Raw genomic sequence first — 125,993 nt, 5'->3', positions numbered from 1 at the left:
CATGAATATTATACGCAGATAATTCCTGCTGATTTCGTTGAAAATACAATACGTTTACCATCTATTAGCAAGTTAACATTCAAGGTCCATGTTAATTTGTGGGACAGTTTTGATGTGATGATTCAGAAAGACCGTAATCTTAAGGTGTATCTTATGTACGATTCATGGGACAATGTTGTGAATTACGTACCTATATACCCGGATTATTACGTTGTGATGAGGTACATTTTTAAACAAAATTTCCAGCTCATTGTTTATGACTTGAACGGTTGTGAGATTCTTGTGCCGAAGCGTCTATACACGCTTGCTGCTGGAAACATACCTAAACCAGGTCCTTCAAATATTGAAAGACAAGACACCGATGATAAAACCGATCATGAAAACGATGAGGAAGAATCTGATCCAGATTATAATGAATCAATGAATGATGATTCTGTTGATGTTTCTTCTATCTTAACTAACTCTGATATCGATGGAATGAATGATGAGGAAGACGTTGAAGTTTCAGATTGTGAAGAAGATAAAAAGGGTGATCCGGACTACAATCCTATTGAGTTTGAATGGAAGTACGACAGGCGTTTTGTAAGATCAGTTGTTATTCATATTTTACATATATTGACATAATAGAAAATCCAAAAATTATTTTTAGTATTTAATTTTGCAGTGTTATACCACTCATAATCTAATATTTTGTTATAATTATTTATTGTAGCGTCTTAATGTAAATGTTGCTGAAGCATCCAGAATTGATATGACTATGGAGAGGTACGTCCAGAATTTGGCTGGAGTGGACACGTTAATTTCTTTTCGTGCTGATAAACACGGTGGTGGTTTTCGCTATGAGGCTTTGGAATGGCGTAAGAAATTTACAAAACCAAATGGTATCAATCTTCCAGCTAAGTGCACGTTTGTTTACTGCCCAGTTGAAAACAAACTGATTCTGAAGAAGGTTGTCAAGTAGTTCCTTTCAAACTTTTTAAACAATATAACTAAAATTTGGGTTTCTTCTAGTTTTGTTGGTTGGCTGGTCTCTAAATTTCATTTTGCATCTTCATCCTATAAGGTGTTTTGAATGTATTAACATATCTTGATGTAGACCTTTCTATACTTCTAAATGGGATCAAACTTACTTTATAATGAATGCGTTATATATTTAATGTTTAATTTATAATATTTATATCTTGCCAATGGAAATATGATTTACAATATATTTACCAACGTGTGATTTTAAGATTGTTACATCAACAAACACATTAATTTAACAAGTTAAAATATTTCTAACAATTTACACATGAGTTACAACAATAATGTTATATTCTGCAATGAAAGACAAATTAAACGTATCATTTGTCCAACATAAAATGAAAATACTTTAAAAACAGTACAAATTGATGGATAGGTTTATACCTTTCGGGTTTCAATGAAGTATTTAAAAAATAAGTAAATCTATACGATAATTATATACATATAGATAAGAAACATATGATTAATAATTACTATGAGTAAATTAAAAAATGAAAAATTAATAAACAAATTTAAAAATTATAAAATACTACAACTAATAGCTAAAAATCTCGTACAATAGATAAAGTTTTATTAAAGTCATTAAAATACAAATTTACATGAAATACATTTCAAAGGTGAGTGAACACTTCTTTATAAACAACATTGGTTGTTGTATTAGTAGGTTTCCCATCCTTATCAATAATTAATATCTTCACCCCTTGTCTTGATTTAACTCTAGATAATGCCACATATAACTGGCCATGTGTGAAAACTGGTTCTTTTAAATAAAGACCAACCTTAGACAAAGACTGGCCTTGACTCTTGTTGATTGTTATCGCAAAACACACAGCAACAGGAAATTGTCGTCTTTGAAAAGCAAAAGGTATTTTTTTGTCGGATGGAATCATGCTAATTCTTGGAATGAACGTTCTAGTTCCAACATTAGCACCTGATATAATTTCACCTTCCATAACCCTCTTTCCAAGATATGTAACTTTTAACCTTGTACCATTACATAATCCATTCTGTTGGTCAATGTTCCTAAGAAGCATAATAGGAACACCAACTTTTAGAACCAGACGATGATTTGGTAAACCAGATATCTTTAAACCATTCAAAACATCAGGTGAATACAACTCTTGTTGGAAGGAATCAATACCTTTTTCAGTTTCACATATAGTATCAGAACTTAGGTACTCTACTGGTTCACCAGGAAACAACTCTAACAATCGATCATTTATTTCATGAACGACCTCATTTTTCGGAGTCAGAATGGCTCTTTCAGAAAAATAATCTAGATCCATATATCTTTCTAAAACCGACGGATACACAAATCGAATTAAACTTTCAATGGGATCGGAAGAATCTGTAATTAGTATATCAGAAGGTATTTCTACAATTGCAACGCCATCGTTGTCACCTCCAACTTTACCTTCCCCAATATCAAGAAGCCATTTGGCAAATTTCTCAGTCTCCACCATTGTGGATTGTGAAGCACCGATAGTCAACCTCATGTTTTTTGTTAAGGTGAGTAATTTACAGTGTGACCATATGTAAGATGAACTCAAGGAAGCATTAACAATTTCTTGCCTACTTCCGTTTGGAATAACAGGAAGAATTTGCCTAAAATCACCACCAAACACAATTACTTTACCTCCAAATAAAACATCCGACTGAGAATTGCTTTTGTCAACCAAAACATCTTTAAAGGTTCGGTCTAAAGCTTCGAACGCATGCCTATGTACCATGGGTGCTTCATCCCATATAATTAGCCTAGTATGCTTAAGCAAGTAGGCTACATCACCATCAGCCCTTATGTGACACATCGAACTCTCGTCTAAATTTATGGGAATGTGAAATCTAGAATGTGCCGTTCTACCTCTTGACATTAGCAAAGAAGCAATACCACTCGAAGCAACATTTAGAACGATCTGTTCTCTAGACCTAACGGATAAAGCTAAAGTCTTCCAGAGAAATGTCTTACCTGTTCCACCATATCCATATACAAAAAATACACCTCCTTTTCCATCTTCAACTGCTTTCATAATTTGAGTATAAATGGACATTTGTTCGTCAGTCAATGAAGATATAAGAGTATGTAGCTCACTCTGAAGCTGCGGAATATCAAAAGATAATTCTTCGTCAACCAAACGATTGTTTCCAACAGCAAAGGAATCGTAATCAGGATAAGGAATTGTCGGCCATCGTGTCAAAGAGGAACCATTTCGAATCAGGTACTTTTCAATTTCAACCAATGTCTGATTCTTCAACCTCTCATCTGACATTACAAGTTCTGTAAAGATAAAAAAATAAAATAAGGATTAAGATTGTCAATAAAATTTATCTGAATAATGTTATGGGTAATATATTGAAAAGAAACCTTTGTTTTTTGTTGATCTTCTTCTATTGTATAATATGTCATCGCCCAATAATTTCCATGTTTGTTCAAATACATATTCAGGTCTTGACAATGTGTTTGACAACAACAAAGTAACAAAAAGTGCACGAGTATAACGACCATCACCCGCAAAATTTGCTTCCTTAATTGCTTCAATGTACTCCATGTCATCATCTAACAAACCCATAGCATAACACGCGTCCCTGAAAGTTGGAAACACCTGACCATCAACAGTTCTAATATCTTCAAACGATTTGGGTCCTTTGACTTTGTTTAGGAGAATTCTAAGAAAATACGGTTCACCCACAGCAGGGGAAACAGAATGAATCCGTCCGATCTGTAACAGCTTTCTTTTACGTGGTTTCCATACTCTATCTGTTAACTTCCAACAGAATTTAGTAGGAAACTCAACATAGGTAAGTTTCCATGCATTTTCATCGTTTCTGTTCATCTCAACCCACTTTAGAAAAATCGAAGAAGAAACTGATGGCTTATCCAAAACTTCTTGTATATCGTCCTCGGCACCAAATACAACATTTTGTTGACCTTCAAGATGAAAAGGAAGTCTCATAACTGGAGGAAACCTAAAGTGAACCTCATTTGCAAATATCCTCCAAGAAGCTTCACAGGCTGAAACGTACCTACAATCATAATACGCTTTGATCTCATCCTTTGTTGTTTGTTCATTTTCTGTACCGTCTCGGTTTGACACTACAAGGGAAGCTCTATCTGCGCCTTTATTAATGTACTTGAACAAATATTTAATAGAACCAGCTTGATTGCACCATTCAACATTAATGTGAGCTTGGTATCTTTTCAAAAGAACCGGACTATAAGGAACAACACTTCTGTTGTCTAATTGAACGTTGGACTTTATAACAGTGTTTCCATTGTCTCTTCTTCTATATACAGGGAAACCGTCAGCATCAGTGGTGGTCTCAGGGTTGAATTTTTTGGGATAGTTTTTTGAACATCTACTATCAACCATACAAGGACAACTCGGATTTGCATTTCCACATGGACCATGAATCATGAAATCAGTCACAAGTGCATATAGGCTTGGATCTTCTCTCTTATCAGGTATCTCAGCAGAAATGAACTTGTCAAGATGATCAACGGACAAAATTTTGGATTCCGGTTTCAAAAAAATGCAAATGTGAGCATGAGGCAATCCACGTTTTTGAAACTCCACAGTATAAACGGCTACATTAAAAAATGATATTTAGTAAATGGTGAAAAATAAATTATAAATATTTATGGTATTATAAAAATATATAAAAAGTATAATTATACCTGCACTTAATTCTCCAAATACTTTTTTGTCCTTTAGATCCTTTGTAAGTGAATCGAGCTTTATTTTAAACAATCTACACAAAATGTCTGGCCTGTCTTCAGGCTTAATTGAAGTATTTCTCAAGTATCGTTTAATCTCTGGCCACTTCGGATTACATGTAACGGTAATAAAAAAATCGGGATATCCAAACCATTTACATATAGCCATAGCATCTAAATAGTTTTGTTGCATGTAGCGTGATCCGCCGGTAAAAGAAGATGGTAATAAAACACGTATACCAGTATTTGATAGATCATCTTTTCCTTCGTTTTTCAAGTTTTGAAGATTTGAATATGTTTCAGACCTAAGATGTTTCTGTTGAAAACGAATATAATTAAGCCTTTCACTCTCAATCATGGTATATGCATCTACCAAAAATTGTTGAAACAATCTCCGAGCTTTTAAAATTATAGAAAAGGCAGATGATCGATCTTGAATTCTATAAGCAAAGAATTCTCTCATTGTACACTTGGGTCGAATTTTCTTTAACGTACGTATACCATCCCTATGAGGAATGTCTATTCTATATCCATCATCACCATTAGGAAAAAGGATTGGATACTGAAGTGCTAGATATGATGGATGAAGTTCACTGATTCGTTGAAGACCTTCAGTATGAGACTCAACAACAATATCACGATGATCAATTATTTTATGTAGATCACCAACTATCAATGCAGCAACTTCTGAAGTTGAGGGCAAGTTGTAAGTACGACCGTCAAGATCTCTTTTGTAAATGAGACGAAGCTTGAAATTTTCATTAGGATTCTCATTGAAGTGGTTTCTTGCAATTCTATAACTTTTAACCAACTCATTATTATGATCCAGGAAGTCTTTTATAAACTTTATGAGCTGAATATCTAATTGCTTTAAATGAGAATCCGACTTATTTGTAGATTCACTGAAAAAATAGAAACGCATAAGGTAAATATGTGATAGTATGTAACATCAAAATATTGGTACATTGAAAATACTAAAATACTATAAACTATGGTGTAATATTACCTGAATAACCTTTTCCGATTTGAAACTTCATTATCAGTATCGTAAATATAAAGCTGGGAGAACTTTGGATCTTTACCAGGTGCAGGTACCAAACCACCTAATGTGTGGAAATTCTGTCCACTAATACGAAATACATATGGTGCCTTACCACTGTTGATACTCGAATCTACCTTTCCACCCATTGATGTGAAGGAGAACATAGAATTGTATCGTCGGATATTCTTTAAAAAGTACTTACTTTTTTCATTAGAATTTCCAAATAGATCCTTGTATACTGAAGTAGGTTCTTTCAAATCTGGAAGCTCCACTTTGCCATAACCACAACATAAACTATAAGTTAACTTACCCAATGTAATTCGACCTTTACCACCTTCGTCAGACCATAATAATGAATGACACATCTCGCATCTAAGGATTTGATTACCGTGATCCAAATAATCTGTAAACATAACATTCATTTTCAATTATGATTTTCATAAATTATTAAAAAAATATTATTTAACTTAAATCAAAGTAACATTGTTATTACCTGTGGATACACCTTTATAAGGGTCTTCAATGGAATGTAAATTTTCATTGTCGTCATCAGAAGTAAGATCTACCATTGGAATAGGTTCGATAATACGTTTCTTAGGTAAAACCTTTTGTTTACCAGATTTAAGCTTAGTCAACGTAGAAGAAGATCGAAGAATGTTGTTACTGTTTTGTGTAACAATGTTTGAAACAATAGAAAACTGAGAACTGCTAGGCGTATGGGTTGATTGGTTATTAAAAGTAATAGCACCTGTGAATGTCATAATTAAATGTTAGTATGTCAAAATTTTGATTGTAATGCAAATCTACTTCATACATATATATATAAATAATTGAGATGATATATTCTTTTAAAATATTATCAGATTACTTACCAGTTGTTATGCCACTTAAGGGTGTTGTCGTTGTTAAAGATGTAAAGTTACGCACTGTCTGAAAAGTATTAGATGACGAAGGAAGATTAGGATTATAATTTTCTTCGTCGGTTAACAGAGATTTGTTAACAATTTTAGAGGATCCTCTACCACTTGGTGCACTTCTTCTTTTATTTGACTTTGTTCGCCTATTATCAAGATAAATCTTCCGCATTTTTCTTCTATGAGCAGCAAGTAATGCTGAAATGTTCATTTTATTAATTTTTTAGGTTGAAACAAACAGTTTATATATAAAATAAAAAAAATCTATATTATAAACAAATTTCAATAAAAAAACGTTACATTAAAATATGACATACCATTTGAATTACAATATAAAGGGACTGAATCATCTGTAACTAAATAAATTAAAAAAATAGAATTTATCAGTATAATACAAAAAATATTAAAGCAAAAAAGCTATTTGAAGAATTCTACAATGTAAAATTTTACCATTAGTAATGTTCGACAATGGTGTCCTTCCAAGTGTACCTAAATAATTATAAAATAATAAAAGGGAATAAAAAAATATAATAAAAGAAACAAATTAATTTAACCGTTAACGTAAAAAATAATTGTAAGAACAAAACTTACTGTTAATTGATTGCGGAACTAATGTGATATCACTCAAAGGGGTATTTTCTAATCTTCTCTTATTTAACATCTCCTAAATTATATAATTGAAAAACATACAAATTATATAAATGAAAAATATACAATTTATATAATTGAAAAACATACATAAGAAATAATAAAAAAAAGTAATCATCAAATAGCCGTTTATTTACTAACCCATCAATCAATAACTACTCCCCATAAAAAATTTCATCATTACAATATACACATCATTTCTCTTACACAACTAAAACACAAACAACCATCTTCTTCATCATCTAGGGCTTACAAAAATCAGAATTTCTAAATTGGAAGATAATCAAAGGGATTGCACCATACCTTCTCGGACGATTTTAAACAAAAAGGTATGATCCTTATCATCGATATACTACTCATTCACTACTATTTGAGTAATAATAATGTGTGAAATGTATAAGTAACTTTAATTCGAATGAAGTTAGAACAGAGTTACATTATGAAATCATATATCAGTAGTATTTAAAGATTGCATGTTTTGATTATCATTGATTTAGTGGGTTGCTATAAATTTTAAACTATCTGACTAAGAATAGGATTACTTACATGTTTAAATAACATTGACTCTGTAATAAGTTATTAATTTTGAAAAAAATTAGATAATTCCATATGAGATTAACACAAAAAATACAATTAGGGATCGGATAACTTAATAGGAATATAATTAGCTTTATAACTCAGTACTGTTTAATTATTAAATGTTCATAATATTGTCAAGAATGATTTTTAGTCAGAAAATGATACTTGTTTTGGAATATTTGTCTTTTATATGTTCTACCTGTTTTAAAATATATTTATAATTGAAAATCAAAACATCAAAATTAAGAAAAAATTAAAATATATGAGTACATTGCAGTTTAAAAGATGGTATCATCATTTGTTCAACTGATGGAAGAACCTAAAGATCTATCATTGGTATGTGTACTTTCATCTCTAAATTGATGGATCTAAACATCGTATGTAATATGTAATATTGACATAAGCCTATTTTTTATTGTTTCATGTAACTGTTAACCCAGCTGGTACCTGTTCAATTTGTGATCAAAAAATGGGGAAAAGATTGGCAACACATGAACATAGAGGTTCATCATCAAGACGGTAGACATTGGACTGTAAGACTTAGACACATGAATAATCTACCAGTGTTAACAGATGGTTGGAGGGCTGTTGTTAACAGTCTTAATTTGTTAAAAAACACTTGGCTGCTGTTTAGAAGCTTGGGGGATAAAGAGTTGGAGGTTTATCCTTTCGTAAAGAATGTGTGTGATGAATCATTCATAACAATGAACAACTTAGCAAAGTTGGGTCTTACGGTAAGCATACTATTTAATAATTAATAGTTATTCAAACTTTATAAGATAATTGAATTGAAATTTGATTGTTAATAGTAATACTTATATACTTACATTAATAACTTGCAGGTAATTCCAAGTGAGTTTGTTACCATGTTTTTCAAAAATCACGAGGTAAACGACATTTACCAAGTATATGCAGCTGGTAAGTACTGGGATGTGATGGCATCCAAGATTCATGTTACATATGCTTTTACGGACGGATGGCCGAAACTGTGTGAGAGGTTGGAAATTATGGAGGGTGACACAATGATCTTTGAGAAGATTGATAATTTTGTGTTTCAATTGAGGGTATTCAGGAAAGGAATTGAAGTTGAATTGGGGTTTCACGAAAAGTCCGAAGATACTGATTTTTGTGAAATCATATCTAAAAGAACATTCCAAGAAAGTGTTTGCTATGTAAGTATTTTTTTCTTACAAACAACATATATCACATAATTCAGGTTGGTTATATTTCTGCTTATTTTTTTCCAGCAGAAGTTTGGTGAATCTGAAAGTGAACGGGAGACAAGTGGAGATTTAGTGATGAATGAGGTACTGGATTATAATTTACTCAAAGTATATAATAAAATGTTGATTAATGAAATAATATACTACTGTTGCATTAGTTTCGAATAAAAATGAAATTGAACATTCATTAATTATGAAGATAACATCTTTGGAAATGAAAATTAACAGATTTTGAGTAGGAGACAAGGAATTCTAGATTGTGAGCAAGTTACATCACCTAAAAGTAATGATTCTAGCTTTGAGGTTAACGTCAAAGATGAGGTAATAAAGATTTGGTATACATAATCACAGCTTTTGCAAATGGTTAAAACCGTTAATTATTTATAATTTTGATCCCTACCATTGTATATTTAATAGATTTACGAAAAATACTATTGTTTTGTAAAGGTGATTGAATCAACATCAAAAAAAGGAAAGGAGGTTGACAAGACTCCGGAAGTGGTGACACCAAAAGTTGGAAACTATCGCCGATCATCTCACAAAGAGAGGTAAAGTTTATTTTAATCACATGTATTATAACACTTTTCATTTATTGTTGAATAACATCTTTCACAATAATAAAATGCATATCATTCATAAATATAATTATATTCACAGAGAGTAAACTACAAAGAGAAGGTATCAAAAATTGGAAAAGAAAAGAAAAGGAAGCTTGGTAGTGGAATTCAATCAAAGGCTGAAGTTGATACTGAAAATTATGAGTTTACTCGAAAAGGAGAAAACAGATTGGTATGGAAATTTGAAATATAATGTTTAAGATAATGTAAGTAGTTAATAAGGTAAGTTATAACAATAACATGTAACATATTTTTTGTAGCGTCTTCCTGTTGAGGTTGCAAGGAGATCTGGTCTTACAGAAGAACTTCATGCATTAAAGATTCAGACTTTGGATGGAAAAATCATGTGTAATGAAGTGGAAACAGAATCAAATGGTGGCAAACCGCGTTACAAAATGGTGAAGTGGGATAAATTTATGTGTGCAAACAGTTTGAAGAATGGTGACATGCTACACTTCAACTTTGTTACGTCTACACAGGTGCTCGAGTTAAAAAGTGTGGATCGAAAATAGAACAATATGTGAAAGGATGGTAGTAGTGTTATATTTTGTTGGCTTATGGATTGTGAATGATAAGGGTTTTGGGGGGGTAACCATATAATTGGTTATGAAGACAATGGTTTTAGTTTTTTGGCTACATGATTATGTAACATGTAGATGTAAATTGAAACTATTATCCGTTAGCTCTACTATATATAAGTATATAAATGAATGTTAATCATCTTGTTGACGTGTTGCATCAAACTAACAAAAACGTTGATTTTAGAAAAACAACATGTAATAAACAATTGTATATTCGTTTATCAAATAAGATAATAAGAGTGGTAAACATACCTGACGGATAATAATAAGCAGAAGGATTTAGTTTCAAAGTAAATTATTCCAGACAATGAAACGGTAAACGGATGCAAACTTACTTGTTGGAAAGAATGACAAGCAAAAAACACAGATCTAAAAATGAACTGGAAAATGCAACTAAAACATTGAATAAAGAAAATGATTGATGACAAAAAGTTATACACACTACTTCCTTCATTTATAGAAAGTCGATAGATAAATTAGGCAAATTGTTGCTAAATTCTAGCACAAAATATAAGTACATAATTAGTTGATACTAATTCTGATTGCGTAAGTTTGTAATGAAAGTTATTTGTGATCCCAAAAATTATTCAGATCTTATGATTATATAATAAATAATTATATTTGTTAAAATATTTTAATAAATATACATAACTCGAATAAACCCGAAATATATAATATTAAGAACCATAATAAGGTTTTCCATTAAACCATAAACATATTATTTTAACAATGGAAAATTGCTAATTGTCATTATGGTATACTTGATATATAGTACGTTCACCATTTTCAATAATCACCATCTCCTCTATAACGTTTACGTTCTCTTCACTTGCATGTTGATCATGAAGTCCATACAGTTCAATGAGTTTACGCGGCCACAACTCCATCAAAACAGACGAAGAAATGAACAAACCTTGGTCTTGGAGCATTTCCTAAAAACAAAAATAAGTCAAACATGTGAGTTTATTGAATAATGAACATTGGTAAAATAAGCCATAATTAGAGTTGTAAACACTAAAACTCAATAACCATCACAAGATAATCTTCAACATAGCAACCACGTTTAAAAGCAAATTCACGTGATGATAAACCATCAAGCTGTCACACCCCCAAAATCCACCCGCGGATTACACCCGCTTTGAGGGCGTGACTGACCAGGATCCAGCCACCAATTATACTAAGCATTGGTTAATATTAAAGTAATACTCACTAACCATGAGATTAGTAAATATCAAGTTCAGAGTTTAAAACTTAAATAGCGGAAGCAGAAGTAAAATAGTTTAACAAAGTTCATAGTTCATGATAATTAAGCCCAACACACGGGTTTTGACAAACACTACACATTCCCAAGCAGCCGCTCCTCAGTCACTGGTTACCTGCAAGGCATGCAGTAAGGGGTCAACAATAATGCTGAGTGAGTTCACTAGTTGTCCAGTTTTAATTACCAAAAACTTGTTTCACCAGTTAATTTATCCGTTTATACATGCCATGGGGAGCTACCCCAAAAGTTAGCGGCTAAACTGTTTTTCCAATACCGAACACTAGGTAACCGTTTGCGTTTCCGCAGGATGCCCCGATGTCAATGTTCTATCATCATTGACGGATGCCTGGGTACATTAGTTCACGACCGATCCCATACCATGGCACGGTGTGAGGCTGGTAAGACCTAAATAGCGCTATCAACTAATAACCCGTTCGCCTGGCCCCGGCGACTAATCGGTATTATGCAGTAGGGACTTGAGTGATAGAGTTGCGTTTAGTGTCGTTTGGTTGCATTCCGTATAAACAGTAATTAACTAAAAGGTTTCCCAATACAAGGGAAGGAAAAGTAAGTTTGTTCCCAGTAACTAGGGAAGGAATGTAAATGGTATCCCCTTTACAAGGGGATAGGGTTGTTTTAGTCTCGTGTCCCAAACCACCGGGACGCATGCTTTTAAGTTGTGAACTCACCTTGGGTTGCTCGGTAGATATTTTACCCGGTCAAGTATGTTGGTCACCACGTCCTAACATGGTTACCAAATATGGGTCAAGTCGGGTACAAGTAAACACATAGTGAACACGTATGGCAATACATATAGCAAACACGTATAACATGCGAGTACACAAACAGTTGGGTTATTGGGTCAGCCCTAACATATAATCAGCAGTGACAAACATGCAGCCCAGTCAACAGTAAGCCCAACAGTCAAAAGCCCAATAACAACAAAGTAGTCCAGTCGAGACAAGGGTGGTTGCGACTCGCAACCGAGGTTACGACTCGCAACTGAGGTCTCGGCTCATCACGTTTTGGTTACGACTCGCAACCAGAGGTTCCGACTCGCAACCGGCGGTTCCGACTTGACAGCAGTGATCACGACTCGCAACCGGATTCGACTCGTGCTGATTGCGACTCGCAACTGGGAGATCTCGACAAGACTTGATGTGGTCTCGAGTAGCAACCAAAGGTTGCGACTCGCAACCGTGATTACGTGCTCAGCAAACCTTCTAGAATCTGCAATGTACTGACCAATAGAATTGCATTTTTGTGTGAGTTTGTACTATCCAATAAGAATCCTTAAACATGTTTTCTTGTCTGTTTTGTGCACAATTTGGATCAAACTTAGCATATTCAAAATATTTCAAGGACATTCATACTTGTTCTTACCATATTCAAACACATTCAAGAAATTTCTTAAGAACAATCAATCCCCATTTATCAACAAGCCAACCCCGAGATCACCCTCCAACCTACTCGTAGCATCATCCGGTTAACCAAAACTATTCAACATGAACCCGCATCTACAACCATCATCATATATAACATGCAAACAATTCAATCCTAAAAGAATCATAAGTACCCATTTTATCTAGCATTCCGAAATAAAAGCATGTTAGCCGGTTATCCATTTCACACATTTTGATTCACACAAAACATGGCAAACAATCATCATCCATACACAAGAATCATAGTAACACATAATATATTCATCCTAGTGACATTATTAACACATGAACATCAAGAAGAGAGCTCAAACCACTAACCGGTTAACTCGAGGTGTAAGAAAGGGGGTGTTCGGGTGAAGATTGATCCGGCCGATCCTCCTTGTCGTTTGTCTACTTGATCCGAGAGAGGAAGAGGGAGAAGGAGGTGGTTTTGGTTGCTAGAGTTCTTGGGTCTTTAGGGTTTTAGTGAGGAAGAAGGAGTGAGTGAGAGAGAGAGTGTTGTAAAAATGGTTAAGGGAGGGGAGGGTTGGTTTATATAATGCCACGAGTGGGCTTAGGGGTTTCCGGGTTGGGTTTCTCGGTCACAAGGCCCAAACCGGCCTAACAGTTGCTGTTCACTCGACGGGTTTGGTTGTGGTTTCGGCTTACTAATATAACACACGCATATATATATCTATATACGCGTATACATACATACACATAACATGAACAACAATAGATCAAATTTTTCATTCAAAAACACATATACACGTAAGTTACATCAAAAGGTTTTCCGGGAAAATCCGAAGTGTCACATTATCCCCAAGTTTTAAGAACTTTCGTCCCGAAAGTTAAGGCAGCCACTGTCAAGCTAGCGTAAGTGAAAGCGTTTCAACGGGGTGTCACATCATCCCCCCGTTAGTTTGGAATTTCGTCCCGAAATTCGGCTGTAGCTTCAGTGCTGGGGTTTTCGTTTGGGAACAGCTGGGGATACTTGTGCTTCATCTGGTCTTCCCGCTCCCAGGTATACTCTGGGCCACGTCGCGAGTTCCAACGGACTCGTACAAGAGGTATCTGGCTACGTTTGAGGATTTTGATCTCTCGATCCGTGATCTCAATCGGTTCCTCAGTAAAGTGTAGCTGTTCATCAATAGTCAGTTCCTTGAAAGGAATTACGAGCGTTTCATCTGACAGACACTTCTTCAGATTGGATACGTGAAAAACGTTGTGTACCGCACTCAGTTCCTCAGGCAGGTTCAATCTATAAGCAACCTTACCGATCTTCTCGGTAATTTCGAATGGTCCGATATAACGCGGATTAAGCTTGCCCCGTTTACCAAAGCGAACCACACCCTTCCAGGGTGAGACTTTAAGTAGAACCCGGTCACCGACCTGGAATTCCAATGGCTTCCTACGCTTATCAGCGTAACTCTTCTGACGGTCACGAGTTGCCGCCATGCGTTGTCTGATCTGGGCAATCTTTTCCGTTGTATCTACCACCATCTCTGGGCCCGTGATTTGACTATCACCGATTTCCGCCCAGCAGAGAGGTGACCGGCATTTACGACCGTACAATGCCTCAAAAGGTGCTGCCTGAATACTAGTGTGGTAGCTGTTGTTGTAGGAGAACTCTACCAGCGGTAGATGCTTCTCCCAATTTTTGCCAAAATCGATCACACATGCTCTAAGCATGTCTTCTAGAGTCTGGATGGTGCGTTCGGACTGTCCATCCGTTTGCGGGTGATAAGCAGTGCTCATGTCCAAACGTGAGCCAAAGCATTTGTGCATAGCTTGCCACAATTCCGATGTAAAACGAGCGTCTCGGTCGGAAATAATTGAGGTTGGCACTCCGTGCCTCGAAACTACTTCCTTTAAGTAAATCTCCGCCAAGGTAGAAAACTTGTCTGTTTCCTTAATAGCCAGAAAGTGCGCGGACTTAGTCAATCGATCCACTATTACCCAAATAGTATCATTTCCGCGTTGAGACCTAGGTAGCCCTGTAACAAAATCCATGGAAATTTGCTCCCATTTCCATTTCGGGATTTCTGGTTGTTGGAGTAGACCTGCTGGCTTCTGGTATTCTGTCTTGACTCTTGCGCAAGTCAAACATTTGCTGACGTATGTTGCAATGTGGGCCTTCATACCAGGCCACCAGTATGTAGTCTTCAAGTCGTGATACATCTTATCCGAACCAGGATGTACTGAGTAGCGGGACTTGTGGGCTTCGTCCATCACGAGTTCACGTAAATCCCCATAGAGAGGGACCCAAATGCGCCCTGTTACATAGTAAGCGCCATCTTCCTTCTGTTCTAATTGCTGTCTCGATCCTCGCAGAGATTCAGCCCTGATGTTTTCCGGCTTCAATGCTTCGACTTGAGCATTTCGGATTTGGGTAGGGAGGTTAGACTGGATGGTAAGTTGCAATGCTCGCACGCGCTTTGGTATAGTGTCCTTTCGGCTGAGGGCGTCTGCCACGACATTGGCTTTGCCCGGATGATATGTCACACCCCGACCACGTAAAACAACAAATCGTGGCGGAAACGTCGGGGAGTGTTGTAACAGAATTATTGTTTCACAACCATGATAATTAAAAGTTATGTTTTATTCATCAAGCAAAGGTTACATAGTCTTAAATTAACTGAAACAAAGTGTTCATCACATAATTAAACTAGTTCCATCTTTATTTTAGTCTCTAAGGCATAGGTCCGCCCTAGTGTGTCACGAACATCCTAAGCAACAGCTCCTGAAAACACATGTGAAAATAGGTACGTCAGCATAAAAATGCCTGTGAGATACATAGGTTTTATGAAAATTGGATTCATGACTTAAGTTTTAAGAAAATGTTTAATAAAATTTTGTCATGAACCTTGTAAATTGTTTTGTTTCGTAAATTATTTGAAAAGCGATAAGATCAGAAGATGTGTATAAATGAAAGAATAATATATGGTTAAATGAATAACCAAGTAATATGAGTTTGTATAAAATAGACTATTTTGTAAACCAAAGTCTTGAAAAATATGTTGTTGTGTAAAATGTACAAGTCCAAAAGTAGTCAACAAATGTTATGTATGGTAAGCAAAGTGTCGTCACCTAAACCAAATGTAAAAATGTACAAAACAAAGTATTTTGAATATATCAAAAAGTTATGTTTTGCAAAGTAAATGCATGTTTAATTGATACTAACACTTATGTGGTAAGTTAAACGCATACATTCAAGCCTTGAGACAGACGGATAACCCTAAGTCAAGGTTATCAAAAGAAATGTTTTCGGATTCGGTCATTCCTTACACCCAAACAAACCTAGGATGTCAGGAACGGGATTTGTCAAGTCCTATGGTACCATTACTTACTACCGAGCGGCGTAGCTAATGTTAATGAACGTATATAAGTCCCGTTTGCACAAACCAAATGTTATACCAAATGTAAGCATGTTATATGAAAACAATGTACTAAGTATGCTAAGTAAACATACATAGCAAAACAATATAATGTAAATCATGTACTATAAGTGTTCTAATGAACATAGCAAGTATATGACATGAAAATAGGAAAGCATGAAAGTAACAAGTAGGCACATGTGTTTCACCCCAAACATTGGAAAACAGTAAGAGAGGGGTCTATGTACTCACAGTAGTGCGTCTTGAATCGAATCTCAAACCCTGTCCGCTACACGACAACCTACAACGTACTAATGTCTATTAGACGAGCGGGTCGTGCCTTGGCTTAGAGTTTAGTATTTTGGGTCACGTTTCTTATATTGTTCCGTGTGGTAATTATTTGTTAAAATAGTTAATGTTTTAACTTAATCATATGACATGTTGGGATATTTGTTCATTCAATGTTCTAGAAAACTTTTGTCTAGAATATATTTACTAAGTGTTGGATTTTCGGAAAATTTCGGCAGAGTATCCTCTGTAAATAGAGGTGTCCATGCTTTAATAGCATATCATTTTCTTTTATATAAAACCAATAGTTCATTTTCAATCACCAAACCGACATATCGACAAACAAAACGTTGTATACTTCATTTCAGCTTTATAACTCGAAACCGGACTGTTTTCGAGGATTTTTATAAAATAGTTAACCCTTTCTAAAAATCACCAAATTTTTACAGAATATGACATATGTTCCAAAATTTATTGTGTAAATATATCAAAGTCCAATTCGTTACCCATATTTTATAAAAAATCATTTTCTCGACTGCAATCAGATTTGCTACCTTCTGATCGCAGTTTACGGAAATATTCGCTAAAAATCAACCGTAAGTCCGTTTGACGAAATTCCAGTTGGAGGGTCGTCCTGACAACGGTGTCCATCTACTGTAAAAATTTCATGGGTTGATTTTATTCAGGTTTTAAGTTGTGACTCCGAAAATGTCATACTTTTTCTGCAATAAAAATGCAGCTTGAGCTGCTGTCCAAAAATAACCTTTTAAAAATAGTAAACGGTCTCGGAAAATTATGATTCCAGTGCCATTTGCTTAGTTATTCCAAAACACTCATTTTAGGCTTTAGAAATTCCGTTTTTCGACTTAAAATGACCCCGTTACAGCCTGTTGAAGTTGGCTGGAAATACAATTCAGCAAGCTGTTTACATGGTAGAAGTTACTAAAACGCATCAACGAAGACCCTAACCATGGTTTATTGATGATTTAATGTTCAAACCTCAATCATGCTTTAACCAACCCTAAACCAACCAGATTTCAACTTCTTACAAACTTTTTATATAGGGTTTTTATGCAGGATTTCATGTTCATCTTTTTAGTGTTCATTTTCTTGTGTTACTTGATTATCGTCATCATAACAAGGAACAAGATGAAACAATGGTGTGAAGGGACTTACTACTAGCACAAGGCTGGGGTAGAAATTCTAGTGTGAAGATGATGGGAAGCTTGAATCACTAGAGAACACCTTGAGATCACCCTTGAATCTTCACACCACTTGAAGGTTGCTAGAAATAGTGATGAACATGAAGAACAAGAGTTTGAAGGTTTGAAGATGGAGAGAGAGAGATGGGGGACGGTTGGGAGGGAGGAGAGAGAGAGGTGATTGTTGAGTGAAGTGTTGTGGGGAGTATGGTGGTATTTATAGGCAAAAAAGGAATCTAACAAGATCTTCCATGATTACAAAAATCTCAAGGAATCCAAGAAAGATCAAATGTAATCATTTCAACATCTATCAAGAAATTTGGTGGGTCCCTCTTGATATGGCCGAAATTTTGATGGGGGAGGGGGTCCATGTGTAAATTTTTATATAAATATGCCATATGTAGGCTAAAACGGGTGTTTAACTAGATACCGGGTATTTTATCTAGCGTTTAAATCCCGATTTATGGCGTTCTAAATTATTTTTATTACTCTACAAAAATAAACCTACCAAAATATTGTTGGAATAAAATTTCAGTTGCCAAGACTGGCTGCGTTGTCTGCGTTTTGCAGTAGAAGCACTGTGTCGCGCAGAAACACGCGGTACGCGCTTAAACTTGAAAAATTAGCGTTTTTAGGCGTTTTAATTCATTTTTCAACACGGACCTGATAAAAATAAAGTTTTTAATCATAACAGAATATTTTTGGGATTTATATATTATCCGGGCGGTCACCAGCGTTAGTTTCGCAGTTTTGTCGTAAATAGTCCTTTAGTTCAAATGAACATGTTTTTGCCATACAGAATCCTTTGGAACTTATTTCTAAGTTATGTATAGGATATTTAAGGTATGTTAAACTTACGTCATAGTTCCAGAGTGTACGTTGCGTTAAACTGATTGCGTTTATGCACCAGTTTTGCATATAACTCTCTAGAAAGCGATTTAAAGCTTGAAATCGGAGTCGAATCAAATTGTAAAATCATCAAACATAAATACACACATAATAACACCAAAGCACATTGTTTTATTGATAATTCACATTGTTTTACATTATACGACGCTTACAGAACACAGTTGTCACAGTCTCCCCTACTTTAGGAAATTTCGTCCCGAAATTTTATTTAGAGGAAACTTGTGAAAACAAATGCGGATATTTCGCCTTCATCTGGTCCTTACGTTCCCAAGTAAACTCAGGGCCACGTTTGGATTCCCAGCGAACCTTGACCAAATGAATCCGTTTGTCCTTCAACTGCCTGAATGTACGGTCCACTATCTCCACAGGTTTCTCGACAAAATGCAGTGTTTTATCAACACGTATTTCGTCAAGCGGTATGTGGAGGTTCTCGTCAGCTAAACACTTTTTGAGATTGGACACATGGAAGGTTGGGTGAACGTTTCCAAGTTCAGGAGGTAACTCAAGTCTGTAGGCTACCTTACCGATTCTTTCAACGATCTTGAATGGTCCAACATATCTAGGTGCAAGTTTTCCTTTCTTTCCAAATCTGATCACACCTTTCCAAGGTGAGACCTTAAGTAATACACGATCACCGACTTGAAATTCCAAGGGCTTGCGTCGTTGGTCCGCGTAACTCTTTTGACGGCTTCGAGCTGTCTGAAGGTTATCACGAACTTTCTTAACCTTATCAGTTGTCTCTAAAATGAGGTCAGGTCCAGTAAGTTGAGCTTCACCTATCTCATTCCAGCAGACTGGTGAACGACATTTTCGACCATAGAGAGCCTCGAAAGGAGCCATGTTGATGCTGGAGTGATAACTGTTGTTGTAGGAAAATTCAATCAATGGAAGATGTGAATCCCAACTACCACCAAAGTCGATCACACTAGCTCTAAGCATATCCTCCAAAGTTTGGATTGTTCTTTCAGTTTGGCCATCTGTTTGTGGATGATAGGCTGTGCTCAGATTGAGTTGGGTCCCCATGGCAGATTGCATGGTTCTCCAAAATCGAGAAGAGAAGCGAGCATCCCTATCAGAAATAATGTTCAAAGGAACACCATGTCGAGATACAATTTCATCCACTTAGATTTTAGCTAACTTTTCAGCAGAAAAATCCTCACGGATTGGCAAGAAATGCGCTGATTTAGTAAGACGATCCACAATTACCCAGATGGCATCATGACCTTTCTTAGTGCGCGGAAGTTTAGTAATGAGATCCATAGCGATGTTTTCCCATTTCCAAACTGGAATCTCTGGTTGCTCTAAAAGACCAGAAGGATGTTGGTGTTCAGCTTTGACCTTAAGACAAGTAAGGCATTTTGAAACATATAAGGCAATGTCTTTCTTCATACCGGGCCACCAATACCGAGTACGAAGATCCTTATACATCTTATCTGAGCCAGGATGAATAGAATAACGAGACTTATGAGCTTCATCCATGAGCAAAGTGCGAAGATCATCTAGGCTTGGGACCCACAAACGGTCCATGAAATAATACGATCCATCGTCCTTCAGTTCAAGATCAGGCTTAATGTGATAGGGTAACTCCTTACCCATCAAGTCTTGTGAAACACAAGCATGTTGAGCCTGAGAGATGCGGGCTTGAATATCGGGTCGAGCTTGAATATCAGATTGAACACGAACACAATGAAGCTTAACACGTTCTTTACGACTCAAAGCATCGGCTATGACATTCGCCTTACCAGGATGGTAGCGAATCTCGCAGTCATAGTCGTTTAGAAGCTCAACCCAACGTCGTTGCCTCATGTTGAGTTCTTTCTGATTGAAGATATGCTGAAGACTTTTGTGGTCAGTGAAAACCACACACTTTGTACCATACAAATAGTGTCTCCAGATCTTAAGAGCGAAGACAACTGCACCCAACTCTAGATCATGAGTGGTGTAGTTCTTCTCATGCACCTTCAATTGTCTTGATGCGTAGGCTATAACTTTGTTCCTTTGCATCAGAACACAGCCAAGACCCAATTTAGATGCATCGCAATAAACGACGAAATCATCATTGCCCTCAGGCAAAGTCAGAATAGGCGCGTCACAAAGCTTCTGCTTCAAGGTCTGAAACGCTTCTTCTTGTTTAGAACCCCATTCAAAGGGCTGATTCTTCTGAGTTAGAGCAGTTAAAGGGACTGCAATCTTTGAGAAATTCTCTATGAAGCGGCGGTAATAACCCGCGAGACCAAGAAAAGAACGAACCTCAGTAGGGGTAGTAGGTGTATCCCAATCCTTAATCGCACTGATCTTGGAGGGATCTACATGAATACCTTGTTCGTCGACAATATGCCCCAAAAATTGAACTTCCTTAAGCCAAAATTCGCACTTGGAGAATTTGGCAAAAAGTTGCTCTTTCTTTAGGAGTTCGAGAGTAAGACGAAGATGTTGCTCATGATCAGCTTGCGTCTTGGAGTATATCAAGATGTCATCAATAAAAACGATGATGAACTTATCCAAATAAGGCTTGCAAACCCTATTCATCAAGTCCATGAAAACAGCAGGAGCATTGGTCAAACCGAACGGCATTACTGTGAACTCATAATGCCCATAACGAGTGCGGAAAGCAGTCTTGGGAATATCCTCTTCATGCACACGAAGTTGATGATACCCAGAACGAAGATCGATCTTCGAAAAATAAGAAGCACCCTGTAACTGGTCAAAGAGATCATCAATGCGAGGTAGGGGATATCGATTCTTGATAGTAAGCTTATTCAGCTCACGATAATCGATACACATTCTGAAGGATCCATCCTTCTTCTTGACAAAAAGAACGGGAGCGCCCCAAGGTGAAAAGCTAGGACGGATGAAACCTTTGTCAGAAAGCTCCTGAAGCTGCTTAGATAGCTCTTGCATCTCAGACGGTGCAAGACTATATGGAGCTCTGGCAATAGGATTTGCACCAGGTACGAGATCGATACGGAACTCGACTTGGCGTGCTGGGGGTAGACCAGGCAATTCTTCAGGAAACAGCTCCTGATAATCCCGAACAACAGGGATATCTTGAATAGACTTACCTTTGCCTTTATCTGCTGTAACATGTGCCAAGAAGGCCACATAGTTCTTTCGCAGATACTTCCGAGCTTGAGTACAAGACATGAGTTTGAGACTACTAGCAGGTTTCTTACCACGAACCTGTAGGGTCTCGCCTGACGAAAGCGGCACCCGAACAATCTTCTCAAAACAAACTACCTCCGCGTGATGCTTGGCTAACCAATCCTTACCCACAATAATGTCGAAGCTTCCAAGTTGCATAGGTGTGAGGTCAATAGGAAAAAGATGGTCGTTAAGGTTCAATTGGCAATTGCGAAGAACAGAATCAAGAACAACAGGATTACCACTCGCAACTTCTACTGTCAAAGGCTTACCTAGTTTCGTTCTAGACACGCGAAGCAATGGCTCAAAAGATAACGACACAAAACTCTTATCGGCACCAGAATCAAAAAGAACAGATGCGGGTTGATTATTAACAAAGAACGTACCGTTAACCACTTCATTGTCCGCTTGCGCCTCTTGTGCATTCATGTTGAAGACTCGACCTCGAGCCTGAGCCTGAGCTGGATTCGCATTCACCAATCTTGGACATTGGTTACGGTAGTGTGTCAGATCCCCACAGTTATAACAAGAACCTGGTGGGTAGTGAGGTCGTGCAGCTTGACCTCGTTGTTGAGCAAGAGGTTGGGCAACTTGTTGAGCCGGGTTCTGAGCTGCCCGATTCTGATTAGCAGGAATGCGGCATGAAGCAGCAAGATGACCAGGTCTTCCACAGTTGGTACATTGACGACACTGGAGGTGTGGCTGATGATGACCGTTACACCTGTTGCACAAAGGTGCATTGCCTAGATAAGGCTTCTTGGCAAGTGGTTGCGCAGGCTGATTTGGTGCAGCTTGGGCCTGTGCGGTAACGGCGTAGTTTTGGGAAGCCTTTCGCTTCCTAGAACCCTTCGAGGAACCAGAATCCTTACCCTTCTTGTTTTTACCTTTCTTGCTATCCTCTATGTCAGACGCCTGCTTCTTACCTTTCTCCCCCTTCCTGTGCAACTTAGCCTTCCGAATCTGCGACTCAGTCAACGTCGCTGCTAACTCGATCGCCTGACGGACTGTGGTAGGGTTACTACCAGTAACGATGTCTTGCACTGAGTCAGGTAGACCATCGATGTACCTTTCGATAGCCTTATCGAGTGGGGTAACCATTGTTGGGCACAACAAACTCAGCTCCTCATACCTATCAGTATATGCCCGATGCTCGCCACTATCCTGTTTCAAGTCATCAAACTCCCTTTCCAAGGCTCGCAGTTCATGACGAGGACAAAATTCCCTCATCATAAGAGTCCTAAGTTCAGCCCATGTTTGTGCTAGAGCAACTTCTGCACCACGGTCTCTCATAACCCCGTTCCACCATGTAAGCGCCCTCTTCTGAAACACACTGGAAGCAAACTCGACTTTGCGATTATCAGGACACTGAACGTGACGAAAAGTATTCTCAATGCTCTCGAACCATTGAAGAAGCCCAGTTGCTCCCTCAGAACCACTAAACTTGAGCGGTTTAGCCGAGTTAAAACTCTTGAAATTGCATGGAGCGTTGTTGTTGTTAGCTTGGTTCAACTGAGCAATAAGATTTGGGAACGCAGCAGCCATCTGCTGCGCGATGATTTCCGCCAGTTCGGCATTTGGTAGCGGATTTTCGCGTCGAGGAGGCATTCTAAAAAGAGGAAACATGAGAGGAGACGGGTGAGAAGGTTTAGATGAAAAGAATGAGATGAAACAGAAATCAACAAAAGCAAAGATGGTGGTCATTCGTCCGTATCACAAAGCAGACAAACGACACACAGTGGCTAATCAAAGTAAATGGGTCAAAAAATAATGCTTCGCGAAGACATGCTCTCCTATAAGTGAACACTCACCCCAAGAGTTCCCAGGTAAGAGTGACTGGTCCGATTATGTGGATTTGTACGAACACTCTAGCCTTAGACAGAAAACTCAGGGTACAGGCATTCACTCTTCCAGTTTGCACGTGTTCACACTATTTAGAAACCAAAACTTTGACGAGATTTTGAAGACTTGGAAAGCACAAGGCCAAAATCAAACTGGAAGGGTTCAAAATTATATAATAAATCACTTGAAGAATAGAGGATTGTTTTTCAAAAATCGTTTTAGAAATCTGGGTTCTTGTTTTGATGATCACCTAAGGATAGGTGAAGTGCATGTTTTAAAATCTAAACACAAGACAACTTGTGTTGGGGTCCTAGAAAGGTTATAGTCTAGGTCAAAGCATTACTAATAACCTAATTCCCTATAACCATTGGCTCTGATACCAACTCTTCTGTCACACCCCGACCACGTAAAACAACAAATCGTGGCGGAAACGTCGGGGAGTGTTGTAACAGAATTATTGTTTCACAACCATGATAATTAAAAGTTATGTTTTATTCATCAAGCAAAGGTTACATAGTCTTAAATTAACTGAAACAAAGTGTTCATCACATAATTAAACTAGTTCCATCTTTATTTTAGTCTCTAAGGCATAGGTCCGCCCTAGTGTGTCACGAACATCCTAAGCAACAGCTCCTGAAAACACATGTGAAAATAGGTACGTCAGCATAAAAATGCCTGTGAGATACATAGGTTTTATGAAAATTGGATTCATGACTTAAGTTTTAAGAAAATGTTTAATAAAATTTTGTCATGAACCTTGTAAATTGTTTTGTTTCGTAAATTATTTGAAAAGCGATAAGATCAGAAGATGTGTATAAATGAAAGAATAATATATGGTTAAATGAATAACCAAGTAATATGAGTTTGTATAAAATAGACTATTTTGTAAACCAAAGTCTTGAAAAATATGTTGTTGTGTAAAATGTACAAGTCCAAAAGTAGTCAACAAATGTTATGTATGGTAAGCAAAGTGTCGTCACCTAAACCAAATGTAAAAATGTACAAAACAAAGTATTTTGAATATATCAAAAAGTTATGTTTTGCAAAGTAAATGCATGTTTAATTGATACTAACACTTATGTGGTAAGTTAAACGCATACATTCAAGCCTTGAGACAGACGGATAACCCTAAGTCAAGGTTATCAACAGAAATGTTTTCGGATTCGGTCATTCCTTACACCCAAACAAACCTAGGATGTCAGGAACGGGATTTGTCAAGTCCTATGGTACCATTACTTACTACCGAGCGGCGTAGCTAATGTTAATGAACGTATATAAGTCCCGTTTGCACAAACCAAATGTTATACCAAATGTAAGCATGTTATATGAAAACAATGTACTAAGTATGCTAAGTAAACATACATAGCAAAACAATATAATGTAAATCATGTACTATAAGTGTTCTAATGAACATAGCAAGTATATGACATGAAAATAGGAAAGCATGAAAGTAACAAGTAGGCACATGTGTTTCACCCCAAACATTGGAAAACAGTAAGAGAGGGGTCTATGTACTCACAGTAGTGCGTCTTGAATCGAATCTCAAACCCTGTCCGCTACACGACAACCTACAACGTACTAATGTCTATTAGACGAGCGGGTCGTGCCTTGGCTTAGAGTTTAGTATTTTGGGTCACGTTTCTTATATTGTTCCGTGTGGTAATTATTTGTTAAAATAGTTAATGTTTTAACTTAATCATATGACATGTTGGGATATTTGTTCATTCAATGTTCTAGAAAACTTTTGTCTAGAATATATTTACTAAGTGTTGGATTTTCGGAAAATTTCGGCAGAGTATCCTCTGTAAATAGAGGTGTCCATGCTTTAATAGCATATCATTTTCTTTTATATAAAACCAATAGTTCATTTTCAATCACCAAACCGACATATCGACAAACAAAACGTTGCATACTTCATTTCAGCTTTATAACTTGAAACCGGACTGTTTTCGAGGATTTTTATAAAATAGTTAACCCTTTCTAAAAATCACCAAATTTTTACAGAATATGACATATGTTCCAAAATTTATAGTGTAAATATATCAAAGTCCAATTCGTTACCCATATTTTATAAAAAATCATTTTCTCGACTGCAATCAGATTTGCTACCTTCTGATCGCAGTTTACGGAAATATTCGCTAAAAATCAACCGTAAGTCCGTTTGACGAAATTCCAGTTGGAGGGTCGTCCTGACAACGGTGTCCATCTACTGTAAAAATTTCATGGGTTGATTTTATTCAGGTTTTAAGTTGTGACTCCGAAAATGTCATACTTTTTCTGCAATAAAAATGCAGCTTGAGCCGCTGTCCAAAAATAACCTTTTAAAAATAGTAAACGGTCTCGGAAAATTATGATTCCAGTGCCATTTGCTTAGTTATTCCAAAACACTCATTTTAGGCTTTAGAAATTCCGTTTTTCGACTTAAAATGACCCTGTTACAGCCTGTTGAAGTTGGCTGGAAATACAATTCAGCAAGCTGTTTACATGGTAGAAGTTACTAAAACGCATCAACGAAGACCCTAACCATGGTTTATTGATGATTTAATGTTCAAACCTCAATCATGCTTTAACCAACCCTAAACCAACCAGATTTCAACTTCTTACAAACTTTTTATATAGGGTTTTTATGCAGGATTTCATGTTCATCTTTTTAGTGTTCATTTTCTTGTGTTACTTGATTATCGTCATCATAACAAGGAACAAGATGAAACAATGGTGTGAAGGGACTTACTACTAGCACAAGGCTGGGGTAGAAATTCTAGTGTGAAGATGATGGGAAGCTTGAATCACTAGAGAACACCTTGAGATCACCCTTGAATCTTCACACCACTTGAAGGTTGCTAGAAATAGTGATGAACATGAAGAACAAGAGTTTGAAGGTTTGAAGATGGAGAGAGAGAGATGGGGGACGGTTGGGAGGGAGGAGAGAGAGAGGTGATTGTTGAGTGAAGTGTTGTGGGGAGTATGGTGGTATTTATAGGCAAAAAAGGAATCTAACAAGATCTTCCATGATTACAAAAATCTCAAGGAATCCAAGAAAGATCAAATGTAATCATTTCAACATCTATCAAGAAATTTGGTGGGTCCCTCTTGATATGGCCGAAATTTTGATGGGGGAGGGGGTCCATGTGTAAATTTTTATATAAATATGCCATATGTAGGCTAAAACGGGTGTTTAACTAGATACCGGGTATTTTATCTAGCGTTTAAATCCCGATTTATGGCGTTCTAAATTATTTTTATTACTCTACAAAAATAAACCTACCAAAATATTGTTGGAATAAAATTTCAGTTGCCAAGACTGGCTGCGTTGTCTGCGTTTTGCAGTAGAAGCACTGTGTCGCGCAGAAACACGCGGTACGCGCTTAAACTTGAAAAATTAGCGTTTTTAGGCGTTTTAATTCATTTTTCAACACGGACCTGATAAAAATAAAGTTTTTAATCATAACAGAATATTTTTGGGATTTATATATTATCCGGGCGGTCACCAGCGTTAGTTTCGCAGTTTTGTCGTAAATAGTCCTTTAGTTCAAATGAACATGTTTTTGCCATACAGAATCCTTTGGAACTTATTTCTAAGTTATGTATAGGATATTTAAGGTATGTTAAACTTACGTCATAGTTCCAGAGTGTACGTTGCGTTAAACTGATTGCGTTTATGCACCAGTTTTGCATATAACTCTCTAGAAAGCGATTTAAAGCTTGAAATCGGAGTCGAATCAAATTGTAAAATCATCAAACATAAATACACACATAATAACACCAAAGCACATTGTTTTATTGATAATTCACATTGTTTTACATTATACGACGCTTACAGAACACAGTTGTCACATGATACTTGATGGCGCATTCGTAGTCATTCAAGAGTTCGACCCAACGGCGCTGTCGCATGTTCAATTCCTTTTGCCTAAAGATATGCTCGAGACTCCTGTGATCGGTGTAAATAGTGCACTTGGTACCGTACAGGTAATGTCTCCATATCTTAAGAGCAAAAACCACTGCTCCCAGTTCCAAGTCATGCGTTGTATAGTTCCTTTCATGTGTCTTAAGTTGGTGAGAGGCGTAGGCAATAACTTTCTCGCGTTGCATTAACACGCAACCGAGCCCATGGATAGACGCATCGCAGTAAACCACAAAGTCGTCAGTGCCTTCCGGCAACGAGAGAATAGGAGCGCTACAGAGATTATCCTTAAGCCTTTGAAAAGCAGATTCCTGTGCTTCATTCCACTTGTAGGCGATGCCTTTCTGAGTGAGTGTAGTGAGGGGTTGTGCAATCTTTGAGAATCCCTGAATGAATCTACGGTAGTAACCTGCCAATCCCAAGAATTGGCGAACTTCAGTGGGAGTCTTAGGTGTAGGCCAGTTCTTTATCGATTCGATCTTAACTGGGTCAACATGAATTCCATTCTTATTAACTACATGGCCGAGGAAATGGACCTCTCGAAGCCAAAAGTCACACTTCGAGAATTTGGCGTACAGCTGCTCGTTGCGAAGGAGTTCCAGAATAAGGCGTAGGTGTCGTTCATGCTCTTCTTGACTTTTCGAGTAGATCAGGATGTCGTCGATAAACACAATCACGAATTTGTCGAGGTAAGGCTTACATACGCGGTTCATAAGATCCATGAAAACCGCAGGTGCGTTAGTCATTCCAAAAGGCATAACGAGAAACTCGTAATGACCGTAACGAGTCCTGAACGCAGTCTTGGAGACATCTTCGTCACGTACTCTCAACTGATGATAACCTGACCGTAGGTCGATCTTAGAATAGTAGCTCGATCCTTGCAACTGATCGAATAGGTCGTCGATGCGCGGGAGGGGGTAACGATTCTTGATGGTGACCTTGTTCAACTCACGGTAGTCGATGCACATTCGGAATGTGCCATCTTTCTTCTTGACAAATAGTACTGGGGCTCCCCAGGGTGATGAACTAGGACGGATAAATCCTTTATCCAATAGTTCCTGTAGTTGCGTAGAGAGTTCCTTTAGTTCTGCAGGGGCTAGACGGTAAGGTGCACGAGCTATGGGTGCTGCTCCGGGAGCTAGCTCGATTTGAAATTCGACCTGACGGTGGGGAGGGAGTCCAGGTAGTTCCTTAGGAAATACCTCGGGGTAGTCACGTACTACAGGGAAATCTTCAATCCCCTTTTCCTTTTCGTGAGTATCGGTGACGAGTGCTAGGATAGCGGTGTGCCCTTTTTGTAAACACTTCTGGGCTTTCAGGAGCGAGATAATGCATGTGACTTCTCCACCTTTGTTGCCTTGGACGATGAGGGGTTGACCAGAACGACGAGGTATACGGACTGCTTTCTCTTGACAGAGGATCTCAGCGCGATGTTTGGATAACCAGTCCATACCAATGACGACGTCGAAGCTTCCAAGTTTGACAGGGAAAAGATCGATACTAAACGTGTGGCCAGACAATTCTAGTGTGCAGTCGTGGATCACGTGCGTGGCCTCGATGTTCTTACCATCAGCTATCTCGACGATGTGCTTAGAGCTTAATAATGCAGGCGAGTGCTTAAGTTTCTTACTAATGCGAAGGGATACATAACTGGCATCGGCACCAGAATCAAATAACACAGAAACATAACGATCATCAAGTAGGAACTTACCCGCCACGACGTTGGGATCGTTCCTTGCTTCTCCAGCTCCAATCACGAAAGCTCTTCCCCTTGCACCATTTCCAGCATTGTTGTTTTGCTCATTGTTCCCAGCTCCCTGATTGTTGTTGCGATTCTGATTCAGTTCAGGGCAATCCTTTCGCATGTGCCCTGTCGCCCCGCATTTAAAACATGCTCGATTGTTTCCCTGCTGCTGTTGCTGTTGGGGTTGTTGCTGATTCTGCCTTGCTGGGAACTGACTTCTACAATCCTTGGCTTCGTGCCCCATCTTGTGGCATCGCTGACACTGACCCTTGTTGCATGCCCCATTGTGGTGCCTGTTACACTTGTTGCACTTGGAGTAGCTTCCTCGGTAGCCACCCTGTTGCTGAGTGCCTTTGTTGTTGTCAGTTTTCCTTTGCTGGGATGGGGCTTGAGTAGGGTTGGCATCCTTGCCATGATTTCCATCCCACTTTCGTTTACCATCACTGGAAGTTCCTTCCGCAGCACTGATCCTTTTGGGCAACCTGCCCTCCTCCACAGCCTGGTTAGTGAGTTTGTGGGCAAGACGGACCACAGGCTGTATGGCAGTGAGGTTGGCCGAGGTTACGTGGCTCCTGATTTCCGGGACTAAACCCTTGATGTACAATTCGATCCTTCGGTACATAGGTCGGGACATGTTTGGACAAAGAGCAGCATAGTCGTTGGACAGCTTGGTGTAGGTCTCAATCTCTGACCCAACCATCTTGAGTTCATAGTACTCGTCCTCGAGTTTGTGGATGTCATCCCTGTGACAGTATTCTTCCTTGATCATATCCTTAAAATCTTCCCATGCAGTAGCGTTAGCAGTCTCCAAACCAAGCATTTGAATTTGCGCCTTCCACCACGAAAGTGCGCTTCCCTCAAGAGTACCAGTAGCAAACTTCACCCAATTAGCAGGGGGACACTCGCAGACAGCGAAGCCAGCTTCGACCTTCTCGATCCAGTGCAGAAGACCTATGGCACCCTCAGTGCCACTGAATGGAAGAGGCTTGCAATCCATGAAGGTCTTGAAGGTACAAACACGTGGTTGCACAGGCGCAGGCTGACCTGTTGTGAGGAGTGAAGCGAAATAGGTTTAGAGGCGAAAAGACGATGTGGCGGTAGGATCTAAACATCCTAAAACAACGAGCTTACCTATAGGGTGAGCTGCGAAAGCTGCAGCCACCGTCTTGAGCAGGTTAGTGAACTGAGCCTGAGTCATGTTGACGTTTCCTCGTCCGCGTCCACTCATTGTCTTCATAACCAGAAAACATAGTATGAGTGTGATGTCGTAACATAGCGAGAATGAGACAGAAGAGAGAAGGTGTATCTATCTAATCAGGCAAACTAGTACGTATAGTAAAGCAGAAGCATAAGACAAACAAGCAAGCAAATATGGGTCCGAGCTATGAGGTCAGATAAGTCGAGCCTTGCACTTGGAGTGTAGTGTCGTCACGAGTCACGGGTTATAGTCTGGTTTTTCTCAAAAAGATTTTCCCCTTTTTAAAACCAAGTTCTCTATAACCAATGGCTCTGATACCAATCTGTCACACCCCCAAAATCCACCCGCGGATTACACCCGCTTTGAGGGCGTGACTGACCAGGATCCAGCCACCAATTATACTAAGCATTGGTTAATATTAAAGTAATACTCACTAACCATGAGATTAGTAAATATCAAGTTCAGAGTTTAAAACTTAAATAGCGGAAGCAGAAGTAAAATAGTTTAACAAAGTTCATAGTTCATGATAATTAAGCCCAACACACGGGTTTTGACAAACACTACACATTCCCAAGCAGCCGCTCCTCAGTCACTGGTTACCTGCAAGGCATGCAGTAAGGGGTCAACAATAATGCTGAGTGAGTTCACTAGTTGTCCAGTTTTAATTACCAAAAACTTGTTTCACCAGTTAATTTATCCGTTTATACATGCCATGGGGAGCTACCCCAAAAGTTAGCGGCTAAACTGTTTTTCCAATACCGAACACTAGGTAACCGTTTGCGTTTCCGCAGGATGCCCCGATGTCAATGTTCTATCATCATTGACGGATGCCTGGGTACATTAGTTCACGACCGATCCCATACCATGGCACGGTGTGAGGCTGGTAAGACCTAAATAGCGCTATCAACTAATAACCCGTTCGCCTGGCCCCGGCGACTAATCGGTATTATGCAGTAGGGACTTGAGTGATAGAGTTGCGTTTAGTGCCGTTTGGTTGCATTCCGTATAAACAGTAATTAACTAAAAGGTTTCCCAATACAAGGGAAGGAAAAGTAAGTTTGTTCCCAGTAACTAGGGAAGGAATGTAAATGGTATCCCCTTTACAAGGGGATAGGGTTGTTTTAGTCTCGTGTCCCAAACCACCGGGACGCATGCTTTTAAGTTGTGAACTCACCTTGGGTTGCTCGGTAGATATTTTACCCGGTCAAGTATGTTGGTCACCACGTCCTAACATGGTTACCAAATATGGGTCAAGTCGGGTACAAGTAAACACATAGTGAACACGTATGGCAATACATATAGCAAACACGTATAACATGCGAGTACACAAACAGTTGGGTTATTGGGTCAGCCCTAACATATAATCAGCAGTGACAAACATGCAGCCCAGTCAACAGTAAGCCCAACAGTCAAAAGCCCAATAACAACAAAGTAGTCCAGTCGAGACAAGGGTGGTTGCGACTCGCAACCGAGGTTACGACTCGCAACTGAGGTCTCGGCTCATCACGTTTTGGTTACGACTCGCAACCAGAGGTTCCGACTCGCAACCGGCGGTTCCGACTTGACAGCAGTGATCACGACTCGCAACCGGATTCGACTCGTGCTGATTGCGACTCGCAACTGGGAGATCTCGACAAGACTTGATGTGGTCTCGAGTAGCAACCAAAGGTTGCGACTCGCAACCGTGATTACGTGCTCAGCAAACCTTCTAGAATCTGCAATGTACTGACCAATAGAATTGCATTTTTGTGTGAGTTTGTACTATCCAATAAGAATCCTTAAACATGTTTTCTTGTCTGTTTTGTGCACAATTTGGATCAAACTTAGCATATTCAAAATATTTCAAGGACATTCATACTTGTTCTTACCATATTCAAACACATTCAAGAAATTTCTTAAGAACAATCAATCCCCATTTATCAACAAGCCAACCCCGAGATCACCCTCCAACCTACTCGTAGCATCATCCGGTTAACCAAAACTATTCAACATGAACCCGCATCTACAACCATCATCATATATAACATGCAAACAATTCAATCCTAAAAGAATCATAAGTACCCATTTTATCTAGCATTCCGAAATAAAAGCATGTTAGCCGGTTATCCATTTCACACATTTTGATTCACACAAAACATGGCAAACAATCATCATCCATACACAAGAATCATAGTAACACATAATATATTCATCCTAGTGACATTATTAACACATGAACATCAAGAAGAGAGCTCAAACCACTAACCGGTTAACTCGAGGTGTAAGAAAGGGGGTGTTCGGGTGAAGATTGATCCGGCCGATCCTCCTTGTCGTTTGTCTACTTGATCCGAGAGAGGAAGAGGGAGAAGGAGGTGGTTTTGGTTGCTAGAGTTCTTGGGTCTTTAGGGTTTTAGTGAGGAAGAAGGAGTGAGTGAGAGAGAGAGTGTTGTAAAAATGGTTAAGGGAGGGGAGGGTTGGTTTATATAATGCCACGAGTGGGCTTAGGGGTTTCCGGGTTGGGTTTCTCGGTCACAAGGCCCAAACCGGCCTAACAGTTGCTGTTCACTCGACGGGTTTGGTTGTGGTTTCGGCTTACTAATATAACACACGCATATATATATATCTATATACGCGTATACATACATACACATAACATGAACAACAATAGATCAAATTTTTCATTCAAAAACACATATACACGTAAGTTACATCAAAAGGTTTTCCGGGAAAATCCGAAGTGTCACATATTATTTTAACAATGGAAAATTGCTAATTGTCATTATGGTATACTTGATATATAGTACGTTCACCATTTTCAATAATCACCATCTCCTCTATAACGTTTACGTTCTCTTCACTTGCATGTTGATCATGAAGTCCATACAGTTCAATGAGTTCACGCGGCCACAACTCCATCAAAACAGACGAAGAAATGAACAAACCTTGGTCTTGGAGCATTTCCTAAAAACAAAAATAAGTCAAACATGTGAGTTTATTGAATAATGAACATTGGTAAAATAAGCCATAATTAGAGTTGTAAACACTAAAACTCAATAACCATTACAAGATAATCTTCAACATAGCAACCACGTTTAAAAGCAAATTCACGTGATGATAAACCATCAAGCCATTGTTTAGAGACCAATTTGAATCGATGTATTGATTTCGTATCGATCCTTATTAATATCTGGAAAAGTATCAAATGAAAAGGAAGCTCAACCATTGTGTTTCTAAAACCAATTACAAAAACAGTGATTTCATTATGTTTATATATGAGTAAAGAATTTTAAAATAGGAATTGTTAATGTCAAAGTGGGAAATTTCCATACTTAAGATACCTTCTAAATATCAATTATGGAATTGATCACATGGATGTTTAATATAGAATTATATTTTGTTATTTTCATGGGAAATTTCATATTCATATTGTTCTAAATTTCAATGGGAAATTTTCCATACGTAAATGATACATATTCTTATAAGTTATAAATCATTTACAAATCTACGAAAGTAACAATAAGTATCTTGGGTTTAGATTTTAGGACTTAGATGAATAAAATAAATAAGAATAAAATCTTATCATTATTATATATTTAATTATTATAACCTAAACATTACCAACCATTATTTTGAATAATAAATGCTATATAACCGTGAAATACACAATAAACTTTTACAACTTTTGTCTGAAAAATTGTTCATAACATGGTATATAAATTATAGTATCGGTAAATTCACATTTTGCACCATGTTATAAACTTATATCAAAGATCTTTTAACCTCATTAAAATAAACACAAACTTTACCAAACGATATGAAAATGTAATAAACACTCACGTCAAATTAAAAATTATCAAATATGAAGCAATAATAACCGTCAAAGTAATAAAATTGTCTTCACAAAAAGCATAATTATAAAAATAGTAAAAACGTTCAATGATGCAACACCATTTGAAGACCATACTTCAAAATCCTTATTTCTCAATTTTTGGCGTGAGGAGATCCAAGCCGACAGCATCGTTTATTTCAACTTTCCCAGGACTGTTACGACGTTTAGTAGAAGAGCTATCAACAGCATCAACATCATAAACATATTCCAGGTTACGTTTAATGTTCTCGAACTTCGTCGCTTCTTGATCACTACCATCTATAGGATCTGGCGTAACGCTGTCACCCATCACAGATTGAGATTCCTGAAACTACATCATAGATAAAAACATCCATCAGTTTCATAAAAATGTAATCTATATACAGGAAAAAAAAGTGTAGAACAACACAAGTATAATACCTTCCCTAAACCTTTGACATTACCAACTGAATCGGACAAACTTTGAACATTTGACTCAGAAAAGTCAGACTACAAAAAATTAGAACTGTTTCAATTTATGAATAAAGACATATAGTTATCAATAACCGAAATATTATTATGCTTGGAAGAAAAGCGTAACCTCATTAACTTTCCATTTTTTCTCCAAAGCAGAAAGTAGATCCTCATCAGAAGATAACATTGAAATCCCATAGTTTTCAACCTGGTTGGTAATGTTAAAACTGGAAATTTTTATTTGGAATGCAAACTTCTTGTTCACCAACACATCAAACTCAGATGGAAGTGATTGAAACGATCCTTCGGTGAAAGTGTCAACCTGTATAATGAGAAAGATATATAACATATATATAAATTGTGTAATAAAACATGAAAAACCTTTATCAGAATGATAAATATTTGTACCTTCGAGTAGATATCTAGCAGTTCTTTCGAGGTTTTTTTCAAAAGCTTAATAGCTTCATAATCAAACAAAGTACAGGAAATGGTTCCAGTTGAATCCTGAACCCTTAGAGGTATCTTGTATCTATTATACGATAAAATGTTAACAATTGTATAAAATTACTTTTGAAATTAATTGTAATAATGTATAGATACCGATGAACAGGAACAATGTCAACAGCATCACAATCTGGGTTTATACACTCAAACGACTTGTCATCCAACACGTCAAAACTGCCATCATCTCTTTCAACCAACTCAGTTTTCTCTTCAATTTGCTTCTTACAAACATTGCATGATAAATAATACCACGGCTTATCATTTGAAATAGCTATAACAGTACCAACAATGATAACCTTTTTCTCCTATCAAGTATATAAACATTGTAGTAACAGATAAGTATGAAAAAATGACATATAAGATACGTTAAGCATATATATGTTTGATATACATACCACATCAATAGAAGCAATAAAACCGTTCATAACAAAATCTTCAGCATTTAGAAACTCATCTTCCGTATTCGAGATCACTTGTGAGCATGATTGCTTACTTGAAGATGATTTAGAAAACTCCTTCTCAAGATATCTATTAAAGTATAATATATTAATTAACATTTTAATCATTTTTTTAAAACGAATATTAAGTTATTAATGATATACCTGTCTTTGAATTCTTTGATCTCATGAATATCAGAATTTATGAAGACACGACTTGCTTCAAACATGTTAGTCAGTCCAACTTTACCTGATTGTAAAACACATTTAATTGCAATGACAGGTATAAAATAATCATTTGAGCATCGTAAAGACTAATATGCATAATTAAAATACATTTTTAGATTACCATATGGGAAAAAAAAGTGGGTTAATACCTTGATATATGTTAACTGTTCCAAAATGGACAAGTATAACCACATGAGCAGGTCGATTTTTGTCATTCATGTAGTTTGACAAAGTGATTGCATAATTTTCCCACAACGTTACACTAATCTTCTGATCTCTGTAAATATTAAAACTCACTGAATTATTTTATAGCATAATAATATATCAATACAGATAGTGACTTAAAAACATATATATTAAATTTTTGTTTATAACATTATTACTCGAGATCCTTCAAGGTAATGGTCATTCGTTTTGTTTTAGATCCATCCTTCCTATTTGCATCTTCAATAGGATATGAGACAACCAAATAACCGATGAAATCTGTATATTAAAATATAATGAAAAAATACATACAACTAATCATAATTAAAAGATTTAAAAAATAAAAAGTATACAGTAGTTACCTATTGGTGTATTCACTTCAATTTTTTACTCAACACAGATTTAAAATCAGTGAATTTAAATAAGTACCGAGGACCAGACCAGTTATCAGTTTTCAGAACAGACGTGAAAGCATAAAAAGATAGTTTCTGATCTTTTCCGGTAACCTTAATTTTGGTCGTATCTTTGGCTAGGGATGGTTTATGAATCAATAAACAGTCGTCAACTACCAAAAACTTAAGGAACCGTTTGAAAAGCTTATGTAAACAGCTACATTGAATGAAGGCACCCTGAAATTTAAATTATATATAACGAATCATACAAAATGAACACGTATATTTATTGATAAAAAAGGATATTAATAATTATATAAAAACTTTAAATATCTTACCTCTTCATCCATTAACAACATGTCAACACGATAGATCTGGTTATCATAACCATTCATTTTTTTATCCCACATAGATATGATCTTAGCTTTGATGGTATAATTGGTGGAATGAGCATTAAGTGACCTGAACATAGTAATATGATTGTTCTCCATTTCACTGGTAAAGAAAGATAATATTAGTAACTGATTCTAATTCTGATCTATATAAAAATGAATAAAACAATTAAAAATAGGGAAAATGGTTTAACCTCAGATTTCGAAAAAACACAGCACGAGAAAGAAAGACAATTCGAATGTCGAGTCAGAGTCTTTAACTTCTGGTCTTATTTATACAATAAAAGTTGAGTAAATTATGGCATAAATGGAAGATATTTTTGGAAGTTATAAATCATTTGCAAAAATAAAAATTTTTGGGAGACAAAGTAATTTGGGTAACGGTTTTAATTTCCTAATCTGTTACTATTGGTTTGCTATCAAAACTAATAAATAAAAAAAAATAAACATATTTACAGTTACCTAAATAATGATTTTTTATAAACAATGTATGCATTTTTTTTGGATGTTGCAAATAAAGAAATTTTAATAGTATAATTGTTCATACCATAGTTATAACAGAATTCTATCAAGAGAGAGTTTGAAAACCGTAACCTGTACACTTTGACATTTGACCATTTGAGCTAAAACCAGATAAGGATGAGGCAAAATCTGAGGAAGAAATGTAAAGACCTACAATGTTAGTAATCTAAGTAAATACAGACGAATCATTGATTTAGGTTTTTTCGTGCAAACATGAACAATACTAACATAAACAAAATTGATAACAAAAAGAAATTAAAAAGAATTATCGAAACAATAACAGAGATGAAACAACAAAACCTAATATTTTGCAATTGTTAGTAACATAAAAACAGACAGAGTCGGTGGATTATCACAAATTTCATTGATAAAACCAAGTAAACAACATAGTAATTATAAATTTCAAAAAAGATTGATACTAAATAATTGCAAATTGCGTATCTGTAACTTCTTAAACTATCCTTTAACTTCCGATGCTGTATCCGAACATTAATCTTCACTTGACAAGAGCAGGGCTGGGAAGAAGATGAAACGATTTAGGGTTTTTAATTTGGAGAATGAATGATTTACGTAATTTAGGTATATTATATACCCGGGTCAAAATAAACAAAATGGGCCAACTAATTCGGATCCCGTGCGTGAATCATAGGCATCCCACATTTTCCCGCCAAAAACCTAAAATGGTTGCATAATAGAGGGACACGTGTCCCACACTTTATTCATATATTATATATATAGATTTTTTCATAAAAATTTCACCATAAAATCGAGCGTCTTTTTATCTTTAATTTGAGTACCATATTGCTATATAAAATATGAAGACTAAAAAAAACCCACTAAAATGTGTTGTATTTCTATGTTTTATAACATTTTTTTTGTGCTGGATTTTTGTACTATATTTTTGTACTAAATTTTTTGTGCTGGATTTTTTTATCTTAAATTTTTTTTTTCTTACTTTTTTATACTGGATTTTTTTGTACTACATTTTTTTGCTAAATTTTTTTGTGCTGTATTTTTTGTACTAGATTTTTTTGTGCTATATTTTTTGTGCTACATTTTTTGTACTATATTTTTTGTACTACATTTTTTTACTATATTTTTTGTACTAGATTTTTTGTGCTATATTTTTTTGTACTATATTTTTTGTGCTAGATTTTTTTGTACTAGATTTTTTTTGTATTTTTAAAAAACAAAAGGGGTGCCACATGTCATTTTCACTCCTATTTATAAGGACCAAAATGCCCTTGATTCCTACTTTTTAGGAGTGCCACATGTCATCATCACAATCCTTCTTAGCCTACTTAGGCAAAATCCACTTTTTAGTGGATCCTTCCCCTTATAGTATATACAGAGGAGATGTATTATAGTATATATAGATACAGTGGAAGGTTCAAATGAGAAAAAAAAAGTTTCAACCAATAAGAATGCTTCATTTTACTTCATTTAATATTTGCATTTAATTTTAATATAAGGGTATATTGGTAAAGTTATATAAATCATTAATTTGTATTTCTCCCCTTTAATAACTAACTAAATTAAATTTGTAACTACTTTTCAAAATATATACTTTTTCCAATTAAAAAAAATCTTAATTTAAAGTGTAGAATAAATTACTAGTTGTGTAGGATAAATTACGAGTTGTGTAGGATATATTTCAAGGTGTGTAGGATAAATTTTGGCTGTATAGGATAAAATTCTATAATGTGTAGGGTATATGTAGGAAAATTTTGATATGTGTAGGTTTTGTAAATTCTATAATATGTAGGATAAAATTAATGATTTGCTGACTAATTAATTAAAGAGAGAAAAATTAATTATATAAGTTATAAAATGAAATAGTATTTTACTAATATGCCCTTTCTTCTTTTTCTTCTCATATTAAATTTCTTCTCAAATGAACCTTCCCCTATAGATATATAGATTATAGATAACTAGTAGATGCCCCGCCCGCGTTGCGGGGCGATAGCCGAATAATTTTCAACCAATTAAAAAAAGACCATTATGATTTTGCTAGGGGAAAAAACAAAAACGATGATAAGACCGTAATTTTAAGCTCAGGGCAAAACTGTATTTTTTCAAAACTAATGAGCCAGTGTTAGGCAACTCCTTGACACGAAAAAAAAATAAAATCGAGTAAACCAATTAAAACAAAAAAACTTTATAGTTTTGGTAAAAAAAAACTAAAATGATGGGAAAACGTAATTTTTAACTGAGGGAGAAATAATAATTTTAATTCAGGGATAAATCGTAAACTAAATGGACCAACGGGCGAGTGCTAGGAAGTTGCCGGCACGACTGTGATTTTGCACTGGGGGCAAACTTGAAATGTCACCAGGAAGGCAAAATGTTAATTTAAGTTGAGAGCAAAATCGTAACCTAGCTGTGAGAAAAAAAAAAAAAACTAACGGCGAAAGTATAAATTTATACGGGGCAAAATGGTAAATTTGAGCCGAGGGCAAAATTAGAATTTTTAGCCGGGAGGAAAAGCGTAAATTTATTTTTTAGCGTGGGCAAAAACATAACTTTGACCTGATGGCAAAATCATAATTTTAAGGGGAAAAAACTAATGACAAAACTGTAAATTGAAACGGGTCAAAATCGTAAATTTTAACCGGGGGCAAAATCGAAATATTTAGCCTGGAATAAAAGCGTAAATTTATTTTTAAGCGGGGGCGAAAACATAAATTTGAACTGATAGCAAAAGCGTAAATTTAAAGCAGGATAAAATCGTAATTTTGTTGGGCCAATAGGGGGTGCCAGGCAGCTGCCTGAAAAAAAAAAAAAGCCTGCCGCCCTTTTTAGCCAATTGAAAGGAGGAACTATTAAATGATGATGTCATCATCTTATAAATGTAGTAGTTTAAATAAGAGAAAAATGTCCGGATAGTCCTTGTGGTTTCGCTTTTTTTCACCTATAGTCCCCAACTTTCTAAAACTACCTGAATAGTCCCCAAGTTTTCATTTTTTGTTCCCGGATAGTCCCTGGGTCTAACTTCAGTTACTTTTCTCTGTTAAAATGATGTGAAATGACAAAAATACCCTTTCCTTAAAAAGCCAAACCACAGGGACTATCCGGGCATCTTCTTCATTTTTATTTATAAAACCCCACCACCACACTTCATCTTCAACCTCCACCCACCATCACCCTCCTCCACCCTCCACCACCACCCTGTGAATCATAACCCGCACACCAGACAAAACCCCTGTGCCCTCTCCTTCCACCCGATTCGTTTGAATTATCACCAAACTAAACCAAACAAAACTAACTCAATGAATGTGCAAACTTCAGCGACTGTATTTAATTCTGCGGCATTATCGAACTGTTTTAGATTTGATTTACTGATTTCAGACAATGAACAGCAGATTTATTGTTTCTGTTCGAACGAATAGACTGTATATTAATCTGCAAATAGACTGAACTCTTGACTCTGCAAATTCACAGATTTACGCGGATGCGTAAACAACAAGTGACTGAATATGTGCAGAACAGATCCACTGCAACAATACTAATCACAACGTCGATTCACGCTAACTGATCAACAATCTGATCTGTTTCAGATCCGGGCGAATCAATCTTAATTCGTGAATATTATTCTTGTTTCAGATTTACTTGAATATAAACAGACAACTGATTCATACAGATCAATAGAGTGTTTATCCGTGAATATCCAGATCAGTGATTAACACACAAGACTCGGACTTTCAGATTATCAGCAGATAGGACGAATGAACCATGTTTCAACGAATGAACACTGTATTCGCAATTATTATGCAGATCTGTATAACCAGCAACGTTCAGAAGTTGATTCAAACTGAACTGATTTGTTCTAACAGATCTGTTAAGAAAATATTCCTGTTCGCTATCAACAACACCTGTGAAACTGTTTTTAAACAATACTGATATCGACCCTTGCACACAGATTTGTTTTATGCTGATCCGTAAGACTGAACCACTTTTAACGGAATGAACAACAACAAACACCGGATGAACAGAACTTCCGAATGGAGACTCTCTGCAGGATGAGCAATGGAATCGAACTGATAAGCTTCAAAAATACCGTCCGGATTATGATTCACAGGTTATGATTCACAGGGTGGTTTATGATTCACATGGTGGAGGAGGGTGATGGTGGGTGGAGGTTGAAGATGAAGTGTGGTGGTGGGGTTTTATAAATAAAAATAAAGAAGATGCCCGGATAGTCCCTGTGGTTTGGCCTTTTAAGGAAAGAGTATTTTTGTCATTCACATCATTTTAACAGAGAAAAGTAATTAAAGTTAGACCCAGTGACTATCCGGGAACAAAAAATGAAAACTTGGGGACTATTCAGGTAGTTTTAGAAAGTTGGGGACTATAGGTGAAAAAAAGCGAAACCACAGAGACTATCCGGGCATTTTTCTCTTTAAATAAATTAAATTAAATAGTAATAGAACAACAATAACAATAAAACCACAACCAAATAATTTACTTTATTAAAATATTGATGTAATATGAGACAAATAAAGTGCAATACGACATAGGTAAATATCATCTTTCAATAAAGAAAGAAATCAAGAACTCCCTTCATACGGATCTTAAAAATGGCATTGCCAAACCAAATAGCTCCACCTTGAGTGGTGTTCATCTATAATTCTTGATTCATCTTCAATCCTACTGAAAGTCTAAAACCCTAAAATCCGTATTCATGTATATGTACATCAATATGTAGGTTTTGAAGAGGGGTTTTCGCATTCATGGTCAGCCAAGGGTTAGGATGAAGATGCAGTGAGATGATGACACATATAAAGGTCTCTATTCCGTTGTATAATGTATTCAGTCCTGTTTTTTGTTGATTTCAAGTGTTCATATTTCTTTTAGTCAGACATGCTTTCTCTTGTAAAAATAATGCTTGGAGATGCTCAGGATCTATCATTGAGAAGTAAAATCTCTCAGCCTTAATATGTGTATTTAGAGTTTGGATCGGATAATTAGTGAGTGTGTTTTCTTAAGATCTAATGTTTAAATCACATGAACTAAACTATTGATATTCATATTCATATTCATATGATTATTATTTGTTTTTAGATTAGATTTGGGCAGACTACTCTTGATTGTCGATGAGACCTTGTCAAATTCTTTTGGAAGGCCTCAGAAACCGTTGTTGATTTGCTCCAGATGCCTTAGTTGAAGGTTTTTATTTGTCTTTACCTCCGATTGTATCAACTTATAATAATCTTTAGAGTTAATTGCCATTTTAGTCCCTGTGGTTTGGCCCATTTTGCCATTTTAGTCCAAAGGTTTCATTTTTAACATCTGGATCCAAAAAGGTTTCATCGTTGCCATTTTGGTCCAACTGACTTAACTCCATCCATATCTGTTAAGGCTACCAAGGGCATTTTTGTCATTTAATTTTTCCTTTTATTAACCCGTTTTTTCTTAATTGCTTTAACAGGAAAAATGAAATGACAAAAATGCCCTTGGCAGCTTTAACAGATATGGATGGAGTTAAGTCAGTTGGACCAAAATGGCAACGATGAAACCTTTTCGGATCCAGATGTTAAAAATGAAACCTTTGGACTAAACTGGCAAAATGAGCCAAACCACAGGGACTAAAATGGCAATTTACTCTAATCTTTATTAACATGTCAAATTTGGTTATCTGCGTCTAAATTTTGTGTGGCTAAATCATACTATTTTATTGGCCACAAAAGTCAGTCGTTTTTTTTAATTCATTTTTATTTTCGATTTTAATCATGATAATTACATGAATTTAGGTTCTCTAGCTTTTATTAGTTGTTTAAATTTTTAGGCGTTTATGCTTGATTGATGATTTGATATATGTATTTATTAAAATCATTTTTAGTTATTGAAAATTATTATACGGACCTTCATATGTGTGCCACAGTTTGACTTTTAAAGTTAAAAGGTAATATTGGCGGATCCAGGAACTCCTTTTAGTGGGTTCGTTTTGGTAGATTCTTACTATTTTTTCCAAATCATAAAAACTTGAGTAAACTTCCGTTTTGCTCCCTGTGGTTTGATCATTTTAACGGTTTTGCTCCAAACCTTTAAAAATAGCCATTTTACTCCCGGATGTTTCGGTTTTTTTGCCAGTTTGCTCCCCGCCTCTAACTCCATCCAAATTGTTTGTTTTTCCATTTTGCTCCCCGCAGGGAGCAAACTGGCAACAAAACCAAAACATCAGGGAGTAAAATGGCTATTTTTAAAGGTTTGGGGCAAAACCGTTAAAGTGACCAAACCATAGGGAGCAAAACGGAAGTTTACTCTAAAAAGTTCAAACTAATTTTTTTCTAAACCGAGTGGGTTCATGTGAAACCCGAAAACAGGGCTGGATCCACCACTGCTGTCATTGCAAATTGGATATGGTTTTTGGTACCAATGTTTCATAACATCAGATGCTTGCAATTTATGTTGATTACTCCGATTGACCCAATTAAATATAAGAGCATCTCGTTTGTTTTTCAGGGTACTGTTGAAGCAGCAGGGTGTGTGGGGATTCATTCATACATCCACTTGTACGGTTTTGTTGTAGGTATCTCCACAACAACAAGTTGACGGGATCCATTCCTCCAGAGCTCGGGAACATGTCAAAGCTCCATTACTTGTATGTAATACGTACGTTTTTATATGTTTTAAATTATTATAGGTTCTTTAAGAAGGCCATTTTCTTTCTTTTAACAGGGAACTGAACGATAATCAGCTCACTGGTCATATTCCACCTGAACTCGGAAAGCTTACCGACTTGTTTGACATGTAAACTTTCCAAATCTCACTGATTTCCTTAATCAAGTTCGGGTTTTTCTTCGTTAATTTAATAAACCTTTTCTATTGTAGTAATATTGCGGGAAATAAACTTGAGGGACACATACATGATAATCTTAGCTCATGCACTAATCTCAACAGCCTGTAAGTTTTTAATTTATTATAAAATTTACATATATACGCGCGCGTTTTTGACAATCGGTAGTAAATTGTTTTGACTCTACAGCAACGTGCATGGAAACAAGTTAAAGGGTACGATCCCTGCTCAACTTCAGAGGCTAGAAAGCATGACATACTTGTAAGTACCCCATTCTCGATCGCATTTATGATGCTCAAAAACATGTTTACGAAATTTATGTTTTTTATACGATTGGGAATCTTTCGTCAAACAACATTGTGGGTCCTATTCCGATTGAGTTGTCTCGGATTGGTAACTTGGATACATTGTAAGTTGTTCTAAACTGTTGATGACTTTAACGTAATCGAACTATCGGTTGTGATAACTGTTTGTTTGTTTTATTTAAATAGGGACCTTTCAAACAACAAAATTAGCAGGCTGATCCCTTCTTCGCTTTTCATCGCTTGCGCTTTCATATAAGTCATAGTAAATACCGTTACAGTTAGTACTCTATTAAGCTTTTGATTATATGATATTGGTAGACCAGTAAGAAAATATTATGTAAATTTTCTTAACTTATAAACAAGTAATATGTAATTACAATATATTTTTTGGAACAATTGGGTGTGTTTTCCTTTATCCTCCAGGTAGGGGTTGGTTTGGGGATTGGGGGAGGGTCTGTTTGGCTATGGTTATAGGTTTGTATGGTTAGGATTATGTTGTATCCGTGGCACATGGGGGGCAATCTGATCCACACAGTTCGTTTTCTGTAGTTGACCGTGGAACATTCAAGCCGTGTGCTTTACAGATTTGTGTTGATATTTTATAGAACTTCAAGTCTAAAATTTGTGTCTGTGAATAGAGGTGGCAAGCCGACCAATTTTTAGTCTTATTAGGAGGCTGCATGCTTTCAAAGTAGACCATGGGCAGCTTTCGCCTGCTTGACCCATTTCTGTTCATGCTAAAAAAAATTACTTGACCCGTTTGAGATGAAATGCTTTGTTTTCTTATTCGGGACTTCATCCTAGAAGTTGTATATTTGGGTTACCTATACCCTGTACCATATGTTTTACAGTATGTTTTACCATAATACCATCTAACTTGAAGTGCAAGTGCATTGCATCTGTAAGTTTTCAGGTATTCTGAATTTGTTTTAAAAGCCTCTCCTGTGGCATGACCTATATCTGGCACATTTATAACTAGGGATGAGCACGGTACCCGTACCGGTACCGAAAAATGGGGAAAATGGGAACCGGTCCCGAATATACCCGGTACGGTTCGGTACCGGTACCCAGTACCAAATGCTCATCTCTATTTAGAACTTTATATGTTAAATTCATTCCTACACAATTGCAGGTGGTTCTGTATTAGAATACATGCAAAGGTCTCTTGTTCAATTTAAAACAATACTAGCTAATTTTGTAATCAGGTCCTCTGGCCTTGGTGGTAAATGATTCATACTGATTATGTCCCTCAAAATATGAATTTTTCTTTATTGGTAAATTTTGTTTTCTTTTGCAATTTTTCAATTTGGCCGAAATACAAGTTGGTCCGAACCTTTTGGGTGTTTAAGTGTTTGATAAGTAGTTAAAGGCTTTTTGTATCAATATGATGTTTCTGTATTTAGTATAGCTAATATTTTTTTAATGATTTGATTCGTAGTTGGCTGATGCGTATCATGTTCCCGCCATGTATCAATTTAAACTTCTGATTCATCAGTGAATATAAAAACATTAATATGACCGGGTGAATCTAAAAGCTACGTGCAGTTAGATAGATAGGAGTTAAAGAGAAGAAGTGATGTACTGAAATGTAATTTTGCCATATGTATCAATTTTAAAGCAACATGTACAAGGTGCTTAAAGCCATTGTTCTCCAAAATTTTAAGACATTGTAGGGTTAATCTTGGGATTTCACATGGTATTCTAAAAGAACCCTAATAAAAGCGTGGAATAATTTGACGATCAAACTGGCGTCTCTTGATTTCCCCTGAATTGAATTGGTGATTCGTCGCTTCACAGTTTATCGCTTCACTAATTAATGCTTTCATCGCCATCTCCTCCTTCCATTCCAATTTAAAACTCCTGATGATGTTTGAAGCCGAGAAGAAACAAGAAACGGGGACGACGATGATGATGTGCACTCGGGTAACGTTTTTGGGGTTTACTAATAGATGTTATTGCAGATAATTATCACTCCAGATCACGGATTTTGTAGTTAGGGTTTTAAGTTTACCTTTCTTTTTTCGTTTTTGTAGATAACTAGTTTTTGCCCCGCCCGCGTTGCGGGGCAATAAACCGAATATTTCTCTCCATAACATGTATGTCTGTATAGAGAGCAAAATCGTAATTATATTTTGAGCTGGAGGCAAAATCATAATTTTAAACCGAGAGCAAAATCATAATTTTGAGCTTAGGGGGAGGGGGAATCATAAATTTATTTTGAACTGTGGGCGAAAACGTAATTTTGAGCTCAGGGCAGAATCGTAATTTTAAGGTAGAGGGAAAACCAAAATTTTATTTTAAACCGAGGGAAAAACCGTAATTTTAAACGAAGGGCAAAACCGTAAATTTAAACTGAGAACAAAATTAAAAATGAGTTGTGGAACCGAGGGCAAAAGTGTAATTTTGAGGTAGGGGCAAAATTATAATTTTATTTTGAGCTGGGGGCAAAAACGTAGTTTTAAACGAAGGACGAAAGCGTAATTTTAAACTGGGAAAAAAAAATAAATTAAAAAAAAGGTTGGTCGAATGGGGGAGTGCCAGGCAGCTGCCTGGCACTATTCCCCCAACTTACTTTTGTATATGTAGGATAATGGTTCTAGTTGTTCTTCAACAGTTATTCTGCACATGATTACTGGAAGAAGGTGAGATTGTTTTGGATGTGGAGGTTGTTGGTAAACAAGGGGCAGGGGGTGATGTTGAGAAGTGGATTGATGTGATTCGGATCAGGTTAGAGGGTATAACGGTTAATGATGTGAATAAGTAAGATATATAATGACTGATTTGATTAATGAGGTTTTTGATTGTTTGGTTTAACGGGTTGATATTTAGATTGTAGATCGTTTAATGGAGTCTGTTCTAGGCTCGAGGATATGCTGGATACTTTGTCGACATTGCTTTCGGAAAATTCTGTGTTGAAAGTTGGCATTTGCTGCTATTCAGTTAGTTAATTCGGTAAGATTGGTTTAAAGAATTTATTAACCCTCCCAACGCGTGGGTCGTTATCGTTACCGTTATTCCCATAAATATAGATAGGTGGCTAAGAAGTGATTGATTGCAGGTATTTTGTCATGTAACTTGAATGATGTTTGTTCAAGTAATAGCGTATTGGCAGAGGGAGTACGCGATGGAAGATATACTGACACAACTGAAGAAAGAAATGTCGGCCCCACACAACCGGAAGTTTGTTCAGCCACCAGAAGGTACGTTTTCCGAGGGGATATTATATATAGATAATGGTAATGGTTTTAATGTAGAGGATGATGATGCTTTGAAGAAGCGTTATTTCAATTAGAACAGTACTGTTTCAGCATACAGATTAATAATGACTTTACGACACGAACCTAACACAAAACCAACATACCCTTAACTAGGGGTGTGAATTTCTAACCCAACCCGAAAACATGACACGAACCTAACACAAAATTCACGGGTTTGGGTTTAGTGTAAACGGGTTCGGGTCAGGTTCGGGTCAACCTGGTCCGGTTGGCGGGTTGACCCGTTCAACCCATTTCTATAATATTATATTTTTACAATATGTTTTATGTTATAAATCATCATCCTACAACCTCCATTCCACCATCTCCGACCAACACAACTCCGCCTCTCAACCAACACCGTATGCGGAGCACGCCTAAACCACCATACTCCGACCATCAACCACTGCTTCTGCTCACGACCATCGCCGCCAGCCCGCCGCCTTCGTTTCAGTCCAACTAAATAACCAACATTCATGTATAAGTGATATCACAAAGCTAACATCAACATTCATGTATAGGTATATATATCTTTAATTTTGGAAATTATGTTTTGTACTAACAGGTTGATGTGTCTGTTTTCAAGCAGCCACAATGCAAAAGTGAAATTTCAACTTCAGAAGTGTTCACCAACCTGGATTCTTCACTGGGGTTGCATCTATAATGGAAACAAGTAATAACATCCTGCTGCACGTCAACGTTTTTTGCTTTCTTATTAGTGGTGGCAAAAAGCATAGGTCGGGTGTGTTTGATAACGGATCAAAACGAGTTTGGGTCGATATGGGTCAGAATAGTCACCCTTTTTTTTACAAATCGGTTAGTAGATTTTTATTGTCTCTTACAAACGGATCAAAACGAGTTTGGGTCGTAGGCATATACATCGTATTCGATAATAGGCTGCTGTAAGTTTTTATTTTTTTTTATTTTTAAAATTTTTTTGATTTTTTTTTAAATTTTAATTTTTTATTTATTTATATTTTTAGCCTATCATGCCCAAATCCATCTTGACCTAAACCCATTCTGACCCATTTCTTAATAAACCCATACCTATCCTAACCCATTACCCAAACATGCCCAACCCAAACTGGCCTAGACTCAGACGTGGGCCTTGCTTATTTCAGGGGTGTGCTTTGCGCCTAGGCGGCATTCTTAATTTTGCACTTTTAGTAGAAAGTAGAAATCATACGCACAATAATCTAGATATTTAATTTATGTGATTAACTCGGTTTTATATATTACCTTAAACCAGTTTTCCTTTTTAGGGTTTTTCCCACCCATTTGAAATAAGCTTACGCCTTTCATGCTTTTATATGCTCACGTTTAGAATATCTTTATAATAGTAGTAGTCTACATCTTTTACTTAAATGATTAAATTGGTTCTATAGTATTGGATTGGATTAAGTGTATGGTCGTGTACGCATTTCGGCTTGCATATAAACCGTATCTAATATCATTATTGTTAATAAGGTTGTAGATAAACCTACTCTTGATGTTTTTTTAATGAAAATCTCTTATGGTTTAATAAACACGGGTCTTCATATGGAAATTCTAGACTTTCTTTGCATGTTTGTGACCTTATAGGTTCTACGGCTATTTTCGTTAAATAGAATAAAATATTAAAATGCAGAATGGGTTGTGGTTTGTAATAGACATCATAATTGAATTGATATCAGTCGGGACACCCGCCGCAACGCGTGGGCATTCCCACTAGTAGTTGTATAGTTTGCAACATATTGATACAATGGTTGTTGTAATGGATGCATTATGGTTTGTATTATTGTATAGTGGTAATGATATAGAGATATTGTATAGTGGTAATGATATATATTATATATAGATTACGATGAGTTCATTGTAACACGCAAGTCCTAGATCAACTTAGCTATTCTATTCTATGTTTTACGTTTCGGTATAATTTATTCGCATTAACATGCCGCAACTTCAGTGTTAGTGGTCGCTGGCAGTAGTGTTGGGGCAGTGTCAAGGGGATTTAGGGGGTGATGATTGTGGGAAGTGTGTGAAAAGTGCAGTGCAGAGGGCTGAAGTGGAGTGTGGGGGTTCAACTTCATCTTCATCTTCATCAGATTCTTCGTATTCTTCATCGTCAGATTCTTCGTATTATTCACCATCTTCTTCTTCATCAGGTATGGTTGATTAAGTGATTTATGCCCATCTTCATCTGTTCAAACAGCTGGTTTTAAGTAGGCCCGGAAAAAACAGGTGGGTCGGGTAACGGGTCAGAACGGGCCGACTTAAAACAAGTTCAGTTTAGCTTGGGTTAAAATAGATAATGCTCAAAATAGCCCAGTTAGGTAACGAGTCAGAACGGGCCGACTTAAAGCAAGTTCAATTTGGTTTGGGTCAAAATGGGCTATGCTCAAAATAAGTTGGGTCAAATGGGTTTTGTTCAAATAACTGATTTTGATTAGGCCCAGAAAACGGGTGGGTTGGGTGACAGCTCAGCTCAGAACGGGTCTGGTCGGGTCAGGTAATGAGTCAGAACGGGCCGACTTAAAACAAGTCAATTTTGATTTGGGTGAAAACAGGTTGATAAAAATAGGTTCGGGGTTAAAACCGGCCGATTTAAAAAAAAATACCAAATAAGCAAAATTGTCAAGGTAAAATAAAAAAGTTGTTAAAAAAATATATCCAGAATTGCTATATTTGTACAGTAAGATCTCAATGGCTGTAAAAATGAATCATTAAATAATTACCCAAGTGAAAAAATGATATTTTATATTTTGAATTGCTATAAAAACCATTATATTAGAAATTTGTGTAATTTTTTGACGTGGGTTTGTAGGAACAGATTCAAATACAGGGAAGACAGTGGCAATTATCTTGGGAAGGGCAGCAGGAGTTGGATTTTTAGTAATATTTGTATTATTTGCTAAAAATGCAGCAAAGAAACATGATGGTATGTCAACCAAACTTTAAATGAGAGTGATTATAAATTTTTATTTTTCTAATCTTAATAATTTTTAAAAATTTTTGGGTGCCGATTATTGAAACGGAGATGAGATGAGAGTTGGTCGATATATTATTTGTGAATATGCTAACTACAATCTCATGTACTTAAATGCTTATTACATAACTTAGGATTACTCACTTTTAAAGTGTTTACTAAACTTTTATTTTCTGTATATATATCCAAATTATCACTATTATGAAGAATACACCAACTATATGCTCTATTGTTGCTACTGTTCAGTTGGCAAACCCAGGTTTGTGGTCTGATGGAGTGTTGGTCTAGAAGTGTTCTGTCTTGGCACTGGACGAGGGAGGCGAGGCTACTAAATGATTCACTGACTTCCAATTATAGATGTAGCTTGGTTTGTAAAGAGTACTTGATGTTCACTTGGTCTCAGTGACGTGTATAGTGTACATATTCAAAGGAAGCTTAAATATCATTGAGTATCATTGGTTTATAGGTGAAACTAGATGAGAAATACTCAATTTGTTGCGACTTTTTAATCATCTTTGTTATTTTATACCTAACAAGGCTTATAGAATGCTCCGGTTTAGCATGCTGCACCCGCGGCGCAACGCGCGCGGGCTTTAATACACGTTAATAGTTTTGTTAAAAATGAAGTTGTACTCAAAATAAAGTATTTATTTGGTATCATAACGGTATAATGATAAACTAAACCGCTCTAATTGTTTGGCTTTTCTAAACAAAATGCTTTACTTTTAATACACGTTTGTTTTACATTATCATGTGCTCATCATGTGCTTGTGCCGCGAAGTCAAAAGAAACTAGTTTGCTTTAAGTATACAGTAAAATAAAGAAAAAAAAACTATATATTCTTTTATTTGTATGGTCCACTCACACGTAATAATTTTTGTCATTAATAGATGTTAAAAAATTGTTAATTATTTATAACATAATAATGATACCCTTGTAGTTTTAAGTTTCAAAGATTTGTTTTTTAAATTATCCTTGCAGTTTCAATGTAAAGAAAAGAGTAAACTGCTAAAATGGTCCCTGAGATTTGTTCACTTTTGTTACTTTAGTCCAAAACTCAAACCTTCTGAATCTGGGTCCTATGGTTTTTAATTTTGTTGCAATTTTCATTCAAAAGCAATTTCTGATCAGATTTTTTTGGTTAACATCCAATTTTTTTTTGTTTTTTTTCTTTTTTTAATGAAGAGCAAAATTGTCAGTTTTTTTTTTTTAATTTGCTATAATGAAACGTTAAAAGACCATTTTGCCCATCATTAAAAGAAAGGAAATCATCAAAAAAAAAAAAAAGCTGGATGTTGACTGAACAATCTGACCAGATTTTGATTTTGGATGAAAATGACAACAAAATTGAAACCACAGGGACCCAGATGTAAAATGTTTGAGTTTAGGACTAAAGTGCCAAAAGTGACCAAATCTCATAGACGATTTTGGCAGTTTACTTTCGTTTAAGGTTTGAAACATCTTATTTTGCTACTTTTACTTTGGATGGTTTGAACTTTGGGTGTTGCAACTCTTAGTTTTATGTTTTAAACGATTTGACAATCGGTTTCGACGAGAACCGTATACACGATAATGTTTAACCCGGTTCCGAACTGAACCAAAACCGTTAAAATACGGTCCAGTTCTAGTTCTTATATTTAGCATTTAACAGTTCCTGCTCAACTCTGATTCAATTTGGTTCGGTTCTGGACCTTTGCACAACCCTATAATTATCTTTCTTAGGTAGTAATAAATGAATCCCTTTGTTATTGAGTAATATTTCATTAGGTGATTATCAACTCGATACAAATATTTATTTCAAAAGTTATTTTTGTCGTTTTTTAGTATTTATTGGGTAAAATGTTCACTCAACATTTTTTCTATTTAGTTAAATGAGAATGACCATAGATACATGTCTTCTATTTAGGGTGTGTTCCCGAGTTAAAAATCCCTCCCCTCCCCTCCATGTCTTTCCAAATTGGAAAGACTATTATCAGGCAAAAAAAACCTCATTTTCCCTCCCCTCCCCTCCCCTCCCCCTGTTAAATGGATCTCTGGAACACAGCAGGGTTTGCTCAGTTATTGTAGATCTTGTGTTAAGATCGAGTGTTCATAGCTTAGATCCGTTTTAGAGAGTGCAGATCATATAAAGTCCAGCTTCAACGAAAATCCTTCCTTTTTTTTCAATTCAAGCCCATACTCACTACCCCTTTTATCGATTTCCAAAACCATAGAAAACTCAATGGCCGGTGATATCTTTATATTTACGGGAGCCAACGACGACAGTTACGACGTTTCTCTAAGCTTTAATTATATGCAAAGGTATGCTTATATTCTCCATAATTAAGTTTTGATTCATGTGTGTGCAACCATCTAAAACTTAATCAAAAGAGTTGAACTGTGTATCAGATCGTAGAGCATTTTGCGTTCATTAGATAACAGTTAGCTAATTAATAAAACATTGTATTATCGTTTGGTGTATAGGAATGTCTTGACCCAGGTTCTGATAATGTCTCCCTGGTCAAGCCATGTCCTGCTATAGCCCTAAGTAGAAATAATGATCTCAACTTAGTCAAGAAATTCAAAAAATCTTCCAAGTAATGACATTTTTCTCCGCCTAACTACCAATTGGAAAATTTATGTATAACATATCACTTAATTGTTATTGTTATTTGATGGACATGTATAAGTGAAATTATGGTAACTATTATATTTTCAAACTGTCATCTCATTCGTTTTATATCGTGTCATAGCGTGGGAATACAACGCATCCCTCTACCCACAAGCCGAATTTGCATATGGGTTCGGACACACTGATCCTATAAAGGCCTTAAATCCAGGACTGGTATATAAGACATCTTTTCAAGAATATCTCAAGACATTGTGCAACCTCACAAATGCTAATTGTACCGTGAAGTTGCCTCCCAAAGAGATTAATTACCCGTCCATGGCAGTTCGAGTAGAAGTGGGAGTTGCGGTTTCAGAGTCATTTCCAAGAACGCTAACAAATGTTGGTGCCAGTTCAACTTATGTTGCATCTATAGAGGGAGACACCTCAAAGTTGCGTTTCAAAGTGGATCCCAACACTTTACGATTCACAAAAAGGAACCAGAAGATGAATTTCGTGGTGACTGTTAAAGGGAGTAAAATGAAGCCCTCCACTATAAATAGCGCGTCTCTAGTGTGGACTGATGGTGTTCACAAAGTTCGCCAACACTTTACGATTCACAAAAAGGAACCAGAAGATGAATTTCGTAGTGACTGTTAAAGGGAGCAAAATGAAGCCCTCCACTATAAATAGCGCGTCTCTAGTGTGGACTGATGGTGTTCACAAAGTTCGCCAACACTTTACGATTCACAAAAAGGAACCAGAAGATGAATTTCGTGGTGACTGTTAAAGGGAGCAAAATGAAGCCCTCCACTATAAATAGCGCGTCTCTAGTGTGGACTGATGGTGTTCACAAAGTTCGCCAACACTTTACGATTCACAAAAAGGAACCAGAAGATGAATTTCGTGGTGACTGTTAAAGGGAGCAAAATGAAGCCCTCCACTATAAATAGCGCGTCTCTAGTGTGGACCGATGGTGTTCACAAAGTTCGCCAACACTTTACGATTCCCAAAAAGGAAGCAGAAGATGAATTTCGTGGTGATTGTTAAAGAGAGCAAAATGAAGCCCTCCACTATAAATAGCGCGTCTCTAGTGTGGACTAATGGTGTTCACAGAGTTCGGAGTCCTATCGTGTTTTACACCAGGTCCGATGGAAAAAGTGCGTCACATTTTTCTAGACCTCACATCGTATTTATGTTAATCCCCTTGATGATTATTCACTTGTTCTTTTCTTTTTTAGATTAAAAAACGATATTGTTGTTCATATATTCCAGATTTCTCAATTTACCTTAGACAGTTTTCTCACTATGGTGTGCTTGTATTTGGTGTCATTATGTCATTATTCTTACAACTTTTGGGTAAATGTATAATAGCATAACACACAGTATGGGGGTGGGGGCAGGACTGACGAAAATAGAATAACATTTATCGCGGATACATCACTAATCCAGCTCAAGTGTAGAGGCTCAAACGGAACGGGTCAATTAGCATTTGTGTGAAAATAGAAATTATACATAAAACATTAAGCTAACCTAGAGCTTTATCGAAGCAGTCTTCTATACAACACGAACCCATGTCCCTCCACACATTGGAAAAAGGACAACCATGAACCCAACGGTTGATCCACCATGTCTCAAACTCATTTGAGTGGACGTGCTACTGTTGCCACCTTGTGAGCCAAAGCTGTAGTTTGGCGCAAACATCTAACACATTGCAGATTTGTATTTTAGTTTCTTTGCCTTATTAAACATGTATTTATGTTTATGCTGTTGAATCAAACAAAAAAATCGTTTTACAAAGTGTATTTTAGATGCTAAGTGCACTTATCAATGTGAGCTTTATAGACCCAGTTTTTGGAACTTTGAATTAAGTGAAGAAGAGTATCCTTTGGTACACTATGCACGCATGAACGGGTTAACCAGCTGCTTTACAATATTCTTGCATAGCGTTGAAGGTGATGATGGAGATGACTATGTGCTAGAGTTCTTTCTACAGTTGGGGAATAAAGATAGCAGACACGTTGTGAACTTGGTGCAAACGTTGAAGCAGCGCGTTGAAGTCGCTTTGGGATTTGAGTTGGGTGAGATATTATTACCTGTAGAAGTTACTGAACCACCTAGGGATGTTAGTTGTCTGTCTTTCAATACAAATCCTTATATTATTCCAATATCCTCTACCACATTGGCAAACGCCTTGACACCTGAGACGGATTCATCAGATTCAGAGTCATTGTCTGCAAATGTTGCTAAAACGGACCTTGCAAATGTCCCAAGCCAACGGTCACCCAAACATATTTACCCCAATAAACAGGAATGTATTATCACTGACAATGTAAGTATGCAGAAGACGAAACAGAGCAGAAAACATAAGATAGACTCGCTGACAATGGAGACGGTCGAGCAACATATTGGAAAACCACTAGGCCAAACTGCCGAAATCCTTGGTGGTAAGTCCTCTTATTTGTTTATGGTTGTTCGTACATTTTTTTTCGTATTTCAATTAACATACTTATTAACTTTGGTCCGGTTTACTCTTTTTCAGTTAGTAGGTCTACGTTGAAGCGCTTTTGTCGGGAGCATGGGATATCCAGTTGGCCCGTGCCAAAGCATAGCAAAAGAAGCGATTTAGTTACTGACCCAAATCTGTCACAAGAATTATGGTTAGAGAAACAATTGCAACAGTCTTCAGTCTTCAACGCGGAGCGTGAGCCATATTTCAGAAACGGGGTTGTTGATGGTGAAGGCGAGTTTTAAAGGTGATATGATAAAGTTCCCATTTTGTGTTTCATCCGGGTTGCTGCAACCGTGACTTGGAGTTTTTGGCTAGTAAGACCGCTATTAAATTATTCGTCCACCTAGCTGATGATGTTCGATTAGCATTTAAAAGATCACAAAGTGAGTAAAGTAGATCGGTCCAGTGTACGGCTCCACAACGGGATCGGGTAAATCATAGCTTGCGCTGGGCTGGATTCTTTGTAGGATGATTGTCTAGTATTTATAGATGTGAAAATTGAATAACCCACTCGTGTATTTCATAATGAGATTGAGTTTTCGTTTATTTCTAGTAACTAGTAATACAATTTAATGCATTCTTAATTCCACTAAAATCTTACCATTTGCATATATTTCTAATTGATTTTCATATTTTTAATTAATTGTTTGCCCAAATTATTTAATTCAATTTGTATGAAATATTTTTGAGTATATAACCATTTATTAAAGTCATAAAATATTGTATAATTCCATTAAAATCTGACATACCATTATTATTATTGTAGATATCGAATGAAATTAACTTTGTGGATTCTTAAGCATGATTTTAGGGTTGATTTTGAAATTAACTTTGTGGATTATGAAAAGCATGATTTTAGGGTTGATTTTGAAATTAACTTTGTGGATTGTAAAGCATGATTTTAGTGTCGATTTTAATTTTAAAACATAATTTGTCTTTTTTATGATATTTATTATTTCCCTTTTTTTCGTGATGGAAATTTTAGTATTTCATTCCAAAATTTGTCTTTTTTGTGATATTTATTATTTCCTTTTTTTTCGTGATGGAAATTTTAGTATTTCATTCCAATTATGAGGGCAAGTTACATAAGGATAGCATGTAGACGAGCAACAAATTGTGCCGTCATCCCCTTCTGAATAAAAATTCTAATCTACTAAAAACAAAGCCTCACCCCTGAGGTTAAAATCATGCTTTCCTTATTTGAAAGAGAAGTTAGAAGAGTTTGTATTTTTTATCTCGACGGCATAATTACGCTTAGTATTGTAAGAAAACTTAACACTTTAGCCTTGTACTTTAATTTCTTCGCCTTATCAAACGTGTACTTATGTTTTTGTTGTTGAATGATGACCAAACGTTTAAAACAAAGGGTTTTACAAAGTATATTTTAGATGCACAGTGCACTTATCGATATGGGCTTTATAGATCAGTGTTTGGAGCTTTGGATATCCATGTTGTAAAGGGTCTAGGCCCATCATGATTTGAATAACGGAATTTGATGTTAAGATTTTTGCTTGAACCCATCTTGTTTGTTGCTAACAGTTAAACTACAAAAGAGTCAAAATCATCCACCATATATTTATCCACATCATTCACATCCATGGCATCAAATTCTGTGTGTGGTGTTTTTAAAATATAAAAAGTATAAAAAGTGGTTGTGAGTGAAAGAGAGAGAAAATGTTACTGTTCATCTGTATATTTGGGAGGACACTGTTCACCCCCTATAATTTTTTAATATATTTTGAAAGTGGTTGTGAGTGGATGAGAGAGAAAAGATAATGATAAAGGTATAAAAAAATATTAGTTAATTGAAAAGGAAAAAGAAAATGTAGTATCTTTTAGTGTAATTTAGGGTGAAAATATGATGAGATGGATGTGAATGCTCTTAAGTAGTGGCGTAGTGCCACTTGGGCGGACCCACCCTATGTGGGTCGGGGTCCACAGACTCCATGTTTTTTAAAATTATAGTAGAGACGTTATGTTAAGTTTTTGACGGACCCTATAAGAATATAGATGGAACCCATACTAACAAAAGAATGCTTGGTGTGATGTTTAATCCCTTTAGTTTTATCTAAAAGGACACAAGTTCAATCCTCAATGTAACCGTTTTTTCTCCTTTTTTTATAAAATCCCAACTGATCTTCTATTTAACTGTTCTGCGAGCATCGCCACCCCCTCTGGCATGGTAAGAATTTGAGGGCTTATCTGTCATTTACTTGTTTTAGTCTCTTCCGTGATGTTTTTTGTGTCCACGTTCAAGTTAATGTATGGAATTTAGTAGTTTAGATAATGCAAATGAATTAAGAGATATTCTTTTGGCTTTCTATTCTTTTTCCTTGCATCTTGGTTCTTATCATAACACCTTCCTGAACAATGACCAACCCTAAAACTGTATTTTATTATGTTCCTAATCCTCACCCAGACCCGACCCGAATCGAACGGTGAGCGACCCGAAAATTCTAACATATGGTTGTGAAACATCTTAACATCGGAAAAAGTGGACCCCATTGGAAAAAAAATATTGGGTCTGCCACTAAGTGGTGCACAAGAAACCGGAACCCAATAAAAAAAACTGGATTCAGGTTTTTTATACCCGAGTATTGGGTACCGAACTCGTAACCAACTCTACCCATAGAGTATGTATTTCAATTCAAAAATTTATGAGTTATTACCATTTATTAAAGTCATAAAATATTGTATAATTCCATAAAAATCTGACATACATCTATTGCATGAAATTAACTTTGTGGATTATAAAGCATGATTTTAGGGTTTATTTTGATTTTGATAAATGAGCAAGATTTAAGTAAGGATTTTAATTTTTTTTGAAAGATAAATTTGGATCACTGACGGATCATTGGAGTATTATCGTGCCACCAGCAGAACCATTCGATCATATTCATCTCCACTAGGCATAATGCCTATACACCAATTCAGGAGAAAACCCAATAAATATGAGAAAAACCTCTTTTGGGAATCACACCCAGGACCTATTGGTCCCAAAGCTTTGTCCCTCCTCTAAGATGCCACTGGGCTATAAAGCATGGGCAATTTTAATTCTAAAATACAATTTATCATCTATGGGATTTATAATTACCTTATTTGAAAGAGAAATTAGAACAGTTATCTTGAATAATACATATTGTCAGAAAAGTTAATATTTGAACTGTCACAAAAGTTAATACTTTAACCTTGTATTTTAATTTTTTTGCCTTATCAAACATGGGGTAGGGATCCTAAGAGAAGTCCACCCTATTTGAGAAACTTGAGAAGCAATCTGGACCACACATTTTCCCTAAGCAAAAAATGCAAAAAAAAAAAAGGTGAAAAAAATGCAATTTTTTTTTTTGGAAAAATCACAGCTTTTTCTTTAAGGATTAAATTTTTTTTTTTTTTTTTTTTTTTGGAATTTATACACATGTGTATATTGTTAATCTTTTAACTATACATATATGTATATTGACAATTATACATATATGTATATACATGTTTAAAATTGAAAAAATATGTGTTATAAATCCTAAACCTTATACCATAAACACTAAAGATAAACCTTAATGCTAAACCCTAAACCCTAAACACTAAAGCTAAACCCTAATGCTAAACCCTAAAGCTAAACCCTAATTCTAAACCCTAATGCTAAACCCTAAAGCTGAAACTAAACCCTAAAACTAAACCCTTAATGTTAAACCCTGATGCAAACCCTAAAGATAAAGCTAAACCCTAAACCCTAATGCTAAACCCTAAATACTAATGCTAAACCCTAAATAACACTTATTTTTCAATTTTAAACATGTATATACATATATGTATAATTGACAATATACATATATGTATAGTTAAAAAGATTAACAATATACACATGTGTATAAATCCGAAAAAAAATTTAAAAAATAAAAATAAAAAATTAAATTCTTAAAGAAAAACCTGCGATTTTTCAAAAAAAAAAATTGCATTTTTTTTACATTTTTTTTTCATTTTTTTGCTTAAGGAAAATGTGTGGTCCAGAATGCTTCTCAAGTTTCTCAAATAGCCTACTACTTCTCACATGATCCTTATCCATCAAACATGTATTTATGTATTTGCTTTAAACGAAAAAAAAAATCGTTTTAATTTTCAGATGCACAGTGCACCGAACGATATGGGATTTATAGACCCAGTGTGTTTGGAACTTTGGATATCCAGGTAAAGGGTCTAGGCCCATCATGCTTTAACCAATCTTGTTTGTAGCGCAGTCCAAACTGCTCGACACTCGTTTGGAAATTGCTCAGAAAATGCTCGTTAGATTTGAGGCTTGGTTGTAAACGAGCCGCACTGCTCGGTTCGGTTTGTAAGCGTGCCAAGCATGAACAAAAGTCCACTCAGCTCGGTTCGGCTCGAATTATTATTATTTTTAATTAGTATTATTCTTAATTAGTATATATGTAGGGTCAGGATTTAGGGAAAACGGTGAAAAGCGTGAGAACAGTGAGAATGATTTTGGTGTTGACATGTGGCATTGATGCTAACTTACACTAAGGTTAATTTTGTCAAAAAACTCACTCACATTAACTGGGTGTTCAAATAAAACGCCATAAAAACACCTAATTCACAAAAAACGCATGAAAATACCCAGTTGAAAACGCCATAAAACACACGTTTCAGAAAAACGCCATGAAAATACCTAGTTAAAAACGCCATAAAACACCCACTTCAGAAAAAACATCATGAAAAACTCAATTAAAAACGCCGTAAAACACTCAGTTCAGAAAAAACGTCATGAAATACCTAGTTAAAATGCCATAAAAACACCTAGTTCAGAAAAAAACGCCATGAAAATACATAATTAAAAACGTCATAAAACACCCGGTTTCGAAAAAGCCATAAAACCTAGTTCATTTTTTTCGAAAAGTATATCAATAGCATACTCGTTGGAAAGATAAAAAAACGTTGAGTTTTATGGTGTAATTTTTTTAGAAAGACAATCACGTCTAAAAAAGTTATTGGCGTTTAAATATGGTGGATGAAATGAGATGTGATTAACATGTGCACGATCTTTCAATTTTACCCCTCCTGGTAGTTATAAGGTTCTCATTATTTACAAAAATGCCACTGCAACATCTTAGCCACAAATCACAAAAATCTTATGACTGAAAATCGTTCTCACTCTTCTCACATTTCAAACGTTTTCTCTTGATTCCATTCATATATAAACAAGTATATACACATATAAATTATATATATCGTATTTCTCACAATGCCAACTTAAATGTGAAATAAACCTACACATCACACGTACACCTATTAATATTTACTTATTACTCATGCATACTCCCTAGTATTTAATATAATTTTTGAGATCTTCATAACGAAGATTCGTATCATACGAGTATTTTTTTAGTGTCGAAGCATTGTTATAATTAATCCAGTTGTTTACCTTGTTTTTTTAATGTTTAAATTATACTGTTTTATAAAATTATGAATATGCTGTTAGAATGAGTTTATTTTTGCATTATCCAAATTGTTAACCCCATCTATATATCTCTTAACAATTCGATAGATTTGGTATGCATTTTTGTAAAGATACGGTTTTAAGTATGTCATGAAAATGTTTATCTCCATAAAGTTTTATAGTCCCAAATAGAGTAGGTTTTATGAGACCACCTGGCGTTTTTCATCAAAAATAATGTCCAAACACGCCCCATAACGCCAAGACGCCGCCCCCCGGGCGTGTTCGGGCGTTTTCTCAGCCAAAAGTTGTTGTGGCGTTTTTTAAATAACGCTGAAAGAGGCAATGTTGGACCAATGAGAAACTGGGTAACGGCTAGTAGAGGCTAACAGCCAATATTTTAAGTTTTTAATTAAAAAAAAATAATTGTGTAATGATTGGAAGGGGCTATATTGGGCATTATTCCCACTACCTCACTTTTGCAATAACGCCCAATAATGCCCCCATGCTGACTGGACTGCCATATGGCAGAAAACGCTCCAGGGTGGGGGCATTATTGGGCTAACGACTACGCATGGTCTGAGCGTCTTTGTACTAAAGATTATTAGTAAATGGGTAGGATCTATACTTGTTTCTTCTTATTTACTCTTTTATTTTCGGCGGGTTTATAGTCATTGTTCGGGTTTGTGGTGTGCGTACGGTGTTTGTAGGTTATTCTCTATGGAGGTGTAATGTAAGTAGGGAGCCCGTGCTTCATCACAGTTTGGCTAAAAAGAAGTGAAGAGACAATCTGTTGTATAGGACAATGGATAATACCAATACAATGATGCAATCCTATATTCCTATATCTGAACTACATAACTACACGTAACAATGATAATGAAGTGGAATAAAGTTACAAACTCTTTTTAAAAATTATATCTGAAATTAACCCTTGTCCTTTCTTTTTCTAATCTAGTTAAGAAGAACATATTATTTGCGCTTTAACTACCTATCAACATGATGACGAGTCTTTTGGGCTTTAACAACCTATCTAACATATTTTTTGGCAAATATTTTTAGCAAACTGCTTCGATGTCGATGTCTATGGTATAATGTTTAACCACAAGCAATTAGAAAAAGCACTAAAAAGTGATAAAACAATCACTCACGTAAGCTAGTACAAAAATTCGGTCCGATGATAGATCATTTAGTTAGACCATCTAAGTAGCTCGCTTGGCAACCTTGATTCTCTCATGTGATGAACTTGATGCAGTTTGACATAGGTCTATTGGGATTGTCAAAATTCAATCTCTCTCAATGATTTTGATTTGCCTTTCACGTGATAAACATAAGGCAGTTTGACGTGTGTCGGACTGACAGTTGTGGTTGTTGGCATTCGACATTTTTTAGTTTGAACATCTGAGTGGCTCGCTTGGTGGTCTTCATTTGCTCATACGATGCATTTTGTTTCCAGAAAAGATAAACTATACACCATGACCTGATAAATTAAATAGTTCAATATATGTGACTCCCATCAACTCTACAGGTTCAGAATTTTGGAACCAAAAACCCACCCATGGTCCAATTTGGTTCCCAATCCAAATATGAATGGTTTACTTCAAATTTCCAACCAAACCCTCCTTTCTACATGCAAACGAATCGAGCCGAGTCGAGCCAGGGTGGTCTTGAACTCGTGCTCAAAATTTAATGAGGCAGCTCGGCTCGGATTGGGCTCGAGATAGAAGTTAAACGAGCCTAAGAACGAGCCAACGAGCCGAGCTGAGCCTGGCTCGAGCTCGATTCAGTTACAAAATGAGCTCACTCGGCTCAGGTCATTTCAAATTGAGTTTTTTCGCTAGTTTTTTCGAGACTAAATATTTTCAAACTTCTTTATTTTTAATATTTATAAGATTGATGGGTCAACTCAACCCAACCCAATTTCCCAATTTGACAAGTTAACTAACCCACAAAGTCATATAAGATACCTGACATATGTATTAGGCTTTCTTAACCAGACTTTTGCTATACGTATAATATAGGCTTTGCACTCCTTGAACAGATTATACACATCCATTAGTCAAGATTCTGGAATTAGCAATCATACATCCTAAACTTGTCTTGAAAAATTCAATAATTAAACCAAGTCTTTCAAATAAACTTTATCCCACAATCATGAAATCACACACCAGAAAAGCCATTATATTTGCAAAAAGATTATAGTAAAAACAACATACTGGTACTCAGGTACCTTCTCCTTTAGAAAGCGAATTGTCACCATGGAAAAAAGGTTCTTTACTTCCATCTTTTGTTAAAATGTTTCTGTCCCATCAGATCAGCCCAACGACCTGTCATTTCGGATGATCGACCACCATCCAAGTGTCGGGCGCTGTCATCGGAAACCCTAGGTCAAGCTTCAATCATGTACTCTCTCTAGATCGTCTCTCTCAATATCCGTTCATGGTATTACATGATTGTAAAGCATATTCATGACACAAGATCCTTCAGTATTTCATTCTTTTGACACACAAAGAAAATCAACTTGAGATAGCATACCGTTTCAGGGAATGTTGATCCAGCGAGCACACATGGGATATACAAGGTAACTCATAATAGACACATCTGCCGAATGGAAATAAACATTAAAAGGATGACACAATCATATCCTAAATTACGAAACTGACTAAGAGACATGAAGCAGTTTCTTACAAAACATCAGGATCTTTCATCGACTCTAGCTTAGGTTGGACAAAACCACTTATATTATCACTGAAATAGATTCAAGAAGAAAAAAAATATTAGAAAGACATAATCATAAGGAGTACTTAATTTCAATAACAAGCACTCCAACGGTACAACCTTAAGTCTGAATCAATCTTGATTGAGTTACCCTGCTTGATAAGTCCCACATCATTGAAAGAAGAGATGATTCGCGAAGCAAAATTTTCTGATGAATGTACAAATTTTTGCTTCCTCCGCTTGAGTATATAGAAACACGTTAACATAGTGTCTATTTAATGGCTAGTGATAGATTATGAAGATTTCGGCCTTACGCTTAGGTCCTTCTCGATCTTCTTTGTTGCAGAAAGAAGGCGATCCTCATCAATAAAAGGGAGTTTGCATATACCCTTTAAAAGCGGATTAAAGACACAATAAGTAACTTATAGGCAAAGAACGCAGTGGTCACCCAAAGGAACCATGGATGCTTTCATATTCACAATGTTTTCATTAATATTAACAATGATCAGTCTCTAACTTGCCAAATAAATCTTTTTCCATCTGTGTCGGTGTAGAAATCTGAAATAAATGATGGAAAACATACTTACATATTGTGCTTTCAAAAATAATTAAAAATGTAATTGAGGGTGTACCGAACCTGATTTTCTATCATTTTTACGTAACGAGTGACTTCTTGAACAAAGAGTAACCAGCTATTTGTTGTTATTGTTTTTTGTATATTTTTTGTTGTTAAATTATTTATAAAAAAATATAACTACAATGTGTCGTCATGTTCAGTACATTTTGATGTAGTTAAAGTGATAAACAATAGATCATGTGTCAACAGAATACCAGATGGATAGTAATCAAGAATAATACTTGATTCTTCATCAGTCATCAGTAATTTATACTGCGCTGGAAGCGCATGAGCACTACAGGAACAAATCTTTGTAAGCTCCATAATAAAAATGTATATCAACAGTAACCATTTTTCAAGAAAGTGATCCAATGGCTTGAAAGTATTCATGTATTGTATTTCGAATGAATGGAGTGTACAGGGGACCCTATTACTGATAGGGGTATAGCCTAACAAACATAACAAACATCACACTAAATATGGGATACAATATCACATCAAATACTATAGAATATCTCATAAAATATACTATATATACTATGCTAATATGCCCCCGCAGTTTGAGCGTGGTGAGGTCCAACACTCAAACTGGATCTGAAAGACTGAAAAAGCTGGCGTGAGAGTCCTTTTGTGAAGATGTCTGCATACTGAAAGGCTGAAGGTACATGGAGTACACGTATATGGCCTAGTCGAACCTTCTCCCGAACAAAGTGAATATCAATTTCTACATGCTTTGTTCTCTGATGTTGTACCGGGTTTTCGGTCAAGTAAACAGCTGACACGTTATCACAGTAGACAACCGTGGCTCATCGAAGTGGAACATGTAGCTCTAATAACAAATTCCGTAACCAAGAAGTCTCTGCAACTGCATTAGAAACCCCCCTATATTCCGCTTCGGCACTGGATCTAGAGATAGTGGGTTGGCGTTTTGATGACCAAGAGACTAAGTTATCACCAAGGTATACGCAGTACCCGGAAGTAGAGCGCCTGGTGTCGGGACAACCCCCCCAGTCTGCATCAGAGTAGGCTGTGAGAGAGTGAGAAGGAGAAGGTGTGTGTCGAATGCCATAATTTATGGTTCCCTGTAAGTAGCGTAGGATACGCTTCATGAATGCTAAATGAGGTTCCCAGGGTGCATGCATGTATAAGCAAACTTGCTGAACCGCGTACGAGATATCGGGACGAGTGAAAGTTAGGTACTGTAAGGCACCTGCAATGCTGCGATACATCGAGCCGTCGGATAAAAGAGCACCAACATCGGCACTTAGTTTAGCTGAGGTGTCGGCTGGAGTTGAGCAAGGTTTGCATGATGCCATATTAGCCCTGTGTATAATATCTTTGGCGTACTGCGATTGAGATAAAAACAAGCCGCGGGAGTCTCGTGTCACATGAATACCCAAGAAATGATGTAATGGCCCTAAGTCTGACATGGCAAATTCCCGTGAGAGACATGTAATGATGTCATTAAGAAGTGATTGCGACGATGCTGTAATGACAATATCATCCACGTACAGTAGCATGTAAGCCATGTGAGAGCCATGTTGATACACAAAGAGTGAAGTATCACATACACTGCTTTTGAACCCTTGAGATGTGATAAAAGTGTGAAATCTAGTATACCAAGCCCGCGGTGCCTGTTTGAGTCCATAAAGAGACTTGCGCAAACGGCACACATGATTCGGGAAGTTACGGTTGACGAACCCGGCCGGTTGATGCATATAGACCGTTTCACTTAGGTTCCCATGTAAGAATGCGATTTTTACATCTAGTTGGTGTATCGGCCAACCCTGTGATAAACCCAACGTTAAAACGGTTCGAATAGTAGCCGGTTTAACAACCGGGCTAAAGGTCTCCATGCAATCAATACCCACTGTTTGAGACTTTCCATTTACAACCAATCGTGCCTTGTACCTGTCTAGAGAACCATCGGCCTTAAACTTGTGGCGAAACAACCACATACAACGAATGACCGGAGTGTCGTGTTGTGACAACTCGTAATTCGAACCTACTTTGTGTAACGATACGTGCTTATGTGAACTATTCTGATTATTGAATGTTATGATTTTGTGCTTTGTGTAATGAAACGTATGTATGTATATTATGGCCCAAACGCACAACTGAACCGAACCGCACAACTCACCCGATCGCACAAGCTCTTTCGGGCTACACTTTTGTATTCGGACCAAAGGGCAGCCCGTGATGGGCCGGCCCACTCCTCTTTTACGCAAACAAACACCCATCTTTGGGATAGGCCTCCCATCTGTTACAAAACACCCACACACACAAAACCCTACTCTTTTCCTCTCTCTCGAAGCCGGAGATCACACCACCGCCTCTCCACCAGAGCTTGGTTCGGATCATTCTCATCACACCCTCTTAATCGGTTAGTGCATCTTGATATGTGTTTGTAAATGATGTATGATTTCATGTGTGATTACATGATTGTTACTGTGATATGCTTGTCCTACGTGAGAATTCATGAATGATAGATATATGATCGGCTCACATGTACTGCATGATAAATCAATATGAATATAGGGTTGTTAATCATATGATGCTAATAATAATCTAGAACCGATTGCATGACTCATCGGCCGTAGGCAAGTACATACGGGTTATTGTTTGGATTGATTATGTTAGTGTGTATGCTAGAGGTCAGGATCATGAATTATGTTAATACCCGTAACTGTTGGAATTGATTGCTTATGTTTGTTCATGTTTGATCGGATTAGGGTTCATAAGAATCAATTGATAAAACCTTGTTTTGATCGATTAATGGATGACTAGAAACTGGATTTGTGTTGATTGGTAAATTGTAATTATGGAATTAGCCAATGATAGAGTAACTGATTGATGATTGATTTAAATCGGATAATGGAAACAAGGTAACCGATTTGCTAAATTACGGGATCTCATAACTGATTTCATAAAGTTCCAAATATACAAGTCGATCGCACAAGCATGTGGGATCGTACAAGACCCACCCCTGATGGATCGCACAAGTACCAGTCGCACAAGTATAGTGCAAGAGATTATACACCATGTACAATACAGCTTATGCATGATCGCACAACGTGTTGTGGACCGCACAAGCTTGTGTCGATCGCACAACAGGTTGGGCCACACACAGATGAATAACCATTTGTTGTTACTGGGCCGGACAGCCCAAGACCTCACTCGCACAAGGCCTATTTAGTCGTACAACCTAAATCTGAGTCGCACAAGTTAACTGTTGGTTTATTTAAATGGGCCGTTTACTTACTGAACTACTTATGTTATTGGGCCGTATTCTGTTGGGATAGATTGTTGGGCCGGGTATGTTTGGGAAACATCTATTGGATCGCACAAGACGATTGGACTTGTGCGAGCCCAATCGTGAATACGTTATAATTGTTGAACGTGTTAGTGTATGTTGCTATGATCCGTGTGCTTATGTGAAACGTACATGCTTTACTTGAACCCAACCTGACTTGTATGGTAACCCTGTTAGGACGTGGTTGACCACCCTTAATCCAAGAACCTTTTGTGTATCTTACCGAGCAAACCAAGGTGAGTTCACTGCATTTCTCAAGCATGCGTCCTGGTAGTTTGGGACAACTAATAAACATTTGGAAGGGAAACTTTGGGTAAACAAATAAATCGGTTTTGGTTATTGAACATGGAATCTATCATCATCAGATTGCCTGTAGGGCAATGGGGTAATTAGTTGATAGCGCTATTAGGTGGGACACCTCACATCGGGCCGTAAGGACGGGCGTGAACTAATTATCTGGGCATCATTACCAATGCTTGGTTAGGAGCATTGGGGTTGTTAAGGGGCACACTCCCCGGATACATATGGGCACACTCCCTAGGGTATCTAGCATGTTATGAGCAACATCGTATCGCAACGTTGAATCGCATTATCATACACCTGGTAACAAAACACGTTAACAAAACTTTGAACTCACCAGCATCGTCTGACACACTTGTCTGCATGCTTGTAGGTCGTTAACATTTGGGACATGGACTTGCTATCTGGGAGTGCTGGAGTGGTCATGGTTCGAGGCCCTTGGATTAACTTATAATCGATACATTGGTTTTGAGTATTATTATGAAACGATTGCTAAACGATTTATTACATGCTTCCGCTATACAACACTTTGAGAATTGATATCATGTTTGACATTTTCTGTTAGTAATTAATGGCATGTTTTATTTAAGTATTTACCATTGGTTCAATGTGATTGGTGGCTCGAACTCTGATGCGTAACACGCCTCGCGGGGTTTCCGCAGGTGGAATTTTGGGGGTGTTACAGTTTGGTATCAGAGCCACTGGTTATAGTGAACTAGGTTTTAAAACGTTTTGTAAAACCAGACTATAACCGAACACCTTCGAAAATCGATCATGACACTCAGCTCCAGATTGCAAGGTTCGTCTCTCTCACTTTATACATTACTTGCTTAGCAGTCACACACTCACAACATATATGAAATGAAACATTAAACACCATAGTGACTTGATAGTGTGACACTACTCTTCGACTCATGTGAATCATAGACCTGTGATACCATCCGTTGTGTTGTTTGAACGGGGGAAACTTCGAGCGCAAACTAAGAGGCACTGAGATAAGCATGCAAATTGCCTTATTATTATGGGTGCACACTTAATAATAACGTGGGGTGCATGCAAGTCCCAGTGAGGCTTATCGAGCGTGAGAAGGGTTCTGCCTTACTATGTGTGAACTTAGTAGTACGTAGATATCAGTATGATACTTGACTTCCATCTCGTTTCGATTTCCTGAATCGGTTCATTTCCAACTATAGAATCATGAGTGGACGGGGACACGGACGTGGCAATATCAACATGACTCAGGCTGAGTTGACTGACCTAATTAACACCCGTGTGGCTGAGGCTTTAGCAGCCTATCAAGCTGGTACGGAATGTACCAAGTACTCCCTACTCTTATACCGCGTACACGTCTTTCCACTCCTATAATGTGTTTCCTTTCGTCCTTTAGGTCAACACGCGCAACCCCACAACAACCAGCCTGCTTGTACGTTTAAGACGTTCATGGACTGCAAGCCACAGACCTTTACCGGGACTGAAGGGGCTGTGGGACTCCTGAGATGGTTCGAGAAAGCAGAGTCAGTATTTGCTATATGCAACTGTCCCGCTAGGGACAGGGTGAAATATGCTGCGGGTACCTTGGCGGATGGTGCCCTAACGTGGTGGAATGCCCAAGTTCAACTGTTGGGCATCGAGGCAGCGAATGCTACAACTTGGGATGACTTTAAAGAACTGATCAGGGAGGAGTATTGTCCTCGGGACGAGGTCCAGAAGTTGGAAAACGAGTATTACGACTTGAAGATGGTAGGATCTGAAGTCGAGGCATATGTGAAGCGATCGTATGAATTGGCTGACATGTGTCCGAACTTGTCACGGCCCATGTCTCGGAGGATTGAGTTGTTTATCAAAGGGCTGCCTCCGTGTGTGAAAAGTCTGGTTACTGCAACACATCTCAATGATTTGACACAGATTGTCCGTTTGACCCACAAGATTGTGGATCAAGAAGTAGAGAGTAACTCGTTACCACCGCGTGTTTCAACCACTACTACTGCTGCACCCACTGTCACTGCGTCCGCTAATGATAACAAGCGGAAGTGGAACGATTACGACAAAGCATCTAGTGCGGGTCAGACTCAGAAAAGGCAAGACAACTATAGCAATCGCAGCATCAGCCAGTCGTCTTCTGTCAATCAAGGCCAAGGGGGTAGCCAAAGTCAGGGTCAGTATGCGGGGAGGAAGCCACGGTGTAACAAGTGTGGCTATCATCATTTCGGGCCGTGTGGTCGGATATGTAACAGGTGTGAATATTGTAAATTGGTAGGTGATTCACAAGTGGAAACGATTCTTCGTCGAATGTGACGTGTCTCGAAAAATAAACCTTCCCAGATTGAGGATCAAGACATCTATAGCCCCTATAATTTGCCGGATAGCCTAGAAAAATGCAACGAGTGGAGCGGAAGTGTAATTTATGTGGTTGGGTTGCTGTAACACCTCGAATTTTTGTGTCCAATAATGTGTTAACACGTGTCATTTGTTTACACGTGGCATTGATATTAAATAAAGGACTAATTTTGACAAACCTTGAAAGTATATAAATTCGAGGGTTATAAATGTCAAGAAGGGTAAATATACTATATAGTAACCCTAAATAACGCTTGTACCTTCAAACGAATAAATCATAGATCATACGGAAGCGAAACGCGGAAGAAAGTGAGAGATTACGAGCTACAGGGGTTAACTGTGTCAACATGTTTAATTATACCTCTGAGTGACCCTTTAACGTTCCCAAGGCTTCGTAACAGTATTATACGCTCACTAGAATATACTGTATAAATTCCGCGAAGTTCCGTCTTAAAACGAGAGAGTTATACTCAAATTCGCATGAGAAGGGTTAAAAGCGTCAACAGTGAAAGTTAAGGCTTTCAAAATAATTAATAAACTAACCGGGGGACCTAGTAATGCGGGTAAATAACACGAGACCCCTATCGGTAAATAACCGAGGGCCAAACCGCAAAGTTACCCCTTCAAACCCGAAAGGTCAGGTAAATCATTACGAAAGATTTCGTTATTAATTACCGGATTCTGATAATCATTACAAAAGATTTAAAATTTCTGGAAATCTGGCCTCTCGCGACCCGCGTTAAGTAATCGCCTAAGTGTAGGCGGGTCGCGAGCCTCCTAAAATACACGCCTGATATTTGAATATCAGGCGACCCGCGTTAAACAAGCATGGGACTCCCATGCGGGTCGCGTAAAGCGCCCAGATGCAGAATGTTAGTAACTACATGCCTTTTGGAGCTTATGAACGACCAAACAATCAATCAATGAGGCATGGGTGCCCCCTACTCGACCCATACACCTTAGGGACACCTGCCCATGATCCATGATCAAATGTAGGCTGAGTTGTGATGATCTTGAGGGCCTAGTTTCACTATAAATAGCCAAGTTTGGCTCATAACATTCACACAACACAAAACACACTATCTGATCATTCTAAGAAGCTCTCAAGCATCCCTCTGAGTTCTTAAGTCTTCCCTCAACTTCTGTAAGTCGTTCATAACCAATTTGGTCTTGCATTTCCATAGATATAGCTTATAAACACAACCGTCGTAACTAACGGTTGTCATTACAATAACTTGCAAATGGTTCAGTCTTATGACGAATCAAAAGTGGTTATGAGTTGGTATTTATGTGGGTAATAAACCTCTAAAAGGGTGATGTGCGTGAAGTGTGTTATATTTTTAGATATATATTTAAGCCCTTTTTTACACTTTTAGCCAAGTTTTAAATTTATAAAACACGATATTTACTAACACTAAACACACATATGGGCAAGTGCACCCATCGTGGACGTAGTATAGTGTTGGTAAGATACCGAGGTCGTCCAAGGACACAAGAGCTTTTAATACCGGTTTATCCTCAACGTCTAATCAAATCAAAAAGTTAGAAAAATGTTTTAAACTAAGAAAAATAAAAACTAACTAAATGCTGAAAAAGAAAATAAAATAAAAACAGATAGACAAGATGAATCACTTGGATCCGACACGTGTATTAGTATAACCTTTGATTATTTTTGCACTTTTGCACTTGTTTAAGAGATTATCTTAGTTATTGTAGTAGGCCCCTCTTTTGAAGGCGACGTTACCCTCAACCCAGTAGTTTGAGTCAGCAAGGATACAATCCTAAAGGGTCGGATTATTGAAAGATAATGAATTAAGTTATTAATGCAAATTATGGTAGGCCCCGTTTTCGGCGGTGACGTTACCCTCGGCTAAGTAGTCTGAGTCAGCAGGGATACAGTCCTAAATAGCCGGGTTATAGTATCAATAGTAGTTAGCTTATGAGGGGGTCAAAGAGTTTGGATCCCCGCCATCCAATACCTATGGGCATTGAAGGAGATCCTACTAAATTTGACCCAGGTCCCAAGCAGGACCTCTAAACGCTGAACAAGGGCAAGACCTTTACCAAACCGTTCCCTTAACCCCCGACCAGGTAGCCAACATACCTCCATATAGACCGTGGAGATATGAATGGTGAAAATCTTTTATTTTATATAGACAGTAAAATAATGCCAAGACACCACGGACAAACGATAAGGAAAGATCACCTTCAACATAAGTAACTAGTTATTAAAGTCATTAATACAAAACCAAATAAAAAGTGCAAAAGATTAAAAATAAAAAGTATTATACTAAACACTTGTCTTCACCAAGTGATGTAAGAGACTTAGGCAAACATGGCCTTGATTGTCAAGAACTCTTACGATCAATCTTGGATCCCGAGACGACTCACACACTCTATGATGGACAATGGATGATGGTGGTGGATGATGGTGTTATGGTGGTGGTGGGTGGTGGATGAAGTGTGAGAGAGGTGGTGTGCCAAGGGATGAGAGAGAATGAAGCCAAGCTCCTCTATTTATAGGCTGAACAGAACGCTGGACACGGCCCCGTGTTCGCTGAACACGGCCCCGTGCCCGTCTGACATTCTCTCTCTTCATTAATTGTAATTGCGAATTACAATTAATGCGCCTGCTGTACTTTCAACATGCCCCCGTGTCCGCTGGGCACGGCCCCGTGGTGAGCAATGGAAGCTTCTACTGGTTTGTCTTTTCTGCTGCTTCCTGGGCACGCCCCCGTGTTCACTGGACACGGGGCGTGTTCAGGCTCTGTTCTCTTCTCTTTGTCTTGCGAGGTGCCGTTGAGGGTCCGGGCAGTTTACTTTTGTTCCTTTTCTTGTATTTATGGTAGAATTAGTGGTCTTTTTGCTTCTTTTGTGATTTTGAGCTCATTTCATCCTGAAAATACAAAAGGAAGAAAAAAACACTCTTTTTCCAACATTAGTACTTAAAAAGGGTTAGTTTTATGCCTTAATTGATGTGTTTTATATGTTGCATTTTACACACATCAAATACCCCCACACTTGAACTTTTGCTTGTCCTCAAGCAAAACTCTTTTAATGTGGCTTACACTCCCAAATGGAATAGGTAGAAGAGAAGTTTTTTTTTTTTTTTTTTTAACTTGTCCTAGAGTGTCGGGAATCCAAGGTTTGTATAGGTTCTATTTTTACCTTATTTACAATCTTATTCGTCATGGTTTATTTTGAACTTTTCATAAGATAAACTACTTAATTTGGCATAGCATGCCTTATTAAAATTCCATTTATATACAAGTTCACATACCTCACGGGAGATCACTCAATCACTCGGCCGAAGGTGTATATTTAAGTGAATCGCTCGAGAGCGGCACGGATTTACATTTTCCATATGCTTGCCAAGCGATCAATCCTCCTCCTTTTTAACTTTTACCTTTGTAAATATCAAGAGGTCTTTTGGGGTGAAGGCTTGGGTTTAAAGGTGGGTGGTTGGTTAGTGGTTAGTAAAAAGGGCGAAAATCGTAACAAATGTCGGTTTTCGTGAAATACCTTATTTTTTTGGTGACATTTATTTTTGAAGTATTTCTCCAAACAAGCTTTTTGTAGCTTATGTTTGTTTTTGACTTCATATATATATATATATATATATATATATATATATATATATTTTTTTTGTCACGTAAAGGTATGTTTATGAAAAACCGAGTTTGTCACTAAAATAAAGGTGAAAAAATGAAAAAGGTTTTTGGTGGGTAGAAAATTGTTTTGGGGGTAATGAAATGAAAGGTTTAGGCTCAAATGGGTTTTCTAGGGGGGTTTTGGGTAGGTAAAAAAAAATAAAAAAAAAATAATGGTTTTGAAAGAAAAATAGTTAGTCCTAATGCCTCCATCATTTACTTACTTGGGTTTAAGTTGGTAAGGACCGGGAATGTATCGTCGTGGCAAGTTCTAGATTTGTAAAGACCGAGCGGCTATTCACACAAGAAACGAAAAATGAGCATTTAATCTAAGTATGTGTATTTTTATGCTCAATAAAGGCTCAAAACTCACTTTTTTGTGGGAATGGGTTTTTAATGTGACCAAGCATATATAATCGAATTTTAGCTAGACTTGTTATACCGTTTCATAATTTTCTTATGTTAGTTCTTTTTATCACGACGCTATCGGTTGTAAGTTTGTAAAAATATAACCCTTTTATAACTTGTTATTCCCAACTTAAACTAAGACAAGTAAATAAAAAAAATGAAAAAGTTTTTGAAAAAATTTGGGGTGTTTAGCGGTTCCAATAGAGTTTTGTGTAAGGCTTGTTTTAGGATTTTGCAAAATTCCAAGGTTTTAGCATCCCCCCCACACTTAAATTACACATTGTCCTCAATGTGTCCAAAAATAGAGTTTTTGGTTGATTAGAATATGTAAAAGTGTGTTTAAAAACAAAGATTTGTGTTACTGGCGCTCTGGACACGGCCCCGTGTTGACCGGGCACGGCCCCGTGGTCAAGTGCCAGTAACAAAAATTATAGAATTGAAACAGAAGCCTGGACACGGGGGCGTGTTCGCTGAACACGGCCCGTGTCCAGTTACCTGAACTGGGTGATTTCCTGCAGGGGGCTCAGCACGGGGCCGTGTTGGTTGGGCACGGCCCGTGTGGAGCCTTCTGTTATGGAGATTTTTGTCGGTTTGTTCTGTTCTTCTGCATGGTTCCATTTTTTCTCGTTCCCTTTTTCATCCATTACCACCATGAGTCCATAAATCATAAAAAACCATCATAACATTGCTAATAGAGAGATAATACATAAAGATAAAAGTTACATAGATAGTAAGCTTATGGAGTTCTAGCCCTATGTTTTATTTTAATTTTAGCAAAATTTCCAAGAATCTACTGATCCTGGTTAGACAAGGCTTTGTAGAGCTCCAACTTTCGGATGCGTTTCTCCTCATATGTCGGCAAGCCACTCCTCTACCTCCCTTGGAAGGAGGAAGGAAGGCTCGTTCGCATTTGTTTGAGGAGTTTCAATTTCCGCCGGGACTTCTTGTGGGATTTCCATAGGAGGTTCCGCGGGGATGTCTCCCCACCCGGTAGGGTTGTTAATACCGAGTGCTAAGTTCCAGTCTTGTTGTGGAAGGACTGGTTCCATAGGAGGTGCCACCAAAATGTTTAACCTTTGGTGCAAAAGGTTAATCTCTTGGAAGCTGCTTTCCAATCCCATTGTAAGATCATTGATACGGTCAATGAGGACCTCCTCTACGAACGTCATTTCGTCGAGAGCCTCTCTTAGTGCTATCACGTAGTGCACAAGTGTGGCTTCAACGGAGGGTCTCCTTCCCCTTCGGCTGTTTGAGGAATGCACGGATGATGTTTCGCTGTTTTCACTCGCCATTCTACGAAAAATAAACCAAAAATAGTTTATAAGACGAAACAGTTTCTGGACACGGCCCCGTGCTCACTGAGCACGGCCCCGTGTTCATCTTTCTGCAGAATTTTGGAGCAAGGAACCTTGGGTTTTCGAGTTATTTTCTGAGTTTGTGCAAGCTTTTTGACAGTAAATAACTCTAAACAATGTTACATAACATGTTTTTACCAAGATTCCATGATCAAAACTCCTTGTTTCCTACCATAAAGATTGAAAATTCAAACTTTTCATGGTGGCTTTTGAAGAAAGATGAAGAAGAAGGAAATGTCTAGAAGAGGAAAGGACAAGATGAGTTGTTGGAAACTTCTTTTAGACTTACCTAGGATTGTTTGAGAGAAGATTCCTTCAAATCTCTGTCCCCAAGTTGGTCCAAATGTGCAGGATTTTTGGCTGCATTTATAGAAAATGACAGCCTGCTGGACACGGCCCCGTGTCCGCTGGACACGGCCCCGTGTGCAGAGAAAATTCTGACACAGTTTGTCCGTATTCTGACGTCATGATCAGAAGGGAATCTTTTGATGGACACGGGGGCGTGTTGGCCGAGCACGGCCCCGTGTCGGAAAGCTGATTTATGAAGTTTTGTCTTTATTAAGGAGCTAATTCTTATCGGGTGGTTCCTGACTTGTTGGAACAACCCCATAGTGCCTAAGATACCTTAATTGTCCTATACTAAGGTGAGAACGCAAGAGGTTGTCGGTGAGGGTAATTCCTATTTTCATTCTAGGTGGACAAGTCCAACCCTTTCCCGGGCTCTCGTTAAAGAAGGTGTATGCCGAATCGCTCAGGTCTATGTATGCACCGAACGAGGTCGATGGGGAGTCCTTCACGGCACAATCGGCACAGGGACGACTATCGTCCACGTCTTGTCTAGGAAGAAAGGTATTTTCGGGAGCAACGAGGTTGTCAGAATGCGGTTCCAACATTTCCTCATGGTCATCGTCTTGGGATGGATCTAAGAAATCCTTCCTAAGTTCTTTTGACCAATTTAGAAGTAGTTCTTCTAGTTGAAATAGCTCGTCAAGGAGCATATCTCCTAGAATATCCGGTTGGGCGCATTCGAGGGAGAAATAGTGTTTATTTTTACTTTCGCCCCTCTTAAGGCTACAAGGAATTGGTGGGTCTATATAGTGTGGCCTATAAGTGAGGAAGAAACATTTTAATTCCTCGTGTTCGCCTCCACATATTTGACACCACAAACCATAAGAGTGCCGAAAGTAAAAAGAATCACTATTACTCATGTTTGTATCAGAAGTTACCAACCGCCGGGATCAAACGGTTCTGTTTTCAGCAACTGAATCTTGGGCACGGGGGCGTGTTGAGTGGACACGGCCCCGTGTTCAGCCTACTGTCTGATATAAAACAGGATTGCCAGTTCCAATGATTGGGCACGGGGGCGTGTTCAGCGGGCACGGCCCCGTGCTGAGCTCTGCAGAAGCTGAAAAATCTAAAAAAAATCCTAAAAAATTAAAGAAAAATAAAAAGATGATTAGGCCGTTGATTCCTAACTTTCTTAAAATCCTTGTGTCCCCGGCAGCGGCGCCAAAAACTTGATGTGCGTGAAGTGTGTTATATTTTTAGATATATATTTAAGCCCTTTTTTACACTTTTAGCCAAGTTTTAAATTTATAAAACACGATATTTACTAACACTAAACACACATATGGGCAAGTGCACCCATCGTGGACGTAGTATAGTGTTGGTAAGATACCGAGGTCGTCCAAGGACACAAGAGCTTTTAATACCGGTTTATCCTCAACGTCTAATCAAATCAAAAAGTTAGAAAAATGTTTTAAACTAAGAAAAATAAAAACTAACTAAATGCTGAAAAAGAAAATAAAATAAAAACAGATAGACAAGATGAATCACTTGGATCCGACACGTGTATTAGTATAACCTTTGATTATTTTTGCACTTTTGCACTTGTTTAAGAGATTATCTTAGTTATTGTAGTAGGCCCCTCTTTTGAAGGCGACGTTACCCTCAACCCAGTAGTTTGAGTCAGCAAGGATACAATCCTAAAGGGTCGGATTATTGAAAGATAATGAATTAAGTTATTAATGCAAATTATGGTAGGCCCCGTTTTCGGCGGTGACGTTACCCTCGCCTAAGTAGTCTGAGTCAGCAGGGATACAGTCCTAAATAGCCGGGTTATAGTATCAATAGTAGTTAGCTTATGAGGGGGTCAAAGAGTTTGGATCCCCGCCATCCAATACCTATGGGCATTGAAGGAGATCCTACTAAATTTGACCCAGGTCCCAAGCAGGACCTCTAAACGCTGAACAAGGGCAAGACCTTTACCAAACCGTTCCCTTAACCCCCGACCAGGTAGCCAACATACCTCCATATAGACCGTGGAGATATGAATGGTGAAAATCTTTTATTTTATATAGACAGTAAAATAATGCCAAGACACCACGGACAAACGATAAGGAAAGATCACCTTCAACATAAGTAACTAGTTATTAAAGTCATTAATACAAAACCAAATAAAAAGTGCAAAAGATTAAAAATAAAAAGTATTATACTAAACACTTGTCTTCACCAAGTGATGTAAGAGACTTAGGCAAACATGGCCTTGATTGTCAAGAACTCTTACGATCAATCTTGGATCCCGAGACGACTCACACACTCTATGATGGACAATGGATGATGGTGGTGGATGATGGTGTTATGGTGGTGGTGGGTGGTGGATGAAGTGTGAGAGAGGTGGTGTGCCAAGGGATGAGAGAGAATGAAGCCAAGCTCCTCTATTTATAGGCTGAACAGAACGCTGGACACGGCCCCGTGTTCGCTGAACACGGCCCCGTGCCCGTCTGACATTCTCTCTCTTCATTAATTGTAATTGCGAATTACAATTAATGCGCCTGCTGTACTTTCAACATGCCCCCGTGTCCGCTGGGCACGGCCCCGTGGTGAGCAATGGAAGCTTCTACTGGTTTGTCTTTTCTGCTGCTTCCTGGGCACGCCCCCGTGTTCACTAGACACGGGGCGTGTTCAGGCTCTGTTCTCTTCTCTTTGTCTTGGGAGGTGCCGTTGAGGGTCCGGGCAGTTTACTTTTGTTCCTTTTCTTGTATTTATGGTAGAATTAGTGGTCTTTTTGCTTCTTTTGTGATTTTGAGCTCATTTCATCCTGAAAATACAAAAGGAAGACAAAAACACTCTTTTTCCAACATTAGTACTTAAAAAGGGTTAGTTTTATGCCTTAATTGATGTGTTTTATATGTTGCATTTTACACACATCAAAGGGTTCCCCCTGATCACCACTCTAACTATGTCAAATATCGAGTCAAACGTGCGGTTAAAAAGTCAACAGAAAGCTATTTTAGCGATTTATGCATAATCTGTAATGTATATGTTATGAAACCTGTTTTGACACTTATAAAACATGATATTAAGTATATAAACTTGTTTGCGCTCGTTTGAATCGATCATTTGCTATATTGACCCGGTTCGGAGCCGAATGTCGCAAAAGTTTGACTTTTGCTTTGACTTCAGTTCTGACCCGTTTTAGTGAGGTATAGATATGCCTTAGGACTCTCTTAGGACCAGGTCACATGTCGGTATAAACCTCTGTGATCGGTTCATGAGTTATCCGAGTCTTTTGCGCATTTCCGTCATTCGCCTAAAAGTTGACCGTAACGGCCTTTTGAAATTAAAACGAGTAATTCGGACGCGTGAACGGACCAGAACCTTGCTTATTAAATTATAAGCATGTCCTTAAAGTTCCACGTCAATCCGAGGTCTAGAATGAGAGTTATGCTAAATGGCGCATTTAAAGTAAACTTTAGTAATTAACGGCGCAATTAGCATAACACCTATCTAAACCAAGATTTCGTCACCAAAACTTTTACCCACTGTATTAAAATAATATTTTGGGAATTTTAAAGATTTTTAATAATTTTTACCTCGCTCATAACCTGCGGTTATGGCTACGGTTCGGTAAATACCGAATACGCCCTTTTCGGCCAAAACATGAGTTCTACAAGGTCTTTTGACCCGATTCCAGTTGCTACTGATTTTAAATAATAAATAAAGTATTTTAAGCTTTATAAGCTGTTCGGGAAACTCAGATTTCCTGTAGAACTCAAGAAGCTCTTTAAAAGTCTTTAAAATGACCGAAAAGCCCCTACGGGGCATAATATTAACTTAAACTCGTTACGGGCGTCACGGAAGGTATCCTACTGATACCACAACCCATTTAAGGCATATTGACTTAGGAAATAAGCGTACGACTCTCATGATTAACCGTTTCGCCTATTGCGCGCACGGTACGGCTTATGAAACTAGTTTTCATAAATTAGCCGATACGGGTCAAATTATATTATTTGAACCCCAAAATCCAGAGTGTGAACCATAAACCCATATAAAACAAGTCTCTGAACTTGTTGGGTCAGAATCACACTCCACTCTCGGTTTTCGCCTTTTCGCGCGATTAAACCATATCTATATATATCGGAACCAACCGGTCTAGGCTACGGCCATTATAACGACTCGTTAGGATTCTAAGAGGTTAATTAAAACCTTCGTTCCAGATTAGGAGCCCCAGTAAAAGCTATCGGTGATTTAATCCAAATTAAGGAAATATACTTGCAAAGGTAAATACTTTAACTTATTTCCCCTATATGGGCTTGGGTTACGGTATATTAATACCGCTTGATTGAGCATTATATTCTTTCATCGTTTAGGTGGTTAACTAAATAATATGATTGGCTCATTTAAACAGTTTTGTTTCTTATAAGCCTTTGGGGGGTTTAATGACCGTTGTCCCGGATATCCTTGGCATCATTTTACGAAATGGCCACGACCATCGACATCCCGGTGTAGGCGTACACCCGGTATACATTGTCGACATTAATTTAAAAGACGTAGCCGTTGGTTTTTATACTACGGTTTTACGCAATGTGGTGTGTCTATAAATCTTTAACCCGGCACGACCCGGGCTACTGAACGCATAAAAGGACATGTAAAACGTTCACAAGATTTTATTATAATTTTCCCAAGTTATAAAAGAGTTTGTGCCTTGTGCATTCAAATCAATTTTTTAATAAACATTTTCAAATGTGTCAGTTGAATGTATTTACCAGTGTAAACTGACGTATTTTCCCCAAAAAGATTAAGTGCAGGTACTATACGAAATGGGCTGGTTTAGGCGTCCTAAGCATCATACATAGTCTCGCAAACTCGATGCTGCATCTGAATGAACAATATTTATTACTTTTTGATCCGCTGTGGATATATTCAACTTCTGTAATACATTTGATATTACAACCAGAGGTTGAAGTTTATATATTTATCTTAAGCTTCCGCTGTGCATTATATAATTGTGTGGTTTGACTATATTGTTGCCAACATCGTCACGGTAATCCCCCACCGGGCCCACCGGTGAGACACGTGGAAATCGGGGTGTGACAGTTGCGGACATGTTTGGGTAACATGCACAACCAAAAACGCGGAGGTGAGCATACGAGGGATGTCGATGATATAAGGCAAATGTAGGAGTGAAGAAGTTAAGACGCTTGGTTGGGAGGATGTTATGTAGGTAAGTTGCGGTGTGAAGGGCCTCAATCCAAAACAAAGGAGGGAGATGAGCATGCAAAAGCAAGGCACGAACGATGTCATTTAAACGCCGTATCATTCGTTCAGATTTCCCATTTTGAGAGGAGGTTTGAGGGCATGAGAAGCGAAAAACAAAACCATGATTGTTTGCAAATGTTTTAAATTCGTTATTATCAAATTCACCACCAAGATCACATTGGAAAGCCTTGATACTTTTATGAAATTGTGTTTGGATAAATTTGTGGAATTTTGCAAAATTGACAAATGCTTCAGATTTGTATTTTAATGGGTAAATCCACACATATTGGGTAAAATTATCCAAAAGAAGCATGTAATACTTGTAGCCAGACGGACTTGTAATAGGAGAAGTCCATAGATCGCAGTGAATTATATCAAACGGTGCAAACGTAAACGAAGTTGAATCATAAAAAGGCAAACGTTTATTATTAGCAACATGACACGAGTGACAAAGATCAACTTTGTTCTTATTACATGCAATGAAATAACGAGAAGATAATAAACTCAAAACTTGCGTGCCGGGATGCCCGAGACGGTTGTGCCAAGTTTGAGGAGACGAAACGAGAAGACATGTTGCTGATGAACTTGAGATTGATGAGTTGGTGAGCGGATATAAATCACCCGAACTATTGTGGCGGGAAAGCGCCCTTCCACTCTTGAGGTCCTTCACAGTGAAACCAAACGGATCAAATTCAATAGAGACACTATTGTCACGAGTAAATTTCCTTACGGATAAAAGATTTTTGACAAGGTTAGGAGCAACAAGGACATTATTTAGGTGGTAGGTTCGGTTGGGTGTTTGGTAAAATGTTTTTCCCGATCCTGTAATTAGTAATTTTTCGCCATTTCCAACAAGTATATCACCATGATTAGTAAATGATAAAGGAAAAGAGATCTTACCCTGGTCATTTGTGAGATTGGAAGATGCACCTGTGTCCATGTACCAGCTCGGGTCCGAAGCATTGGCGTTGAGGGTGAGAGTGTTGAGCGCAGATCCCAGATCAGTAGGGTTCAAAGGGTCAACGGCTGGTGTGCCTGGTGCATTCTGAAAGACTGGAGCAGCCATCTGCGGCATCTGGGAGTTGAAACTGTTGGGTTGTTTCGAGACCCATGGTGTCGGCCAAGCAGCGGACTGAGTAGGGTGAGGGCATGGAGGAGGAGCCCATGGTTGATATGCTACTGGAGACCCCCAAGGAGCATAGTTGGTTGGCTGTGATGGTGCGAAGCCAGGCGGCGGGACTTGCGGCTGAGCAGTAGTGCCGGGGCGGCCACCACGAGATGAACCGTTGCCATGTCGGCCACCCCGATTGCGTCCCCTTTCACGTCCCCGTGAGGGTTGACGGAATGCATTCGGATCGTAGGGAACATTGCTGGTGTTATTGGCCGAACCTTGACCATCAGAGGGGTTGTTCGGGTTGCTTCGTGAAGTGTAACACCTCGAATTTTTGTGTCCAATGATGTGCTAACACGTGTCATTTGTTTACACGTGGCATCTATAATAAATAAAGGACTAATTTTGACAAACCTTGAAAGTATAAAAATTCGAGGGTTATAAAATGTCAACAAGGGTAAATATACTGTATAGTATCCCTAAATAATGCTTAAACCTTCAAACGAATAAATTAAAGATCGTACAAAAACAAAACGCGGAAGAAAGTGAGAGATTACAAACTACAGGGGTTAACTGTGTCAACATGTTTAATAATACCTCTGAGTGACCCTTTAACGTTCCAAAGACTTTGTAACGGTATTATACCCTCACTAAAATAATATATATAAATTTCGCGAAGTTTCGATATGAAACAAGAAAGTTACGATCGAATTCGTAGAAGAAGGGTTAAAAGCGTCAATAATGAAAGTTAAGGCTTTCTGAACAATTAAATAAATAAAACGGGGACTTAATAAAGCGGGTAAATAACACGAGGCCCCTATCGGTAAATAACCGAGGGCCAAACCGCAAAGTTACCCCTTCAAAACCGAAAGGTCAGGCGAATCATTGCGAAAGATTTCGTTATTAATGGCCAGATTCTGTAATCATTACAAAAAGATTTAAAAATCCTGAAATCTTAACCTTAGGCGACCCGCGTGAAGGTTAAGGATTAGTTGAGGCGGGCCGCGAGCCTCCTTTGTTTCGCGTCTGTTATTTGATCTTTAGGTGACCCGCATTAAAATGCATGGGAACTCCCATGCGGGCCGCGTAAAGTGCCCAGATGCAGAAACTTTGTAGTTTCTTGCCTTTTGGAGCTTTTGAACGATCAAACACCAATTAATGGAGCATGGGCGCCCCCTACACGACCCATACACCTCTAGGACACCTACCCATCATCTCTGGACTATTGTGGTAGTTGTAATGATCATAGGGGCTTGTTCTTGGCTATAAATAGCACCTTTGTGTGCATAACATTCACAACAACTCAAACACACATCTCTGGCCATTCTAAAGGCTCCCAAGTGTTTCTTCTCTGCTCCATATTCAAGTACTAACTTCTGTAAGTTACCTTGATCATCCATAGTTCAGTTTATGCTTAGTTTTTAGCTAAAAACCAAACCGTCGTAACTACGGTTTGACTTTACAATAAATCAGTAATGGTTCAGTCTTATGACGAATCAAAAGTGGTTATGAGTTGGTATTTACGTGGGTAATAAACCTCTAAAATGGTTCCCCCTGATCACCACTCTAACTATGTCAAATGTCGAGTCAAACGTGCGGTTAAAAAGTCAACAGAAAGCTATCTTAGCGATTTATGCATAATCTGTAATGTATATGTTATGGAACCTGTTTTGACAATCATAAAACATGATAATAAGTATATAAACCTGTTTGCGCTCGTTTGAATCGATCATTTACTATATAGAACCGGTTCGGAGCCGAATGTCGCAAAAGTTTGACTTTTGCTTTGACTTCAGTACTGACCCGTTTTAGTGAGGTATAAATATACCTTAGGACTCTCTTAGGACCAGGTCACATGTTGGTATACGCCTCTGTGGTCGGTTCATGAGTTATCCAAGTCTTTTACGTATTTCCGTCATTCGCCTAAAAGTTGACCGTAACGGCCTTTTAAAATTAAAACGAGTATTTCGGACACGTGAACGGAACAAAACCTTGCTTAGTAAATTATAAGCATGTCCTTAAAGTTTCGCGTCAATCCGGGGTCTAGAATGAGAGTTATGCTAAAAGGCGCACTTTTAAGAAAGTTTTGTAATTAACGGCGCAATTAGCATAACGCCCATCTAACCCAAGTTTTCGTCACCAAAACTTTTACCCACTGTGGTAAAATAATATTTTGGGAATTTTAAAGATTTTTAATAATTTTGACCTTGCTCATAACCTGCGGTTATGGCTACGGTTCGGTAAATACCGAATATGCCCTTTTTGGCCAAAACGGGAGTTCTACAAGGTCTTTTGACCCGATTCCAGTTGCTACTGGTTTTAAATAATAAATAAAGTATTTTAAGCTTTATAAGCTGTTCGGGAAACTCAGATTTCCTGTAGAACTCTAAAAGCCCTTTTAAAGTCTTTAAAATGACCGAAAAGCCCCTACGGGGCATAATATAAACTTAAACTCGTTACGGGCATTACGGAAGGTATCTTACTGATACCAAAATACTTTCAAGGCATATTGACTTAGGAAATAAGCGTACGACACTTATGGTTAACCGTTTCGCCTATTTGCGCACACGGTACGGCTCATGAAACTAGTTTTCATGCAATAGCCGATATGGGTCAAATTATATTATTTGAACCCCAAAATCCAGAGTATGAACTATAAACCCATATAAAACAAGTCACTGAACTTGTTGGGTCCAAATCATACTCCATTCTCGGTTTTCGCCTTTTCGTGCGAATTAACCATATCTATATATCGGAATCAACCGGTTTAAGCTACGGCTAATATAAGGACCGTTAGGATTCTAAGAGGTTAATTAAAACCTTCGTTCCAGATTAGGAGCCCCAGTAAAAGCTATCGGTGACTTGATCTTAATTAAGGATTTATACTTGCAAAGGTAAATACTTTAACTTATTTCCCCTATACGGGCTTGGGTTACGGTATATTAATACCGCTTGATTGAGCATTATATAATTCCATCGCTTAGGTGGTTAATTGATTAAATATGATCGGCTCATTTAAACAGTTTTGTTGCTTATAAGCCTTTGGGGGGTTTAATGACCGTTGTCCCGGATATCCTTGGCATCATTTTACGAAATGGCCACGACCATCGACATCCCGGTGTAGGCGTACACCCGGTATAAAGTGTCGACATTAAAATTAAAAGACGTAGCCGTTGGTTTTTATACTACGGTTTTACGCAAACGTGGTGTGTCTATAAATCTTTAACCCGACACGACCCGGGCTACTGAACGCATAAAAGAACATGTAAAACGTTCACAAGATCATTATGAATTTTCCCAAGTTATAAAAGAGTTTGTGCCTTGTGCATTCAAATCAATTTTAATAAACATTTTCAAATGTGTCAGTTGAATGTATTTACCAGTGTAAACTGACGTATTTTCCCCAAAAAGATTAAGTGCAGGTACCTAAACGTAATTGGCTGGTATTAGCTCCCTAGCGTCGGGATAAGCCTCGCAAGCTTGATTGCAGTATCTGATGGAACAATAATTTATGACTATTTACGATCCACTGTGGATATTCGACTTCTGTAATACATTTTGATATTACGATCAGAGGTTGAAATTATATATTTATCTTATGCTTCCGCTGTGCATTATAAAATTGTGTGGTTTGACTATATTGTTGCCAACATCGTCACGGAAATCCCCCACCGGGCCCACCGGTGAGACACGTGGAAATCGGGGTGTGACAGGTTGGTATCAGAGCCAACATTGAGTGAATTAAACACTATCCTAATGTGTTTAATCTCAGTGACACAATTGCACATACTTGAGTCTAGACAAGAACTTAGGACAAATTCGGATTAATACTCCTTTTTGTCTTTAATTTCGATTTGATTTTAATAAGTCTTGAAGCAGGAAAATGCCACCTGTTATATTCCGAGGAAGAGGAAGGGGACGTAGAGGCCGAGGAGAAATCGTGACACACCACGATCAAGAAGCTGGACCATCTGGTACAAGACACCCTTCGATGACAAGGAGCGAAGAGCCACAATGACGACGAGATCTTTACGAACCCGCGAGGCATTCCACTTCGCACAGCTCGACGCCATCCTACCGGCACTCCTTTGGGCCAGATTCAGAAAATAATCCCAACAACCCACAACCTTCCTTCATACCTCTACAACGTTCGGTTTCGCACCGAAATTATGACGACCCTACTCCATACTACGTAGCTCAGTTTAATCCGGCTGACTACATACAGGAACCTTCAGGTTTTGTTCCACTAGGGCCACAAGACCATTTTTCTGAAGATCCCATGGAGGAAGATGAGGATCCAACTGAACCAGCTCGTGGTACGCCCACGCATCCGATAGAAGTATCTGATGGATCTTCATATCATGGTCCGCAGTATCAAGGCCCAGACAGCTTTATGGCCTTGTTTGACCGACATGAGTGGTACAACACACCATCTTATCAGACATCGCAACCGAGACATCCACAGGATCCCTCTGAGGATTCACGCTTTGAGGCAGTTACGCCACCACCTCCGCCACCGGCACAACCAGTAATACCTGATCCGCCGAGGCGTAGGAGGACCAATGCTCGTATGTCTACACGAGGAGGAGGGGGTATCCACTTCAGCACTCCTCGACATTCTAGTAGTAGCCACTATCCGCCGCTACAAGAGGAAGGACCTTCAAGTCCTATACAGGAGGCGAACTCCGCACCTACTGCACGAAATTCGCCACCATTTGGGTATGACCAACCCATACCTGCTTATACAGGTCCAACGGCTTACAATCCGTTCGAACCGTCACAAGCACAATACAACTACGGCTATGAGCGCGACCCATATGTGGTGTCGGCTAGATATAATGCGCGCTACCCTGACGGAGCACATGGAAACATGGGACCGCCGGACTACTCAGCTCATGGGTATCCAATACCTCCCAGACCTCCAGTTCCGCATCAAGCGCCACAACCACGATTCTCTCCTCCTGAACAGGAAGAAATACTCCATCGACTAGATCGTGTGGAGAGAGAGTTCGAGGAAGAAAAGAAAAGCCACCGAGGATTTCTCAAAGGCTTGGCGAACCTACTAAAAGGCAAAAAGAAGAAACGTGACCATTAGCCCTTAATAGTTGTACTACTGTAAGTCTTACTTTAAAATAAGTCCCTGTGTGGACAACTTATCGTATTTCAGTCCCTACGTGGACTTATCTTTAGTCCTTGCATGGACACCTATCTTGTATTAGTCCCTGCGTGGACTTGTCACTTATTTTAAAACCTCTCTGGAGGTATGTATTATTTGAAAGACCCGTTTAGGGCGATATGTAATTGTATTTGAGATTTTGGAATGTATGTTATAAGTTTTGTTTTAATATATATAAAAATAAATCAAAACCATTCCTTTTATATTGATCTGCCTAAATAAAGAATCTTAAAAGGTGAAACCTAGCTTGGGGTCTGTTAAGATCTAGTCAAGATGGTACGACCTAACTGAAAAGATTCTGATTCCCTGTTAACCTCTGTACGCATGTTAACATTCATGGCAGATGTGATTCGTTAAAATCACGCACGTCATTCTTATACAATAATCCTTTAAGGATTTCAAAACCCAACTAAATGATATATAAATCGTGGGTTAAATCACCAATGAAGGTGATCAATATTATTAAGACATCCATTAGTGATGCATTGCCTACGGGCCAACATATTAAAGCATCCATTAGTGATGCAGTGCCTACGGGCCAGAATTATTAAAACATCCATTAGTGATGCAGTGCCTACGGGCCAGAATTATTAAAACATCCATTAGTGATGCAGTGCCTACGGGCCAGAATTATTAAAACATCCATTAGTGATGTAGTGCCTACGGGCCAGTATTATTAAAACATCCATTAGTGATGTAGTGCCTACGGGCCAGTAATATTAAAACATCCATTAGTGATGTAGTGCCTACGGGCCAATATTATTAAAACATCCATTAGTGATGTAGTGCCTACGGGCCAACCATATTAAGACATCCATTAGAGGTGTAGTGCCTATGGGCCATAATAATTGTCTTATAAAGGCGAAAGGCAGTGGTAGTCTACGACTCTCTGTCAGAAAGAGATAAAAGAACTACGGTTCAACTCTCTATGCCTTTGATTCTCTGAAATCTCGGCTAACATTATAAAACATCATCATGATTAGGCTTTATGCCGCCAATACTATTTATATAGCTGAAATAGGATATATTCAGATCCTAATATGTAATGAATAAATAAGTTAACCAAATATGGTCTCTGTACCATGGTTGACGAATTGTCATAAAAGACAATTATATAATAATCGCCTAAATAAAATTTTGTTATCTTCTATAACAGATTCAAGTTACAATGGCGGATCCCAATGGAGAGAACAGCCACACAAATGAAGATGACTATGACAATGCGTCAGTGCATTTGACAGGCGCACAGCTAAAGGCTCTGATCAACAATGCTGTCCAGGCAGCTATTGATCGTCAACATACTGAGTCTCAAGGCAGAACTATGTCAAAACCACCCTCTAAACCAAAGACACACTCCAAACCACCCTCTGAACCCAAGAAAGATGACGACAAGCACTCGTCTACTGAGCACAGCGTTCATCGCGATAGAGAATATACTGATGCGTCAAGTGCTAAGGGTTGCACCTACAAATACTTTGTATCATGTAAGCCCCGTGAATTTACAGGGGAGAAAGGTGCTGTTGACTGTATCACCTGGCTAGACGAGATGGACACTATTGTGGACATCAGCGGGTGTGCAGCGAGGGATGTGGTGAAGTATGTGTCCCAGTCTTTTAAGGGCGAGGCCCTGGCATGGTGGAGGGCATTGGTGCAGGCATCTGGTAAGTCTGCTTTGTATAAAATGACATGGGAGGAATTTATTGCTCTCATAAAAGAAAACTACTGCCCTCAGCACGAGGTTGAGAAGATTGAGGCTGATTTTGTCTCACTGGTGATGACAAACCTGGATTGTCAAGCATATCTGACTAGTTTTAACACTATGTCACGCCTGGTGCCATATCTTGTGACACCAGAACCTAGAAGGATTGCCCGTTTCATTGGGGGCTTAGAACCGGCGATCAAGGCCAGTGTGAAGGCCTCCAAGCCGACGACCTTCAGGTCAGTTACTGACCTCTCCTTGTCTCTTACACTTGATGCTGTCCATCTGAGGGCACAAAGGAGCAAGGAGGCTGAAAAGCGAAAGCGTGAGGATGAAACCTCACGAAAGTCTGGGAAAAAGCACCGTGGAAACGGTGAAGGAAAGAGAGGGTCGGAGGCAAAGAAGGAGGGGCAAGCTGATGGAAGACCTCACTGCAAGGTCTGCAAGAAACCACACTCCGGGAAGTGTAGGTTTGCGTCTGGTTCACAGTCGCAACAAAAGACTCCATCCTGTGGGCTATGCAAGTCCAAGGATCATAAGACGGTGGAGTGCAAAAAGATAAAGGACGCAACCTGCTTTAATTGTAACGAAAAGGGGCACATAAAGAGTAATTGCCCGAAGTATGCCAAGAAGGCGGAAGAGACGAAGAAGTCGAATGCGAGAGTTTTTCGCTTGGATGCAAAGGAAGCGGTTAAGGACGACAATGTGCTTACAGGTACTTTTCTCGTAAATAATATATTTGCAAGAGTACTGTTCGATTCTGGCGCTGATAAGTCCTTTGTAGACCAGAAATTTTGCCAACTACTAAATATGCCTATCAAAACCCTCGACGTAAAATACGAAGTAGAGTTGGCAGACGGCACGATAGAAACCGTCTCTACCGTTCTAGAAGGATGTGAAATATCCATTAGGAACCATTCTTTTCCTTTATCTCTACTTCCTTTCAAACTGGCGGGTTTTGACATCGTGCTAGGCATGGACTGGTTATCCCGTAATCAGGCCCAAATCATTTGCGGCAAGAGGCAAATAGTTTTAAAGACTCCGAGTAGTGAATCTCTTACCATTCGAGCGGATACGCAGTTCGGATTGCCCGAAGACGTATCTATGCTGAAAGCTTCAAGATGTTTGAACAGAGGCTGTGTAATTTACATGGCTCAAGTGATAATTGAAGAACCAAAGCCGAAGATCGAGGATCTTCCTGTCATTTCTGAATACCCCGAGGTTTTTCCTGAAGAACTACCTGGTTTGCCACCAGATAGACAAGTGGAGTTCAGAATTGACATCATTCCTGGAGCAGCTCCAATAGCCAGAGCACCTTACAGACTAGCGCCAACGGAAATGAAAGAACTGAGGACCCAGTTGGATGAACTGCTGGCGAAGGGTTTTATCAGACCTAGTTCATCTCCCTGGGGAGCTCCTGTCCTATTTGTAAAGAAGAAGGACGGATCAATGCGGTTGTGCATCGACTATAGAGAGCTGAATAAAGTTACCATAAAGAATAGATATCCTTTACCAAGGATCGATGATCTATTCAATCAGCTGCAAGGAGCGAGTTACTTCTCCAAGATCGACTTAAGGTCGGGCTATCATCAACTAAGGGTCAGAGATGAAGATGTACACAAGACTGCATTTAGGACTCGCTATGGTCATTACGAGTTCCTAGTGATGCCTTTTGGGCTCACAAATGCACCGGCTGCATTCATGGATCTCATGAACCGCGTTTGCAAGCCGTACTTAGACAAATTCGTCATAGTCTTCATCGACGATATCCTTATCTATTCCAAGAATCAAGCTGACCACGAGAAGCATCTCCGTTGCATTCTCGAATTACTACAACGTGAGAAACTCTACGCCAAATTCTCGAAATGTGAATTCTGGCTACGAGAAGTTCAGTTTTTAGGACACGTGGTGAGTGAGCGTGGTATCCAAGTGGATCCCGCTAAGGTAGAGGCAGTCATGAACTGGCAAGAGCCAAAGACGCCTACCGAGATTCGTAGTTTCCTGGGGTTAGCAGGATACTACCGAAGATTTATTGAAAATTTTTCAAGGATTGCTGCGCCCTTGACTTCCTTGACCAAGAAGAAAGAAAAGTACATTTGGGGCCCGAAGCAGCAAGAGTCCTTCGAAATACTGAAGCAGAAGCTAAGCAACGCACCTGTGTTGACATTACCGGAAGGTACAGATGAATTCGTAGTCTACTGCGATGCATCACACACAGGCATGGGGTGTGTGCTTATGCAGAAGGGCAAGGTGATTGCCTATGCTTCAAGGCAATTAAAGGTGCATGAAAAGAATTACACCACCCATGATTTGGAGTTGGGTGCCGTTGTATTTGCACTTAAGTTGTGGAGGCACTACCTTTATGGCATTAAATTTGTGATTTATTCTGATCACAAAAGCCTCCAGCACCTGTTCAACCAGAAGGAATTGAACATGAGGCAACGCCGTTGGATGGAAACCCTGAATGATTATGACTGTGAAATCAGGTACCATCCCGGCAAGGCGAATGTAGTCGCCGATGCCTTGAGCAGGAAAGAAAGGGTAAAACCCATTCGAATCAATGCCAAGAGCATTGAGGTTAAGAATAATTTGATAGAAAGGATATTAGCTGCGCAGCGTGAGGCTGTGTTGGAAGCTAATTACCCTAATGAAAAGCTGGGAGTAACTGAGGAGCAGTTGACTCTTAGCAAGGATGGAATTCTTAGACTGAACGGACGTATATGGGTTCCGATATATGGAGGACTACGTGATGTTGTTCTCCAGGAAGCCCATAGTTCCAAATACTCAGTCCATCCTGGTGCTGATAAGATGTACCAAGACTTAAAGGCAAATTATTGGTGGATAGGCTTGAAAAAGTCTGTAGCCGCCCATGTAGCAAAGTGCTTGACTTGTGCTCAAGTCAAAGCCGAGCACCAAAAGCCGTCTGGCTTGCTACAACAGCCTGAACTTCCCGAGTGGAAGTGGGAATGCGTAACTATGGACTTCATAACCAAGTTACCCAAAACCAGGAAAGGAAATGATACGATATGGGTCATAGTTGATAGGCTGACTAAATCAGCTCATTTTCTACCCATCAAGGAGACGTATAGCTCCGATATGTTAGCCCAACTTTATGTTGATAAGGTTGTAGCCTTACACGGCATACCTGTGTCTATTATCTCCGACAGGGATACTAGATACACATCTCACTTCTGGAAAAGTTTCCAGCAATCTTTGGGCACGCGTTTAAATTTTAGTACGGCTTACCATCCACAGACGGACGGTCAAAGTGAGCGTACTATCCAAACGCTAGAAGACATGCTTCGGGCATGTGCGATCGATTTAGGTGGTAACTGGGATAAAAACCTACCCCTGATCGAATTCTCCTACAATAATAGCTACCACACCAGCATAAAGGCTGCGCCTTTTGAGGCATTATATGGTAGGAAATGTAGATCGCCTGTTTGTTGGGCGGAAGTAGGAGAGGTCCAATTGTCGGGACCAGAGATTGTTTTCCAGACGACGGACAAGATTGTCCAGATCCGGGAACGTCTCAAGGCTGCCCGCGATAGGCAGAAGAGCTACGCTGATCCAAAGCGTAAGGATTTTCACTTCGAAGTGGGTGAAAAAGTATTACTTAAGGTGTCGCCTTGGAAAGGGGTGATGCGTTTCGGCAAGAAGGGCAAACTGAGTCCGAGATACATAGGACCTTTTGAGGTCATTGAACGAGTCGGATCAGTTGCCTATAAACTAAACTTGCCTGAAGAACTCAATGGAATTCACAATGTGTTCCACATCTGCAATCTCAAGAAGTGCTTCGCCGACGAATCGTTGGTGATCCCGCACACAGATGTGCATATAGATGAGAGCTTAAAGTTCATAGAAAAACCTTTGTCGATTGAAGATCGACAGGTGAAGAAACTTCGCAGAAAGCACGTACCGATTGTAAAAGTCAAATGGGATGCTCGTAGAGGTCCTGAATATACGTGGGAAGTCGAAGCTACAATGAAAGAAAAATACCCCTATTTATTTGAGTAAATCTCGGGTCGAGATTTATTTTAAGGGGGTGAGGATGTAACACCTCGAATTTTTGTGTCCAATGATGTGCTAACACGTGTCATTTGTTTACACGTGGCATCTATAATAAATAAAGGACTAATTTTGACAAACCTTGAAAGTATAAAAATTCGAGGGTTATAAAATGTCAACAAGGGTAAATATACTGTATAGTATCCCTAAATAATGCTTAAACCTTCAAACGAATAAATTAAAGATCGTACAAAAACAAAACGCGGAAGAAAGTGAGAGATTACAAACTACAGGGGTTAACTGTGTCAACATGTTTAATAATACCTCTGAGTGACCCTTTAACGTTCCAAAGACTTTGTAACGGTATTATACCCTCACTAAAATAATATATATAAATTTCGCGAAGTTTCGATATGAAACAAGAAAGTTACGATCGAATTCGTAGAAGAAGGGTTAAAAGCGTCAATAATGAAAGTTAAGGCTTTCTGAACAATTAAATAAATAAAACGGGGACTTAATAAAGCGGGTAAATAACACGAGGCCCCTATCGGTAAATAACCGAGGGCCAAACCGCAAAGTTACCCCTTCAAAACCGAAAGGTCAGGCGAATCATTGCGAAAGATTTCGTTATTAATGGCCAGATTCTGTAATCATTACAAAAAGATTTAAAAATCCTGAAATCTTAACCTTAGGCGACCCGCGTGAAGGTTAAGGATTAGTTGAGGCGGGCCGCGAGCCTCCTTTGTTTCGCGTCTGTTATTTGATCTTTAGGCGACCCGCATTAAAATGCATGGGAACTCCCATGCGGGCCGCGTAAAGTGCCCAGATGCAGAAACTTTGTAGTTTCTTGCCTTTTGGAGCTTTTGAACGATCAAACACCAATTAATGGAGCATGGGCGCCCCCTACACGACCCATACACCTCTAGGACACCTACCCATCATCTCTGGACTATTGTGGTAGTTGTAATGATCATAGGGGCTTGTTCTTGGCTATAAATAGCACCTTTGTGTGCATAACATTCACAACAACTCAAACACACATCTCTGGCCATTCTAAAGGCTCCCAAGTGTTTCTTCTCTGCTCTATATTCAAGTACTAACTTCTGTAAGTTACCTTGATCATCCATAGTTCAGTTTATGCTTAGTTTTTAGCTAAAAACCAAACCGTCGTAACTACGGTTTGACTTTACAATAAATCAGTAATGGTTCAGTCTTATGACGAATCAAAAGTGGTTATGAGTTGGTATTTACGTGGGTAATAAACCTCTAAAATGGTTCCCCCTGATCACCACTCTAACTATGTCAAATGTCGAGTCAAACGTGCGGTTAAAAAGTCAACAGAAAGCTATCTTAGCGATTTATGCATAATCTGTAATGTATATGTTATGGAACCTGTTTTGACAATCATAAAACATGATAATAAGTATATAAACCTATTTGCGCTCGTTTGAATCGATCATTTACTATATAGAACCGGTTCGGAGCCGAATGTCGCAAAAGTTTGACTTTTGCTTTGACTTCAGTACTGACCCGTTTTAGTGAGGTATAAATATACCTTAGGACTCTCTTAGGACCAGGTCACATGTTGGTATACGCCTCTGTGGTCGGTTCATGAGTTATCCAAGTCTTTTACGTATTTCCGTCATTCGCCTAAAAGTTGACCGTAACGGCCTTTTAAAATTAAAACGAGTATTTCGGACACGTGAACGGAACAAAACCTTGCTTAGTAAATTATAAGCATGTCCTTAAAGTTTCGCGTCAATCCGGGGTCTAGAATGAGAGTTATGCTAAAAGGCGCACTTTTAAGAAAGTTTTGTAATTAACGGCGCAATTAGCATAACGCCCATCTAACCCAAGTTTTCGTCACCAAAACTTTTACCCACTGTGGTAAAATAATATTTTGGGAATTTTAAATATTTTTAATAATTTTGACCTTGCTCATAACCTGCGGTTATGGCTACGGTTCGGTAAATACCGAATATGCCCTTTTTGGCCAAAACGGGAGTTCTACAAGGTCTTTTGACCCGATTCCAGTTGCTACTGGTTTTAAATAATAAATAAAGTATTTTAAGCTTTATAAGCTGTTCGGGAAACTCAGATTTCCTGTAGAACTCTAAAAGCCCTTTTAAAGTCTTTAAAATGACCGAAAAGCCCCTACGGGGCATAATATAAACTTAAACTCGTTACGGGCATTACGGAAGGTATCTTACTGATACCAAAATACTTTCAAGGCATATTGACTTAGGAAATAAGCGTACGACACTTATGGTTAACCGTTTCGCCTATTTGCGCACACGGTACGGCTCATGAAACTAGTTTTCATGCAATAGCCGATATGGGTCAAATTATATTATTTGAACCCCAAAATCCAGAGTATGAACTATAAACCCATATAAAACAAGTCACTGAACTTGTTGGGTCCAAATCATACTCCATTCTCGGTTTTCGCCTTTTCGTGCGAATTAACCATATCTATATATCGGAATCAACCGGTTTAAGCTACGGCTAATATAAGGACCGTTAGGATTCTAAGAGGTTAATTAAAACCTTCGCTCCAGATTAGGAGCCCCAGTAAAAGCTATCGGTGACTTGATCTTAATTAAGGATTTATACTTGCAAAGGTAAATACTTTAACTTATTTCCCCTATACGGGCTTGGGTTACGGTATATTAATACCGCTTGATTGAGCATTATATAATTCCATCGCTTAGGTGGTTAATTGATTAAATATGATCGGCTCATTTAAACAGTTTTGTTGCTTATAAGCCTTTGGGGGGTTTAATGACCGTTGTCCCGGATATCCTTGGCATCATTTTACGAAATGGCCACGACCATCGACATCCCGGTGTAGGCGTACACCCGGTATAAAGTGTCGACATTAAAATTAAAAGACGTAGCCGTTGGTTTTTATACTACGGTTTTACGCAAACGTGGTGTGTCTATAAATCTTTAACCCGGCACGACCCGGGCTACTGAACGCATAAAAGAACATGTAAAACGTTCACAAGATCATTATGAATTTTCCCAAGTTATAAAAGAGTTTGTGCCTTGTGCATTCAAATCAATTTTAATAAACATTTTCAAATGTGTCAGTTGAATGTATTTACCAGTGTAAACTGACGTATTTTCCCCAAAAAGATTAAGTGCAGGTACCTAAACGTAATTGGCTGGTATTAGCTCCCTAGCGTCGGGATAAGCCTCGCAAGCTTGATTGCAGTATCTGATGGAACAATAATTTATGACTATTTACGATCCACTGTGGATATTCGACTTCTGTAATACATTTTGATATTACGATCAGAGGTTGAAATTATATATTTATCTTATGCTTCCGCTGTGCATTATAAAATTGTGTGGTTTGACTATATTGTTGCCAACATCGTCACGGAAATCCCCCACCGGGCCCACCGGTGAGACACGTGGAAATCGGGGTGTGACATGAAGCAACGAGGACGGGTTGTTGCCGAGCGTTTTGACGGTGTTGTTCCAACTGTAGCATGCTCCGTGCGTTGTCCCATGTAGTGCTCGACTGATTGATGAAGGAGGCCACCGTGTCAAACTCCGGTGGCAGCCCCCTTACCAACTGCAAAACGAGGCGTGCTTCATTGACCGGGTGATCGACATCACCAAGCTGCTCCGCCAAATCTTTGAGCTTTTGGCAGTATTCATCCAAAGAAGAGCATGATGACAAAGTGATATTTGTGAATTCATGTTCTAAGGTGGCAACCCTTGAACTCTTGTTGCTAATGAAGATGTTTTGTATTTTCTGCCATGCGGTACGTGCGCTAGAGTCGGCGTCTAAAACCCGAAGCAACAGTTCATCCGAGAGGGTGCCATAGATCCACTGAAGGACTATGGCATCGATCTCCGCCCACGACTCGTAAGTCGGCGCAGTCTTCTCCGGAGCAGTAGTGCCATCGATGTGGTCAAGAACACGATAACCTCTCGCATGGAGCTTAAAAAGCTTGACCCAAGCGGAGTACGTGACCTTGACGCCTGATCGGAGTGTCGTGCTCCGGTCAAAGATAATATTTATATACCCTAATTACCCTTAACAAATAGCTAGTGGTAGTGAGGGGTCGAACCACGAAGAGTATGTGGTTTGTGTATGGATTTGATTGAACTATGAAGTTGTCACAATTATGAAGATTGCTAAGATATATTTTTGTGTTTTTGTTTGATTGGAAGATGTGAAATAGAATTACTAAATTGATTAATTAGACTAACTATGAGAGATTACTAAATGCAAGTATTAAAAATGATTGTTTGAACAATAATGATAAAACAAGGTTCACACCCGGTTTCAACAATTGCAAGACTTAGGGTTACTATGTATTTTAATTAGTTTTACTTGAAATAGTTCATTAACGGGTCGCAATCACAAAGCTTAGGTGTCAATCGCTATCAACGTTGTAAACAACGGACCATGATACACTTTGTTACTTTGGACTAGCAAATCCTACCAAAAGAGAAGGCATAAATACGTGTACTCATTTCACAAAGTCAAATTTAATCATTCACTCGACAGTTTGCAAATTCAATACCAACGTAGGACAATTGTCTAAGATTCAAACGCAATTCAAGTTGTCACAAAACAATTAACAAAACATAATAAACCCTAAACCTTACAAAAGTCTACACCGGGGTGAAACCTCCAAAGAATTAGCCGAGCATGATCGAAGAAACTTGATCACCGGATGTTGGAAGCATGAATTGGATCATTGTGAAGCTTTGAAGATGGATTGATGGATGAAGGTTAGGGATTTGGATGATTGGTGATGGTGAATGGATGAGTGAATTGATGGATTGGGGAATTCGTGGAGCTAGGGTTTCGAATCAAGAAGGTGATGATGAATTGTCCTTGATTCGGGTTGTAGAGGGGATGATAGATGGAATGGTGGGTGAAAAATTGGATCGTTCTTGCTCCAAGATGAAGTTTCAAAAACAAACTAAAGTGTAACTCCCGTAATTAATGACCAACAACCCCCTTTAACTCGTTCCAAACCCCAAAAGACTAAAATTCACGTCGTCAGTATTTGGAAGCCGTCGCCGACGGCCTGAAGCCCCGTCGGCGACGGTGCTTGCTTCTCCACTTTTGGCCGACGGCTTGCTTCGCTGTCTACGGACATTCTGAGCGACGGTGATATGCATAGACCGTCGGCGACAGCCCCTTTGGGCGTCGGCGACGGTGCCCCAAAACTTCACTTTCTGTTTTTCGCGTCCCTTGCTTCCGGTTGACCCGTGTCGCTTCCCGGTGGCTCGTTTTTCATTCCGGTGACCTGTAAAGCTCCCGAAAAGCTCCTTAAACTCTGCTAGACCTGCAAAATACATATCTAATCAAAAGTAGGCTATTCGAAACTAAAACTTGTGTAATAACATCAATTTAAGCAATTACAAGCACCGGTTTTCAACCACGTATCACATCCCCACACTTGTCTTTTGCTTGCCCTCAAGGAAATCTGTTTTTCACTTTCACGTGGGTCGAACAACGAATATACATCCCATTCCCGAGACAAAGGTTAAGGTCTAATGTCATGCTAAAGTTCAAACTCTTTACAATATTCAATGCATTTAATGGTAACGTGCTTTTAGATGCACAAATGGTTACCCAAGATTAACCCGCCCGTGAAACTAACAGTTCATGCACATCCCTCACAATGTTCTCTCCACTCGGCTTACAAATTGGCTAATGTTTATAATGTATTAGCACTTCAAAGAATATGCACTCAAACCGATTAGAACATATACCCGCATAAGCTTGCAACTCAATCATTCTCCACTATTGATCACGAACACTAAGCACAAGTCAAAAGGTCTTTGTAAGGGTTGTAACGGGGCTAGGTTAAGGGTAGGAAATAGGATATTTAAAGTGGCTAAGGTGATGAAAAATTCGATTTTTATTACAAACCACTAAACTAAACAAAACTAGATATAACTATCAACCATGAGGTAACAACTTTCGCCTTTTATTCAACGACTACTAACACTTCTTTTTGTATTTTTCTCAATTTTTACTCTTTTTCATAACATTTTCTGATTTTGATGGATTTTTTTTTTCAAAGCAACTATACAAACTTGAATTCCTAAAATCGAATTTTCATCACACGGGTTTAAAAAGAAAAGGCTTATGGTTATGGGCTATAGGTGGTCAAACGAAAGGTTTAGGCTCAAATTGGGCAACTAGGGGATTTATTTGGGTAAGGATAGATAAATGGTTTTAAGAGAAAAAGTTTACCTAATGCCTTAATCATTCTCGTGCTTGTATTCGGTCTATAGTCTTAAACGTATCACAAGTTGCAAGTTCTACAATATATGACTAATGGTCCACTCAAACAAAGAAACACAAACATGTAATCTATGATATAAAAGTGGCTCAAATTCTCACATATCTAGAAGGGTATGGTATGTGACATGCATAAACAACTAGTTTCTTAGGCGGATTATTCCCAAATAGCCACCCACTAAATACCCGTCATGCTATTAACTTGAACTTGACCATGACAAAAGACCAAATGGTTTGTGACATCCCTCGTTGACTTAGTTACTTGTTTTGTTTACGATCGCTTTTGAGACAAGAACTTTTTGAAAAATTTTTGAAATTTTTCCCCCATCCCCACACTTGAGGTAAACATTGTCCTCAATGTGTAGTGTTTAAATGAGCGGGTCAAACTCGAAAATTTTTACTACTCCCCCATCCCCACACTTGAAATACATATTGTACTCAATGTGTAAGAACTAGAGTTTTAAAAATGCCCAAGGAATGTGACACGACTAATCTTCCCAATTTTTCACCCCGGAAATTAAAATACACAATACAATCCACTTATTCTTAACTAAAAAATCAAAGTAAAAAGAAACACATGCACCTGATTTTTGTCGCTTGATGCTCATATCCTTCGTCTCTTCGTAAAAATGGTTGTGCCGCGAACATGTTGTACCTACAAATTCTAATCCTTGTGTAGAAGCATGCTTCTCACAACCATCAAAATTTGTTAGTTACTTAGTTCTACCCTTTTTACGAACACGTTACCAAATCATGCGTTATTTCACTTCGATTTATGTGGAAAATATTTTACAACAACAACAAACCTAACTCACTTTCGTAGGAATCACGGTTGCATTTAGCGTAAGCAACAAGCCCTTTTAAACCCCCCAATAGCTTGGGAGGACGAGTAGGTCTCGTGAGGGTTATATAGGGAACACACCCACAACGTTCATTTAACTAGGCGATAATTTAAATAACAAAATGATAATAACGGAAACAAAATAAAAATATACAACAACAACAACAAAAAACGTACCTCGCCTCTACCGCTGATATCTCTCATTAGGGTTCACTGGCGGGTTCGGCTGGTACGGATAACCAGTAAGGGCCTCAAACATATCCCTATAGTTATCCAGTGGGCTTGACTCTTGTTGAGGTGGCAGTTGGTACGGCATCGGAACGAAACTCGAGCCGACTGCTTCGGGCCAATGAGGGGTGGGATCGGATGGCCCTTGCGGGCGAGGAAGGTTGGGGTAATCGGTCCACCCCGAATGTTCAGCATATGGGAGACCGGCTTGATAATCACGTTGGTGGCGTTCTTGGTCATGGAGCACCTTGAAATTATTAAGCGCCATCTGGTTGGAGAAAGCCATCGCCCCCCATCGGCGTTGGTCCAACTCTGCTTGTGCATTTCGGCGCCTAGCATCCTCTTCCTCCCATGCTTGTCTGCTGGCCCTTTCCTCTTCTTGCAGCTGTATCATGCGTTCCATTTGTGATTGTTGCAACGCATATTGCAGCTGCTGTTCCTCCAACTGCTTTTCCACCCTCTCGCGAAAAGATGATTGAAAACCCCATTGTTGTTGCGAGTACGCCCCTTGCGCCTCTTCCCATTCCTTTCTACTAGCATGGTACTCTCTTGCTTCACCAATACCCGCCGACACATTGTCGTAGATCGCTTGATCCCCACGGTTCCACAACCGATATGACGGTATTTGCCTTTGGTTCACAAAATCTGCCACATTGGCAGAGATTTCCCTATGCTTCTTCCTGTACCTGCGCCTCGGTCCCCGTGGACCGGAAGGATCAATGTCCTCCTCAACATCGGGCATCTCCTCATCGCCCCCTTCTTCATCACCTTCTTCATCACCCTCTTTGTCGTTGAACCGATAACTATCCCCTTGCTCATCTTCAACCGTGTGCAAATGCCCAAAAGCTTTCACGGTTATTCTCCAATGTCGCCTCATAGAAGCGAAGTTGAATTGATCAATGGGCTTGGACACCCACAGTGAGTTTTGAGGTAATGCATTTTGTTGGAGAATCATGGCGCTAATCAACCTTGGATAAGGAATCATTTTGCGTTTAAACGATTCCCGTGTATCCCATGTGTTAATCATAACAATTTGGCGCCACGAGAGCTTGGGCGTCCCATATAACAATGCATGCACAACCCGACAGTCGGGTGCCTTCACCATTCCACGGCCTCCGAACCGTACCATAATGTTCTCCAACGAGATACCTTGAAGTATTTTTCCCATTAGAGACAAATCTGCCCTTGCATCACCTGCACCCCCAGAACCCGGTAGGGTGTCCTCTAAAAGCCTCACTGGGTCCGCATCGTTTTTCTTGTTGTCCAAAAACTGATCATACCCATAATAGTCATACGCGTCGACCCCAAGCGAATCAAACCTCGCTATAACATTCATATGTTCAAAAGACATGACCATTTGATTTTTTCCAATGTTACCAATCAACTTCCACCTATGAGCCGGCCTATCAGAGTGTTCAAAACGAAGGGTGGATAGCCACTCACAAACTGCCCCCAAGTATACCCGAGTGGTGATGTCATCACACCAGTCAATCACCCGTTCCCAACCGAGTTTCTCAAACCTTTGCACTATACCAATCTTCCTAAACTCTTCAACATCCACCGTACGTTCACAAACTGCCCTGTCGGGTACGGGTTTTGAAATGCCCGTAACCATTTTCATCTTCCACATCTTGGCTTCCAACCTCTTATTATTGTATCTAGAAAGAGCCTTTGTTTTCTCTTCCTTCCATGCCGAGGCCGACTCACTGTTCTTAGCCTCTTCCCAATTCCAATCTTGTCTTTCAAGTTGCCCATCACCCTCTTCTACGTTACTAAGTTGTTCCCAACGTCTTTGATATACCCCGGAGCCCGAACCGGCTCCCGAAGATGAACCTTGACCGGAAGTCTTTGCTTTCTTTCCCCCTCGGAACATGGCTACAATCACAAAACAAAGACAACAACAATTAGTACATTCCAACCTTCAACAATCTCAAACTTTGAACATGGTATGCAATGTTGAACTTCAATCAAATTTTAGATGTAAAATCGCCTTTTTAAACTTCCAAAGTTGATCATTTTATCATCTATATTAACTCAACATGCTTAATCCTAAGATTTTTCAAAAGAAAATCATGGTTTCAACAATGTTCAACATTACTACTATGTTCAATCATGCCAAAGTTTTAGTGTAATCACATCACTACAACTAAAGTATGCTCAAATCCATCCCAAATCAAACAAACATCCTTAAATTAATACTAACACATACTACATTGTGATAAACAACCTACTCTTAAACAATAAGCTTATAATTTCGGAAGAAATCAACAACACATATGAAATTAAAGCATAATTTAAGTGAAAAGTCATACCTTTGATGAAGATTGACAAGAAGAACTAAAGAAAAGTGTAAAACAAGAAATTTGGATGAAGACTCTTCAAAACCCTAAAACTCACGTCCAGAAATCTTGCAAACGAGCAAGAATTGATGGAATTTATTATGGGGTTTTTGTTCCTCTCGAAAAATCACTCAAGATAGACTCAAGAATCAAGTGATTTGGTGAAGATTTGAAGAAGTTATGAGAAGTAGAAGGATTAGGGTTCTAGAGGAAGTTTTGGGGAAGATGAAGTGGAGAGAGAGAGATGAAAATGTATGGATCTGAGTAATTGGGTTTGAATGAAAGCAATAGGTGTTTGGTAAAGTTTTCGGGTAAATTGGGTGGATAAAATGAGGTTCGGGTCAAGTTTGGATACCCAAGGAAGAGTTTAAATGCGATTATGAGCCACAAAAACGAAACAACGTCGGACGAATATTGAGGCACCGTCGGCGACGGTGAAGGAGTCCGTCGGCGACGGTGTGCGCATTCAAAAACTGGGACGACGGCTTAAGTGGCTGTCTACGGTGAATTGTCATCTACGGACATTTTTAGAGGCCGTGGGCGACGCCCATTCCCACCGTCGGCGACGGTTGCTGTAAAACCCAATTTTTTTATTTTTTTGATTTTTAATTATTTTTTTTATTTTTTTTAACTAGGAGGAAAATTATGACTTTTTAATAAAGGGCCTATGTACACTAAAAAATCCTAAAAATTATTAAAAATCTTTTTGTGAATTTTTATAAATTAAAATTTTTAAATGCGAAAACCGTTAACGGCCCTACCACCCCCGAAAAGTCGTGTATTGTCCCTAATACACACAAATAAGTCTGTAAACATACCTTTTGTCTTCAAGACCCGTTTATGATGTCCGGACTTCACACAATTACAAAGGTTAGTAGGAAACGAAAACAATTCACACTAAAACACTCAAACAATTAAATAATTGTACATAACTTTACAAAAATTGTTACCGGCCCTTCAGTTGACCTCATAAGTTGGCGCACTTACCACGAAGTTTACCAACTCCACCTTCTCATCCTTTTTCTCGTTGTTACCATCAAGAAATGGTTTAAGGCGATGCCCATTAACCGTTCGCTTCGACCCGTCCTTCGGGTCCTTGATTGTAACATCTCCAAGCCTTCCGACCCGTGTAATCACATACGGGCCCATCCACTTACTCTTGAGCTTTCCGGGAAAGTATTTAAGCCTTGAATTGTAGAGCCAAACCTTTTGACCCACTTCAAACTCCTTTGGCTTCAACTTCGCGTCATGTGCCCTCTTCATGTCATCCTTGTATTTCGAGGCACACTCATACGCTTCTTCCCTAAGCTCCTCCAACTCGCAAAGCTTTAATTTCCGCTCTTTACCTGCATCATCGTATTTCATGTTAACTTCTTTAATAGCCCACCACACACGATGCACAAGCTCAACCGGCAAGTGACAATTCCTCCCATAAACTAAACGATAAAGAGTGGTCCCAATAGGTGTTTTATGAGTCGTTCTATAAGCCCATAAAGCATCATTCAACTTTGTTGACCAATCCTTCCGGTCGGGTCGAATGGTCTTTTGCAAAATTTCTTTTATTTGTCTATTGGAAACCTCAACTTGACCGCTTGTTTGTGGGTGGTAGGGAGTAGCAATTCGATGGTCAACACCATACCGTTTCAGTAGTTTGCCAAAATTAAAGTTCTTGAAATGAGATCCCCCATCACTAATAATCACCCGGGGAACCCCAAATCTAGAAATTATATTCGTTTGAACAAAATTGCAAACAACGGTGTGGTCATTCGTTTTGGTGGCAATCACTTCGACCCATTTGGATACATAATCGACCGCCACCAAAATGTATAAATTTCCATGCGAATTAGGGAATGGACCCATGAAATCGATCCCCCACACATCAAAATATCTACAATGAGGATCGGTTGCATGGGCATTTCATCCCTCTTTGATATACTCCCTAATTTTTGACACTCTATGCAATTTTTAGCGAAATTAAAAGCATCTTTGAAAATAGTCGGCCAATAAAGGTCGCTATTGAGCACTTTGTGCCCGGTTTTGTGACCACTGAAATAGCCCCCACAAGCAAATGAATGCAAGTGCATCAAGACGCTAGGAATCTCCTCGTCGGGTATGCATCTTCGAACGACTTGATCCGGACAAAACTTGAATAAGTCTGGTTCTTCCAACTTGTAGTACTTGATTTGAGATAGGAAGTGCAACCTCTTCCTTCTATCCCAATGAGCCGGCAAGTCACCTGTAACCAAATAGTTGACAATATTAGCATACCATGGTAATATTCCAACTTTTAAAATTTGCTCATCGGGAAAATTCTCATTAATTTCTTCGCGGGAAGAATCCTCCACACTCAACCGAGACAAATGGTCCGCGACCACATTTTCACTCCCTTTCTTGTCTCGGATCTCCAAGTCAAACTCTTGTAGCAAAAGAACCCATCGGATTAGCCTCGGCTTCGCATCCTTCTCGTCCATGAGATACCTAACTGCAGAATGGTCAGAATAAACAATGACCTTAGTACCCCATATATAAGCACGAAACTTGTCCAACGCATATACCACCGCAAGTAGCTCTTTCTCGGTAGTTGTGTAATTCAATTGTGCATCCGAGAGAGTCTTACTTGCGTAGTAAATGGCAACCGATTTCTTATCTACCCTTTGACCCAACACGGCCCCCACCGCATAATCACTTGCATCACACATAATTTCGAATGGTAATGACCAATTCGGTGATTGCAAGATTGGGGCCTCAACCAATTTTTGTTTTAACACATTAAAAGCATTTTGACATTCTTGGTTAAATTCAAACGGTTGATCTTTTAACAATAATTTACAAAGAGGTTTGGTTATATCACTAAAACCTTTTATAAATCTCCTATAAAACCCCGCATGGCCCAAAAATGATCGAATACCCTTAACATTCGTGGGATAAGGCAAAGTAGAGATGACTTGCACTTTTGCACGGTCGACCTCTATCCCACGACTAGACACTACATGCCCCAACACAATCCCTTCTTGAACCATGAAATGGCTCTTTTCCCAACTCAAAACAAGATTTTTCTCAACACATCTTTTTAAAACTTTTTCGAGTTGGTCAAGGCATGTATCGAATGATGACCCAAATATCGAGAAATCATCCATGAAGATTTCCAAAGACTCCCCCACCATATCTGAAAAGATACTCATCATACACCTTTGAAAGGTGGCGAGGGCATTACAAAGTCCAAAAGGCATTCGCCTAAATGCGAAGGTACCGTATGGACAAGTAAAAGTAGTCTTTGCTTGGTCTTTCGGATGTATAGCAATTTGATTGTATCCGGAATAACCATCCAGAAAACAATAAAATTTTTGTCCGGCTAATTTCTCAACTATTTGATCAATAAATGGTAAAGGGAAATGATCCTTGGAAGTTGCAGCATTTAACTTCCTATAATCAATACAAATACGCCACCCGGTTACCGGCCGAGTGGCGACCTCTTCACCTGCGTCATTTGTGACGACTTGAATACCCGCCTTTTTTGGAACTGTTTGTGTCGGGCTCACCCATTGGCTATCCGAGATAGGGTATATTATACCCGCATCTAGCCACTTAAATACCTCTTTCTTGACCACCTCTCGCATATTTGGATTTAATCTCCGTTGCGTGTCGCGAGAGGGACTCATACCATCTTCCGTGATGATCTTGTGCATCACTACCGAGGGACTGATTCCCTTCAAATCCGCAATGGTCCATCCGATAGCGGCTCTATGGATGACCAATATCTTCATTAACTTTTCTTCTTGCTCCCCGGTTAAATTGGATGCAATAATTACCGGGAGCGTGCTACCTTCACCCACACAAGCATATTTAAGATGCTTGGGTAGCACCTTCAACTCTAACGCTGGAGGCTCTTCCAATGATGGCTTTAGCTTGGTGTCGATATTTTCTGGAATACTTTCCACTTGATGTGTCCAAGTAGGCCTTCCTTCCTTTGTTGCCAAAACCTCCAATTCCTTCATCTCTTCGTCCATGCTCCGATTTGTTTCTCCTTGTAACCTGTCAAACATGAAACACTCCTCTATTGTGTTTTCCTCTTCGACACTAGTATCACATAGAGGTATACACTCGTCAACGATGTCTGCCATGTAACATTCATCGCCAACTAGAGGATCCGTTAATCTCGAAAAGACATTTAACCGCAACCGACGGTTACCAAAAGTCATGTCGACCGTGCCCGATTTGCAATTAATTTGGGCATTCGATGTTGCCAAAAATGGTCGACCAAGGATCACCGTTGGTTGCTTGGTTCGGTCCAAGGAAACATAATCCAACACAAGAAAGTCCACCGGATAGTAAAAGTCCTCAACCTTAACTATTACATCGGTGACTATCCCACGGGGTAGTTTAGGAGTCAAGTCGGCTAACACCACGGTGGTGTTAGATACTTGAAGTGGACCAAAATCATATTGGTCATATATGCTACCCGGCAAGATACTCACACTTGCCCCAAGATCCAAAAGTGCCCGTGTCATTTTGAATTCACCCACTTGTATAGAAATAATGGGCGCCCCCGGATCTTGAAGTTTTGGTGGAAGTGCACCCGAAAGAATTGAACTCACATTTTCAATTAAATCAAGTTTCTTAGGAAACTTGTGAGTCCTCTTTTGGGTACATAAATCCTTCAAATATTTAGCATATGAAGGTATTTGCTTAATGGCATCTAAGAGTGGTAAGTTAATTTTAACTTGTTTAAAAATTTCCCACATCTCTTCTTGATGTGGACCCCTCTTGTTTACCACTTTCTTAGATGGTCCCAACAAAGCTTTGGGATAAGGGGCGGTATTAACCTCCACGCCCTTTTCCTTAGCCTTTGGGACAGGAACGGTCTCAACGGGGGTGTTAGTATTAATTTTTAGATCATTTTTCTTTTGACCCGTTTGCCCGTTTTTACCTTCATCATCACTCGCATCTTCCACCACCCCTTCAACAAACTTGGGTGATGGTGGCTCAACACCACTATCTATGACTCGACCACTACGCAAAGAAATTTGATTAATTGGTACCTCACGTGTGTTCCTCGAGCCTGACCCTTGGTGCTTGGGGTTCATCGTGGTATCACTTGGGAGTCCTCCTCCACTTCCACGCATTTGAGCCATCTCTTGAGCGAGTTGCCCTACTTGCTTCTCTAATGCCTTTTGAGACTTATCCTTCACTTCAAACTCTTTCTTCACTTCGGCTTTGAACTCTTGATATGAATTGGTAAGAGCTTGTTGTGAGTTAGTAAGAGCTTGTTGTGAGTTGGTAAGATTACTCACGGCATTCATGATAGCATCAAACTTCGAACTTATCGACTCATCACCTTGGGAGTTTGATGCACCACCCCCATTTCCACTTTGGTTGTAACCCCGTTGATAGTTGTTTTCACGACTTTGATATCCTTGGTTACCCCCTTGATTGTAATTCCTTTGGTAACCCCCTTGGTTACCACCTTGGCGATTATTATACGAGGATCCACCTTGACCACCTTGATTACCCGATTGAAAAGATACTCATCATACACCTTTGAAAGGTGGCGAGGGCATTACAAAGTCCAAAAGGCATTCGCCTAAATGCGAAGGTACCGTATGGACAAGTAAAAGTAGTCTTTGCTTGGTCTTCCGGATGTATAGCAATTTGATTGTGTCCGGAATAACCATCCAGAAAACAATAAAATTTTTGTCCGGCTAATTTCTCAACTATTTGATCAATAAATGGTAAAGGGAAATGATCCTTGGAAGTTGCAGCATTTAACTTCCTATAATCAATACAAATACGCCACCCGGTTACCGGCCGAGTGGCGACCTCTTCACCTGCGTCATTTGTGACGACTTGAATACCCGCCTTTTTTGGAACTGTTTGTGTCGGGCTCACCCATTGGCTATCCGAGATAGGGTATATTATACCCGCATCTAGCCACTTTAATACCTCTTTCTTGACCACCTCTCGCATATTTGGATTTAATCTCCGTTGCGTGTCGCGAGAGGGACTCATACCATCTTCCGTGATGATCTTGTGCATCACCACCGAGGGACTGATTCCCTTCAAATCCGCAATGGTCCATCCGATAGCGGCTCTATGGATGACCAATATCTTCATTAACTTTTCTTCTTGCTCCCCGGTTAAATTAGATGCAATAATTACCGGGAGCGTGCTACCTTCACCCACATAAGCATATTTAAGATGCTTGGGTAGCACCTTCAACTCTAACGCTGGAGGCTCTTCCAATGATGGCTTTAGCTTGGTGTCGATATTTTCCGGAAGACTTTCCACTTGATGTGTCCAAGTAGGCCTTCCTTCCTTTGTTGCCAAAACCTCCAATTCCTTCATCTCTTCGTCCATGCTCCGATTTGTTTCTCCTTGTAACCTGTCAAACATGAAACACTCCTCTATTGTGTTTTCCTCTTCGACACTAGTGTCACATAGAGGTATACACTCGTCAACGATGTCTGCCATGTAACATTCATCGCCAACTAGAGGATCCGTTAATCTCGAAAAGACATTTAACCGCAACCGACGGTTACCAAAAGTCATGTCGACCGTGCCCGATTTGCAATTAATTTGGGCATTCGATGTTGCCAAAAATGGTCGACCAAGGATCACCGTTGGTTGCTTGGTTCGGTCCAAGGAAACATAATCCAACACAAGAAAGTCCACCGGATAGTAAAAGTCCTCGACCTTAACTATTACATCGGTGACTATCCCACGGGGTAGTTTAGGAGTCAAGTCGGCTAACACCACGGTGAGTTAAATCAAGTTTCTTAGGAAACTTGTGAGTCCTCTTTTGGGTACATAAATCCTTCAAATATTTAGCATATGAAGGTATTTGCTTAATGGCATCTAAGAGTGGTAAGTTAATTTTAACTTGTTTAAAAATTTCCCACATCTCTTCTTGATGTGGACCCCTCTTGTTTACCACTTTCTTAGATGGTCCCAACAAAGCTTTGGGATAAGGGGCGGTATTAACCTCCACGCCCTTTTCCTTAGCCTTTGGGACAAGAACGGTCTCAACGTGGGTGTTAGTATTAATTTTTAGATCATTTTTCTTTTGACCCGTTTGCCCGTTTTTACCTTCATCATCACTCGCATCTTCCACCACCCCTTCAACAAACTTGGGTGATGGTGGCTCAACACCACTATCTATGACTCGACCACTACGCAAAGAAATTTGATTAATTGGTACCTCACGTGTGTTCCTCGAGCCTGACCCTTGGTGCTTGGGGTTCATCGTGGTATCACTTGGGAGTCCTCCTCCACTTCCACGCATTTGAGCCATCTCTTGAGCGAGTTGCCCTACTTGCTTCTCTAATGCCTTTTGAGACCTATCCTTCACTTCAAACTCTTTCTTCACTTCGGCTTTGAACTCTTGATATGAATTGGTAAGAGCTTGTTGTGAGTTAGTAAGAGCTTGTTGTGAGTTGGTAAGATTACTCGCGGCATTCATGATAGCATCAAACTTCGAACTTATCGACTCATCACCTTGGGAGTTTGATGCACCACCCCCATTTCCACTTTGGTTGTAACCCCGTTGATAGTTGCTTTCACGACTTTGATATCCTTGGTTACCCCCTTGATTGTAATTCCTTTGGTAACCCCCTTGGTTACCACCTTGGCGATTATTATACGAGGATCCACCTTGACCACCTTGATTACCCGATTGAAAAGATACTCATCATACACCTTTGAAAGGTGGCGAGGGCATTACAAAGTCCAAAAGGCATTCGCCTAAATGCGAAGGTACCGTATGGACAAGTAAAAGTAGTCTTTGCTTGGTCTTCCGGATGTATAGCAATTTGATTGTATCCGGAATAACCATCCAGAAAACAATAAAATTTTTGTCCGGCTAATTTCTCAACTATTTGATCAATAAATGGTAAAGGGAAATGATCCTTGGAAGTTGCAGCATTTAACTTCCTATAATCAATACAAATACGCCACCCGGTTACCGGCCGAGTGGCGACCTCTTCACCTGCGTCATTTGTGACGACTTGAATACCCGCCTTTTTTGGAACTGTTTGTGTCGGGCTCACCCATTGGCTATCCGAGATAGGGTATATTATACCCGCTTCTAGCCACTTTAATACCTCTTTCTTGACCACCTCTCGCATATTTGGATTTAATCTCCGTTGCGTGTCGCGAGAGGGACTCATACCATCTTCCGTGATGATCTTGTGCATCACCACCGAGGGACTGATTCCCTTCAAATCCGCAATGGTCCATCCGATAGCGGCTCTATGTATGACCAATATCTTCATTAACTTTTCTTCTTGCTCCCCGGTTAAATTAGATGCAATAATTACCGGGAGCGTGCTACCTTCACCCACATAAGCATATTTAAGATGCTTGGGTAGCACCTTCAACTCTAACGCTGGAGGCTCTTCCAATGATGGCTTTAGCTTGGTGTCGATATTTTCCGGAAGACTTTCCACTTGATGTGTCCAAGTAGGCCTTCCTTCCTTTGTTGCCAAAACCTCCAATTCCTTCATCTCTTCGTCCATGCTCCGATTTGTTTCTCCTTGTAACCTGTCAAACATGAAACACTCCTCTATTGTGTTTTCCTCTTCGACACTAGTGTCACATAGAGGTATACACTCGTCAACGATGTCTGCCATGTAACATTCATCGCCAACTAGAGGATCCGTTAATCTCGAAAAGACATTTAACCGCAACCGACGGTTACCAAAAGTCATGTCGACCGTGCCCGATTTGCAATTAATTTGGGCATTCGATGTTGCCAAAAATGGTCGACCAAGGATCACCGTTGGTTGCTTGGTTCGGTCCAAGGAAACATAATCCAACACAAGAAAGTCCACCGGATAGTAAAAGTCCTCGACCTTAACTATTACATCGGTGACTATCCCACGGGGTAGTTTAGGAGTCAAGTCGGCTAACACCACGGTGAGTTAAATCAAGTTTCTTAGGAAACTTGTGAGTCCTCTTTTGGGTACATAAATCCTTCAAATATTTAGCATATGAAGGTATTTGCTTAATGGCATCTAAGAGTGGTAAGTTAATTTTAACTTGTTTAAAAATTTCCCACATCTCTTCTTGATGTGGACCCCTCTTGTTTACCACTTTCTTAGATGGTCCCAACAAAGCTTTGGGATAAGGGGCGGTATTAACCTCCACGCCCTTTTCCTTAGCCTTTGGGACAAGAACGGTCTCAACGGGGGTGTTAGTATTAATTTTTAGATCATTTTTCTTTTGACCCGTTTGCCCGTTTTTACCTTCATCATCACTCGCATCTTCCACCACCCCTTCAACAAACTTGGGTGATGGTGGCTCAACACCACTATCTATGACTCGACCACTACGCAAAGAAATTTGATTAATTGGTACCTCACGTGTGTTCCTCGAGCCTGACCCTTGGTGCTTGGGGTTCATCGTGGTATCACTTGGGAGTCCTCCTCCACTTCCACGCATTTGAGCCATCTCTTGAGCGAGTTGCCCTACTTGCTTCTCTAATGCCTTTTGAGACCTATCCTTCACTTCAAACTCTTTCTTCACTTCGGCTTTGAACTCTTGATATGAATTGGTAAGAGCTTGTTGTGAGTTAGTAAGAGCTTGTTGTGAGTTGGTAAGATTACTCGCGGCATTCATGATAGCATCAAACTTCGAACTTATCGACTCATCACCTTGGGAGTTTGATGCACCACCCCCATTTCCACTTTGGTTGTAACCCCGTTGATAGTTGCTTTCACGACTTTGATATCCTTGGTTACCCCCTTGATTGTAATTCCTTTGGTAACCCCCTTGGTTACCACCTTGGCGATTATTATACGAGGATCCACCTTGACCACCTTGATTACCCGATTGAAAATTCGGGTTCATTTGATTCGAAGAATTACCATACCGAAAATTAGGGTGATTTCTCAAGCCCGGATGGTAAGTGTTGGAGTTCATGTCATATTGCTTTCGGTCCCCATACACTTGATTGCTAAGATATATTTTTGTGTTTTTGTTTGATTGGAAGATGTGAAATAGAATTACTAAATTGATTAATTAGACTAACTATGAGAGATTACTAAATGCAAGTATTAAAAATGATTGTTTGAACAATAATGATAAAACAAGGTTCACACCCGGTTTCAACAATTGCAAGACTTAGGGTTACTATGTATTTTAATTAGTTTTACTTGAAATAGTTCATTAACGGGTCGCAATCACAAAGCTTAGGTGTCAATCGCTATCATCGTTGTAAACAACGGACCATGATACACTTCGTTACTTTGGACTAGCAAATCCTACCAAAAGACAAGGCATAAATACGTGTACTCATTTCACAAAGTCAAATTTAATCATTCACTCGACAGTTTGCAAATTCAATACCAACGTAGGACAATTGTCTAAGATTCAAACGCAATTCAAGTTGTCACAAAACAATTAACAAAACATAATAAACCCTAAACCTTACAAAAGTCTACACCGGGGTGAAACCTCCAAAGAATTAGCCGAGCATGATCGAAGAAACTTGATCACCGGATGTTGGAAGCATGAATTGGATCATTGTGAAGCTTTGAAGATGGATTGATGGATGAAGGTTAGGGATTTGGATGATTGGTGATGGTGAATGGATGAGTGAATTGATGGATTGGGGAATTCGTGGAGCTAGGGTTTCGAATCAAGAAGGTGATGATGAATTGTCCTTGATTCGGGTTGTAGAGAGGATGATAGATGGAATGGTGGGTGAAAAATTGGATCGTTCTCGCTCCAAGATGAAGTTTCAAAAACAAACTAAAGTGTAACTCCCGTAATTGATGACCAACAACCCCCTTTAACTCGTTCCAAACCCCAAAAGACTAAAATTCACGTCGTCAGTATTTGGAAGCTGTCGCCGACGGCCTGAAGCCCCGTCGGCGACGGTGCTTGCTTCTCCACTTTTGGCCGACGGCTTGCTTCGCTGTCTACGGACATTCTGAGCGATGGTGATATGCGTAGACCGTCGGCGACGGCCCCTTTGGGCGTCGGCGACGGTGCCCCAAAACTTCACTTTCTGTTTTTCGCGTCCCTTGCTTCCGGTTGACCCGTGTCGCTTCCCGGTGGCTCGTTTTTCATTCCGGTGACCTGTAAAGCTCCCGAAAAGCTCCTTAAACTCTGCTAGACCTGCAAAATACATATCTAATCAAAAGTAGGCTATTCGAAACTAAAACTTGTGTAATAACATCAATTTAAGCAATTACAAGCACCGGTTTTCAACCACGTATCAACGCCATCGCGAATCCAGATCTTGTTCTGAATGTTCGCAACGGAGTAAACTGGGTGAAGGGTTTTGGTATCGGATCTAGCATCAGAATGTTGGGAGTGAGCTTCATCGCCTGCCATTGTTGATGGAGTAAAAGATGAAAAAGAAGGAAAAGAAAAAGACAAAATATGGTAGGGTTGAGGCTATGGATGAAAGCTAGGGATAGATGCTATAGGCTCTGTACCATAAAAGTATTCATGTATTGTATTTCGAATGAATGGAGTGTACAGGGGACCCTATTACTTATAGGGGTATAGCCTAACAAACATAACAAACATCACACTAAATATGGGATACAATATCACATCAAATACTATAGAATATCTCATAAAATATACTATATATACTATGCTAATATGGCTTACCTTGTAAGGGGGGAGCACCGCCATCAGCTAATCGAACGGTTTAAACGGCAATCCTTTCGTAAATATAACATTATTCCACTTCCACTTTTTGGGGCGCGTTGCACGTGCGGGCTTCTGCGTTTCTGCATCTTTCAGTAACCGCACACGCCTTCTCTCGTTTAGATTTAGATTTTTCACCAGTTGATCGTTACACACGCCATAACATATAAAAAAACATAAAACATATATAATATTAACAGTAATATCAAAAGTCAAAACTCTAAAGTGCCAATATTTGAAACATAATCTAATCGTAAACGATGAAATCTTCCTCCGATTCCACATCAACCAAGGCATCTATAATAACGGTCAATACCGCCAATATAGCGGTTCCACTATTCTGGACCACCGCTATTTTGGAAGGCTCAATAACCGCTAGGAATGGGATCAAATACAAACACTTAAGTTTGTAAGAACCATAAGAACCAATACATAATTGACAAGTGTCCATCAATAAAAAATTAGTTTAGGGGTAATTTAGACTTTTTGACCATATTTATTTATAACTAATTAAAAATAATTACAAAAAATATAATCAGCACAACACTATATAATTAGCACAACATCATTAATCGTTCTTCATTATCAGCACATCGTCCTCGAATCGTTCTCCATTATCAACATAAACGACATTAGCACAACATCTTCAATCGTTCTCCATTATCAGCACACCAGATGTGCTGATTATATCTACTTTTGGTGTTTGTTTGTATTATTTTGTAATTAACACATAATCAGCACCTTATTAGCACAAATATAAAACACCTTTTGTTAACTTTTTTTAAAAAACACTTTTATAAATACAAAAAGGTATAGCAATATGGTACTCATATTAAAGATAAAAAATACTTGATTTTATGGTATATATTTTTAAAAAAAATAATGAAGTATATAAAAGTTATTTTAGTTTAAAAAACCTTGGTGGAATTTGTATTTAATAGAAAATGGTCAAATGACTAGCAATTTACAAAATTACCCCTAATTTGTTAGTAGTAATTTTTAATTATAAGAGTTTTATTTATAATCAATATCAACCCTTGATTTAAATTAACAATGGTTCAGATCTGTTCTTACGGTTCTTATAATTAGCACTGTTTGTACAGGATCTCAACCCATAACCGCTATCCCACAGCTATTGACTGCCCCAATATAGAACACCCAACCCAAATTGATCACATAAATCCATAGAACTAAAATCATCATAATCCAAAACCATAAACAAAAGATGTGGTGGTATTACAAGAAATCTTACCGGATTAATACAAACACAAAGAACAAATTATTGGTAAAACTGAGATGATTGAAAACGATATATCAACGATTACCGAAGGTGATTGGAAATTACTGTTTTGCGATTGGTAATCTGGATGAACCGGGGGAATATCTTTAAGGGAAGGGCAAATGGGAACGATATCGGTTGGGGGATTGGGAACGTCAACTGGAATTCTGCATTCAAATGGCAGATTAATGATATTAATGGCTAATTGATGAAGAGAGGGATTGTGTAATCGACTGCGTTGCGACGGAGTCGATAATACTGAGCAGACCGTTTACTTCCGTTTCTCTCACCGCACAAAATCCACATATATTATACGATATCTTAAATTACAAAGTCGGTGGCCTCCGCCACCGACAATTCCTCCGTTTTTGTATTATACGCATGTCCCGACAACTTCTCCATTTTTGAGCTTCTTACTCAAAAGCCAGCAGCCATTGTTGACTTTAGCTTGCCCCATTTTTTTCCAAATATAATCTCAAGTACTGCTTTTTACCATCCAAGTTTCTGGTAGTATACTTCATACCCCCCAACTTTATCATAGGTTTCTTTTTACCCACAACTTTATCAAATCTTATTATTAACTTCTCAAGTCCTTAAGTTTAGAAAATCTAATTTTTAACCCCATAGATTTTTATTGAACTTTGTAAAATGTCACTTTCACCCCTTGAGAGTTTTAACTTGATGGTATAAATTCAAGTTAGTCGGGTCGCATATAATACGTTATGATTGTACGGTATAAATTCGATTTGCGTTATGTTTTGATCCAATCGCAGTGCAATTATATGTTACACTGAGTTAAACCGGATACGTCCAAACACGTGTTTTCATAACGTTAACGCATTACATAACGCTTGGACTAATCCGTTCGACGTTTGCAATGTATCCGCGTCGCAACGCGCGCGGGTCTTATTACTAGCTTATACTTAAAAGACAAAGTCGGTGGCATCGGCCACCGACCATACAAGCCCAAACAAAAGTTCAAAAACGACAAAGGCCCATAAAGACTTTAGTGGATTTCTAATGCAAGTGGATTGCTTGAAATTTTCCCCTATTTGTCTTTTGCTGGTGAACAATTACTAACTGAGTAACTGGACGCCAATGCATTTATATCATTTCATAAATCATTTCAACTATTATATTAAGACACCTCCCAACGACTCATAATTTATTAACAGGTTTTAAATATATTAGTCACCGTTGAATTTAAAGCTAAATAGAAAGTACCTCGCCTGTGTTTTGACGTAAATTTTATTTGGCAACGAGTCAGATCAAGTATAATACGCTTTCATTTCACGGTATAAATTTGAGTTACTGTACGTTTGATGCCACTAAGTATTTATGAAAAGGCAAGGGTGGTGTAGTGATTGGGTGAAACCCCACTAAACGAACCAACCCGAGGTCGATTCCGTTTCTTTTGTACGGTTTAAATTTGATTTACTTTACTTTTTTATCCAACCGCAATGCTTATATAGATTACACTAAGTTAGATTTTAATGCGTAAACACACGCGTTTTTCATATGGGTAACGCATCGCATAATGTTGGACTAATCCACTCGATGTTTCAACGTGCTACAAGTAAAATTTCAATTCTTGATGTTATTATGTCTTTTAATTACACGCGTCAATTTTCTGTTTATATATGTTTAATGCTTTTTTCGATTCATTTCCTATGTATGAATCGGTCATATATAGATATGTTATGATTGTACATTAAAATTTTGATTGCTTTAGATAATCTTGATCCAATATCATGATGCTATTAAGTTAACTTGGATACGTCAAAATGTGCGTCACACAACGTTTGGATTAATCCATTCGATGTTTAAAATGTACCCGTGCCGCAACGCGCGCGGGTCTAATTACTAGTTTATCTTATGATTTATCATGTCGATTATGACGAATATAAAAACAATAAAGGGCACAAGGAGCGTCACGCAGGTAGGGATGGGCGAGTACTTCTGATATTCTCATACCCTGTTGCGTTGGTCTCAACTCAAATAGAGGAGGGTGGGTCGGAGTTTAGGGTAATAGCTACCGAGCCGAGTAACAAGAATATGTGAATTTTTTTTTTACCGTTGGTGTTGCTTCTTCGTTAACGACTGGTGCCGAACTATGAAAGGGTCGTTGTTATTAGAAGATAGGATATAAGCTAGATATAAGGCATCGGTTTATATTTATATGTTAGATTGTTGTTATTATTATTATTATTATTATTATTATTATTATTATTATTATTATTATTATTATGTTAGTTTAGTTTAGTTTAGTGGCGGTTATGATATTAATCGGCCATGTATATATGTAATATTAGGATGAACATTATCATTTACCAATTCTAATAGAAGAACACATTCATCCCTATTCTCTCAAAACCCTAATATTCGATCACAGATAAAAGATTCAATAAAGTAGTATCAGAGCCACAACGATTCAAAGTTTTTTTATCACAGATTTTATTCAACAAAGAAGATTCAACGTCATAATCTTAAAACGCAACAAATTCAATCATGACCACGGTGAACGGAGGATTTCAAACACAAATTCCAAAACTACAGGGGCAAAACTATTATCACTGGCACATTCAAATGAAGGTATTACTGGATCACAAGATCTGTGGACGATTGTTGAAGAAGGTTACAATGATCTTCCAAGTCAAGCATCTGAAAATGATCGAAATGCCCATAAAGAAAAAGTAAAAAAAGGACAAGAAGGCATTACATATTATTTTCCAAGCGGTCAATGAGATTGTCTTCGAACGAATCGCAACATGCAGAATTTCTAAAGAAGCGTGGGATGTCTTGCATAAAGCATACAAAGGAGAACACGGAGTGAAAACGGTAAAACTTCAAACCCTAAGATGTGAGTTTGATGCACTAAGAATGAAGGAAAACGAAACAATAGAAGAATACATGAATAGAACAACGATTATAGTGAATCAATTACGTTTAAATGAAGAAAATATCACAGAACAACGAATTGTAGAGAAGATTCTTAGAAGTTTAACACGGAAATACGAATCAGTTGTGGTTGCAATAGAAGAATCAAAGGATTTAACCACAATTTCCACGGAAGAATTGCTTGGTATTTTACAATCACATGAATTAAGATTAAAACAATATGATAATAATCCAATGGAGTAAGCATTTTAAATGCAAAGCAACAATTCAGATCGGTCAAGACAGAACATATATGAATATGCCGGTAGAGGACGAGGTAGAGGAAGAGGAAGATCATATGCGCAGATTCGGTGTTATAACTGCAAGAAATTAGGACATATGGCACGTTTTTGCCAACGAAAAGACGAGAATGATAGAAATGGGAATGCTCTTTTACACAAAGAGGAAACGGAAGAAAGAAGTGATGATACGATGTTTATGATATTTATCGTAGAGAAAGTAACGAAGGATGATTGTTGGTATTTAGACAGTGGATGCAACAATCACATGACAAGAAACAAGAACTTATTCATTACACTGAATGAATCAGAACGAAGGGAAGTAAGAACCAGAGATAATAAGAAACTAAAAGTATTGGGATGTGGTGATGTATCAATTAAAGTGAAGGGAGTAGAAAAGAAAGTTCCAAACGTGTTCTATGTTGAAGGCTTAAAACACAATCTGTTAAGAGTGGGACACTTAGTTAAAAAAGGATATGAAGTGAATTTTGCCAATCAGGAATGCATGATCAGAGATTCTACAGGTGTATGCATTGGTTTGGTTAAGATGACAGGAAACAAAATGTTTCCACTTCATCTTAATCATGATGTAACACCTCGAGTCTGTAACATAATGACACAAGACGTGTGTGTTCTATGGCATAGAAGATATGGTCATCTAAACTTCGACACTTTGCACAACATGGGAACTTATAAGATCGTTAAAGGCTTACCAAAGATTCCTAAGGCAACTAACAGTATTTGTGAAGGTTGTTTGTTTGGGAAGCATGCAAGAAAATCATTTCCAAAACAAGCAACATGGCATGCTGAGAAACCACTTCAACTCATTCACTCGGATATATGTGGACCAATGAGAACATCATCGATTGGAGGGTGTAAATACTTTATTACTTTCATAGATGATTTCTCAAGGAAGATGTGACAACCCGAATATCTAAGGTTAGCACTACTTAAACCCCACATCCTTCGGCGCGCGTGTCTTTACGTTTAATTTCCCTATTTTGTGCTATTATGTGAGACTTGTTAAATTACACTCGTGCACCCAAAAAAAAATGTTCTTATGTGTATAGATCGGGTGGTGATCCGATCAAGTCACCACTCGATAATTTGCACTAAACAAAGCTGAACTCCAAATCAATATCAATTGTTGAAACAATTTTCAAATCATTACAAATTTCATTTGCAAATGTCAGTACATATCAACTCTAATTGGGCCGCACATCATCCTGAAAACAGTTCAATTTTATGGCCGACAATGTTGATACTAATCACTATACTATTGGGCCACTTGACTTTAATGAACCAGACAATATATGACTAATCAGATCACGTGGACATGTAAGACTTTTGAGTGAAGGATAAATGAATCAGAAGTTCACGTGATGTATTAACCCAAGGCAAAACTTAAAATGAACGCCCGAATCTGTTTAACACTTACGCACATTCACATGGGCCGGAGGCCACACCTCTCTTGTATCATTCCCCACATCACTCGGAGCCCATTCCGAGTACATATACACACCCAATTACATCGGACTTATGTTTGGGCCTAGTGGAGCCCAGAGGAAGCCTAGAGTTGGGTCGGTTGTTATTATTAGCGTATATACACATGCATACGCAAGAAGATTAGGGCGTTCTCATAATTAAGCACTCTCAGAATTATTAACAAACCCTAATCGTCTCCCCTCCACCTTCTCCGTAACTCGACGGACCTTTTCCATTCTCGAAGCTTGCTCGCACACACTCTCTACTCTCCGGTTAGTTTACTGATTCCAGTTTAGTGTTGGATATTCTTGTTAATCTTGAATGTGTATTACATGCTAGAGTTGTCATGCTATGTACACGAGACTAAGTCTAGATACAGGATATTAATTGCATGTTGATTTGGATACTAGTGAACTGACTTGAATTAGTCATTAGTAAATTGTGATGTGATGATGATTCTATTGATTGGTGCATGGTTTGTGGGTATTGTGGCATAATAACCTTCCTCGATGTGATGAATATGTGGATTAGTCCATGTGAGTAATCTTGATATTATCAAACAAAGTGGGAAATATAATCAAAAGTGGCGGCCATGTGACTTTGTCAGTAATAATTGCTAGTACTATGTGGTTAATTCATTTTGATGATAATGATTAGTTGTTGGAATAGTGATGATAGTTGGTTTGCTGTGAACGTGAACGAGGATCGCATGTTTCCTATATGATCCGATTAGGTTGTGATTTGATCTGGGGGTTTAATGAATGGTAATGTGGGAGCCGGTTAAATATCTATCGATGATGTTGGATTTTAATGATATTAATAATGCTGGGTAATGATATGGATTACAACGACAGAAACTTGGTGAATTTCATTATTGATGATAGTAACAGTAGGTCAATATCAACCTCTTATAAAGATTGAAATTGTTTAAAATTAAATAGGTGAGAATTGAGACCTGGGGTAGACATTTGTAACTGGACTACATAACTATTGTTGATTTAGAATTGGACTTGTGTAACATCAGGAATGGGTAGGGATGGCAATGGGTCGGGTTTGGGACGGGTTTAGGTAATCCCAAACCCAAACCCGATTAGATAAGCTTGTCCCAAACCCGTCCCAAAACCCGTCGGGTTTCTAGCGGGTAAATACCCATCGGGTATCGTGTATACCCGCGGGTTTCGGGTAAACCCATTAATTTAAAAAGATTACTCGTTGGGTATACTGATCTCAAAACCCGTTGGGTATCTACCGGTAACTACTAACCGGTTACATTTTGTATTGTTATTATAAAAATATATAACAAATAACTACAATGTATACGGAATAGAATACATATATGTGTAAAAAATGGATGTATCATATATATACATATTAATAATATAAAAGAAATTATATCGGGTATACAATCGGGTAAACGGGTACACTTTATCGGGTAATTGGGTCGGGTAAACGGGTATATCAATAAATCCCAAACCCGTCCCAAACCCGCGAAAAAAATAAAAACTATTCCCAAACCCGTCGCAAACCCGATTAACCGACCCAAAACCCGTCCCAAATGTGTCGGGTTTCGGGTTTACCCATCGGGTTCAGGTTTGATTGCCATCCCTAGGAATGGGCCGCTTAGGCTGGGCCAGCGATTGAAGTGGTACCGCAAGGGTACTGTGGGCCGGGGGTCCCATGAGTTGGGCTGGGAAACACGAGGCCACGGATTGGCAGCGGGGTCACGGGCCTATTTATATCGAGTCCACAGCCTTCAGGCTAGACATTACGGGCTCCGGTTGGGTTGCTCTCACACGCATCAACTGGGCCGCACAACACTTGTAACGAACTCGTTTAAACCATTGGACCATACATGTTCGATAACTGTGCTTGAAGTGTGTGCTAGTAGATTTTGTATGTATGTATATGGTATGTTTAGGCGGTTACATGTTAAGCGATTGTACGGTGGCTCTAGGTGAATGAATAAACTGTCATGCTTTGAATTACGTGTGTGCGTTACATGTACCGTGAATGTGTTTTATGTGATCAATGAATACATGAATTACTTGAATATGAAAACTGTTGTTCATATGCACGTAAAACTGACTGATATCGGTAACTCCTTTAGGACGTACTTGATTAACTGTCACGGCCCCCGACCCGGTTTGACCCGTTTCAGGAGCCGCGGGACAGGAATCCCGTGGTATTTAATTTAAGCGACAGCGGAAGTCTAAAAACAGGATCTTTCAATAATTTAAACTGCTCGTTCATAACTTAGGGATAAATTCCCGAAATTTACAATAATGTGATTTCTCAGGGAAATCTTTATTTTCAAAACATGTTCATTTATTTATTTACATTGAGCCACTTTTCTAAGCTGGGAGTGCTCCGCGGCACTTTTCTTTCCTCATACCAGATCACCTGAAACATCTTTGAAAAAGGTTTTGTCAGCGGGGAAATACTGAGTGAATCATTCATTTTACTGAAAACGACACATTTGTTATAATCTACAGTATTAAGGGGAATTACAATGTTTCTGATATCAAACCAACTACCCACAGTATTTGTCACTCGACTACCCATTGGCTATCTCGTTGTCCAAATGGTGTCTGTGACTGTGGTCAGATCACCCCTTGGCTAACTCGTTGTCCAAGTGTGACGGGAAATAAGTAATGTATACAAAACTCCACACACCGGCTGTAACTTGGTGATTACATAGACTTAATCACTGTAACTATAACTTTAAAAATAACTTGGAGCTTTGTAAAACAGTTGATAAAAAGAGAATGACTCACATTGCAGATTTACGAGCAGAGTATAAGCTTTACTGATTAGCCTTTTAACCTAATTTAAATAACAATGCACACACAAACGGGATTAGTAACTAATTCAGCAGTTACGTCAATTCACGAGATTAAACCCTCACAACTATTATCAAGTGCGATACTTAATAATTCAATGGATTCACAACGAATGACAGAGCATAGTCCGAATTCGAACAGCACTCAAACATTCAAGTTGAAATCACAATGAATAACAAAGTACAAGCTCAATTTGAGCAGCACTCGGACAATCGTTGGATAGTTATAATCGATCGGACGTTGAATCGTAATAGCGATCGAGTTATTCCCCTGATTGCGGCAGCACCTCGTGATCGTGTGTGTTTAATTGTGATATAACAGTCTTAACTCGACGTACACAGAAGCTATTTACGTCGTTTCAACTCCTCTGTGCAAGTCCCAATGTCGGCTATTTATAGTAATTTTTGAGACTCGCTTACGGACCGTATGCCTAACACCCTTACGGTCCGTAAGCTAAGCAGTCTAATTCATAGGCTGCCTAGACTCGGGACTAGCCTTGGTGATTCAAAGAATTAGCCAATCAGAACATAGCAACGTTTTATTTTAGATAATTATCAACTAGGGTTTGCCCCCCTCGAGTTTTAGGGGTCCTGATCCTAATTCTGATTGTCCTGAAAATTTTAGGGCTAGTGCAGAATTAATTGGGTGTCTCAGTTAGGGTTTTCTTATTGACTAATTATTGTCCTAATTATTGATTTTAGTGGCAGTTGTTACATCCTCCCCACCTTAAGAAAAATCTCGTCCTCGAGATTTACTGAAATAGATGAGGGTACTTTCGCTTCATCTCTGATTCCAGTTCCCAGGTGTACTCTGGTCCTCTCCTGGATTCCCATTTGACTTTTACTAGCACTAGTCGTTTGTGTTTGAGAAACTTGATCTTCCGGTCTTCTATTTGTAAGGGTTTCTCTACGAATTTCAGCTTTTCATTTACCTCTATATCTTGAAGAGGTACTACCAGGGATTCGTCTGATAGACATTTCTTGAGATTGGATACATGAAACACATCATGTACTCCAGCTAACTCTTCTGGTAGTCGTAAACGATAAGCTACTGGTCCTATTCGTTCGATCACTAGGAATGGTCCAACATATCTGGGACTTAGTTTTCCTTTCTTACCAAATCGTACTACTCCTTTCCAAGGAGATACTTTTAATAGTACTTTGTCTCCGACTTGGAATTCTAATGGCTTACGGCGATTGTCCGCATAACTCTTCTGACGATCTCTAGCAGTCTTCAGTCTTTCCTTGATTTGAGTTATTTTGTCTGTGGTCTCTTGTACAATCTCTGGACCTGATAACTGACTTTCTCCTATCTCTGCCCAACAAACGGGAGTTCTGCACTTGCGTCCATACAGTGCTTCGAATGGAGCAGCTTCGATGCTCGAATGATAACTATTGTTAAATGGCTATCCTAATTACCACCAAAGTCAATTACACATGCTCGGAGCATGTCTTCCAGGGTTTGTATCATCCTTTCACTTTGTCCGTCTGTTTGAGGATGATATGCAGTACTTAAATTAAGTCGAGTTCCCATTGCTTCTTGGAAACTTGTCCAGAAACGGGAAGTGAAACGACTATCTCTATCCGATACAATGGAGAGTGGGACTCCATGTAAGGATACTACTTCATCTACATACAACTTGGCTAACCTTTCCATGCTAAAGGTTTCCTTCATTGGTAGAAAATGAGCTGATTTGGTTAATCGATCCACAATTACCCAAATAGCATCATTACCTTTTCTGGTTTTGGGTAACTTAGTAACAAAATCCATTGTTATGAGTTCCCATTTCCATACAGGCATTTCTAACTGTTGTAGTAGTCCTGAAGGTTTCTGATGTTCGGCTTTAACTTGTGAACAGGTTAGACACTTAGATACGTATTCGGCTATATCCTTTTTCATACCTATCCACCAAAAATTATTTCTTAAATCTTGGTACATCTTATTATTTCCTGGATGTACAGTATACCTTGATTTACGAGATTCTTCTAAAATCTTATTTCTTAATTCTCCTTGTTTAGGTACCCAAATTCGTTTCTTGTTGAATCTCCAAATTCCATCTTTTCCTTGTTCTAATTCTTTTAGGTAACCTTTCATTCCTTCGGCATCGTCCTTGATTGCCGTTCCCTGAATTTTCTTCAATTGTTCCATTAAATCTAATTGTAGATTTAACCTAAGAGCACGGA

The 125,993-nt window shown here is 38.5% G+C and overlaps 4 protein-coding genes and 1 long non-coding RNA gene across 41 annotated transcripts; 2 read left to right on the top strand and 3 right to left on the bottom strand.

Moving 5' to 3' along the window:
- Positions 1 to 1,634: 1,634 nt before the first annotated feature.
- On the bottom strand, positions 1,635 to 6,902 carry LOC110911225. The gene is made up of 6 exons (XM_022155826.1): positions 6,650 to 6,902; positions 6,271 to 6,525; positions 5,742 to 6,180; positions 4,697 to 5,637; positions 3,386 to 4,606; positions 1,635 to 3,298 (listed from the first exon to the last, which is right to left on the bottom strand). The coding sequence occupies exons 1-6, from the start codon at positions 6,900 to 6,902 to the stop codon at positions 1,635 to 1,637; spliced, it is 4,773 nt and encodes a 1,590-aa protein (XP_022011518.1).
- A 28,067-nt stretch (positions 6,903 to 34,969) lies between these two features.
- On the bottom strand, positions 34,970 to 36,094 carry LOC110889312. Its single transcript, XM_035981404.1, has 6 exons — positions 36,030 to 36,094; positions 35,823 to 35,955; positions 35,524 to 35,732; positions 35,332 to 35,452; positions 35,051 to 35,245; positions 34,970 to 34,975 (listed from the first exon to the last, which is right to left on the bottom strand). Exons 1-6 carry the CDS (start codon positions 36,092 to 36,094, stop codon positions 34,970 to 34,972), a joined length of 729 nt encoding a protein of 242 aa, XP_035837297.1.
- Positions 36,095 to 42,119: 6,025 nt separating this feature from the next.
- Positions 42,120 to 51,469, top strand: LOC110915081. 34 transcript variants are annotated; one of them, XR_004873922.1, is made up of 14 exons: positions 42,124 to 42,569; positions 42,664 to 42,768; positions 44,065 to 44,203; positions 44,281 to 44,352; positions 44,434 to 44,505; positions 44,588 to 44,807; positions 44,890 to 44,965; positions 46,501 to 46,626; positions 47,318 to 47,655; positions 47,762 to 47,903; positions 48,523 to 48,630; positions 49,903 to 50,101; positions 50,761 to 50,874; positions 51,169 to 51,469. It is a non-coding gene; the product is annotated as an uncharacterized LOC110915081 (long non-coding RNA). The 34 variants fall into 34 exon arrangements; XR_002578764.2 differs by lacking the exon at positions 44,890 to 44,965 and having other exon boundaries at positions 42,125 to 42,569; positions 44,588 to 44,659; positions 46,368 to 46,626; positions 47,318 to 47,463; positions 47,533 to 47,655; XR_004873911.1 differs by adding an exon at positions 43,031 to 43,082 and having other exon boundaries at positions 42,121 to 42,386; positions 42,669 to 42,768; positions 44,588 to 46,626.
- Positions 51,470 to 52,933: 1,464 nt separating this feature from the next.
- LOC110889318 (protein NLP6-like) lies at positions 52,934 to 56,559 on the top strand. The gene is made up of 3 exons (XM_035980468.1): positions 52,934 to 53,223; positions 53,655 to 55,956; positions 56,052 to 56,559. The coding sequence occupies exons 2-3, from the start codon at positions 55,416 to 55,418 to the stop codon at positions 56,261 to 56,263; spliced, it is 753 nt and encodes a 250-aa protein (XP_035836361.1). The 5' UTR covers positions 52,934 to 53,223; positions 53,655 to 55,415; the 3' UTR covers positions 56,264 to 56,559.
- A 5,912-nt stretch (positions 56,560 to 62,471) lies between these two features.
- LOC110881291 (5'-3' exoribonuclease 3-like) lies at positions 62,472 to 116,541 on the bottom strand. 4 transcript variants are annotated; one of them, XR_004873892.1, is made up of 8 exons: positions 114,992 to 115,402; positions 64,479 to 64,553; positions 64,285 to 64,403; positions 64,135 to 64,194; positions 63,982 to 64,047; positions 63,677 to 63,814; positions 63,414 to 63,478; positions 62,472 to 62,926 (listed from the first exon to the last, which is right to left on the bottom strand). XR_004873892.1 is itself a non-coding variant. In XM_035980466.1 (7 exons), the coding sequence occupies exons 1-6, from the start codon at positions 115,013 to 115,015 to the stop codon at positions 63,721 to 63,723; spliced, it is 438 nt and encodes a 145-aa protein (XP_035836359.1). In that variant the 5' UTR covers positions 115,016 to 115,402; the 3' UTR covers positions 62,472 to 62,926; positions 63,677 to 63,720. The 4 variants fall into 4 exon arrangements, 3 of the variants coding, with proteins under 3 accessions (XP_035836359.1, XP_035836360.1, XP_035836358.1); XM_035980466.1 differs by lacking the exon at positions 63,414 to 63,478; XM_035980467.1 differs by lacking the exon at positions 62,472 to 62,926 and having other exon boundaries at positions 62,936 to 63,478.
- Positions 116,542 to 125,993: the final 9,452 nt, after the last annotated feature.

This window comes from Helianthus annuus, chromosome 12, assembly GCF_002127325.2.
Source record: "Helianthus annuus cultivar XRQ/B chromosome 12, HanXRQr2.0-SUNRISE, whole genome shotgun sequence".
Classification (NCBI taxonomy): domain Eukaryota; kingdom Viridiplantae; phylum Streptophyta; class Magnoliopsida; order Asterales; family Asteraceae; genus Helianthus; species Helianthus annuus.
This window is presented reverse-complemented; position numbering and strand designations above follow the sequence as displayed.

What these genes read in the sequence shown, in the direction of transcription:
- LOC110911225 (XM_022155826.1), bottom strand. Translation starts at nt 6,902, where the DNA reads ATGAACATTTCAGCATTACTTGCTGCTCATAGAAGAAAAATGCGGAAG. An exon ending in AATCGGAAAAGGTTATTCAG is followed by an intron (nt 5,638 to 5,741) that starts GTAATATTACAC and finishes CTATTTTTTCAG; the next exon opens with TGAATCTACAAATAAGTCGG. An exon ending in ATTTGGAGAATTAAGTGCAG is followed by an intron (nt 4,607 to 4,696) that starts GTATAATTATAC and finishes TTTTTAATGTAG; the next exon opens with CCGTTTATACTGTGGAGTTT.
- LOC110889312 (XM_035981404.1), bottom strand. Translation starts at nt 36,094, where the DNA reads ATGTTTGAAGCAAGTCGTGTCTTCATAAATTCTGATATTCATGAGATC. An exon ending in GACATTGTTCCTGTTCATCG is followed by an intron (nt 35,453 to 35,523) that starts GTATCTATACAT and finishes ATCGTATAATAG; the next exon opens with ATACAAGATACCTCTAAGGG. An exon ending in TGCTAGATATCTACTCGAAG is followed by an intron (nt 35,246 to 35,331) that starts GTACAAATATTT and finishes CTCATTATACAG; the next exon opens with GTTGACACTTTCACCGAAGG.
- LOC110889318 (XM_035980468.1), top strand. Translation starts at nt 55,416, where the DNA reads ATGAACGGGTTAACCAGCTGCTTTACAATATTCTTGCATAGCGTTGAA. An exon ending in AACTGCCGAAATCCTTGGTG is followed by an intron (nt 55,957 to 56,051) that starts GTAAGTCCTCTT and finishes ACTCTTTTTCAG; the next exon opens with TTAGTAGGTCTACGTTGAAG.
- LOC110881291 (XM_035980465.1), bottom strand. Translation starts at nt 115,015, where the DNA reads ATGGCGGTGCTCCCCCCTTACAAG. An exon ending in CGGTGCTCCCCCCTTACAAG is followed by an intron (nt 64,554 to 114,991) that starts GTAAGCCATATT and finishes CCGCTTTTAAAG; the next exon opens with GGTATATGCAAACTCCCTTT. An exon ending in AGATCGAGAAGGACCTAAGC is followed by an intron (nt 64,404 to 64,478) that starts GTAAGGCCGAAA and finishes TATATACTCAAG; the next exon opens with CGGAGGAAGCAAAAATTTGT.